This window comes from Protomyctophum bolini (assembly GCF_963924005.1).
Source record: "Protomyctophum bolini genome assembly, chromosome: 8".
NCBI lineage: Eukaryota > Metazoa > Chordata > Actinopteri > Myctophiformes > Myctophidae > Protomyctophum > Protomyctophum bolini.
Genome location: NC_137869.1, coordinates 26921157 through 27065335, shown reverse-complemented (window position 1 = coordinate 27065335; position 144179 = coordinate 26921157). Strand labels below are relative to the sequence as shown.

At 42.1% G+C, this 144179-nt stretch overlaps 8 protein-coding genes across 18 annotated transcripts in view; 6 read left to right on the top strand and 2 right to left on the bottom strand.

Annotated features, from left to right (window-relative positions):
* LOC308320381 (semaphorin-4E) overlaps positions 1 to 20874 on the top strand; it is a 21028-nt gene extending 154 nt beyond the window's left edge. The window contains exons 1-14 of one of the 4 annotated variants that reach the window (XM_080770733.1): positions 6312 to 6437; positions 7269 to 7828; positions 7937 to 8079; positions 9263 to 9325; positions 9715 to 9813; positions 12405 to 12504; positions 13003 to 13113; positions 13466 to 13617; positions 13948 to 14120; positions 14652 to 14808; positions 15889 to 16111; positions 16919 to 17034; positions 17516 to 17735; positions 17874 to 20874. In XM_080770733.1, the coding sequence (XP_080626859.1) occupies positions 7732 to 7828; positions 7937 to 8079; positions 9263 to 9325; positions 9715 to 9813; positions 12405 to 12504; positions 13003 to 13113; positions 13466 to 13617; positions 13948 to 14120; positions 14652 to 14808; positions 15889 to 16111; positions 16919 to 17034; positions 17516 to 17735; positions 17874 to 18631 (2412 nt within the window). In that variant the 5' untranslated portion in view covers positions 6312 to 6437; positions 7269 to 7731 and the 3' untranslated portion in view covers positions 18632 to 20874. Of the gene's footprint in view, positions 1 to 6311; positions 6438 to 7074; positions 7148 to 7268; positions 7829 to 7936; positions 8080 to 9262; positions 9326 to 9714; positions 9814 to 12404; positions 12505 to 13002; positions 13114 to 13465; positions 13618 to 13947; positions 14121 to 14651; positions 14809 to 15888; positions 16112 to 16918; positions 17035 to 17515; positions 17736 to 17873 lie in introns of those variants that run through there. The other 3 variants (XM_080770734.1, XM_080770732.1, XM_080770735.1) reach the window with 3 other exon arrangements.
* Positions 20875 to 21428: 554 nt separating this feature from the next.
* On the bottom strand, positions 21429 to 28977 carry scamp4 (secretory carrier membrane protein 4). The gene is made up of 7 exons (XM_080770754.1): positions 28865 to 28977; positions 27664 to 27695; positions 25604 to 25732; positions 25136 to 25292; positions 24480 to 24581; positions 23624 to 23741; positions 21429 to 23279 (listed from the first exon to the last, which is right to left on the bottom strand). Exons 2-7 carry the CDS (start codon positions 27668 to 27670, stop codon positions 23094 to 23096), a joined length of 699 nt encoding a protein of 232 aa, XP_080626880.1. The 5' UTR covers positions 27671 to 27695; positions 28865 to 28977; the 3' UTR covers positions 21429 to 23093.
* A 1010-nt stretch (positions 28978 to 29987) lies between these two features.
* Positions 29988 to 47818, top strand: chaf1a (chromatin assembly factor 1, subunit A (p150)). The gene is made up of 16 exons (XM_080770726.1): positions 29988 to 30284; positions 31833 to 31871; positions 33020 to 33651; positions 33841 to 33903; positions 34067 to 34311; positions 34446 to 34527; positions 34618 to 34686; positions 34979 to 35196; positions 35858 to 36032; positions 36306 to 36386; positions 37036 to 37149; positions 39160 to 39418; positions 40315 to 40477; positions 41958 to 42279; positions 43727 to 43805; positions 46319 to 47818. Exons 1-16 carry the CDS (start codon positions 30224 to 30226, stop codon positions 46462 to 46464), a joined length of 2748 nt encoding a protein of 915 aa, XP_080626852.1. The 5' UTR covers positions 29988 to 30223; the 3' UTR covers positions 46465 to 47818.
* A 100-nt stretch (positions 47819 to 47918) lies between these two features.
* ubxn6 (UBX domain protein 6) lies at positions 47919 to 53867 on the bottom strand. Its single transcript, XM_080770746.1, has 11 exons — positions 53681 to 53867; positions 52691 to 52848; positions 51937 to 51995; positions 51618 to 51746; positions 51430 to 51527; positions 51214 to 51289; positions 50992 to 51076; positions 50591 to 50810; positions 50285 to 50415; positions 50028 to 50176; positions 47919 to 49679 (listed from the first exon to the last, which is right to left on the bottom strand). Exons 1-11 carry the CDS (start codon positions 53761 to 53763, stop codon positions 49554 to 49556), a joined length of 1314 nt encoding a protein of 437 aa, XP_080626872.1. The 5' UTR covers positions 53764 to 53867; the 3' UTR covers positions 47919 to 49553.
* A 4904-nt stretch (positions 53868 to 58771) lies between these two features.
* Positions 58772 to 77657, top strand: uap1 (UDP-N-acetylglucosamine pyrophosphorylase 1). 2 transcript variants are annotated; one of them, XM_080770741.1, is made up of 11 exons: positions 58772 to 58921; positions 59585 to 59901; positions 63004 to 63208; positions 63926 to 64101; positions 65468 to 65640; positions 69991 to 70184; positions 70777 to 70917; positions 73838 to 74026; positions 75160 to 75201; positions 76340 to 76406; positions 76955 to 77657. In XM_080770741.1, the coding sequence occupies exons 2-11, from the start codon at positions 59616 to 59618 to the stop codon at positions 77045 to 77047; spliced, it is 1566 nt and encodes a 521-aa protein (XP_080626867.1). In that variant the 5' UTR covers positions 58772 to 58921; positions 59585 to 59615; the 3' UTR covers positions 77048 to 77657. The 2 variants fall into 2 exon arrangements, with proteins under 2 accessions (XP_080626867.1, XP_080626868.1); XM_080770742.1 differs by lacking the exon at positions 75160 to 75201.
* A 6236-nt stretch (positions 77658 to 83893) lies between these two features.
* ddr2a (discoidin domain receptor tyrosine kinase 2a) lies at positions 83894 to 126661 on the top strand. 4 transcript variants are annotated; one of them, XM_080770730.1, is made up of 17 exons: positions 83894 to 84060; positions 101974 to 102083; positions 113308 to 113410; positions 115162 to 115390; positions 116198 to 116345; positions 116923 to 117025; positions 118247 to 118427; positions 120183 to 120426; positions 121318 to 121383; positions 121551 to 121663; positions 122094 to 122262; positions 122758 to 122990; positions 123317 to 123444; positions 123604 to 123801; positions 124086 to 124320; positions 125366 to 125515; positions 125906 to 126661. In XM_080770730.1, the coding sequence occupies exons 2-17, from the start codon at positions 102002 to 102004 to the stop codon at positions 126035 to 126037; spliced, it is 2514 nt and encodes an 837-aa protein (XP_080626856.1). In that variant the 5' UTR covers positions 83894 to 84060; positions 101974 to 102001; the 3' UTR covers positions 126038 to 126661. The 4 variants fall into 4 exon arrangements, with proteins under 4 accessions (XP_080626856.1, XP_080626854.1, XP_080626855.1 ...); XM_080770728.1 differs by having other exon boundaries at positions 122043 to 122262; XM_080770729.1 differs by having other exon boundaries at positions 121527 to 121663.
* Positions 126662 to 128855: 2194 nt separating this feature from the next.
* On the top strand, positions 128856 to 139926 carry LOC308320390 (3-keto-steroid reductase/17-beta-hydroxysteroid dehydrogenase 7-like). 2 transcript variants are annotated; one of them, XM_080770752.1, is made up of 9 exons: positions 128856 to 128961; positions 129893 to 130096; positions 132051 to 132143; positions 133658 to 133772; positions 135206 to 135400; positions 135849 to 135962; positions 136114 to 136170; positions 138581 to 138679; positions 139621 to 139926. In XM_080770752.1, the coding sequence occupies exons 1-9, from the start codon at positions 128927 to 128929 to the stop codon at positions 139747 to 139749; spliced, it is 1041 nt and encodes a 346-aa protein (XP_080626878.1). In that variant the 5' UTR covers positions 128856 to 128926; the 3' UTR covers positions 139750 to 139926. The 2 variants fall into 2 exon arrangements, with proteins under 2 accessions (XP_080626878.1, XP_080626879.1); XM_080770753.1 differs by having other exon boundaries at positions 138581 to 138674; positions 139621 to 139744.
* Positions 139927 to 142258: 2332 nt separating this feature from the next.
* LOC308320388 (SERPINE1 mRNA-binding protein 1-like) overlaps positions 142259 to 144179 on the top strand; it is a 9732-nt gene continuing 7811 nt past the window's right edge. For 2 of the 3 annotated variants that reach the window (XM_080770749.1, XM_080770747.1), the window contains exon 1: positions 142259 to 142631. In XM_080770749.1, coding sequence (XP_080626875.1) covers positions 142376 to 142631 — 256 coding nt within the window. In that variant the 5' untranslated portion in view covers positions 142259 to 142375. The remainder of the gene's footprint in view (positions 142632 to 144179) is intronic. The other variant, XM_080770748.1, reaches the window with a different exon arrangement.

The window sequence follows — 144179 nt, the reverse complement described above, 5'->3', positions numbered from 1 at the left end:
CTTTTACATGTGATATTATTCTGGTCACTTCGTCTGTTAAAAGGGGTCAGACTCAGCGCAAGTGCGGCTTTTGCATGAAGCTTTATGGAGTAGGCTAGGCTGTAGGTGGCCAGGCTATAGTAACGTTATGTACCCGTCCCATACGTTCCCAGTGGGCTCTTATCTTAGATTACAGGCTATCCCACTCTATTAATAGCAGCCAAGTTCTTAACCATGCGTGTGTACTAGCCTAACTACATATTGGGCACTCCAATGTTACTCCAATGTTAGCCTGCTACTACTTCAATGTTAAAGGTATACTTTAACTTCCACTAAACGCATACACCACCATGGGTTTACCAAGTAGTGGTAAGAAGACTGCTGATTGTGCTAAAGTTAAAGGAGCAAAATGTGGTAACAATTTTTGTGAAATAACCGACCATATGACTTGGTTTTAATCCGAAAAACAACTAGCAGGGCAGGTTGTTGTACAGAGTAGTGCTACTGAGAGAACCAACGAAAAGTAGGCTACTTCAGAAATGGGAGGGTAAGATTTTTTATATTCTTTGAAACAAATATTTAGTGTAAAATAAAAACGTACTAGTCCACTAAAATATTTAGATATTTATTTATTTTAGTTTGTTTTTGATTCAGTGTAACTGAATGTACAATTTTGGTCACTATAAACATTGCTTTGTGTGATAATGTTAACCCCTATTCTGCAGTAATGTTATGGTGGAATAGCACTGTCTGTGGTTCTCAACCTGTGGTTCAGGTTTGGTGGTGTCCTCAGATGACAGTGAAGTGATAATTTAAGTACTAATACCTAAAAAGAAAAACAAGAAGAAATGTAATTGAAAAAAGAACATTAAGCATCAAAACAAAAGTAATCAACATTACAAACTATAGTCTGACTATAACTAGTCAAACATTGGCCAAATTGTCAAATAATAAGGGGGGAAAAGGTGTGAAATTATGCGTTCTACATAATTGTAGAACGCATAGAAAGCTTGTAGATCTGCTATTTTCACAATATTTATCTGTGGAACCAAGTCAGACATGTAATGCCTCAACTCTTACAAAGTGTTTGTCAGGATAGGTGGTCCCCAGACCCCAGTTCTTTTTTTATGATCAGTACTTTATTTTAGATTTTTTACAAACCCATAAAACAGAAAACCTAAAATACAAACACAAGCAACAACAGCAGAGTACGTATTCATGGACAGACAAGATAGATAAGATAAACAAATTAAAAAAATATATATTTACACGACCAAACGCAGCATCATCAACCGTATCATAATGTGTAGTAATACAATAAACAATCAAGAGGGCATTGCCTGACCATGGATCACACCAAGGGACCTGCAACATGACTGAGGAACACGTCCCACTTCAGATCATATTTATCCAACTGATTATTCTTAAAGGATAACCTCTCCAAAGCAGCCACAATACCGAGCTGAGTGAACCATACATGTGCTGGAGGTAAAACCTCAGACTTCCATTCCTTAACAATGATTTTCCTGCCCAGACCCCAGTTCAAATATATGATTATTTTTGGGGGTCCCCAGTTCAACTTCATATATAATTATTTTAGGGTTCACGGCCTGAAAAGCTTGAGAACCACTGGAATAACACATGATGCATAACTTTCATAATGCCAACTGCCAAGTGGTGTCTGTTTGACCGGAGAACTGGACAATTTTAGCTGGATTACACTCTGCAGGGTCACATGGTGTCAATGTCAATGTACACCACTCAGTGCAAGGCCACACATGATATACTTGCCCCCAGTGATCTCAGATGGTGTCAGTATACAGTTCGTGTTAGCTACACTCGTGTGCAAGAGATTTATTTAGATCGGGTGTTCCTTATGCTATATGAGCACACCGATGTAGAAGTGTTTTTATAATGTAATATTTTTATGTGGGCTTTGATGGTCATTGGATTATTGAAAGAGAACTTTTTGTTGAGACATTATTTAATTGACTTTTTTCATAATTATTTTTCAAGGCTTGTATACACTATACAGAAGTAACATATAGGCTTACGGTTTTGGACATTTCTGTCTTTTGTACAATTGAACACATTAGATAACCATAAAGGTGTTTTATATCCCTCCTGGTGAAGCTTGTAGCTTGTGCGTTCAGTTTATAGAGATCTCACATACATTTAATTCTAATGTTAAAGCATTTGTGTCATAATAAATAATGATATCACTTCCTTGTCTCCGTACCTGTTCCTGACACACCAGGACAAATAACACCAGTACTCTTGAGTGGCTATTGAATTAGCTTTACCTAGTTGAATGACTCAGTCGCAATCATTTCAGTTGTAATTGTGTGTAATTGAGAATTAGGGTTGGGCCAAATATCAATATTTTTAAGCAAACATCTTGATATTGATATAATATCAATATTGCCTATGTGAATGTGTTTTTCCGAACACCGTCCTGTTTCCATTTGGGTGTGTCCAATCTGTCAGTGAACATGTCACTACCCAGAAGGAGTTTTTGGGGTGTAAAATCTTTCCCTTTGTGTTCCTGATCCTGCATAGACTTGCCTGTGTGTGTGTGTGTGTGTGTGTGTGTGGGTGTGTTCTTATATTGCACATGCTACAGATGATGATAATTTGTCAGAGCAGATATTTGTTATCTGCTCTCAGAATTCCTGGCCTATTAGTAGTTAATTGGATAAAGTACCTAGTCGTCGGCCCTAGTCGGCTTAAGAACCATAAACACAGCAGGTTATTGTACGCTTCTTTTATTATTACAGCTAATTAGAAATCTCTTGCCAAGTCAAAACAAAAGATGGCAAACTATTATTGTTGAGATAAAATAATGATTTATTTTAGTGATCTGAGCTAGTAAAAACATAACCTACTGCTGAACTGGGGTGTGTTTTCCAGCGTATATTTCACAACAGCGTCAGTGACACAACGAGTGTCAGAGGTGAACACCCTCCCACAGCTGGTTTCCTGTTCAGGCCCCATGCTGATGGAACACTGACTGTACCACAGCCATTCAACAGCTCTTATCTGCCAGTAAGCTGGTCAGATTGGCAATATGTAAAACTGAAAAATGAGTAGTTACTAGTCAGCCAGCCAGCTAGCTAGTAGTTACTATAGCCGGCCAGCTAGTAAGCCAAATGGTTAGCCTTAGCCAGTTACTTTTCGCCTCATTCCACCCCTCTGGTTGACCAGTTACTGAAGAGGGACTCACCCATAATAGAGGGGGCAGTCACACACAAAGTCGGTTTGGGTTTGTCACTTTTAATACGCCTTTATTGATTTAATGACTCTTATCAATGACACATATGTGCTTGTCTGTGCATGTTTTTGTATTTTAAGTTTAACACAACAATATTGTTGGTTCATGAGCTTAAAGGTATATAATAAATATATTTATTGTTTAAAACACAACCTGTTTTGGGGTATAAAAATATATTCTGATATTGATAGTTCAGGAGTCTCCCTGTCTCTAAACTGAAAATACATTTTCAGCTGGATTACAAATTTCATCTAATCAAGAGTACCCATTCTTCATCATCTGCAGTTATATAGTATTCCAATCGCAAAATGTTCTGCTCATTTATTTTATTTCATCACTTGCCATTTCACTTGTTTGTCCTGTATCCTGTATGAGGTTTATCACCTTTTTGGATTAAATTGGTATCCTGACCTGGAACTGAGTTGTATGTTTAGATCTTTTACAGAGATGTTTAGAGACCATCATAGGATATGGTAGTACCAGCTGGTTAGGACACAAAACAGTAAAGTATAAATCTGGGATCTTTAGATTGGTCAAAAGGGCAGGGAAGATTATGGGTATCATGTCTACGGCTACGCCAAGTCATTTTAAATAGTCCACCCTTAGGCAGGCTAAGAAAATTGTGTCTGACACCGCCCATAAGAATTACTGCTGTCGGGTAGGTGATATATAGGGTCCCTGTGTGGAGCTATGATAGGTTCAGGCACTCATTTGTCCCTCTGTCAATTAACACTCCTCAATGGACTCCTCACGGAGGGCAGACAGCAGGGTACAAGGTTTTGAGGTGGTGAAAAGGGGTTGCTCTTGGTGCACTAGGTATGTTGACTGGGGTGATGTCTATTAATGCTGGAAGGTGATGTATAGGCCTAAATGACGAATTATGTTAGGGCTGTATGTTTGTATATGTACATGTCACCGGGTGTCTTGTTACTTGCGCAATTGTTGTTAGTTGCACAAGTACGCAAGTACTGTAATCGGCTGCGTATGTTGGTGGCGTCGCTCGGCCAATCAGGGACAGGGACCAAGTGTATGTTGGTGGCGTCGCTCGGCCAATCAGGGACAGGGACCAAGTGTATGTTGGTGGCGTCGCTCGACCAATCGGGGGACATGAACAACGATCGGCTGGGTATATTACTCTGTACATTCCACCAGCCAATGAGAAACCACTCTTCTCGATGATATAACTAAAAAAATCTAAATTGGTATAAGGTCAATAGGGGGTATGTATCGGCTGGGTATGTGTGTATGTCGGTGTACTCCACCGGGCAATGAGGGACCTCTGACCACTGCTGTATTTCAAACCTAGACAGCAGCAGAGCTTTAGGACTCAGAGCAGCAGTCGTACCCGCAGTGGTGAGCGCACTTCATGGCACGCTCTTCTTGCGCACAAGTAGGCCATACATGGCATACTTGTGTGCAATGCGCAAGTTGGCAGCTCGACAGAGTGCATTTCTAGTTTTGTATTGTATGCAGCTGGTCTTACAGGGGTCTCTGGAGAGACCCCTGTAAACTCTAGATAGCAATGATTACTATCAGAATATTTCAACAAAAAATCACAAAAAAACGAAAAATCACAGTGTGGTTAATATTAATTTTGTGATGTTTTATGCTTGGTGGATTATTGATGTTTTATGCTTGGTGGACTATTTATGTTTTATGCTTGGTGGACTATTGTGAATAGATGGATACTTGTTCTTCTTTTCTGCTATTCTTTGAATACTAGTGAAGATTTATAATTAGTTAATGTTAATTCATGAGTTGTAATTTGTATTTTGGCATTTTGTTTAAGCTTTGTTGACAGTCAAACAGTGTTGTCATGGCTATTTGCGCCCAGCTGGTTGAAACCACAAGTTACCTTTTAAGAGACGCAAGTGTAGGCCTAAACAGGGGCTTTTTTAAATGTTCATCATAAAACAGAAAATGTGTCCTAAATATTTTATTTTTAATTAATGTCTGACTATAGGCACAAATATACTAGGCACTTTCAATGTTCTATATTTCTGCATAAATATAACCTAAAATTGAGGAAGATCGTCCAATTTTAAATAAAGCATTACCGTATATAATAAAAGCACATAAAATGATACTTTATAACTATCATAACTTATATACTTGTATAACTTTGGGGATGTATTAATGGCCTATGCTTAGGCTAGTTTTGCTAGCTATACCTCAAAATAACATCGGATTTCACCCAGTTGTGTTTTTCACATACTTCGTATATCATTGGAATGCATGGGGATAAGGATTATTATTTAAACTAAGGTGTCAAATTGTAGCTACACACAAGCATGGACTCAAAGAAAGCCACAGATTAACCCTGGAAGGCTAATGACATAATTTTTTTTGTGTGTGTGTGTGTTGTGTGTGTGCACAGGCGTGTGTGTGCACAGGCATGTGTGCGCGCCTGTGCATGCATGTGGGTGCATGCATTGATGCTTGTGCAGGTTATAGTGCGAGAGATTGTCTGTCTGCCTCTGTGTGTTGATGTATCATGTTCGCGGTGTTGCAGGAGTTATTTCAAAGTAAAAGCACATCAAAGATATAGTGTCCACAGAGCGGGAACGACATTATGTCCTCAAGAGAAAGCAGATTGAGAACTGAGAACCTCTGCTCTTAACATAACGTGGTTGTAAAAGTTTACAGACTGTGCAACTTTGTTCCTCGTCAGGAAAAAAAACCTCAGTAAAAACCCAGTAAAACCTCTCAGCTATGGCTCGCCGGCAGCACATTACATATATACGCATGCAAGCGTGAGCCTAGGAAAACGCAGGAGTTAAAAAAAGGAGGCGCAACTGCAGTGTTCCGTGCTATTATTGTAGAAATACCTGCCTGTCGACGCAGTTTCAAACAATCTGTCAAACACCATGAATAACAACCTCCAGTCATCCCAACCAGCTGTAGTACTCAACCTATAGCTACGGCAGCCCCCGCCCTGCCCCACCCCCTTCCCAAGAGCCTGAGGAGTAGAGTATGTAAAACATCTCCACTGTGACAACAGATGAGCAGCTCCTTACATGTACTGGCTCGTCCCACCGTGTCAAGTTAACAACAAGGAAGGAGCATGACAGTTAGGTGGAGACGGTAGTTTTAGAAAATTGTGACCGTTTTCTAAAAGCTCTCTCTAAGAGCTCTCTCTGGACAACAGTTGGGTGTTGTGTATCTGGGGGGCACGCCTAGACAACAGGTAAGCACTCTGTGGACGATGACGCTCACGCTGCATACACATTTCCTTCTGACTTGTGAATAAGGGTTGAATACTGTTGGTGGGGGTTGCATATGTTTGCGTACTGCTGTGACTATCCTGGAGTAGTGTTTTATGTTCCGAGTCTCATCACACGCAAACCTTCTGGGTTATTGTGCGTGTGCTCGCTGTATTATGAATGAATGGTGCCAAGCTCCAGTATAGTTATAACAGGGAGATTCAAGCCACAACAGAGTGATTCTAAGCCCACAGTGTGCTAAGTCTCAATTTAGACTAAATCCTGTGGGGGTGGGTTGAAGTCATGTATTATCAACACAGTCTATCTGCATCTGCATGCCCAAACTTGAGCACCTCCTATCAGCTGCTTGTATCCCACTGAGCCTGAAGGAAGCAGGTCCTCACCAGGGATGAGGGCAGGAAGAGAGAGAGAGAGAGAGAGAGAGTGTGGGGAAGGAAGTGAGTTTGGGATGTGTGGTAGATCTGAGCAGAAGTATACTCATTACTGGATTTGACATCTAGACACGGGTTTCCTGAGTGAAGCTCACAGCAGAAGTTTTTGTGTGTGCGTGCGTGCGTGACATATGTTGTGAGGTTTATCTGTTGATAAGCGGATATGAAACAATAGCCAGCTGCCCCATCATCGGCATGATTTGATAAACGTTCTCTTCAAAAATCAGGAAGCAATCTAAAAGGTCTGTTGCACACAATGCACAGTGCCACCAAGTTGCCACTGTCTAACTTACTTGTGTCACTTTGTTGCTCCCTGGTCCTCGCATCTCATCCTCTGTTGTTGTGTGTTTGTATTTCTTACAGAAACCTGTGGACCAGCATGACAGAGCTCTCCTCCAACATCTTTAGCCGGTAACTGTGGTAGCATGGCTTCTTTACCACCTTCACGAGAAGACAGCAGCAGCTCTTTAATACTGTGTTGGAGGCTAACACCAACATAGCCAACAGCCAAGCAGGTTCCCTACCTAGTACCCACTGTGCTTTTACAATTTGCTCAACCAAATTGGACTGAACCGAGCTGACCTGTGTCAGGGGATTAACCTGGTTACATATTCATGAATTTCATATGAAGAGGCATGAACCAGCGTGGTATATACATATCCAATGCAGTGATATCACTGCTGTGTGAAAAGGCCAACAGTTAGCCAGTCAGTCAGCACTTCTGCACTAAATCGTCAATCAACCAGCTGATTGGATGTATTGTGGTCTGGTGTCAGAGCAGGACTGTGAAGCTCGCCCACACTCTGACACATCTGGACTCTAAGCCATGTCTCCTTTGTATGCCTTGAGCATTCTGTGTGGATTGCTTCTTCCCCTGTCCTACACTCACTACTGCATTCCACGAAAGACGGTTGCCTACCCCGGTAAGTACCCCTCCCTCACAGCGGCATATTGGCATCACAGGGAATAGATAGACACACAAACTACCGTGTTGTTAATGTTAACGCATCTGATTCATCTCCTCTTTTTAGACGAGTTGAAGATATTCAGAGAGGAGGGGGTCTGGAACTACTCCACCATGCTCATGAGAGAGGATTTGGGTGTGCTGCTTCTTGGGGCCAGAGAAGCAATATACGCCCTGAATATCAACAACATTACTGATAAAAAAGCTGCAGTAAGTGGATTTACCCACCATGGCCTGTACAACAGCATTACAACATGCCACAGAACAATTTATTGTTAAACACTTAAGCCCTATACACTTGTAGATCTGCCATTTTCGCCTGCCAGGCCGAGGTGTGGCAGAGACTATGTTTTCGTCCCTCCGTGTGTGTGTGTGTGTGTGTGTGTGTGCGCGCGCGTTGGACCGATCAACGCAAAACTGTGCATGCACACTCCTTGGAGGCCAGAACAGAATCTTTGCCTCAAAGATTTCATATCGGCCGATTTCTGCCAAATATTATTTTTTATATTTCCCCTACCGATGCAAATCGGTGATCTCTGTAGTCTGTAGTCATGCAAATGTTTCAGATTTTTCATATTTCATCCTGATTGGCTTCCAAAGTTTTCAGGAGTGGCCCATTTTGTACAAAATGACTTCGTTCCCACTGTAATTGTATACTGTATTGAAGAAAGGTTGGCTGTGCGATAATCCTCCTGCATACAGTACATGCCATCTGTATACTAGTCCCTCTTTGCTGTTCACGACACGACGTCAGAGAATAACAATCTAGTCTAGCGTCTCATCCGTCAGTACACATATAAAACTCTTTAGCGACAACAAACACAAGCAGATGGCAATTAATTAATGGAAATAAATGGCACACACTTTGTACACTGTCTGTTGCCAAGAAATGACAAAATGTCTGACAGATTATGTTGAAATAATCAGTCAGATTAGGTCGGATTATTATGTCAAATTTATGTTTGTGGGCTGATGGAGTGAAGCGAGATGGCACAACTCTTTATCTACAAGCTCGATCTACAAGCTGCTTTTGCTATTTTTTAAACCATTTTGCAGCCAGAGGCTATGGATATTTCGGGGGCCATGCCATGGCATGGAAAAGTTTGGGAAACCCGCTGGGGTATATCGTGTTTTGTTCCTCCTCAGGAGACTTGGCACAAATCTGAACCCATTTTATTTGGCGTTAGGAACCCGTTGCGACCACATGCCCTGAGCGTATATACAGGTAGTATACACTCCATTTTTGCATTAACTGGCCTTGTTGTTGGCCCTATATGTTAATAGGCAAACAGCATATTCAACAAACAGGTTACAGCTAGGCTGTCCTCTAGCTATGGGTTGTGATGCTAATTCAGCATGCTTTGACAAGAAGCCTGTCTTCTGTTTATGGCAGGTTTATTGGCGAGTTACCGAGGAGAAACAGAGGGAGTGCACATACAAGGGAAAACATGCTGAGGTTTGTGAAATAATTTACCCAAAAACAAAGTTTACACACACACACCCCAAAATGTGTCTAGTCATTCTTGTAGTGTAAGGATTATACAGCCTTTTTGTTAAGTTAAAACGATATACTCCCCATGCAATTTATCTTGGTACATTTGTAAATCATTTATGTGGGAGTATCTTTTTAAACCCCCCTTTTGTACACAGAATCTTTGAAGTTCCTTTGCTTGCAGTCTGTTACTGTACCGCATGTCCAAATAAAGGCATGATAAAAAGAAATGCAATACACACAACCTTGACCAGGGGTCTCCAACATGCATGTCTTTCTGTGCGTGTTTTATGTTCGTGGCTGAACTAACAAACCCTGGGCCTCTGCATTCAACCTGCTGTATCCCTTTGCAGGTGGAATGCCGTAACTACATTAGGACCCTGCACACACTGAATGACAGCACAATGTATGTGTGCGGGACAAACGCTTTCAGCCCCACCTGTGATTACATGGTAAGTATTGACATGTAAGCCAGAGTGGAGGAGACTGAATGCTATTTGTACAGTATGTATCTGCAAGAATAGATGAGATGGTGGTGTTTGTCTTTCCTGTCATGTGACTTGACAGTTGCGTGTGGCTGCATATTCACAATGAACTAGGCTAGTGGCATACTTCAGTGACACTTGCTCTCATTTGACACTTGCTCTCATTTGTTCTGCTAGTAGACAGTAACACTAGGTCAAATAACAGGCTGCAGTTTACCCTTTAACAATTATTTGTTGAGGGGTCCAATGCATGGCTTTCTGAAATTGTCATATGGCAGCCAAGTCTATGGACTTTAATTGTTTAGGGTAGTAAATGATGACGTAAGATGTCATCTCGCTGATATATACATCTTGTAATACATTTAGTTCATTTTTCACAGACATGAGAACATGTCCCCAAAAATATGGGCGCTCCTCACTTCACATGAATGTGATTTTAATGGAAATAATATATTTTAACTGATCAACAAGTGGCATATTAATTTCTCACAGATTATATATATTGCACAATCACTCTCCCCTGACTCTTCCTTTCCATGCTAACAATTCAATGCATTGCAATTTGCAATCTCACAAATTAGTAAGTATAACTTAGGCCAACTGGACAAACATTTTGGTATGAAATGTACTTGGCTAGCCTGGCATGGCTAGATTTATATCACTGGAGGATTTATTTCCAAGGGGCGGGCCGGGTACAAACAGATTCCAACGTCAAAGCAAAAAAGTCTCACTTTGAATAGTGGGCTCTGAATGGGCACCCACAACTATGGGGTGAGCGAAATGTCATTCAAACTGAGGAGACCAATCTCCCCAGGGATTGTTTTTCCCTGTGGCAGATTCGTCTGGTTTCCAGGCTAGTACTTTGTTGTTTTCAAAGGCTGATGGTGGAAACCTGAACCACGTCTTGTTGCGACTGCAGGTTGCATTTACTATGAAAACGTGCAATTCCCGTCGGTTGTTGGTCATCCCAGGTCATGCCTCGTGACATCATGAAACGATCGCTGATGTCATCAATATTAAGCTCATATATATATAGTCAGAGAGAGAAGGATGAGGCTGGCAGGGCACTGCGTCAGGCACCCAGAACTTGAGGCAAGTAAATTGACCCTATGGGAGCCAACCCAGGGCAAAGCCAGGAGGGGAAAGAAGCGTACCACCTATGTAGACATGCTGCGGCGCGACAGCTTGGCTGACAACACTGCAGAGCTCAAGAACCTGATGTTGGATAGGAATTTGTGGAGGGCAGCGATCCAGGAATCCCGAGTTGGTGTTGGCTAGACCTCACTCTCGCAGCAAGAAGCTCATATATGGGAATGCCCATATATGGAGATCCCTGATGTCATCAATATTGGCCATCAACTCAAAACCTCAAACCCTTAGATCGCCATATATGGAGTTGACCTGTTTTGACATTCCATTTGTTGATCCTTCCCCATCCATCCATCCTTCCTCTTCGATGTCTCCCTTTTGACTCTCCCTTTTTACCTGTCCATTTAAACTCTAGATGGGCCTGCCTAACTAAAGTTATTAGTGCAGCCGCACCTGGCAGCCGGCGTAAACTAGCCCTCAACAGCCCCGAAAATTAAGGCCCGGCCCTACCTGGGCCCTCATCAAACCCTGTACACTCAAGACACTGTCCCCGCTGCTACACTAGAGTTCTCATCAGGCCTGAAGATTAAGGCCCGGCCTAACTGGGCCCTCATCAAACCTGTACACTCAAGACTACCACACTTGGATCTCCATACTCAAGACACGCTCCATATTATGGCCAGTACAGAATTCATTCCATATGTTGATCTGACCCCCCCATGCCAAAGCGCCAGTGCTCGCCCAGCAGTCTGCTGTAACCCAGGCGGATGCGTGCACACAACCTTGCCCTCAGGAGACTTACTGGTTAGGCTGCTAATTAGAATGAGACAATAATGTAACGTTGATGATCCAGTTTCATGTAATTTCACTGTCGGGCTGGAAAAGTCTTGTCAAATGATTTGTAGTTTCCCAGAATGTTGTCTTTCTTCAGTTATTGCTAATGAGGATGTGTTCTGTCACTTGGCGTCGCTTCCTAAAGTTATTCTCAATACCGCTTCATCTCGTCAGCTGTGGTTGAAAAGTATCAGTAGCGTGATTGCGAGAGTGATTTTCAGTTCGCTAGCAGCTGGAAAGGTCTTTCCAAGTTCCCTTTCTTCACTATCCCTCCACAGCTGAAGAGACAAATATTTAATGTCTTCTATCTGTTGGCCCAACTTAATCTCACATTTGACTTGTCTTGTTAGCTGTAGTTGAAAAGTAGTAGTCACAGGGTACTAAACACCTGCCGGGTCATGTCTGTTAATTCGTGCTGTGCCACTCCCCTTATATGATTCGTTGGGGTTCACATTCAAACTGTAAACCCAATTCAGACCGCTGAAATGTCCTGCAAATGGAAAACATTTGTGTGGACTAGGTTTTAAACACATTGTTGCACTCTTTACTCTCCTATGCCCCCCCCCACCCGACAGACATATATTCTCAGATGGACAGTTGATTTAGGCTTTACTCTCCTGTTTCTCCCCTGACAGACATATTCTGATGGACAGTTGACTATGGAGGGCAAGCTGGAGGAGGGGAAAGGGAAGTGTCCCTTTGATCCTTTCCAAAGATACTCCTCCCTCATGGTTGGTGAGTGTCTCTTCCTGGTTATCTTCCCACTACAAAGGGAACAAAAGACAATGTACAATACTGTTCAGTGTGCAAACTTCACCAATGGACCTAAATGAAAAGATCAATTTAATACAGACAAGGCAAAAACACAACTGTCCAAAGGATTTTTTTAATTTGAAGTATTTACTATTGCTAGTATGTCAAAATTTAAAACACTTGACTGCCTCATATGATGTGCACACAGGGAACTTGTTGGGTCTCGTGATTATCACAGGACTACCGACAAAGTAGATGCATGAGAGGCTCATCACTCATGAATCATGTAACAGGGCATTGCATGATAAGCATAATATACATGTATTCAGTTATCAAATACTTTCTCAATATTGATCAGACAGGAGAGAAAGTTGCTTAGCTCCGTTAGTAGCCACCGTAATAGTGTCCTCTTACTTAACAGAACGAGAGTAATGGATTTCCAGTTATTCTGACTCTTGTCTCCGTTTTCCTGTCCAACAGGAAATGACCTGTATTCTGCTACAGCAATCAACTTCTTGGGCTCTGAACCTGTAGTTCTGCGCAGCTCTGCCTCATCTCTCCGGACTGAGTTCAAGAGCTCTTGGCTTAACGGTGAGAGCTCTGGGCTGTAGTAGTAGCTCTGGAAGTACAGTAGTGGCAATTTTGTTCATATGTGTAATATACTGCACTTCACATGGGCTGCTGTGTCAGTAACACGAATTAATGATACAGAAGATGGCATACTGTGTTCTCTATTTGCATGGGACGTTGATGGTAATGATATGATATAATCTCTTGTCAGGTGGAAACCTCATGTGTCCAAAACTGTAGCAGTATGATTGAAGTAGGGTGTTAATTTACGAGAAAAAAAAGTTAGAATGTGGACTTTGTGGAGATAAAACGTTTCTGCCGGACAGCAACTTACGGTAGTACCTGTGTGCTATTTCATATTGTCCGAATACAGAGCCCAACTTCATCTATATGGACGTTGTGCCTGAGAGCGTTGGCAGTCGTAATGGTGATGACGATAAAGTCTACTTGTTCTTCACCGAGAATGCCATGGAGTACGACTTCTACAGTAAACTCATGGTGTCACGAGTGGCGCGTGTCTGCAAGGTGACCTTTGTTTTTATTTTTTTATTTTTTAGAGACCAGAGTTATAGAAAGAGCCACCAATGCCGTCCCACAGTTTGTAGATTATAGAGCATATTTGGCCATCTCCAAATAGTATAGTTTATTATATGTAACTAAAATGTAACTTATTGGCCAAGCCATGAGTATTATATTTGATTAAAAAAAATATATTGTTAAAAATAAAGCTTGTGTTTGACTTTACTGTGTCTGTCTACTGCATTTCTTTTAACTGTTTGATATCTGGGCAGCAGCACAAATTCACATGACTAAGTTGTCTCTCTTTATACTATGTGTGTGCGCGGTTGTGTTTAGGGGGATATGGGAGGCCAGCGGACGCTGCAGAGGAAATGGACTTCGTTCCTGAAGGCTCGCCTGGACTGCTCCCTCCCTGAGCCCAGCCTGCCCTCCCTCGTCCAGGATGTGTTCCTGCTCAGACACCACAACTGGAACCAGAGCGTCTTCTATGCAGTCTTTGCACCTCAGTCGTACGTCATGTGCTTCTATAGGTCATGTAGGGTTGGATGTTACTGATATGGTGACCAATAAGGAAAAGTATTCATACTTTAACCTGGCTTGTTGCAAAATATATTTTTTCCTAAACCGGGAAAGCATTATGTGCCATTTTTGATATTTGTGTTATTAAAAACACTGCAGATCTACAGTACAAGCTTCGTGCTGCAAGTGTGAGAACTACTGATTTAGAAGGCCTTTTCAGAATCTGCCTCAGGTCTTAATGGGTTCAAAATAAATAAATTGAAAATCAGGACATGAATATATATCTATATATATATAAAGATGAAAAGTCGTACTTATCTGTGTATAATTATCCGTTTTAGTTTTGCTAGTATACAATATAATACGGTATTGCATTTTGACGTGATGTTGATCGATGTGATGATTTCTTCAAAGATCCACAATTTGATTTAGTGTCTTTGACTTGACGAAAGGAGTGATCTGGATGTCTGGCAGATTGACTGATTTCACTGATGATCTTTTACGTGGTTTGGATTTGCCAGGAGCTCGTCGGACATATCTGCAGTGTGTGCGTACAGCGTGTCTGCCATCGGGGAGGTTTTCAACGAGGGGAAGTTCAAGACGCCCGTCACCGTGGAGACGTCTCATGTCAAGTGGGTGATGTACAGCGGTGAGCTGCCCGTCCCCAGACCAGGAGCTGTGAGTCAAGATCCTTTTGTTGGTTGAATTATAAATATCTTCGCTCTCGGGTGGAGGAAACCTTTTGCATGTCCAAAACCGTGACTTTTCAGGAAATGCACAAAATAACCTGTGTTCCAATGGATTCAATGTAGTTATTATTTTAGTCACAAGCTCTTGATAATACAGACTTAACCACTTTCACTTGAACATGTTTTGTTGTGAGCTTGTAGACTTTTGCTACTTTCGTGTGACACTAGTCTATTTGATGAAGAAGGGCATTCATGAAAAAGTGTAGATTCTAAGGTCGTCTTTACGGTCGCTACTAGAGAAGTAGCAAATTCAGTCCAGGCAAAACAACTAAAACAAAACGTTGAAATATGGAGATACAAGGTTTCTGCCTGACGGTGACAATATCATTTATATCGTACATAGTAAATTCCTCACTGTTAATTTAAGTCTTGAGTGTAAACGAATTGACATGCATGCATGTATAGGTGCTGTTTGGGTCCATTTCTGGCTGGGTGGAGCCTAGTCCCACGGGCAGTATTGTAGTTGCGACAGTGTTGTAGTTGCGACAGTGTTGTAGTTGCATGATTGTTGCCCTGTGGGGATGGAGTTTTAGTATTGGTCAGTCTGCTGGTTGGCCTAGTAACGGACTAGCTAAATACAGAGAACTTGTCAGGTCAAATTCATGTGTATCCCATGTCATACCCTCTGTAAATAGTAAATGCCATCACTTTCACTGTCCTACACTGTGCTGGATTGTGCATAGTATTAGTTCTTAGCACTGTTATTCTCAAAGTTTTTCATTTTAAGGACCTGACAATTGGACAATTGTTGGTCGAGGATTTCGTGGCAGGGACCCCCGTCACAGATTTGTCGATATTGGCAGATCTATAAGCTCACAACGTGTCACATTGCAACATATTGTTACGGCTATTTTTTAATAGCCGAAAAATAAAACAGGGTTTAAGTGTTGTCCTCATTTAGCTGGGGACCCTGCTGGAAACCTCAAGAAACCTCAAGAACTCTTGTACCCCTCTTTGAGAACGATTGCATTAGCAGAGCAGAGTTCAATACATCCATCTTGTATTCCAGTGCATCAATGACATTTCTCGAAAGCTGGGGATGGAACGCTCTCTGGACCTTCCTGACAAAACACTGCAGTTCATCAGAGACCGGCCCCTCATGGACGAGATTATTCGGCCACTCACAGGGGGCCCACTGTTGGTGAAAAAGGGGCCCTTGTTGACTCGGATCGTAGTGGATAGTGTGTTGGCACTAGATGGAGAGAGATACCCTGTCATGTTCATCGGCACAGGTAAATATTGTGAGTTGGCACACGTACAGTATCATCCTTACCTTTGATGCATTTTATGTTCACAGTGTATATTGTCACATACCATAGAGTAATAAAAGGATAGAGACCGAACCGGAGCATTAGCCCCCCCCTCAATAACTCAATGGCTCGAGTGAGCGGAAGTTAAGCCTCCTGGGATGACGCACATTACGCACATGACGCTGCAGTTCCACTTTTCGCAGCAGGTAGGTAGCAGCATCAGCTTCCTCAAAAGTTTGGATGATAAAATATTATGGATGAAAGGTTCCATAAAAATAAAATAAAAAGTTCAACTACCCGGTATTACTCTTATCAAGGGCTGTTTTATGTCAAGTAATTCAAGTCAAGTTACTTACAAGGCAAGTTTCAATTGTCCTGATTTTCATTATCTATTATTTGATGCAAATAGGTTGCAAATGGGAGTGGGGCCTTGTCATCCTCACTTCTACATTTAGAACTATACATACAATCTAGTAATTATTAGCATTTCCATGTTCTGGTTGAGTAGGAACACCCTTATTTCCACTACATTGGTGAGTTGGTGTTAAGAGGGATTACTATTTCTGTGGTTAGTTCTTGACCCCTATTCTGGGGTGGACGTTCGCTGAAAATACTATACAGCTGCTATTAACGAGCTCACAATGGGTTACGAACTTACGACATGAAGCGTAGTATTGTTGTAGATCTGCTACTTTCTGTGAAGATAATTGTTGTATCGGGGAAAAAAGTACTGGAGTATGGGGGACTCCTGTCAACACTGTGTCCTTTTGTGTTATTGTCTCCTGATAGAAAATGGCTACATTCAGAAGGCCGTAAACTACGCTGGGGAGATGTTCATTATTGAAGAGATACAGCTGTATGAGGATCCTAAGCCTGTCGGGACTCTGCGCCTTTCTTCCAGCAAGGTGACCAATAAACGCTACTGCAGTGCATAATGTGTTGATCCAAGCTTAGCTTATTCATGTCAGGCATGTTTTTATAGGAAGCAAAGAACTGTCATTCATGTGTGATATGAGCGTGATACCAGCGTAATCATTTACCTAGAGATCAATGCCAAGTCATTGCACTGCCATTTGCTGGTGTTTATTTTGGCCAAGGTTTTATAACACATGACATTCAAGCCCTAAGCACAGCACTCCCAGTTGAATACAACCGAGCTCGAACTAACATTCTATCACACTGAATTAAACCCTGAAGAAGGCGCAAGCCAACATTTTAATGCCTTTTTGACATAATTACCCCTGTCTACTGAACATTATTCCCTTCCATGAGCACCAGTAGATTGGTGGTTGGAGGGATACCAGTAGCACTCCTGTAACCAAAGAAAAAGTGATATGAAAAGCTAAATAATAATAATTTGGCTTGGGGGTGTGTGTGAACATATAGGGGCAGCTGTATGCAGGTTCAGAGTTTGGTGCCGTTCAGATGCCAGTCAGTAACTGCAGTCGCTATGACTCCTGTGTGGACTGTGTCCTGGCCAGAGACCCTTACTGTGCCTGGGACTCCTCCTCCAACCATTGCCGTCAAGTATCCAGCTTGACCTCTTCCCCTGACACCGCCATTCAGAGTCTAAAGAAGGGGGACGTTTCACAGTGTCCTCATCCAGGTATATTCACAGCAATGTACAATATTGGATTGGTTTGATTTTACATTTGACCATTTTTATGAAGCAAATTTTGTCTGTCAACACAGAGCTGAGGCTAACTCTGTGTGTGTGTGTTGTGTGTATGTGTACATACTCCAGAGCCAGTAGGAGCTGAAGACGTCACCCTGGTTCCGGGGAACAATGTTCAGCTGCTTTGCCAGCCTGACTCCAACCTGGCGCAGGTCCACTGGCGTTTGTCAGACCAAACACTGCTCTCTGACAGCAAATACTACATCTATGGTGGACGCCTCCTCATTCTAAACGCCTCGGAATCGGATGCCGGCGTGTACGCCTGTGATTCCGTAGAGCAGGTCAACAAGAGAGGATACAACAGGACTGTGGCGCTGTATCATTTACAGCCCCGTGCGTCTGATGGTGGACAAGGGGAGAGCAGCACAGTTGGCAGTGGGGTGACAAATTCCACAGATCCTAGTCCTACGGATGGTCCGCCCACAGCAACTGCACCGGGGCTCATCCCAGAGGTCGGGACAGAGGAACCTCTGCCTCCCGAGACTCACAGGGAGAATGACAGGACGGTGGGTCTTAAGGTGGCCGTGGCTCTCTTGACGCTACTGTCCCTGTCGCTCATTGGCATCTTGGCGTGGGGGCGCTGCAGAGAACGTTTGGGTTTTCCCAGTAAAACCCAGGTGCAGAGGCCGTCCGTTGAGTACACGCACATTCAGAACAGAACTCAAGCAGGTAAGCCCCTGAGGACCGCTCCTGCCAGCACTTGCACTGCAAACAATAATCACACCACTGTGGATTTCAAAAGGAATGGGGAACACCACTTCACACCTATGGCCAACATTTCAAGTCTAGATGGTCTCGGGTTCATCAACGACGAGTCAGAGATATGACCGTGCTGTGACAGTAAAATCCTTATTGTTAATTTATCTCCGAGGATAGAAATCTAACCAAATGGATCCATAATGGGCCATTTGGAGTTACAAAGTTCTCAATTATCACTGAGGATTTCACTCTGTAGTTTTTATACATGAGGTCAGGAGGACTGTACAGATCTTTCCATGCAGATTCCCAGATTGTATTTCCTCTCTAAACCAAACTGTACCTCTAAAATACACAAATTTTTTGGCACTGTACAGTGGACTGAAAACTTGTAAATGGCATTTTTGGTTACCTGCAGGAAAGTGTTCACATTTTTTACCAGATTTGTATAGTATTACATATTGTGAATATACTTTTATTCCATGTAATATATTTTGTACAGTCATGACATTTTTGCTATTTATTTGACTTCATGTGATATTTTTATTTCAACAACTTAAGATCTTGTAATAAGGATTAAGACTTGTTTAATTACTTCCAGACATCACATAGAAGAGGCCTTCGTTGTTTAGTTTTGTTCATGCTAATGATCAGTGGTAGCTCTTGCTCTGTAAAGGCTTATATTGGTGGCTAATAGTTTAGTCAGCAGCAAGTACATTTCAGTATTTTAAATGGCATTTGTGTAATCTATTGATGAAAACCGAAAGTCTCCCAGAACTAGAAACGAGGCAGAAAACCCTTAAATGTGCCTACTACCATACACGCTTCATAAAGAGAGAATTGTAAAGTAGTGTCTAAGACAGTGCCCAGGATCATTTTATTTTCAAGTAATTTGTGTATATATAGTGTTGTGGATTAGGTTTCCATAAGGCTATATTGAAAAAAGTTTTTTTTGTTAGTATACTTTACTTTTGCACAGCACTGATGCATTTCTGCTCACAATAGAAGGAAAACGATGTGCACATCCCAGTTTTTAAATATGGTGCTGAACCCAAAAAGTGATCAAATGAAGAAAAAAGTGGAATGTCCGCACACAATTTAATTCTGCTTCCTGTCCTTTTTATTTCAACCTACTGTATATACGTTTGTTTATAGGTTGAAATAAAAAGGATGGGGAGCAGAATTATATCGTGTGCGGACGTTCCACTTTATTCTTCACACAATAGAACTATACACAGATGTTTCAGCTGGAAAATCTCAATTGTGCATTGCTTAATATTATTCTGTCAGACCATCTCCAGACAGTACAGAGACACATCGTAGATTCGAGTCTTGTTTCTCCAGTTTAGTTCCAGAATTGAACAAGTATAACGTGACCTGGCAGAGGCAGTCGTATTCCCTTTTTTCCGCACGAAGAGCTTGAGGAGTTTCTTGTTGTCACTAACAATTACGTGTCTGCATCAACAGCCAGGGAAGACATGCTGGTCTTACTCATTATCATACTTGTAAGAAGAGGTACTCCTGTGGGTTTGCCCAGGTGATGCAACAACTAAAACATCTACACTGTAAATGTTTGTTTTTGTTGGGGGTCTGAATGTCTAAAAGCCAACTTAATTACAGGAATGGTTGCCTCTAGCCTCCATGTTCTGTTTTTCAACACCTCACTCTGTCATTAACAACACTGACTGTATTTCATTTGTTTGGCAGAATGGGAAGCTTGGCTTTCTTCTCAATTTCAAAACAGTGCAGTATTAGCTACCAAAGATTGGGCTTGCGTTTGGACAGTTTAGCTGAAAGTACTGAGGAATTATTATAATAATTCATAATTCATAATTGGCCTTAGCAACCTGCCACACACAACCAGTTTGGTGTTTCTGTTAAATACCAATTAGATAGCTAATTGGATAGTTATAAAAAAAACATATGGCTGAATTTCATCAGCCAATCACTGTTCGATGGACAAATAAATTGTCATGTAAAAGAGCAAAATAGTCTTAACTTCTGCTATAAATGCTTGACTATCTAGTATGGACTGGCTAGTAATCTTGTGGATTTATTTCCAATCATGAACCAAAATACCACATTAGGGCTGTCACGATTTAAGTTGATTAATGTCACACAAATAATTGCAATTAAACAATTTAATCATTTTTCTGCATTGAACATTACAATTTGTATTTATGTTTGCCTCTAAAGCCCTAACCACACCAAAGGGTCAAGACTGTTTTAGCGTTGTCCCTGCGCTGTGATAGGCACGTTGACCCTAGTGATTCAATGCATGGAATTCAATGGCCCAAACCACACCAAAGGGTCGAGACGGTTTTAGCGTTAACTCCTTGCAACCGTTTGGACCCAAGGAGTTGCATGGTGACCCTTGGTGTGGTTAGGGCTTAAGGCTTCGTAATCACAACTTGCACAGGGCAAATATGATAAATTACATTTAATTATTTTCTTTCCAAAACAATGTACAAAATCGCAGAAATCTATTTGACGTGTTGTAAACTTGTAGATGTTATTTTAGAAAATGTATGGACATTTCTCAATATGGAAACAATTGATTATGCAAAAATAATTGCGATAGGCTGCCTAGCCCAGTGGTTCCCAAACTGTGGCGCGCGAGTGCCTTCTAGGGGGTGCACAAAATGAAAAGACTAATGGTGGTGCCATGGTTTTATATTAAATGTATTGACATATGCCAATATATGACAGTATATGCAGAATATAGCCTATGCTGCATATATGCCATATTCAGGTTCATATATGTGGATGAATAGGAAATATGTCTATACAGCTTATGCAATTTATATTTCCATGTGGGGGGTGCGTCAGCTAGATCAGGAGGTAACGGGGTGCATGGCCAAAAAGGTTTGGGAACCGCTGGCCTAGTCTAACATTACTTTTCACACAATTCAAGTAAGTCACTCGGTCTAAAGGGTAAACAAGAATTTTTACTGAAATGTTCTGCATTATCAGACTAGTTGGCATTTCATCACATCAACTGTCACTTATCAAATCATAACAGATGGTGGAAAAAAAAGATATCCAAATTCTTATATTGGCAGTCATCCATAGAGAAGGACACTTTAAACCACGATAATAAAAATAAATGCACTTTCAACTAAGTGGCAGGCACCTCTTCCAGTTACAATGTAGCCTTCGATTACTACATTATTGAACCAACCTCACAGAAACATAGCGTGTCTTTGTCTGGCTCAAACAGTATGCACAAAGAAGTGTCTAAGTAGTTACAACTTGGGGCCAGTTAATCTGATTCTATCAGGAATCAGAATGAATAGTCCTGCACACATTGAGAATTTGGCTGCATTTAAGTGTAGCCAGTGAATACATTTATTTACACAAGACTATAGTTGAAGACTACTCCTGAAAAGGTCAGAATGGCTTGGCTCAGCTTTGATATGGTCCATAATGTCTCATGAGTTTAACATGGCCATTTAGGTTGCTTTAGTGTTTTTTAAGAAGTGGACAGTACAGTTCAATTGGAACAATAACTGTCCTACAAACATTACTATTGGCCAGCAGCACCAATGGTCAGTCACAAAACATTACTCCAGTTTATCCATGGGCAACCTGACCTTCAAAGAGAAATGAAAGATTTTTTCTACGGCAGGGTAAACGGCAAACATTGTAGCTTTCAGTGCAGTGTGAGAAACGCAAAGAAACTATTTCTTGTGTGAGATGTCGGAGCTAGAAAAAATAAGCAAGGTTTTGGCACGTCAATACTGTACATATAACAAAGGAAGGCTATTAGAGTATCTGCTCTTGAAACGTAGCACATTTGCTATGATTGGCATGGTCCAGTTACAGTTACACTGAACAGTAGAGTAGTATTGTTAAGGCAAGACATATTTCACATGCAAAATCTGCACGCAATATTAAGGCGTATTTTAGAAAGAAACTGAGGTCTAAAAGCTATAGCGCACAAGCATTAAGACATCAGGCAAACTGTATCAAAAGCCAATGGAGGTGCCTCTATAGTCTATAGTGTACATAATACATTGCAATCTGGATTAATATCGTGCGGTTCCTAAACGCTCCTTGCAAAAAAGAAATTCCCAGGTCTTCGGCGCACACTAATATTAATCATGCAGAGAAGATTGGACAGGAAATAAAACAACCCTGTTCTGTAAAAGGTCCATAAGGCACACACCTTTCACATAGTAGCGCCCAAACCCATTTTCACTACTCTTTGCAGTAAGGTTTCAATCTATGTATTTACAAAATAGAATACCTTCCTAAATAAATTCCTGATTTGCATACTATTGTATATATTTCTGCACCTCTTGTAAAATGTAAAGGATCAGATAGATTTTTTATAGGCTGAAATGTAAACATTAGGTGCTATGGAATGGATAATCTTCTGAAGTTAACTTAAATATCCAAACGCTAAAAGGCTTGAATGAGCTCTCATGTTAATCTTTTAACATTACTCTTATAAAAATAAAAAATAAAAACAAAACAAATCTACCACAATGCATTTCGTCATGTTTAAATTATAGTGTACAAATAAACTGAACTGTTCAGCTTCCTTGTGTGCCATAAAATTGGCCAGCTAGCTGTCTCCACCTAGTGGTATCACCAGTGACTGTCGTCAGGGTAACTTGGCACTGCAGCAGGGTACTGGGGTAGAGTTGGGCCTTGGGCTGTTGAAACCGCATTGAACCCTACTTCTCTCACGGGGGCGCTCTTCCACATCCCACTGCTCCACTCCTCCTTGGCATGCTCAAAGCTCCCACCGCCACCACGGTACAGCCTGTGGACCTGGTAGGTACAGAGTAAACAAGACTATACTATGTGTATATCGGGGCTTAGCAGTCTGTGTGTATGATCACACGCACAGACATTAGAGTTTAAGCATTACTGATTGTGTGACTGCGTGTCTGTGTTCATGCATTTGCTTGATGGATAGAATGTAAGCATGCATGAGAGTGATTGTGCACTTTTCTGTGTGCATATATACACACTATACTACTGTATATACACACAGTAAAATCCTGTGTTAATTAATTCGTCTGTTCATTCACAGTTCACACTAAATGAACACTCAGGATTTTACAGTGTACTATACTGTATATGGTATATATATATATGTGTGCTAGACTCACCCTGAGGAGAACCAGTCCCATTAATACAGTCACCACAGTAAGGAGTAGGGTAGTGATAAGCATCACAATAGCGGAGCCCACGTTGTAGCTGAAAAACATCACTGTCGCCATCCAGCCGCTTTGGTGTGTTGGTGAGAGTGTAGTGGGGTAGTAGAGGTTAGTATATGACATTAGTGAACTGGATTAAACATGAAAACCCACCGTTTCTTATTACGAAGGCGTGAAGCAGTGACGTGAAGAAACTGGCGTGGCAAATAACTGTTACAGTATGTGATGATCATTATTTTGGAGCTTTACAGCAATACAAGACTGAAGACGTTGGTGTAACTAGAGTAAGTTATAATCAGTTATAATAATAGCAAGGGTATAAAATAACTGATCACATAAAACACACACAAAAATCTCTTGCATGATAATTAACTTTGAATTTTGTTATAATGCTGAGTGAGTGTGCAGGGATATTGGTGGAATGATGGAACGAGTTACCAACACCCAGGATGTCATGTCACTATCAGAGATGCACTACAATACCACAGTAACACTGCACCAAACCAAGGTTAACACAACATCTCAACCCATTATCCCCACACTCAGGTTAGTAATGTGTGCTGACCCTCTTGTCTCAGGCTAAAAGAAACCAAAGCCATGTTCTTTTAAATCTAAACAACTAAAAAGGTGTGTTCAATGTATAAAATGAAAACATTCTGCTACGCTGAATGCGCTGAAACTGCCTTGATGGCTTGACCAGACCACAGGTTCCTAACTCCAGAAGCAAGATGGTTAATGAATGTGGCTAAAAAAAACATACATTTGTACATATTTAAATGCAGCAGCTTTTAGGGGAGTTTCTACTCACCAAGTTCCCCAACCAGGGATGCCTATAGTCTGTATGATCGCAAAGATACACTGAAGGAAGAACATGAAGAAAAATGACATGAAGTTGAAAGAACTATCAGCCCTGAGAACACAAAGAAAGAGGAGAAGAGGGAGAGAAGAAAGGAAATTAAGGAACAAGACATGTCAGACAATTAAAGTAATTATATGTCATGAATGTGCCAAATGTAATCTTGCTTCTTCCCACAGTTTGCTCAGCTTGCAGAGCACACTGACAAGTATGTATGACGTACTCCAGTCACAGAGAAGCAAGCAAAGTCATTGACTCAAACAAGGTGAAGATCATGAAGCCAGTGGCCTCTGGGAAAGACGTTTTCGGTCCATTTCTAGTACTACACCTCAGAGTATTATTATGGCTGCATTTTGAGATACTTCTACTACTGCACTCCCATTAGAGGTTAACTCATCACAGAATCATGCAAAGCAGCACAGCTGGGCTGAGCCACATAGCTACTAACTACTAACCCTGGTCCTCAATCCCCAAACCTGATTCCTTTTCTTAATGTCTATTGGAGAATGACTTTGAAATAATTGGAACTCTTGTACACTTTTTTTTTCTCTGTAATACGAGAAACCTTTTTTGGGGGGGCCTGACATTTGTGTGTGTGCAGAGCTCACCTGAAAGCCTTGTAGAGCGGTCTGAACCAGCAGGTGTAACTACAGGGGCTGAATAGAATGACCCAGAGGAGTGAATAGCCAAAGTTGGTGGCACCTCCACCACCAGCCCACCAGGCAATGCATGAGATCACATTCATGCACAATGTGCCTGAATACACTGTTGGGGAAAAGAATAAGAGACACTGTTCATTTTTTCCCCATTTTCTCCCCACTTTAGACACTGTCAATTCCCTAGGCGTATTGCAGTCCCCGTCACTGCCCAATGATTAGTATTACATCATTATACAAAATGTATACAATATTTTGTTTCTGTTAACAGATACAAAAAGAAAATCCAAAAATGTTGAATGATGTCTCCTTAACCATCACAAAGAGCTTAGAGAACTGATGCAAGAAGTGAAACTCCAGCCTGACCCACTGACCCAGTGCTATTGCAAAGTACCAGAGGAAGTATGAGAGGAAACGTACTCATCCAAAGGATGTAGACTTTGCGCACCAACTGCGTGTGTGGTGCAGGAATTTCCTCTTCAATGTTGTGGTAGAAACAGGGTTTAATTCTCATGAACTGCGGCAGGGGAGGGAAGTTATTCACCCGCTCTAAGACAGGAAGCAAACAGTCCTTTAGTGAAAGAATTATCTTGGAACGTGATTAGAATCTATCAAAATCATTTACTTTTTTCATGTAGATCTAAAAACACTTGCAGCCAAGCATCATCAAACACGGTTAACAATGTTAGCTCACACAACAATTACAATAAAGGACATAAAGGAAATATATAAAGAAGAAAATCAGCAGATGCAGGTCGATCTTGTCTTTGAAGTAATTTGTGCTGGTCATATAATTGTGGCAATAAAGTTTATGGGAGAGACACTCGTCCCCCTCCTCATTTGATGTATTTTTTAGCACCAGCAACAGTTTTCTCAAAGCTGGTGTGTTGGGATGGTAGTCTCGCGTTACCAGACTGTTGACTCTCGCAATTTCCAAATGCTTAATCATACAGTCTGGACCAACGGAAGAGCTATCATGAGTAAGCAATAAAGCGGAAGTGGAGCCTCCTCCCCACTCCCGTTTCATCTTTACAGTTGCGCAAATTTATTCTAATAGAAATAGAAATCATCATTTGGTGCAATGAGCACCACAAGCATAAGCATATAGCTTGTTGCTTAGCATAAAAAAAAATACAAACATAAAATGTAAAGATATTTTAAAATATATTTTCGTGAACGGAAATGGTTTCTTCCTTAAGGTTTTTGGTGACAGGTTATCACTGCGGTGTAGTTTTTAAAGGGTTGGAAACTACCCCATTACGTCAATCGCGGTGATGATCAGCTATCACCGCCGACACAGACCAAGGGGCCAGTGAGGCACTCCAACGTTGAAGCACTGGGACCTAGTGGTAAGAGGAAGGACTGCAGGCGGACCCGTGGATCCATGAGGAGGAAACCCGTGCAGCTGGGCTTTAACATTTAGCGCTCGGTTGCACTTCTGCATTGGACCACCAAAATTTGGTGGTCCAATGTGGAAGTAGACGTTTTGAGACGGTCCTTCCGGGTGCTTCAAAATGCCACTGAGCAACTTCCACTGACATGAATAGCGGAGGGGGCGGATCTTTGCGCCAGATCAGTCTTTATCCTTTTAATACTCTATGACACAGACCCATCTCTTTGTTTTTACTATCAGACAAGTCTTTTCACTCTGGAGCTATCACCCCGTTCACTGATTGGTCTAGAAGTTGGGTAAACCACAGGGAGGCGGGGTCAATCCTTAAGGACATCACCACGAGTATGATGGCCTCAACTCTTATCACCGTTTTAGGTGATAAGCTATCACCTAAAACGGTGATCACCAAAAACTGGAGTATGTATGAGCCTTGACTCAGCTCATGGGGGCTATACAGTAGTTCCAGACTCTATATAGCATTCGGAGATTGTGAAATAGTTGTCTGGCTACGCGAGACTATTGGGATGGTAACAGGATAAGTGGGCACCAAGGAAGAGTGGGAACCGCTATGTTAAATTGCCTATTTTTTTCCAATATTATATATATATATATATATATATATATATATGTATGTGTGTGTGTGTGTGTGTGTGTGTTTTTAAGCAAAGCATTAAGCATACATGAAAATATTTCTATAATTGCTACAAAGCCTGTATATCCAGTCATTTTGGGGTCTAAACAAGAAGTTGAAAGATACAATTAAGAATGATAATTATGTACCATGCATGTTCAACACACCTATAGTACATTTACTTAAGACGGCTTTTCTACTCTTTTTTTTTATTTTTTATTGCACATCGAGGTGCCAATATGTCCCTAGACCCTAGTGCCCACATCTCCTGTGGGATGATTTCCTCATGGGAAGGATGCAAACAGCTTGGAGAGAAGAAAGGGGTGGAAAATGTAACATCAAATGGCAGAAGAAACAACACAATTGTATATTGTACTCAATAGGATTTAACCACACGGTAAACCTACATGCAGACTCAACATTTGTTGCTAATTTCTTAACTGTTTAGAGACCAACCTGCCATTTTGAAATCCTAGAGGTCTTCTTTCCTGTAAGGGGATACAGATATTTACACACCGGTACATTGTAATACATACCCATAACCATGAGGCCAGGGCAAAATATGGTAAGTAAATCTGATGAGTTCAGTACTTTTAACTACCGGTATCTCTCTATATATACACCGATACATACCTCTACTAGAGCTAGAGTGGCTGACATTCCACAATAGAGGGTATGCGCATGCTTAAAGTGAATGGCACATCGAGTGGCAAAGCAACATGCAAAGTGAGTTTAAAATTGTTTAATGCAATCAGATAGGACTTTTCTGTGTGGACGTATGGGCTGTCAAGGCCAGAAAGTAGTTTTTTGACACTCAGTAGGCCTCCCTGCATAACTTCCTGGTTTGATGATGATGTCACGCGCATACCCTCTATACATGATGCACTGCATGTGGAATATCAGCAGCTGTATGGAATATCAGCCACTTACCAGAATATCATAATTAATTGGAATATAATTCCATAATAATGGGATATCAGACAAATTGCCAGAATGTGAAACCAGGCATGTTGAATAAACCAAAGTTATGTTAAGTTTATGTTAGAAATGTTGAAGTATGGGTCCCCAGCAGCCAGCATGTAGAAACGGGAACTGGCAAGAAGACTACAGTAGCAAACTTTAGAAATTACTCCATGTTTTGGGTTTTTTTACACAACGCTGTGAAATTGTGTGAGACAGATTAAAAAGCTTCATGCAATTTGTGTCAATGTGGCAGGCTGAAGGTGATTTATCAACAAAAAATAATGAAACCCGCAACATGTCTGCACTCTGCAGGAAACCAATCCCGTTATGTTTAGTTGGATACCTATGACAGACGGACACATTTATCATTTTTTTTCATTAAAACGCGAAATTCTCGGACGATGCATTTAACTTAAAGCAACTGCTCTGTGCTTTCAGGCTGGCTTTGGTCGTGTTAAAAATAGCAACGTGACGTTAGTTATCATGAAATCAACAACGTTAGCCAAGGCTAACGCAGTTGGCCCAATGGGTTCATGATGAGCCGCTAACCAGCGTCCCTGTCTCTCTAGTGAAAGTCCATTGACTAACGTTGTTGTGTAGATCGACTGGACACTGTAAAGTGTTACAAGCTTTTCAACGAACGAACACAAAACCTGTGACTTTAAAAATGACAGTAATATTATTCTCTCTTTACCTTGTCAGCGCCAATAGAAGTTGGTCAGTTATTCCAGGATGCGCTATGCCCCCCCAAGTCCCGTGGAAAGATAGCTGCGCTGCACAGTAGAACTTGTAGTTCCAAGCCTCTTCGTTTCAAAGCGTTCGACTGATTGTGGAACTACAGATCCCAGGATTCAAATTAAATGCGTGACAAAGATCGATCCCCCTCCCCCCAGATAGGAGGGGAGAGGACTGGAGGGAAGTGGGAGGTGGGATGAACCTAGAAAGCTACGGTAGTTTAGTTTATGAACCCAGCCAGCCCTATGACCCATGCAGTCCATAGAGTATATATACAACTCTATGATGCAGTCCGCGCCTCAATCCACATTTATTTATGACTGTGGACTGTATTTTCACTATGCCCTCCTTGATAACTGATATCAACTAAACAAGTTCACTAGATGTGAAAGGTCGATTGAGAAGTATTTGCTGGATAGGCCTGGAATGGAAAACAACATTATGAGTTGATCTGTTGATTAACGAACTAGCGTCATGTGAACCATGGCTACAAATGACCTATAGTAGCCTACTCTCTCTTGCACCAAGGCCAAGCGAAGAATTGCATCTTCATTTCTGAGCTATTAATTTTAATGAACGTTTGCTGCACAGGTTGGCCAACTTGGCCTGCATGGAGCAAACCTAACCCTAACCCAACAAAAAACGATTCTGTTATCAAAATAAAGTGCAACTAGTCTTCCGAGAAAATGGACACTGCAGTGTTGTGTTATTTATTTAAATACGTATAGGACTATGAATATAAATAAACCAGCGGGCACGCGCTGTGTTCTAAAACAAACGAGCCCACCGGTTGCTATTCCAAATCTCGCGTCAAGGTCGATAGGTTTTAAACTCGTTCTCCGTCGTCATACGACGGTGTCGCGCACAGAAAACAGCAGACCTACAAATTCACCACGTCGCACGTGCACGTGAGCCTGGCAGCTTGCAGATCGGGTATTTGCCAGCGCGCGACACCGCCGTGCGAACGACGCACAAAATATACCCTTTCTCGCGATATTTGCTCCGACCAATCAGCGACGGGTCCCGTTGGAAACCTACGCACTCCCGCCAATTCTGAGTGAGGAGCGCGCCGAGGACTTGGAGAGGCAGGCAGCGGGAGCGGGGGAGGAATCCAGGGGAGATGTGGAGGGAACAAACCAAACTTTTCTTCACTTATTGACATAAAACACAATAGAAAGGACACTCGTATTTCCTTCCAAACAGCAAGGTCGTTATTTGGGGGTGACTTTTTATTTGAATCAGACGTCAGCCACTGTTTGTTGTGGACGTGGTCCCGGGTCTCGACACAAGCCTAGGAAAGCCTCGGGCAGTGGTGGTGATGTTGGCGGCGGAGACACAGACCCTGAACGGCATGGCTTCTTCCACCCCACGCCGGAGAGGTGAGTGTGTTTGCTGCTAATGCTAACTCAAAGGCTAACACGCTATGATGCGGCCAGCTCTAATAATAATGTGTAAAAAGTAAACATTCATATTTATTTTGGTAGTATTGTTCTTTGTCTTAAGTGTGAAGACAAACAAAAGTCCCAGTCTGAACTGTCACTGACGTGACTTCTCATCATTTGTTATTGTCATTCACTTCGCCTCCCTTGTTTGTCTTCTTTTTCAGCGACATTTTCTCGCTTGTTAACTAAATGTAAACGTATGTGTTATTAACTCGGGGTTATGGCTAGTTTTATTTGCTAACTTTACTACATTGTCTTGTCATGTCGACTTCGTTTGAACATAGATTCAACTATGTATGTTTAACATCAGCATCAAGTTGAATATAGCGTTGATAACATAATTATCATTGCGAATATTATGCAGCATTCTCTTTAATCATTCTTTTTTAACTTTTGGTATGGTTAGCTACCGCTATCTGCCCAAGTTCACTGTATGGTTGGAAGGCTGCTATGCTAGCAGACAAGCTAACGCCGCAGTATGTGTTTGTGAGAGCATCTAACATCAAATCAGTTTTGTTCTTAAATGTTGCTCCATTAACGGGACACTATCGGTTATTTTCAGTGGTTAGTCAATCTATATAACTGCGGCACGTTTTATTTTATTTGCGAGTTGCTGGACTTGTGCTGTTGTTGGACCGGTGTTAGACTGTTGGCCACCTTTCTCTTGACGGCACCAAGGTGTCCGACGTCCGTGCTGCGGGCACAGCCGGGCCTGGTGCCCCGCTACCGACCTGTGGACACCGAATGGCGGGAGAGGCTGCTGAGCAAACCAAACACAGCCACAGTTGTGGTTATAAAAGTTGACCAACCATGCACGGCAAAACAATACGGACCCCTTTAGCAACGAGACATATTAACAATGTGATCACGATGCTTGTATTTACGGTATATAAAGCAATGATTCTCAAACGTTTACATGTCAAGGTTTCCCCTTAACTCTGAACGGGTCCATTTGGTGCCATTTATACATTTGTCAGAGTTACAGACAGTCCCCAAGGGAACCCACTACCCAGTGAGTTCCTGGAATCCACTTTAGAACCAATGCAAGGTCGAGTTGACTGGATCTTGAGGATAGTAGTATGTGGCTATTTGTCACATACAAAAACTGTTACTTGTGGACGAACCATGATAAAGCAATACACTTGTTTACAACAGGGTTCACCATTTTCTATTATCAGAACATTTAGAGACTCACAAATATACACTTCTATATAATAAAAAAACAAACAAATCATCATAAAGAAAGTAAAAAAGGGAAAAACAATGTACAGTATGGTGAAAAAGGGGTGTGTGTGTGTGTGGGGGGGTTAACAACCTTACAAATACACAATCTAAACAAAAGCCAGAATCTACCGTTAATTATAACAACATGAAGCTTTTCCTTTACTGCAGCTGTCTCTTTATGTTCAATCACACTGCGCGCACATTTTGAGGATCATGATTTGGTACAAAGTTTAATCTTACTTATGTCCTATCCACATGCAGGCACAGACTGCAAATCCAATAAGAAGCAGCTTGTTCAAGGTAAGGAGACATTATGTCTTTGACTCTTTACACTTTTGCCTGGCCATTTTTGCAATGTACAGTATGTTATCCGTCTAGATTATGATTGTTGTTGTCATTATGTTCAAACCATAAGTCTTGCTATACTAAACTGGTACAGTGCTTATGGAAGGTTCTTTAGTGCGCCAACATAATATCATATCAAATGTATGTATTCAAACTATTCATGTAAACATTTTCCTACATTTCTGAATGATTTACTGTGTTTTATTTGCTATTGATCCATTTATTCTATTTGACACAGTATGGGGTATATGCTTGGTTGGTATATATTTTGTTGCATCATCTTATGATCTTCTATTGCATGCAAAAATTCTCATCCATTAGTCATAGAAATATTAGCTATGTAACCAAATGTTAGTTGACTGCAAGATGTTTACTCTGTATGGGTGTATTTACTTTATTTGAATTGTTTGAATTAACAAGTTCTTTATTGTAGAATAATTGTATCAAACTTGAACCTTTTCCTGAACAACATGGTTATAGCTCCATGACCAGATATCTATGGGTCTGTGGACCATTTGGTGGTCTGCGACACCAGTGTGCACAAAATTAATTTCATTTAATTTTATAGACCATTATGACCATTATGTATCTGTAGAACAGCCACTTTCAGTTCATGCTATCTCTCACAGCTGTTTTGGGTAGTCTATTTAACAAAACAAAAGATTATACTTATTATACTTATACTGAAACCTCATTGTGCTGCGCTGCGAGCATGGATCCTCAACCCCCCAGTGTGTCCGAGGTGCTACATGTTAAAATGAACATGCACTGCTAAAACAAACAAACGAATAAATAATAGTATGGAAAACATTCTTGCCTTTCAATGGACAAGATTCCGAGCCCACCACATTCCTATATGCGTGTTGCTCATGATATAATTACAATATGACGGGTACAATGACAAATACTGGAGGTGAGGTTCATAATAATTTTGCACATTCTCGATTAGATCAAAAGAAACACGTCTGTGTTAAACTCGGCACAGGCTGTCAAGAAAACTGAACCTGTCAATGGTTAGAAAGGCAAATGCACAAATAATGCTTATTATCTGGACATGTGTGGTGTGGTACATGGTCACTGTGTTTCCTGTACTCTGTTCTCAGCTCGTCTCCCGTTCAAGCGCCTGAACCCTGAACCGAAGGAAAGCCAGGAGCATAAAAGAGCCCGCCCTGCCCCTGGTGCCGGATCAAGTGTCTCTGATGGGGAGAACGAGGCGGAGCCCTCCCTGCTACCTGTGCGTCATGGACCCGCACTGGTCAACGGCCGTGGACCCCTCGATGGCTTCATGCGACGCAGCAGCCCATCTCCTACAGTTGTGGATCTCACAGGAGATGACTCTCCCGTAAAACTCCCTGCCGCACCGGTCTCTGCCTCCTCCTGGCTCCCAGCAAAAGGCCGGCATCCAAGTAAAGACAAACCTGCCTCCACTGAATTACCCAGTAGCAAAAGTCATACTCCAAAGAGAGGAGCTTCAGACTGCAAAGTGAACAAATCAGAACAAGATGAAGACGCAGAAGAGGTGTCGGATGTTAAAGAGGAGACTGGGTCTGCCTCTCTGCTAGACACCACTCAGGAATCTGAAAGTGAGGAAGAGGAGCAGGATGAGGAGTCTGTAAATGCTGACGTGTCCAGTCTGGGGAACACGTCCATGTTGTCTCCCTCCTCTGTCAGCTCTCTGTCTGCAACTGAGAGCTCACCAGAACAGACAAAGAATAACAGCATTAATTCACCTACAGTAAGTCTATGAGAGATTGTTAAAGGGTACCACCATCTCTCTCTACTCACTTTGGGTGCCTTGGAACCTTTTTTATACATTTCTTGGGGGGGGCCTTGGTCTCATCAAAGTCCTGTTTGTGTATTGGAATCAATGAAGGTTAGGTTTTCAGAATAATTGTCTGATTCTTTTCCTTTTCCTTCATAATAGGAGCCAAAGACCACTCCCAAAATACCAGCTGACCAGAAGAAGGTGCAAAGACGGTCCCTAAAGGTACGGTACTGCTCGTTTACCTAAGGTGCTGCTTGTATTTTATTGCTTGCACGTTATCACAAGGTATGCCACACATTCCACTGATTTTAATTTGTTTCCTTTTGCATAACAAATAACTGAACATTGATGGGAAATGACTGGATTTGAATTTGTGATACTGCAGAGCCCACAGGAACAAGAGGAGAGAAATCGGCAGCGCCAGGAGAAAGAACGCGAGAGGGAAGAGGCTAAGGCTGCGAAAGAGAAGAAGAAAGAGGAGGCTCGCAAGCTGAAAGAGGAGCGAGAAAAGGAAAAACGTGAGAAAAAGGAAAAAGATGAGCAGGAGAAACGTGAAAAAAAAGAAAAAGAAGAGAAGGAAAAGGCAGAGAGGCTAAAAGCTAAAGAGGAGCATCGGAAATCAAAGCAAGAGTGAGTCATAATCTGCCACATCTCTGTGCTTGGCATTGGGTTTTCACACCACATTTGTGATTTTGACGACATACCGTCTGAAAATTCAGATTGGTATTTGTTGTCATAAATCTTTTCCTCAAATTTCACCACAGGGCAAAACTTGAAGAGAAGCGGAAGAAAGAGGAGGAGAAAAAACAGAAGGAAGAGGAGAAACGGTTGAAAGAGGAGAAAGATGTGAGTTTAGACATAATGGTGGTAAGGTTACACTGCAAGGTATGGTGCAAGTAAAACAAGCTAATATATGTTGTATTTGTGTTCTTTTAGCGCCTCAAACTTGAGAATGCTGGGATTGCACGGTTTCTACAGAAATCCAAGACTCAGCAGGCTCCAAAGGTAGATCTCACATTACATGAATATAATCATTAATGTGCCACGGTTAACTTTTCTATTTGACAACCGCTTCCACAGACCTTTACTATTGTAAAGTAAATGATGCTGTGTTGCTTGTGGTTAATATCCTCTGAGCACAAATCTGTCACAACATTTTGACGACCAACTCTCACCAGTGTTTAATAGTCAGTCGTTTAGAATGTTCTTCATCTCTACATAGTTCAGCAGTGCAGAACATTTTCAATTGGCACAACATGGAACCACTCAAACCATTTCTGTGCTCTTTTTCTACAAGACCCTTGCATCTGCCTGTGGGAAGTTTGCTCCGTTTGAGCTCAAGGACAACATGTGCCTGGCACCTCTGTGCCGCGTCCAGTGTGAGGACTCTGTTCTGGAAGAGCTAGACCAGTACCTGTCAAAACCCGGTGAGGACCTGGATGGACTTAGGGAATGGATCCGGGGAAAAAACAGTCGTCCCGGACCAACCAAACCCAGACGGAGAGACTACCTCAGGTGAGATGGTGGCGATAACACTGGCTGTAAGGTCTGTCCCTGCCACCTCACCTCACCAACACTGGTGTGCACCCTTTCCTGTTTTGTCTACCTGTCCCTGCCACCTGCCAGTATTGTCTTTCTAATAATTAGAATAATGTTCTGCTTTGCCTTGGAGAATCTTAAATGGGAAATGATCTATCTCTTCATATCAACGTTTCCACTTCACTAGAAGATGAGGTGGTCGGGCTGGATCCTGATCTTTCTTTTTCCTACTCTAAAGAGCCGTTCACACGCTTGCTTGTCTATTCCCATAATAGCCTAGCAGTTTTATTTTAGAACGTAGAAGAAACCTCTGCTCCACATCAGCTTCATATGCTTGGTTTGTGGACACCACTGATCTACTCCATCAATGAAGGAGCATTGTTACTATTTGATGCAGAAAACGTTGACTCTTTACCAACTTGCTACTGAGAAATGTAGTTAAATTCGTAATGGTGCTATTTAATGAATAATTATGCTACTGCATCACAGTGGACTCCTGTCTTGCTTGCACTCTCTCACATTCGTTGTCAACTTGACAATGAATCTCTCTCTCTCTCTCTCTCTCTCTCTCTCCCCCCTCCTTTTAAATTATTTGTACTTTATTTGATTCCCTTTCCCTGCATGTTTTTTCCCCCAGCAATTGTGTGGTGGTGGGGGAGGAGGGAACTAACACAGATGGTGTTCCGGATCGTAAACACTATGGCCCTATGAAGCTGCTAAAGTTCCGTGAGAACCACCGACCAGCCTATTGGGGCACCTGGAGCAAGAAGAGTGCGCACATCTCGCCTCGTTGCCCGCTCAGACAGGACAAGGTAAGGCTGGACAAGACAAAGTTGCATGTTTGTCAGCACCCTCACAAAATAGGCATTAATATAGCTGTTTGTATGTTTACATGTCAAATGGATGTGTTAGCTATTTACGTGGTAAACACTGAAGGCATGTACACGTATAGAAAACCTTTCAATCTACAATATGTGCAAGATGCATACATTACTATGTCTAAACTGTATAAAAGTATATCAGTCATTAAAGATAAAACGCGTTGTTGGCTAATACCAGTGTCCATTCCATTGATTCCACCACAGACCCTGTTGGACTATGAGGTGGACAGTGATGAAGAATGGGAAGAAGAGGAGCCTGGCGAGTCTCTGTCACATAGTGAAGGGGTGAGTCTGTCACTGTCACATATTCACATAAAAATGAGAAGGTAAAGTTTGGTTATCTCCCCCCGGCTGGAGATTATGTTTTCAACCCTGTCCGTCTGTGTGCAAGTCTCTGAACGGCTAATCGGCAGTGCTAGATTCCTTGGATCATGCTGCATTTTCCATTGGACCTTGATGAAGGCCCCTGAGCCGAAACACGTTGGTCACCTTTGCCAAGCCATGACAAGATAAAGGCTTTTTAAACTCAACTGAACGGAGTGCCTTGGATTCTTCTTAAAGGACAACCCCAGACTATTATAACATATAGGCTTATTTTCCTACTTACCATATATTGATTCCAAATGACTTGCCATGGGGTCTATTTAGCAGAAATGCCCTCTGTCGTCTAGTTTCCCCAGCAGAACCCAACAGCCCTCATAGCGTAGAACGGAGCCCATAAGCATATTGCTTTTACGCTATTTGTTGCGTCAAAAGTCCATGCCCTGGTTGTCCCAGACAAGCCACCGCAGTCTGCTAAACACATGTTATGTGTGCCTGTCATGTGTTTTGATAAGTCCCGGATTTGAGTGCCGAAACATGATTTACGAGACACTGGCGGCTCGTGTGGGACAACCAAGCAACTAATAATGCTTGATTTACCTTTTTTTTGCAGGAGGATGAGGAGGAGGGAGGTGCCAACAATGCTGCCAACGATGATGACGATGATGATGGTTTCTTTGTACCGCATGGTTACCTTTCGGATGGAGAGGGGGCACTAGAGGAAGAGGTACGAATGAATGGGGCTCCACACAGGAATGCAGCGATGTGACATTTCTGCCCGATATCCATAACCGATATAATAGTTGTTATGGCCGATAACCGATATTAGCCAAACCGATGTCGATATCATGTGTATATATAAAATAAATGTGTGTGTATGTATATATGTATATATATATATATACCAATGTATCATTAACAAAAAGGCACCAATAACCCAGATTTAGGGAACATTTTCTACCCATGTTTAATTATTAAATATTGATTCCTTATTGATCCCACTATCAATAATTTTCTGTTGTGTTGATTTGCCTATAATTAAACAACATTTTGGCTTTCCAAATATGTTTTAAGCAGACATAAGGCAATCTAAAAGTCTAGTGTATACTTCGTCGTACGATGGTATGGCACACCAAACATGATACCATAGATCTAAATATCTATAAATGCACCATTTACCATTTTAGAAGCACTGCAGTCATAACAAAATGCAGTAATTGGCATAATTAACACAAACTCACGCCTTACTGCAGCAGCTAGACGGAAGCAAGCAAGCAATCATCGGTTGTTCACATCGGTCTGTTTTGAATATTGATATATTGAAATGCCAATTAAAAAAATAACGCAAGTGCACAGAGCACACACATCCCAGGTAATTCAATGGGTGCTCGAACAAAAGAATAAACTGTTACTGTATTAGAAGAAGTAAGAAGTCTGCACACCGTTTTAAAAGCTCGCCCAAAAAACGTTATTTACAAGAGCGGAAAAACACGACCTTCATACGTATATACAGTATATACGTATATACAGTATACGGCTTCGATATTCATGTTTTTTATTAATATCGGTATCGGTGGTAAAAGTTAATAATCGAACTGATTATTATATTTTGTCATAAATGCGCAAAAAAGTACAACAACCACTCCACTCTCATTGAAAATCCGGTAGAGTACGGTTGTAAGGAGATATATAGCTTAGCTGCGTGTCTGTAACACGAGTAGACATAGCACAGCGTTCAGTGCCTGCTCCTCCCTCCCTCCCAGTTCCACACACACGGAGTAAAAAGAGAGAGGACCAGGGCTAGAAGGCGTAATACTAACCGTATAAGTTGTAACCATAAGCATTGCCGTTTTCATCTTGCATTAACAAAAATAAAATCCACACTGAGAGGGACAGAAGGTGTAACAGTGGTAGACCTACATTAGCCAACGCTAGCTCCTATGCTAACGCTGCAAACTTACAGCAGATGTAAACGGTTCTTTGATTGTGTGTGTGTGTGTGTTACTGAAAATGATGTTGGTGATTCTTGCACTAACTTTTTATAAGCAATAAATGTTCTCCAATGCATTTAAAGGAAATATTGTGTTAGAATTTATGTTACTGTAAAAACTTTTTTTTTTACTTAAATTAATATCGGTCATAATATCGGCTATCAGGCTTTTTGATTCTCCACTAATCGGTAATCGGAAATATCGGCCAAAAACCATATCGGTCGATCACTAATATACAGTATATATACCTGTTTTGTGCGCTGCTATTCAGTATACCTGACGAAGGCCACAGAGGCCGAAACGTTGTGTGTTTTTTCAGCTCTGGTAAAAAAAAACGGTGTGCAGACTTCTTCCTTCTTCAAAAATAATGTGACATCGGCCGAAGCAGTAGAAGCAAAAACTCAGGCTGGCTTCAATTGCAAAAAAATTAGTTGGTCAATGGTAGACATTTCTTTTACAAAGTAAGTCTTTTAAATAAGCTGTCCAACTTATGGTGACCAATTGGGTCACACAGATGTAATAAAAAGTCAGTCTCTTGACCAGGAATACAATTTAGGTCATGTGGGGCTGTGTCCAACAAAGCATTATTTCCCTAGCTGGAAACGCAAGGTGCTCCGCTAAAGAACACGCCGCTCCCATTATAAACAATTTGTAACACACAATTCCCTAAAGAACCAAAGGTAACCATTGTATTCAGTTTGTCTATGCTTACCATCTGCCTTTGTGCATGTTGTTTGGCGTCTCAGGAGGGTGCTGGGGACCTGGAGAAACAGAAAGTGCGCCAGAAGCTGAAAGCGAGAGAGTGGGATGAGCTCATGTCCTGTAAGAAGAAGATGAAGGTGCTGGAGGCGGTGGTGAGGGGCTGTGTCTGGGAGGGCCAGAGCGATGGGTCTGCTGTAGAGTTCTTCCAGTCCTATGCTATGTGTCTGATAGAGCCTTTACCCAAAGTAGACACCATCCCCAGCCCGGAGCAGGCTGCATCCAAACGCCAGGGTGACGAGCAATGTGAGTATTCCAGATGTACCCATGACGTTTATCCTTCTTGATTCCGATATAACCTGCATATACTATTGGTCAATACCAATGAACATTAACTGAGTGTGTACAAATGGAACCAAATTGACCCATTTTGTGCATAGTATAAAAACACAACAAAAATATGACTACCGGTATATCATAGACTGGCATACTCGCCGGTAGTATAACACCTCATCTACACCAAGAGATGACCTTGTGGTGTCCAAGCTACATATCTCTATATAAAACATCTCCTACCGTGTTGTGCTCTACCTGGATGTAAGAAGCAAATCCTAGTTTATAGACCCTGCCCTTGCTTTGTGTGTTCCCATTTAATTTATATATGGTCCTGCAAGTTAGGCTGACAGGAATATAACCATGTAGCCTATGCATTCACATACATTACAAGAACCAGTTCTAAGCTGTGTGCAATATTGTTTGGCATTTACTGTGCCAACAGGATTAGAATGGTTTAAGCTTGTAGTGTAAACACCCTGGCCTAAACCAACTGGGTGGTTACTGGTTGCTGCAACCAGCTATGCCTATGACTGGAACAGACCATGCTGCTGTGCAGACAATCCAACAGATCTATCAATATGACTTAAAAAGTGAATATACAAAACATGCAGTGCAAACCAGCAGGAGCAGTGAAGTGATGTTTAGCCGTCTAGGTTTTTAATCATGCCCACACTTATTTAAGACGAAAATACTTTCAGAAAGTTATTTCATGTATTCCTGAATCTCATTTGATTCTCTTGTCACTGCAACAGGCTCTTCTAAATATTGTAGATCTGTAACAACCCCCCCCCCCCCCCATTTCTGAAGCTCTTGTTTGTTCAGTCAGTTATTTTAGACATGGCCTTCTTTCTTTCCATCTGGTGTAGTGGTCCGTCAACTGCTGCCTCTGCTTCATGGCAACTTCAACAGCAATAAGGTGATCATCACAGAGTTCCAGGAGTTCTGTCGCCAGCAGTCTTCATCAGAATCATCATCACCATCGCCTCCCAACATCTCCAGCCCTCTCAGCTCTGCTGACATCCCATCCAGGTGAAAACACTGCTTTCATTTGTGCCCTGATAATACCATAAACAGCAAAGTAAACATCTGTTAACTGCAAGCTGTTGAAGTTAACAATGCTTTTAAAGGAGAATGCCATACTAGAAGGCTTTCTTACCTTATTTGTAGTTCTTACGTCCCAACCAAAGAGGTCCAGGTGTTATTTTGTGCAAAAGTGCATTATTGGCTATTTCCCCTAATATAAGCCCTCGATGGGGGTTGGGTTTTTGTGCTAATTCGCTTATTTCAATCAAAATAAGTAGTAAAGTGTGCCACTTGGTATACTATTTACATTATGAAGAGAGGATATATACATTTTTTTTTTTGAGTGATGGAAATAAGCGAATTAGCACAACACCCTATAGCCCCATTTAATTCAATGCAATTCATTGAGGGCTTATGGTAGGGGAAATGGCCAATAATGCGCTTTTGCAACAAATACACCTGGACCTCTTTAGTGGGGACGTAGCAACTACAAATAAAGGTAAGATAGCCTTCTAGTATGGAATTCTCCTTTAAGACTACAATGGGTATTGCAATATCCGAATGGTGCATGCATTTCGGCTTGCATCAGTCTAGTATGAAAAAATCACACCCATGTGAAGTGAGGGGTGCTCTTACCATCTTACAACATCAATTACAACATAATGTTTGTTTAAGCAACGGGTGCCAATGTTTTTAGTCCTCAAAACAAACGATTTCTCTTTATTGTCTATGGCGTTTTCTTAAACAAGCATCGTTGAAAAAGAAACATTAAAGCTATATATAGGAGGGGCTAGCGCCCCTCAAAATGAAATATAAAAAAGAAAAATCACACCCGTGTGAAGTGAGGCCAATCACAATTTGCGTCCTCACTTTTGTCTTCAATGTTTGTATTTACAAACTCAAAGCTGGCCATTGTCAATGGCATTCAATGTTTGCGTTTAGACAAACACACAAAGCTGGATATAGGAGGGGATAGCGCCCCCCCCCAAAAAGAAACGGCCATAATACATCATGACATCATGACAAATGTGATGAGGTCAGCTAATTTTGGGCAAGTGGCTATGGCTGCTTTTAGCCCAAGGAGTGTATTTTGTGCAAAACTAATGCTTGGAATGGATTCAGAATCATGAAAAACCCCTAGTTTGACATGTCACATGCTACTTAAAGCAAAAGGAAAATTTGACATTTTTGCCAGCCATAGGATGTTAATGGTAGGGTCACAAGAAACCCCTATAAAAAGGATTGCCCAATACTAACAGCCGGTCAGCAAGTGGATTCATCAATGTATGTATATAGACAATATTTTAGGCCAATAAAAAAGACTATATACCAGATGTCCCGCTTTAAACAAAAGAAGCCTGTCGGCTGCCGGACTAATACAACTAATATCAGACATGCTCCTTATATCTAAAAGGTTTGTTTGTGAGAGCACATGCTAAAATACATTATTAATTTACCTTTACCCGTCCATCCCGCCCTCCACCAGACTACGCCTGAAGCGCCTCATACAGAGCAATTCTGTCTATGAGAAGCGCTCTACTCACAGATTCCGCTGCTGGTACGTGCATGCAGAGGTCCTGGCCCGTTATGGCCAAGAGACTCTCCCAGTGCCCTGCCAGTGGAACTACCTCACCTCGGGGGCTCGGGAAGAGCTCCGGGAAGATCCCCATGCAGCGACAGGCTCGCATGGAAACTCCCCCACCACACCCCAGGCCTCGTCCACCATGCCGTCTTCCTCCAAGAGGAAGAGTGTGGGCAGCATGTCCATCACCAAGTTCATGAAGAAGTGTACTACGGACCGCGAGCAGGTAGGAAAGGATAATGCTACCTTGTGTTAATCGCCTTTGTCTAGTCGCCTAGTAGTCCTTGTAAATTATATCCACCACATTGTTATAGAGCAGCACTTCTCAACCTTTTAAGGCCATGTACCCTCCCTCCCTCCTTAAGACATTCATATTTGAAATGGGACCCCCCACCCAGCAAAATGTACTGCACTTGAGGCAGTACATTTTGTTTGACTCTTTTCCACAGATTAATATTGTAAATGTAGCCGATCTACAAGCTCACAATGGCTATTTTCACAATGTTTGCCATGTACAATATAGTAACATTGTTTTTGAGTGGTGTAAGCCACTCCAACATTTGACTGAGTGTGTCTGTCTATAGCAGCGTGAGTCTCCATATATGGCCATATACTAATGACATCAGAGATGTCCATATCAACACTTTTCCACTCACCTTGGGTTGCGTTAAGCCCCATATCTGTCCTGCACCACTCGCTAGCCCCTCCAAGGCCTGGCTTTGTTTGTGCCCCCACGTGCCGTTATGTGGCAGCCAAGCCTAGTCTGACTTTGTGCATGCTCCCAAAGGCTCCCCTCACTTCACACGACTGTGATTTTGTTCACTTTTGATGTTTTGAATAAATATTTGGTGTTTTTCAGAAAATGTAGGTCAGGATTTAGAAGGTGTTTTTAGAATCATCCTCCGGTCTAAATGGGTTAATAACAATGTCCTCCATTCAAACGGATCACTTAATGTCTCGACTCGAGCCCTAGCCTATGTGCCTTTTCCGGAGTGGAGCTGTTAATGGCTCGTTCCTCTGTGTGTGTTATGGTCTACAAGTGAAACTCCTCAATGTCATGTGCAAAGAAGTAGATGGCGACTTTTTGTATCAGCGGAGGCATGTGGTTTGTTTGCTAGGGCCAGTTTAATTGATTTGATTAAGGATCCCCATTAGCCGGTGCCATAGCAGCCAGCTAGTCTTCCTGGGCTTCACATAAGAATAAACATTCCAGTACACATAAATTACAAATACACAATTGTTAAGACGTCTGTATTCAACTCATTAGTTTGGATAAAAGCAAATAGAAATGGCTAAAATTACAAGTGAGCGGAAAAAAGGGCAAAATAAACAATGCAACACTTCACTGTATCAAATGGAATTTTAGATGCTTTTTAAACGTTAATTTACTGTAAATGCAACATGTAGGCACGTTATTCCAAAGTGACAATGATCTATAAATAAATTATCTTTAGAAAATTATATTTTGGGCGAGGTAACACAAGCTGCCCATTACTGGAACCTCTAGTGTCATGCACAGTATTACTAAAAACAATCTGTGAATTTATGAAAACTGGAGTTTTACTACTTATGACTGTTTTGAACACACATTATTAAAATATGACCTATTCTGTAAGCCAGGAGAGGCAGGCATGCATATAATTGCCTATGACTGAATGTTAATGGTCTCCTAGGCTATGGAGACGGATGGTTTCCAGGCCGACACTGAGGATGGCGATGAGGATGATTGTATTGTTGTCTCCACACAGAGCGGTGAGTTGAACCTCCAGAAATGAGGAAGAAACAAATGTCACATTAAACGATTTTAATGTTTGGAAAACGGTACGGCAGTACTTTCGCTACGCTCTGTTATAATGGGATCATGTTAGTGTGCATTTATGTGTCCAATACGAGTTAAAGAATGAAACCAATACAGATAATTCAGTGACCTATGCTGTTGCATTGGTGGACCTGGTGGTATAATATCACTTGTAGACTCATTGTAGCATACCGGTAGTAGAAATAGCGTGGCCATTTCTGACCCATATAGCAAATGCTATATGGGTAGCAAATGCTACTTGCTACTTGACTATGCTTCTCATCTGTGTAATCACAAGTCATAGTCTAATAACAGTGTGGCCTACCTCTCCAATCTTTAGTAATTGATAGTAAGGTATTGTGAGTTCAGTTGTGAATGAAGTTGCACAAATCGTTCTATACTGCTTGAACATCCAAACTTTGCTTGAACTGGGTAGGAAATAACTACAAAATCGTCACTCATGTCACTCCATGTCTCTTGAGTTCTCTCAAGTGACTACTGGCCAATCACAGCGCGTCTTTTCCGGGACTTATGTTACGCACGTGGAAGCTTGACAAGCTTCCACTCATGCTTTGCAAGGAATCTCGGGAAAATTGTGCCTTAAATTTTGACACGGCCCCCCAGAGCCAGAAGAGGCATCTACATTTATGTCTATGTTACAAACTACCAACTCTTATTTTGAAATCTGACCAGTTTTTTAGAGGAAATGGTCATTTCTATTGTAGTCATTGACACTGGTCGAAACTAAACAAAAGAACGGATGTGGGTTAAAACACAAAATTCATATTTACAACCACTGTGTCACAAGAGCAGTGTTGGTTTAACTAAACGATTCACTTAAATCCTTCAATATATATGCATGCACAGTTTCACCGCAATCGGACCCTGCGTTGAGGAGTTGTGGTGATTTGTACAAAGGGGGTTACTCCTGAAAACTTTAGAAGCCAATCGTAACCAATCAGGATGGATTATGAGAAATCAAACGAACCCGTTTTGATCACATGACTATGGATAGCATGTCTACCGATTTGTGTGAAATGTGGATAAAATGGAGTAATATTAGAAAATGATATATGTCGGCCTCCTGGTAGCGCTATAAAGTGCAGATGTGAAAAATTCCAGGCAAAGGTTTTTCCTTGACCACTAGGGAGTGTACATACAAAGTTTTACACAGATCTGTGCAGTTAGAGGTAAAAACACTAATCGGCTAGTTATAGTGCCACCATGAGGCTGAGTTGAAAATGTTCCAGTGGCATTTCTTCCTCTTTCTTCACACACACAGTAGTCTACCCCCCTTTCTGAAACCAGCTCCTCGCCACTCGCTCTACACACTTTCCCTCGATATGCGCGTTCACGTGAGGCTGCACCATATTAAGTGTCGTCCGAAACCAAGCAGCCTTGAGTGGAAGTGGCTTATAAAGCCCTCAAGAGCGAGTCTGTGCCGATCTAAACTTGATTGCCTTGTGCAGCCCTGCTCTCTGTCCGCATGGAAACCCACAACCTACAAATGTAAGTACCACCACAAATAAATGATAAATAAACTCCTCCTAAACAATCTTCATCTGATGCAGAATAGACAACGCTCCAACTGATGTTCACAAGGGCTCTTTATTTACCCCACCGTGAAAAACTATAAATGAAACCACACAAACAAAACAACTTTTTACAATGATTTATAAACACCATGGATGTATATGACATGTCATTTTTGACAGTCATGCTGTATTTCCTTTTTCCATATTAATGAAATCCACATGTCACACAAACATACACGATGCAATGCAATATAACTGTACAAACAAAATAACAGGTAACACAATTGCATGATGGTAACCATGGCAACGAATGGTGTCTGTTTCCTGTTTCTGCACAAGGAGGGCGAGTGTATTTCAACAGTTTTTTATACCCAGCACCCTAATCAAGGGAACTTGATTCAGCTGGAGGGGCACTTCCTGACGAGGGAACCTCCCGAGAGCACTTCAAGTCAAGGGACTGGTTTCAGAAAGGGCCGTACGGGTCTTCTCGGATCTTAGACATAATGTGACAGACCCGAGATCCGAGGGGGATACGTCCGATTCCGACCCTGCCCGAGTGATTACGTTAAAAACACGACTCCGACCCGAGCGGGTCTCGGGTCAACTCGGGTATTTTCAGAGTCGGGTGACCCAGTGAAGAGCTCTAGTACATAGTACCACATACAGACACAATTGGTTCTAGATGGCGACACGGGCCACACGGCAAGAATGCAGAATATGCACTAAATTGCTAGTCATGGATACTGAGTGATGTAGTATATTACAGTGTTAACTGTTGGCTATACAGGTATATGCTTGTCTTTAAATGCAGATTTTGGGTCATATTGAAAAAGAAAAGCTATGTGCAGGGAATCAACTATGAACCTAGAAATCTAAGGCCTGTTTGATAATATGTGTAACTGAGATCTAAAAGTGAACTTTTAACACCACAGGTTCATGTAAAGGGAACACCTCCTCCAGCAACCCCAGCACCTCCTCCACCACAGAGGGAGAGGCCTCAGACAAGATGGAAGTCACTGCCTCAGACAACGCTGCTCTCCCCCTGACTAACCCCGCTCCTACAATTGCCACAGCCTAAAGAAAGGACTGTTCTTCCTCCTGTCCATTGGCCATCCTGACTTGTTCTTACCACTGCCCCTTCACTTCTCCATTCCTGGGATGTGCAGACAAAATCAAGGTTTATGTTCTAACAAGAATCAAACTGTCAATCAAGTTACAGAAGTGTACACGCAGTAAAGCGTCACGGCATCTTCGCAGTATTATGCCTTGCCCCTCTCAACTCTTTCAGTGTCAGGAGACATCTTACCTGCAAAATCCAAGTAGCTGATTATATGAAACCGTTAATGACAGATTTTCTTCAAATGTTATAATCTTTTTTGTTGAGGTTGGGAATTCTGTCGGGTTTCTTATGGATTAGTCAAGTCGAGGATTAGGTGACTTTATGGCACTGCTCTCGGGACAGCTTGGGTTGAACAGAGAGAATGTCAAAATATATATGCCCAACGAATGTGACGACTGGCACGTCTAATTTAATGACAAACAATTTGAATACAAAACTGTTGTCTGGCAAGAGTAAGTCAGAAAAGTGAATGGCTGCAGGTCCTCCTTTAGTTCCCATTGATTCAGTGGGTGTATTTACTCATTTTGAGAGCCTACTGGAGTAGTTGCTGTTTGTGAGATCTGGCTTGTACAGTTAGGCCCTGTGTCATTTATATAAATATGTATTTTTCCCTATTTTCTCAAGAATACTTGAACAGGTTGAATTCATTAAAGAAAATAACAATATGGTTAAATGTACTGCACTTTTATATGCCGCCTTTGTCCTGCCCCTCTCTCTATCAGTCAACATAATGCCAACCTCATTACGCTTGCAGCTAATTTTGATAACTGTTTTCAACTCTTCATGTAATTGGTCCTTGCTCATAAGATGGTTCCATTTATATTTACTTGCATCACACTCACTGTCTCTGAGGGCTTTGGACAGTCAAACCTTTCCACCAATGACATTTTTATTTGATTATGTTTTGAAAGCACAAAGTCTTCCATTTCAGCATGGTAACTTTTCAGGAAGAGAAATGCTGTAGTTTCTATTGTCTTGGAATGCCCATTAATGTTATCGCTACTCGCTAGGCAGGTTTCTGAACTGTACAAGTGAGACGGTGAGTAGACAAATGTTGCCATCCTTTACATTATTCTGGAGTACTGCAAGTACTGTAGACTTCACGGATGCTCAACAAACTACTTCTCTAGACCTGTGTTCTTTTCATTATAGTTCGAGGTGGAGTAGAAAGCTAGCCGTCCATTAACATTACTGTTTTCTTTTGGTCCTCTATTCAGTGTTGGTGGCATTATGAATGCACTGAGCCCTTGTTCTCTTGATTTTCAGGTGTTCTAAAGGTCTAAATTTGTTGTTTAAATAAAGCATTATTTAAAATAAACTAGAATAAAAGCATTTCTGGGTGGGTGGCTGGGTGCGGTGAACAAAATATTAAGATCTTTTGAACTAAATTAGAAGATGGGGGGACTAAGGTGGACTAGAACTTTAATTTTATTTAGACAACGTTAAGTTGCAGTGCAATCTTTATTTATTTTTTATTACAGGCAGGTTAGAAAGCAATAGAACACAATTCTGAACATCATTGTATGGACAAACAATGGCTCTTCGCTAATCGGGTGTTAATAGGAAACTTTGCAATGAAACCGATGGACAGCAAAAAAACAGGTGTGAGCACACTGTCCTCATGAGCACACTGGTAAAATTATACTTAATGTTGAGAGTTGGCTGGTTGTACAACACATTCTACATAAACCTGACATTTGGCTTAGTGCTCCCAGTATTCTAAGCACCATCATTGTCACACTGCCCGTTTGCCTCTGTGGAACGCAAATTGTGATGAGAGGTAGGTTGTTGTAGTCCAAGCCACCCACAAACAGAGTAAACCATGCATTTTCACACTTGAATTAGAAGTGCACATACAGTAATTCCTTGCGTGCATTTAAAAGCATATAACTTGTATAGCATTGTGCCACACCAACCGAATACTTGATAAAGGTTATGAACACAAAGGGTGGAGGGGGGCGAAATTAAATAGGCAATAGAAACTCGAGATATACCAAACATGAAGCTGGTCTGTTCAGTCAATTTCTCATGGGATTCGTTGTGTGTGCTCTATAGATTATGATCTCATTGCGGAGTGAAATAGACATTTTAAAATTGCCTGGGGGAAGCAACACTAAGCACAACTACCACTATTAAGGTTTCCATGCTGCCAACTAACTTAACTAAAGTTTTAACAAACGGCTGCAAGTAATTTACATGACAGCCTTGTGTGCTTAAGCAGGTAACGGTAAAGCTGTTAGACTCTATAATTCACTTGTCAATTGAGTGCTACAGAGTACAAAGCAATAAAACAATCTCCAATTAAGGGTCTCTGTACATAAACTAATTTCAAAAACTCACTGCTGAAAAGTGCTTGTTAGGTCAGAAAAATAACGATGAATTTAAAATATATAATAGCTTAGCTTCATTATCCAGGCAGAGTAGGTCATGTTTAATCATTAATGGATTTAACAAATTAGACCAGTCAACCATTAGTAGTGTCATAACACATTGAACACCTGATGTCACAATGTCAACACTACACAAGCAACTGAAACATACATAGCAGTCTTTTGAATACAAAGGAATAGGTTGGGTTTTTTTACTTGAACTCATTGCAATTTGTTCAGACTCAGACCGGTCACACTCCCCCTTTCAAACATAAACGTGAATGTATTCCTGTCAATCCAACTGTTATGCAAAAACGATGCATTAGTAGAGCAAAGGGTGACAGTTCAAAACAAGGTCTCCATATGCAATAAAATAGAATAAGACTAGATAGTATGACAGTTTGCAAGGGTACAAAGGAGTGCTTCCTGCCTATTTTACAGCATGTACTTATCCCTTGCGTTCCTCAACAGAATTGTTTGCTGAGATGGGGTGTTGGTTATGACGTTAAAGTTTCCCCTAATCAATTTTGGGTCTGGTATAATATCTAATTATTTAATTTGGTTTTCAGACTTGTGGAGAGAAGCTGGTCCACAGTCAGTGATGAGGTACAACTTTCACCCCAACGCACCAGGGGAGGGGGATAGCAGGGAGAGTTCAGGGATAAAGGGCAGGTCGGCTCAGGTAAGGGTACGAATGTTCTCCAGTAGCTCTGGTTTGAGAAGGGCAGGGCTCTTCCCGCCAGCAGCTGCAATGTCTGCCTGCACAGCTGGATCCCAGGAAAATGTTAACAGAGCCGCGGGGACCTGAAACAGCAACGCATAATGTAAAGATTCTGTGTTTAATTACCATGCTAGTAAACAAAGCAGAGTGATTTTCTTCACTGCTTTCGCCGCACAATTGCATTTACCACTTGAACCTTATGTGCATGCCACAGATGAGCAAAGTTTGATATGCTATTTGTATCACAAATCAGGACTAATTACTTATTTGTAAAGCACTTTTCAAAACAAAAATTACATACAGTAAGTCAGTTGCCAAGAATAAAAGATATAAACCCATCTATAAATCTTACAGTTAATCTCACAGATGAGTCGACACCTTAAATGTGCATTCATTTGTAATTATTAACATTGCCAGTAGATTCCACTCACCAAATTACATTCAGCGAGGGCCATTTCTTCAGACTCTTGTAGCTTTTGTGCTCCGGGAGCAATGAGCTCAAAGGGCTGCCAGCCATTCACAAGAGACTCCCGCACAAAGCTGAACAGCACCGGCATCCGGTCCCAGGCGTAAAAGATTCCTGGGATCAGATCACACACACATCGGGTCAATCCAAGCCTTGATCTTTTTGTATTAATTGTGCTGATGGGGCATTGGGGACAACGTGAATGATTATGTGGACCCTAACCTTGCAGCAGGTTTCCATCAGGTAGTCTGATTCTCAGGAGAGTGTAATTGTATTTCTTTCTCTCTCTCTGCTCCTCTTTCTCTCTCATTGCCTTGGTGCGTAGCTTGGTGGTTTTATCTACCAGCTCACTCCTGATAAATATGACCACAGACACATTAATGACTCCTGTTTCCCAAGAAACATTTCTGTTTGGCTCCAATATAAGAAAACGTTGAGAGGGGACAGCACAATAGTTTTATTTTCCACAGTATATCTATGAACTGTACTTCATACTGATGGAGTTTAGTAGTGTGCGGCCACCATTACCTCTGCTGCTGCTCTTTCTTGAGTTCCTCCGTCGACAGGTTGTAGAACTCGGGAGGCAGCTCAAAGCGTGTGGCATTAGAAGAGGGTCTGAAAGCCTGAGGCTGTCTGATTAACTGGGCTCTGACTGGCTCCCCTCTCTGGAGGCGCTCCCTCCTCTCCATCATCAGCTCCAGCTCGTCTGCACTCGGCTCTGGTAACACCAGGAACTCCTCTTCCTCCTCTGCTCTCCAGGAAAGGTGTGTACACAAATGAGTTGTGTTAGGAGGGAGAAGGGACGTGGAGTAACTGAGTATTTATTCATGGAAGAAATGTGTGTTTTCGTGTTATTGAAATGTTTACAACTTCCAATTACAAAAGCTTCACCGAAAATCTAAATGTGCAGTAGCACAGCATCAGTTTACCTTGTCCATCCACAGGCATCATAGCACTTATAAAGCCCAAGGCCTGCAGAAACTCTCTGCTCCCTTCAACACTGTGAACCTTCTCCTGCAGAGAGATGTACAAAGAAGACAATAACGATGGAACAAACAAGTCAGGTGTCATGTTTTCTTTCAAAAGCATAGTCCACATGTGACTCTTTGGTGAGGAGTCAGTGGCGTCATGTTGATTAATCATAAAATTACCTGGAACACCTTGTTGCTGACTTTAATTTTCCTGTACTTCTCTTCTGTAGGGTTCTTAGACACATTGTCAACATACCTGTTGAAAACATAATTGAGGATTTTACAGACACATACGTAGGAGATGGAGTCACTTGGAGGGGAGATGACATGGGACCGATGGACAAGCGGGAGGGAGGGAAAAAGGGGGGGGATCATAAATACATGTGGGAATCCTACTTGCTTATGATGTCCACAGCAGCCTTCACTTTGTCTCTGTCTTTGTTGAATGTGTGCATCATCATAATAGAAGCCTCCACAGCATCCTCCTCAAACCTCTGACAGAAACAATGACACATGGTTCATTCAAAAGAACAATTATTTCAGATGAAATAATACGTTTTATCAATCGTAACCATCTGACCTACCATAAAAATTGCCTCTTTGAGGCGTACTTCTCTGTCACTTTTAGTTAAAGTGGCTCCAGTCAGTGGACAGGTAAAATACACTCCTGAGACAGAGAGACAAGCAAACTCCTTCACTGGTACTTGGGATCCCTAGGGAAAATACACATGATTTTCAGAAGTGATTAATTTATGTGTCCAATCAAACAGCAAGAGGATCTCCAGACATCATATATTAAATGTATTTTAATATTTTATTCCATACACATAATGTTTGGAACTGTGGTTGTTATACTTCCACCACCTCTCCCTGATCATTTCTTTAAATTGTTGTAGTTCTCACCTCTGCTGCCGTTTCTTTTTCAGCAAGTGCAGCCGCCTCTGCCTCCAGTTCTCTTTTTACTACAGACAGATAACATGGAAAGTCATGTCAGGCAACGAGTCTTTTCAAAAGATCTATTTCTTTAACACATAATATAATAATCAGCATCCATTATTTAAGCGATAACTTTCCACAGTACCTTGGAAACACCCAGTTTCCACTCTATTTGCTGGTCAGTTTTCATATCCAATCTAGAGCCTGTCTACTGTATCTGATAACGTCCACACTCAGACAGTATACATGCACACACAGATCGTTTCTGTAACCACACTAGATCAAATATACAAACTGCAACACCAATTGATCTAGTAGTCTATTTAAGTAGTATTGAATACACAGGACCACAATGGAAACAAGCCCTTGGGGCTTGATGCATGTAGTCTTACTCTTTACATGCATGAATTAGTCTTTACATCCATGAAGTAATGTAATGAACATCATGGGACTCAAAGTAGTTAAGTGCATGATCATTTTGATGAACATATATTAATACGTACTATGACGCTATATATGTTACCACAAACAGAACAGAAGCTACATGATTGATAGTATTGAGCATCACTACATCATAGAAGCTCACTTAGGTACATTAAAAACTACCACCTTACAAGGTAGCTTGGACACAGAGGGAGATATGAGACATAGATGCTACCATTGCAATGGTGCTGCAATGAATAAGCGATTTTTCCAATTGCAGATGGTACCCTGGACTCACCCTGGTTCCTGATAGCGTCCTGCGAGGTGTAGACCTTGGGTCGTGGCTGTTGCTCTATCCTGGCCAAGGCTGCCGCCCCTGCCCTCTGTGCCCCCTCGGTGGGTGCATGGTAGCGAGGCTTGGCACTTGCGCTGCTCTGCACAGCTTGAGGTTGTGAGCTGTAATGTTGTGCACACAGTTTGTTTATGTGTTTCCATCAGGTACATTATCCTTGAGACTCTTTACCAAAACAAACTCAAGTTTGGCTACATGTATACACTATACGCAGTACCAGTAAGACGCGCAAACGCGGGAAGCGAACGCAGCTGAGACCCTGCAGATCATGTCTGTCTGTCTGTCTGTGTGTCTGTCCCGCTGTTACTGTATATGTGGACCTGGCCCCTTTTGTGCCCATATATGGAGCTGAGTGGACCTGGCCCCTTTTGTGCCCATATATGGAGCTGAGTGATTGCTGATGCAACACACTCCATATTTGGATAGCGGGACAGACACACACACACACACAGACAGACATGATCTGCTAGGTCTCATAGTAAGTGCTCACTGCGTTCGCTAAAAATCCATGTGTAACTGATAGAGTACATTGTACAAAGGTAACTAACAACACTCTCAGAGTTAAATTACCTGAAAAGCCCACATTGCAGTTATTACATACTGTGTACACTTATAGAGCTGGTTTACTAATGAGCTGACATGGCCATTTCCTGGTGGGTGGGCGATTACCGTTATCTTCATTTACTGTGGAGCTGTCAGCTGGTTTGGTTAACTAGCTTTTCAATGAGATTAGGTAGGCTAGAAAGCGGGCTCTAGTCTACACTATCCAACGTACATTTAGCAAACAGCTAGCCATGCTAATAAACTGGTGCTGTGTAGATAGACAGTACGGCCATAGAAGGCGCGTCGATACGCTAGCTGTCAAACAGTGACAGTTCTGTTAGCTGCGTAGCTAGCCAAGTAGTAACGAAAGGATGGGTAAAGTTTGCTTCTTGCCTGGCGTCTGCTGCGAGTTTCTTCCCAGGTCCAGCAGTTTTGAATTTCATGTCACTCTTTATGTCATTAAAGAACTTCTTCATTTCGCTGAACTTGTACAGAAAACGGACCCGTAACACACAGATGTATGGCGGCTAGCTTAGCGTTAGCAGGGCGGCCAAAACAACAACAACACTGACTCCAGCCAGCCTGCGGCAGCGTCTAGTGAACAGATCTAATGAACAGATTTAAGACTTCCGGTGGACGATCTCTTCAAAATAAGAGTACCCTCTAGAGTATGAAAAAAAAGTTTCATTTGCACATTAAAACTACAAATTAAGCATTTAAATGATGCTATATGATGCTAGAAGACACACATTATGTTTCTGTGTAAAAATAAGTAATTAAATAATAATAATAGTAATAATAAAGTCATCTAAATGCATAAATGCTCATCACTGGAGTGCATGGACTTTATAAAGTGGACACTGGACAAAAGACGGCTCCGCGAGGCAACTATCTGGACATACCCACGCGTTCGGGGAGATGTCCTCTACCACACCCCAGTCTCCGCTAAGCGGGAGAGGTGTAAAATTCACAGCTGGAGCCCTTCTACTGGGGTCAATGCAAAAAAATGTACCGTTTCCGGACCCAGAATGGACACTGGACAAAAGACGGCTCCGCGAGGCAACTATCTGGACATACCCACGCGTTCGGGAAGATGTCCTCTACCACCCCACAGTCTCCGCTAAGCGGGAGAGGTGTAAAATTCAGAGCAGCAGACCTTCTATTGGGGTCAACACTCAAAAAAGTGCCGTTTCCAGACACAGAATGGACACTGGACAAAGAGGCCTCCGCGAGGCAACTATCTGGACATACCCACGCGTCCGGGGAGATGTCCTCTACCACCCCACAGTCTCCGCTAAGCGGGAGAGGTGTAAAATTCAGAGCAGCAGAGCTTCTACTGGGGTCAATGCAAAAAAAAATTACCGTTTCCGGACCCAGAATGGACACTGGACAAAGAGGCCTCCGCGAGGCAACTATCTGGACACACCCACGCGTTCAGGGAGATGTCCTGTACCACACCCCAGTCTCCGCTAAGCGGGAGAGGTGTAAAATTCACAGCAGCAGAGCTTCTAATGGGGTCAATGCAAAAAAATGTACCGTTTCCGGACCCAGACTGGACACTGGACAAAAGACGGCTCCGCGAGGCAACTATCTGGACATACCCACGCATCCGGGGAGATGTCCTCTACCACCCCACAGTCTCCGCTAAGCGGGAGAGGTGTAAAATTCAGAGCAGCAGAGCTTCTACTGGGGTCAATGCAAAAAAAATTACCGTTTCCGGACCCAGAATGGACACTGGACAAAGAGGCCTCCGCGAGGCAACTATCTGGACACACCCACGCGTTCAGGGAGATGTCCTGTACCACACCCCAGTCTCCGCTAAGCGGGAGAGGTGTAAAATTCACAGCAGCAGAGCTTCTAATGGGGTCAATGCAAAAAAATGTACCGTTTCCGGACCCAGACTGGACACTGGACAAAGAGGCCTCCGCGAGGCAACTATCTGGACACACCCACGCGTTCAGGGAGATGTCCTGTACCACACCCCAGTCTCCGCTAAGCGGGAGAGGTGTAAAATTCACAGCAGCAGAGCTTCTAATGGGGTCAATGCAAAAAAATGTACCGTTTCCGGACCCAGACTGGACACTGGACAAAAGACGGCTCCGCGAGGCAACTATCTGGACATACCCACGCGTCCGGGGAGATGTCCTCTACCACCCCACAGTCTCCGCTAAGCGGGAGAGGTGTAAAATTCAGAGCAGCAGAGCTTCTACTGGGGTCTCTTTGTCCAGTGTCCAGTCTGGGTCCGGAAACGGTACATTTTTTTGCATTGACCCCATTAGAAGCTCTGCTGCTGTGAATTTTACACCTCTCCCGCTTAGCGGAGACTGTGGGGTGGTAGAGGACATCTCCCCGGACGCGTGGGTATGTCCAGATAGTTGCCTCGCGGAGCCGTCTTTTGTCCAGTGTCCATTCTGGGTCTGGAAACGGCACTTTTTTGAGTGTTGACCCCAATAGAAGGTCTGCTGCTCTGAATTTTACACCTCTCCCGCTTAGCGGAGACTGTGGGGTGGTAGAGGACATCTCCCCGGACGCGTGGGTATGTCCAGATAGTTGCCTCGCGGAGCCGTCTTTTGTCCAGTGTCCATTCTGGGTCTGGAAACGGCACTTTTTTGAGTGTTGACCCCAATAGAAGGTCTGCTGCTCTGAATTTTACACCTCTCCCGCTTAGCGGAGACTGTGGGGTGGTAGAGGACATCTCCCCGGACGCGTGGGTATGTCCAGATAGTTGCCTCGCGGAGGCCTCTTTGTCCAGTGTCCATTCTGGGTCTGGAAACGGCACTTTTTTGAGTGTTGACCCCAATAGAAGGTCTGCTGCTCTGAATTTTACACCTCTCCCGCTTAGCGGAGACTGTGGGGTGGTAGAGGACATCTCCCCGGACGCGTGGGTATGTCCAGATAGTTGCCTCGCGGAGGCCTCTTTGTCCAGTGTCCAGTCTGGGTCCGGAAACGGTACATTTTTTTGCATTGACCCCATTAGAAGCTCTGCTGCTGTGAATTTTACACCTCTCCCGCTTAGCGGAGACTGGGGTGTGGTACAGGACATCTCCCTGAACGCGTGGGTGTGTCCAGATAGTTGCCTCGCGGAGGCCTCTTTGTCCAGTGTCCAGTCTGGGTCCGGAAACGGTAATTTTTTTTGCATTGACCCCAGTAGAAGCTCTGCTGCTCTGAATTTTACACCTCTCCCGCTTAGCGGAGACTGTGGGGTGGTAGAGGACATCTCCCCGGACGCGTGGGTATGTCCAGATAGTTGCCTCGCGGAGGCCTCTTTGTCCAGTGTCCAGTCTGGGTCCGGAAACGGTAATTCTTTTTGCATTGACCCCAGTAGAAGCTCTGCTGCTCTGAATTTTACACCTCTCCCGCTTAGCGGAGACTGTGGGGTGGTAGAGGACATCTCCCCGGACGCGTGGGTATGTCCAGATAGTTGCCTCGCGGAGGCCTCTTTGTCCAGTGTCCATTCTGTGTCTGGAAACGGCACTTTTTTGAGTGTTGACCCCAGTAGAAGCTCTGCTGCTCTGAATTTTACACCTCTCCCGCTTAGCGGAGACTGTGGGGTGGTAGAGGACATCTCCCCGGACGCGTGGGTATGTCCAGATAGTTGCCTCGCGGAGGCCTCTTTGTCCAGTGTCCATTCTGGGTCTGGAAACGGCACTTTTTTGAGTGTTGACCCCAATAGAAGGTCTGCTGCTCTGAATTTTACACCTCTCCCGCTTAGCGGAGACTGTGGGGTGGTAGAGGACATCTCCCCGGACGCGTGGGTATGTCCAGATAGTTGCCTCGCGGAGGCCTCTTTGTCCAGTGTCCAGTCTGGGTCCGGAAACGGTACATTTTTTTGCATTGACCCCATTAGAAGCTCTGCTGCTGTGAATTTTACACCTCTCCCGCTTAGCGGAGACTGGGGTGTGGTACAGGACATCTCCCTGAACGCGTGGGTGTGTCCAGATAGTTGCCTCGAGGAGGCCTCTTTGTCCAGTGTCCAGTCTGGGTCCGGAAACGGTAATTTTTTTTGCATTGACCCCAGTAGAAGCTCTGCTGCTCTGAATTTTACACCTCTCCCGCTTAGCGGAGACTGTGGGGTGGTAGAGGACATCTCCCCGGACGCGTGGGTATGTCCAGATAGTTGCCTCGCGGAGGCCTCTTTGTCCAGTGTCCAGTCTGGGTCCGGAAACGGTAATTTTTTTTGCATTGACCCCAGTAGAAGCTCTGCTGCTCTGAATTTTACACCTCTCCCGCTTAGCGGAGACTGTGGGGTGGTAGAGGACATCTCCCCGGACGCGTGGGTATGTCCAGATAGTTGCCTCGCGGAGCCGTCTTTTGTCCAGTGTCCACTTTATAAAGTCCATGCACTCCAGTGAATAGCATTTATCCATTTAGATAACTTTTTTATGTTATTTAATTACTTATTTTTACACAGAAACATAATGTGTGTCTTTACAATAACTGTAATGTAATAATAATACTAATAATGTAATGTAAAAATTATTTAATTAACGAATTAAATAACCTTATTTTATTCTGAAAGTAACCGGATGTCTTAAATCTGCTAGCTCTCAGACCGGAAGTTCTAAATCTGCTCATAAGACGGAGCCCCAGCCTGCACAGCGCTGCAGAGAGAGAGGCAATCTGCCAGTGCCAGCGTCTTTATCATGGCGCCCCCTGGTGGTGATACGGAGAGGAACCATTTACTGGTTTGTGGATCAGAACTTTTTCATGCCAAGAAATCTGAAAATGTTTTGTGCCGGGCCCCAGGACCCCAGAAGAGAAGATGTATGTAAAAAGATATAGTTAACATAAAATGTTCAAGCTTTTCTCTATATTTTAATTTAAAAAAAAATCTGATCTATGACTATGACGTAGATCTAGATCTTTGAATAGCCAATGTACTAAATGGATAAAGTGGTTAAAATCCACACTTTGAGAACCACTGAATACACTACATGTATTATTACTGCAAAAAATATTATCTGTATGAGTATTTATTTGTTTACATTATTGACCCTTTGTATGTTTTCCCAACTATTTGCCTCATTTATGAGAATTATTATTATTATTTTATACTGCTATTTTCACATTTTAAGGTTAAATTCCTCCCAATGGTTTTACAGTGGATAAACCAGTATGGACAAGTCTAAGCTAGCTGTCAAACCCGTTCTTTAAAAAATATATATTATCCAGAGGCTTAAAGTTGTGCAGTCCGCCTGACAAACTAACCAGCCAATCACAGCGCGACTGACCATCGCATATAACTCATCCCGGTCCTCGGGCTATGGAAATTTAGCATAGGGAATTTAGCTGTGGAAAGCCTGGTTTCTATTTAGTTCCGTGCTCACATCCGGTCATCAGTCCGCCTCTATCATATCCGGTCATTTCCACGCGTACATGGACACGCGGGTGTTTGTTTCCGTATCCGCTGTAGACCGGACATGCACGGTGCCATGGTTAAACGGATCTAACGCGGCCGGTACTACGAGTGCCACGTCAAACGTGACGAACAAGGAGGTAGTAGTGACTAGTGAGGTGGGTGGAGTGAGAGAGAGAGAGACGCCGATACGAGAACAAGAATCTCCACTCAAGTGCTGCGAGAGACATTCAATGCTCTTAATGCAAGCAAGCAAGCAAGCAGCTCAGTTGGAGAAGGTAAGCCCTGATCTATCTCACGACTGTCACTTTCTATTCGTTCAGCAGACGTCACGTATATTTTTGTTAATTGAATACTGTACATACATAGCTAGCTGACGTGAACTGGTGCTTGTCATTCGAGCGTGCTGCTGTGCTGTACCACCACTGGACCCAACGAGCTAAACGCCCAACGAGCTAAACGCCGCATTAACTGATATATACTGTAATAACACGTTTATTGCTTAATAGAACCCATTGAGTGTACAAATGGTAGGGTCCATTTGGTTCAATGTGTACATTTATTTGCGTTAAATTGTATTGAGTTATTATATTGTCATGACTTCAAACTTTGTAAACAATATTATATGATTATGTTAATTAGAACCTATGTATGCCATGGTTGTATTCAACAAGACATTAATCTCATGCAATTTATGGAGAAATTGAGGGGTGTAGGCTAATTTTGTAGGCTACTGCAGCAATAAATAGCTTCCATAAATGCAAGGTGTATCCCTTTATGTAAATGTAATGATTTTCCTGTACAGCAAGTTACTCTAGCTGGGGTGTGTGATCTCACAAAGAGAAATTGAGAGAAGGGATTGTCCCTGTTAAATCTGTCATCTTACATTTGTAAATGTGTACTCTATGATCTTTATGTCTTTGTCTGTTTCATGTTGACAGAGATAACTGAAAACCCAGCAAAAGTGTAAACATGGAACCAAGCAGCAGGAGCAAACTGGCCCACAGGTTGGCCGAAGCAGGTCAGTCTCATCTCCTACAGTTCTGGAGTGAACTGAGCCCAGAGGAGCAGGAGGACATGGCCGCTGACCTGGAGCCAATGAACTTTCAGGAGATTAATGGATTCTTCAAGAGTGCCATGGAGATGTCCAGTGGCAGCAAGCAGGAGAAGATGGACTCCCGCATGGAACCTGTGCCTAGAGAAGTGCTTGGCAGTGTAACGCGAGACAGAGACTTCCTCAAACAGTGGGAGGCCGTAGGTGAGTTACATCAAGTGCTTTTGTAATACTGTTTTAGTACATGCTCGAAGTTTATTAGCCTACAAGGGAGGAGACTTTTTTTTCGTAATTGTAAATGCAAAACTGTAAATGTTCACTGTGTTCATTATGGTGTTGAATGACATCATATAATATGAGGACATTGGCCAGTTGTTCAGAAACACTCGCCAACAGTTGACCCTTGGGAAATATTCCAGAGTTTAGTCTACAGCTGTGGGTTTGGTGGTGTGGAAAGGGTTGACAGATAATCAAGACAATTGACGAAAGAAAGATGGTTGGATTATTACCTGGCAACTGAATATGTAATTATTAGTATACAGTATCATTTAAAGAACAAGGAAGACTCAAAAGTAGCCTTTCATAACAAAGCCTTGTGAAATATTTTGTGGAGAACGCTAAGGACAAAGCCTACTTAAATTGCAGACTGTTGTGTGCGTTGTTCTTCTTTGTATTGTGTATTATACATTCTCACTAAACATTTCCAGCTTCAGTCTCCCACATGGATCAGTTACATGAGAAAGTTAACTGGCATCTCTCACCACACTGTAGAAACCTGAGTGTTAATTTAAATCTGAGAGTGTACAAATGGACACAGCTAGAGTGAGTTAAGAGTTCAATTAACAGTCAGGATTCAGCAGTGTACGCTTTTGTAAAGTCCCTCTTGGCAGCAGGGATTTTAGCGGGCCTGTTTAAGAACTTCTGCCCCGAGGGAAGATGACCTTAGAAAGGGGAGGCCGACACCATCTGGTTCTGATTTAGTTCTGACGTAAATTGGGGTACTGCCTCACCCTTACTCATCATGAGGTCACTCAAGTCTGCGTGTGTGTGTGTGTGTGTGTGTGTGTGTGTGTGTGTGTGTGTGTGTGACGTGTGTGTTGTGTTGTGTTGTGTTGTGTGTTGTGGTCAAAGTCTAGCAGACCCACCCAGTGGTTTGTCATAATATACGTAGTCTGTCTGTATGGCACATAGAAATTGAAATGTGTCACATGGCAATAGTTTATGTAAGATAAACTAGAGTGTATCTTAATGAGATCAACTCGGATAATCATCTCAGGTTATCTGGATAGGGTTATGTTAGGTCATGGCTATTTGCACCAATGTATTATATCAGGGGTTTTGACTGATTGTGAACGAGGGTCCACCACCCTGACGAAAATAATCAATCTGGGCACTATTCATTGTGTTGATTTAAGATTAGTGCTTTGGTAACACTTGCTATTCATCCCATGTCTATACATCCAATCAACCAATGGTCCACGATACTACTAGTGGTCCATGGCATAATTGTCTCCACCAGGCCGAAGGCATGGGGAGAGAGTATGTTTTGCACTGTCTGTGTGTGCATGTGTGCGTCCGTCCATCCGTCTGTTACCAGCTAATCTCCGACACAGTTAAACCAGTCGATGCCAAATTTTGCACACACACTCCCTGGATGCCAACATAAACCTCTGCCCCAAAATTTCCAGAACGGCCTGTTATAGCTCCACCAGGAGGCTGACTTTCGTAAAACAAATCTTTTGATATTACTACTCCAGATTCTGCCCAAAAAATCCCGCAAATCGTTACACAGTATCTCTATAGTCATGTGTTCAAGACGGATCCGTCCAATATTTCATATTCCATTCTAATTGGCTAACATTGGCTGTCAAAGTTTGTAGAATTGGCCCGTTTTGAACAAAAAGCCGTAAATCATGAATGCAGCGTGCAATTTACGCACAATCTTTCACAGACTTTCCTAGTAGGCTGAGGAATATATCCCACCCTTTTCACATTGGTCTGTTAAAGCGCCACCAACAGATGGATTTTAGCAAAACACATTTTTGGAACAAAATGCCTCAAGCCATCCAAGGCCTATTATAGCGCCACCAGGAGGCCACAACCTGACCTGGCCTGGTGGAGACCTGTTCCCCGAGGGGCACTTTAATTAGTTAGGCCTGCAGCTAGTCCATGGGAAATGTTTTAGAATGTAAATACATTCATCAAATATTTGTATTAATAAGCGTGGTGTGGGAGAAAAAGTTTGAAATTAAATAATGACTGTTAAGGGCTTGATTTAATTCATTGCACAATACTACGTGCAACAAATTATATCAAGCCAAGGCATTGGCAGATGCAAGGTATATTTAACTGAAATATGAGAGTGATCCAGAACCACTGATCTATTCCCACGATTACCATTATTCCATTGTCTTACTTTATCCAGCTAGTACCTTTATTAGAACCCCTTGAGATCCATTCCGTACAAGCACAGACAAAAGCTCTATCAGGATTAGCTGCTCCACCACCTGATCACCCACAAAATAGCTAAGTTCATAGTAGCATACCCATGCAAAGCATAAAAATGTGAGGGGCGCTAATATATTAAAGTCTAACTCATGTTGATTAGGTGATGTAATGGTGATGTAAATCAAACGGTGCAAACACAAACATTAAACGCCATTAACAATAAAGAGACAATATGATGTAAATGACACATTATGACGTACATTTTCCCTTCATTGTCAATGGCGTTTACAAAACAAACATTGAACTAAAGACAAACATTTAACCTGTATATAGTAGGGGCGCTTTAATGTTTAATGTTTGTAAAAAAAAACCTCAAAAGACTAATACATACAGACAGATGCACCTGCTGTAACATACTAGCATGGGCCAATATTTGTAGTTGTGGCAGATTTGTTTCCAGGCCAGTAATATTAGCATATCACTGCGTAGATATTAGTCTAGAACTTCAGCGTGGAAGATTCATTTCCAAGGGGTATTTACAAATGGATTCACAGCAAGAAATGTTCCACTTTGAATAGTGGGCTCTGATTGGTCACCCACAACTCGGGAGTGAGTGAAATGTAACTCAAACCGAAGAGTGCCAGACCAGTCTGGTTTCCAGGCCAGTAACATACCCATGAAATATATAAACAAATACATAAAAGTACATAGGTTTACTAAGTTGTTTAGTTTGTGGTATTTTAGAAGGACAATCAATAAGAGATTGTGCTACTACTGGCTACATTGGGTGTCATCAGAACTAAATAAATATCGTACTGTAGGTAATAATGCAAACATTCTTTCTCTTTGTGCCCTCAGGTTTGCACTGCATTGCCCAGAATAAAGTTGCTGTCTTGCTTTTGGCTGGGGGCCAGGGAACCAGGTTGGGGGTGTCTTACCCCAAAGGCATGTATGATGTGGGGCTGCCCTCCCACAAAACCCTCTTTCAGATCCAGGCGGAGCGCATTCTGAAGCTGCAACGGTTGGCTGAGCAGAAGCACAAGACCAAGTGCTGTATTCCTTGGTAAGAATATTACACTGCAGTGTTGATCAGAGAGCATTCAGTAATCCTTTTTTTTATATTGTGGCTGTTAATCTGACAGTATACTTGAATATGATTTCAATGATCATCATAACAAGCATGACCCCGTTTGACCTGTATGATGATTAACTTGTTCAGATGATTGTCACCATCAAAGAAATATCACCCCAGGAAGCATTTCTCCTAGAGGGGGATTAATGTTCCCTGTAGAGTGCCAGGAAATCAGCAGAAGCCAGTCAGGAAACCAAAACAACATTTTGGGCAGCTACTGAAGATTATATCAGATTGGCATAATATTTGTGTATATAAGAAAGGACTTGGTTATGACTTTATTGGCTTATAAACATTTACTGCATATTACATCTTTCAGTTTAGTTTTTGCTGAGGTAAGGCTTTTAGAGTTTTATTGTCAGTAAGTTCATCTGAATACGAATTGAAGACTTGGCATACTGTACATTTTGCTCTCTGGATTCATAATCTAAGACAGGCTTTTTAACTTTGACTTGTTTCGGGAAAAGTTTTGCCATGAATGCAAGCTCTGCCTCTGTCTCATCGCAGCCTTGCATACATTTAATTATTGTATATTAATAATCATACATGTCTTCATTCAATACAATTTGCACTTAAATATAACAATATTACAAAGTAAAGAATTGGACAAGACAAATGATTAATAACTTCCTATTGAATTCCTTGCAGGTACATCATGACCAGCGGGAGGACAATGGAGTCCACCCAGGATTTCTTCTCCCACCACAACTATTTTGGCTTGAACAAGAATGATATCATATTCTTCCAGCAGGGCATGCTACCAGCCATGGACTACAGTGGAAAGATCATTCTGGAGAGCAAAGGAAAACTAGCCATGGCGCCAGGTATTTGTGTATTTTGTATTTTGCATTATAATACAATATTGAAAATTGTGCTATGGCTGTCTCTGTCTTTAATAGTGCACAATTTATTTGGTCTAACTCCAAATATTGGCAAGATGTCTTCACTAGTTATAAATTGATCCATTCCAGATCCATATATTCTCCATATTGATTTACACTTCACACTGGAACAGTTCTCAAAAGTCATACTTTTCTCAAACAAATGAAGAAAGATTGTATAAAATTACAAAACCAATTTTAGCATGTCTGAATGACAGTTACTATAGTACTAAAGGTGCTATTATCATTTTTCTCAAGCATACCTACACTAATCTTCTTCCTAATTCAATAGTAAAATCAAGTTAACACAAAGTTGATTAACACAAAGGACATATTATCATCCCCAAACCATAAAAGAACACTACAGACTGTGTACAGTGCATATCACATCATAATTATTATACAACATGTGGTGCATGTTGTTGCTGTCGGGCAGAAACCTCTTATAATATTAAAACTTTATTTTTATTTTTTTGTAATGAATCCCCTACTTGATCATACTACAGCGTCACACAAAAGTAGCAGATCCACAAGCTCGAAGCGTGGCACAGCGCGTTTTGAGCCTGCAGATCTGCTACTTTTGATACTTCCAAATTTGAATCGTGAAAAGTAACACTTTTGGATATTCTCTGTCGGGTGGAAACTGATATGGGTCTCTGTTCAGCAACTTGACTGACTGTGGAAAGAAAGTGTTACTGAGACAGGTGGTGTGTGATTTGATGCTCCAGGTTATTCTTTAAATGGAAGGAGGAAGAACGGAACATGAGTAGGGTGGCTCACACACACCTTTTTGTCACCATTATATTCAAATTCCTCCCACTTGATTTACAGTGGATAAACCAGTATAGAGGGTTAGCTATATGTCAAAACCCGTTCTTTAAATATATCCATAGGCAAAACTAGTTTGTGCAGAAACCTGACAAACTAATGAACCAATCACAGCGTGACCAACCATCTATTTGGGCTAAGAGAACATTTATCCTTTTTTCAACATTGTGTTCATATATGGGTCCTCACCAATATAGGAGAGTACATGCCCTCTCAGACGTGGACTCTGGATCTTGATTTCTGAAACATTGACAAATAAAACAGTGGAGCTTATTTCATAAGAGAGCAGATTTTATTTTAACTGTTGCTTGTCCTGCACCTGGGCAGCTGGATTGTCGTGCACTACCCACCCCCAACATGGAGCTATTTAGCTCATTTCAACAAAGAAAATAGCACTCACAGCACCTTGAAGTGTTCCTTTCACTTTGTTCATTGTGTGTGTGTGTGTGTGTGTGTGTGTGTGTGTGTGTGTGCGTCCTAGATGGCAACGGTGGCTTGTACAGGTCGTTGGGGAACCAGGGCATCGTAGATGACATGGGCCGTAGGGGGATCGAGTCCATCCATGTGTACTGTGTGGACAACATCCTGGTGAAAGTGGCTGACCCCGCCTTTGTAGGATTCTGTGTGCAGAAGGGGGCAGACTGTGGGGCTAAGGTTAGTGTGTCTCTTTCACTTGTTCATTCCTCTCCTTTTGTCTTTGTCAGGGTGTTTCCTGATACACTGTAACATTGTGAGTGCTAATTCAACTGAGACCTTACAAATGTAACAAACTTCCCGTATGGGTCCATTTGCTTACATTCTTACACTCTCTAAGCCACTGGGAACTTTACTAGGTTAAGGTTTAAGGTTACATTATAAACCTTTATGTCTTGTCATATGAATTGACATCCTTTAAAGGGGAATACCACTTATTTTCAACATTGTACTGTGTTCTTGGTGAAACAGACACACCTTGCTTTCGATTTCGTTTCTTCCCCTTGAAACACAGGAAAGAGATTATAATGAACTCACTGAAATAATTGAATTACTTTACAATGCTTATCATTTTGTGACAACACAATTTATGATGTCTGGGCACTGTATACCCGTTACCAAAGACTGTAAAAATGCCTCCCTGCTTGGCACTCAGCATCAATGGGTTGGATTGGGTGGTCAAATCAACTAATCAAATGATTCCCGAGCATAGCACGGCACGGCTGCAGCTCACCGCTCCTTGGCTGCGGCTCACCGCTCCAAAAGATGGGTCAAATGCGGAGACCAGATTTCACTGTGTGTGGTAACGTGTGTGAAATCGTACAATTTTGACTTTGACCGTATTATGATCTGCCCTTCACTTCATCAGGAAGCAATCATCTTATAAGGATGTGTGTGCATAAAGACATACAAATATGTGTTAACCACATATTCACAATATTATAGTGACTTAACTTAGTTAGATCACTGTATCATTGCAGTTAAATTACAACTTCTCTGCCCCACCTTGAGTTATTCTGTGTACTGTAGATACTATTACTAGGATATCCTACATAATGAGTGTACATAATGTGTTTGACACAGGCGTGGTAAGTTTGTGGTCCGAACAATGGAACTGCTGTTAGGAGGCAGCTGAACTTCCCATAACTGTCCACTGGGTGGGGATGTAGACCATTTGTTTTCCTATTCGTCTCTTCAACTCAGTTTGGGTCCAAACATCCAAACATTTTCAGTATGGTTTTCAAGGAATTCTTAAGATTTTTTTTCTTTCTAATATGCTATGTATTCATTAAATTATTCACATAAAGGTACCTTGAAGTAACACTTACTTCAAACATACTTAGTCCAAAAGGGATAGATGGCACCAAAAAAAGGTCCTTGCTGTCTTGTTTCCGTTAGGCCATATGCAATCAATTCATAGACAATTAGTAGTTCATTGATGGCAAATAGTAGTTCATGGATGGCTTTTGGTTCAGGGTTCCTGGGTGGGTTTGGTTTGTCACTTAAGATCTCTGCTCAGTATCTTCTCGCTCAGCCCAAAAACCACTTACTTAACCAGAGAATGTTGGCTCTCAGTGTTGTGGTATTAGATAACAGAGGTATGATGTATGGATGGAAATGGATCTCCCCTTTCACTAAACAATTGTGCCAAAGAGAGCGTGCTATTTTTCAGGGAAAGAAAGTTTACAGGGTACAGTGGTTAAATAGGAACCTTAACTGGTTTCTTCTCAGCAAATAAATTGGCTTTACGACACATCTTAAAACTACTGTGGCCCAACTGGCCACGCTAGCTTCACGTGAATGTTTTATAATATGCTTCTTTAACTGCAGAAGACAGACACCATTATTCAAATAAATGTAGGCGGCTAACTATAGTTTTGTTAATGGAAAATGGAGTCCTAAGAACTAAATAAAACTGGATGTTTTACTGTACATTAACTGTACATATAGCTACAGAGGTTTTGTATAGTTCTTCTTTAGTTCATATTCTGAGAATGGAACTATACTGTATGTGGTTGAAACATTAAATAATTCACACTAACTTAGAAATCACATAGTTTGTTCATTTTAGATACAATGTATGTACACCATGGATTCATATTTTAAATATATAAGTAATAATGTGTGAATTATCTGTTGTGCTAAGTTTTGTGTTTTTTTTTACCTACAGTAACTATTAGCCACAACGGACCTAGATAGTTGGAGTGCAAATGTTACTTACGAGTTAAATAAACACTCCATACTTCACTGTTTAGTGAATGGGAAAATAGCCTTTTCTATGCTCCGGAGCTCTGGCTCTGATACCTCTTTGTGGTTTCAAACACTCTGTGACCACAGCCTTTTTAGCCTGTATCTATGAACTGTCTACACACATGCTCATGTGGACACACACACTCGACAAACTCAGCTCATTGTCGAGGGGTCAATGAAAAGGCAGTTGGGACCATTTAAAAGCTATGGTTGTGTAACTGTTTTGGCCGTGTGAATGGAAAAACCTTGGTGAATAAATGGCGGAACAGTAAGAGATGGAGATGTCGCTTTAAGAAAAGGCTTCGCAGGAGTACGAAAGTAGGACGAGCTGTATTTCCTGGCAATTGTGGGCAGACAGCCACTTACATATACTGTACAATAGGTAGGTTGATGATCAACATCATACCCAAACTACAACATTTGTCTATATGGGACCTAACGCTCAAAAATGAAATTCTGCAGAGCACTCATGCCATACACTTTTAGAATACAACAAGAAGTTGTCCGAAATGGTATTTATTAACTGTAAAATAGCATAATTACCGGTAATACATTTCCGGTGCCTGCATCATTTTGGTGCTAGTGTCGGGGGAAGACACTCAAGTTGTTAAACACATTTATGTATGGTTGTCGTGGAAAATATATTCCAGTGAAAGATTATTATTTTGTATGTATGACTTTAAATACAAATATTCTCTAGGTGTACTGATTGTTTTTGTCCCACACTTGTCTATGCCATGAATGTCCAAATGCAATGCACAGATAATTGTCTTTTGAAGTATTCAACATTCTAGTCAAAACTGGTCAGAAATCAGTTGAAGGTATTTAGATATAATAAGCTTGTCTGCTCCCAATCTTTGTCAGTGCATCTGCTGAAGAGACATTAAACCTCATTAGTGTGAACCTTCCTCAGATGAATAGAGACCCCTCAGCTATATGTCTCTTCAAATTATTTACTGCTGACCAGACCTTTTTCTGAAAACACACACACACACACACACACACACACACACACACACACACACACACACACACAGTAGTAGCTGACTAGTAGCTTGAATTCTAGCCTGGTCTGTTTTGCCGTTTTGTTGCTCATACTATAGATTCTCACTCGAAAAGCTGCTCTCTTTCACTCAACTCGCTTAGAGTACAGTACACATATCAATAATGAATTGCATTTTTATAGCGCTTTTCCAAGTGCTCAAAGCGCTTTACAATGGTTCATTCATTCATACATTGGGAGGTGAAGCGACGAACAGTCGACGCCAGCGTCCTCACTTCCCACATTACACACCAATGGTGGCAAGCTCACCGACCAACTCATTGGAGGCAATGTAGTGTTCAGTGTCTTGCCCAAGGACACTCTGACATGTGGACAGGAGGAGCTGGGATTTGAACCGCCGTCCCAGGGATCATTGGACGACCTGCTCTACCTCCTGAGCCACAGCCACCCTCAACATGTCTTTATCTGTCCTGCCTAAGGCTTCCATTCCATTTTTGCCTCCATCAAGTCGGATGGCCGAAGCCCAGAGACTCTGTTTTCGTGCGTGTGTGTGCTCCAAGGAGCACACTTTTCTAGTTTCATTTAAGTCCACTGCTGAGTAGCGTCAAAGTTGATAACCCTGTCTGAAGATTGTCCAAATGGGCACAGTAAAACCAAACCAACCAAACTGTCTCTAACCTTGACTACGCTCTCCAGGGCTTTGCGCTACGCCTCTGACGTAATTTAAACATACCAGCTTGTATATTATATATTATATTTAAATGTTAAGTGCGGAACCAAAGAGCATCCAGAACCCACTCCTGTTTGACATTATGAGTTGTGCGGTGAAGCAGGGATAGTCTGATCAGAAGAGAAAGGAGACCCACCCTCCTGTCATAAATTACCGAACTCCGCTACAGTTCATGTGGCTTCTTCCCCCAGCCCCCACCCTCCTTCCCAGCACCAACCCCCTCATCATGAGCAAAGTCTGTCATTAGGAACCAACAGATGGGGGAGAGGGTTTTTTCATTTTGAGCAAAACTTTAGCTGCTGGGTATAAAGTGGCGCACAGACACTCAAAGAATCCCCATCTCCAGCTGTTTTTCGTTATTTTCTCCCCCAAGTTTTTTTATATATAGATTTGTATGATCTAATCATTAGATCAACTTGAACGACAAATTGAAAGTTACATGATTTCATTAGATTCTAATGAACTATGTTTTTATGCTTCCTTCTGCTATACGTTAATTCTGCCATACGTTTTGTAAAACATTGTCTTTTTGTCACATCTGTCACAGGTGGTAGAGAAGACCAACCCAACAGAGGCAGTTGGCGTGGTCTGTAAGGTGGATGGGCGTTACCAGGTGGTGGAATACAGTGAGATCACCCTGGCAACTGCTGAGAATCGCAGCACCGACGGGCGACTCATGTTCAATGCCGGCAACGTTGCCAATCACTTCTTTACGCTGTCCTTCCTCCAAGACATTGTGCAGTAAGTCTAATTCATTGATAGATAGTAGGGGTGTAACGATACATTTTAACAGCAGTGCGATCCGCATCATGATTGACAATTCGATACATCGACGACGATACGATACTGTACATGGACGATATTGGTTCATTCATGACAAATTGACAATACATCCCGATCCCAACAATCTTTCCTGCATGTCACTCCCCATCTCTCTCTCTCTCTCTCCCCGTTTTCTGTCGGTCTACTGTACACTATCAAATATAGGCAGAAAAGCCCCAAAACGTTACTTAGTATCGATACAATCGGTTTTTTGCATTGCAAAACTATTCGAGACAGATTATTTGCATTGCAAAACTATTCAATATGATACGAAGTCAAACGATATGTTGCTGTTTAGATACTAAACTACAACAAAAAATAGATGGATAGAGATTTTCATTGCTGTGGCTGTTTTCATTCAGAGCAGTAAGTGTCGTAAGAGTCATAAATGTGTAACCCTTTTAAGCAGCCATATGTTATACCCACTCATCTTGTATTATTGGTTCTGATTTCTCTCTCTCTCTCTCTCTCTCTCTCTCTCTCTCTCTCTCTCTCTCTCTCTCTCTCTCAGGAAGCATGAACCTGAACTGCAGCACCACGTGGCCCAGAAGAAGATCCCCTATGTGGACACACAAGGACGTCTCATCAAACCAGACAAACCCAATGGGATTAAAATGGAAAAGTTTGTCTTTGACATCTTCCAGTTTGCCAAGTGAGTTGCTGTGTTTGTTGCTTTAGCATGTGTGTGCTACTGGCAGACCGTGTCTCCCAGCGTCCAACCCAGTGAGCGGTGCTTGCGAGGTCCTAGCAAAAACAATGAGCAGAATGTTTTTCTGTAGTTCAGAGGTCTCTAGAGAAGTGGTTCCCAACCTTTTGTGGATCAGGGCCCACTTGAAAATCTCAAACGCGTTTGTGGCCCACCCCTCAATTTAACATGGTACTGTAGCTCATAGCATGTGCGTTCAACCACAGGTCGCAGATTATAAAAACCTGCCAAACCTGTCAGTCCGTCACGCCACCATATACGTTATGGCCGTCAGTCCGTCACGCCTCGTGACACGTCACGCCACCATATATGGCCGTCTCCATATATGAAGATCATGACACTGACCTCATCAGTGAGTGGTGACTCATATGCCAATTTTTATTGGTCGCAACAACTCGAGTAAATACTATAGTTTTTGAAGTAAAAAAAAAACAAAACATTCCATTAAGGCGAGACGCTACAGGTGAAATCATGATTTTTCCTTTATTTTATTTTTTGCTATTTTGCTTCCTAAACATGTTTTCTTTCAAACTAAAGCAAAATACACATTAAAAATACAGATTTAGATGTTTATTTTAGCCAATGACAGCTCGTTTTTCTGGGTGAAACCATAGAGTATTAAAAGGATAGAGACTGATCTGGCGCGAAGCTCCCCCCCCCCTGCGATTCATGTCAGTGGAAGTTGCTCAGTGGCGTTTTGAAGCACCCGGAAGGACCGTCTATTTTCCGCCTTTTTTCGCCGATTCAGCATTTGGGTGCAAAATGCGGAAGTGCAACCGAGCGCTCAATGTTAAAGCCCAGCTGCACGGGGTTTCCTCGTCATGAATGGGTCTGTGACCGTCCGCCTGCAGTCCTTCCTCTTACCACTAGGGCCCAGTGTTTCAACATTGGAGTGCCTCACTGGCCCCTTGGGTGAAACTCCACCATCTCTATTTTCATGATTGGTTGTTGGTACAAAGGAAGTGACCATATTTGGATCAGACCACAGTCAGCTCGAGGTCCAGACCGTTCCAATGATATATGCCATTATATGTTGTTGCCAAGGTTTGGATGAGATATTTTGTCTCAAAATAGTGGCTTCAAATAAAACGTTTTGGAATTTTACAATACAAATCTTTAAAGGCCGTTTTCTCAAAATGAGTTTTCCTCATACCTGGGACAAAGAATCTCCACTTCAGTTGAACTCACATACACCAAACGTTCCAGTCTTATTCATAACTATATTCCGCAGACATTTACAGATGGATTTGTTGATATATCATTCACAGCCTGCTTTACACATCACATTTTAAAAACATGCTGAAAATTGGGTTTTTTATGCCTGTTGACACTATTTTCTGATTTGTGGAGTGATAATTAGAGATATCAAAAATCCCATCTGTAATTTTCTTTGTCTCTAATGTGTCAACAAAATGAAATGATAATTTTGAACCTGGCTTTATCCGATCTTCAGATTTATCGTCCCGAAATGTATGCAAATTAGCGCATATAGCGCCTAATTTGCATATTTAAACATATCATTTCAGAAAACTTGTAATACAAAAAAATCACAATTGTGAGCTTGTAGATCGGCTATTTTCACTAGTTTTGGTCCCGCGGGGAGACATAAAATGTCTCTTTTGGGTCTCGAGCTAATAAGGTTGGGAACCCCTTCGCTCTAGTCTCAGAGTGATGAAGATATAAGGATTATATTTGCTGTATGGTACATGCCTCTCAATGAGGCGTAGAGTCCAGTCGCCTGAACTGGTCCCATGCCTATCCAGCCCTAGCATGACTCCAAGGTCCTGGTCACGTCATCTACACAAAATACTAATAATCTGTGTGCAAACTAAGTATTAAATTACATAAAGTTGCTGTCAAAATTAGCGGATTATAATGACTTTCTCTGATTTCTTTGCAAGAAGATAAAACCTCTTTATCGTTCAAAATTGGTAATAATTATTCTCTATTTTTGTTCGATGCTCTTAAAATGTACAATCCAATCCATCGAGTACAATTGCCGTTAAGTTTATTTTTATCTTTTTATAAGTCAGATGCCAGGCCTGCCAAAGGATGGAGGTTTTATGAGCAGTTCCTTCATTCCACCTCCAGTATGAATTACATGACATCATCTTTGAGTCATGCTCTTACTAATAGAACCCAACATCTAATGAAAGGATTCCTGTCCTGATGGATATATGGGGGAGAGGAGGGCCAGCCCACTGTCCACTGGAACCCCTTATTCTCAGGGTTATTCAGTGCATTCTAAACCAGGGAGGATGGTGACCATTTGTTGCTTTTGGTAGAAAAATTAACAGTGTTGCTATTACCGGGAAAAGTGTTGTCACCTCATTTCTATACCAACCTCTTGTCTTTCGTCGGCATGTTGTGTGTTGGTGTATGCTTTTATTTTTGTCCTAAAAGGGCAGTTGATACTGTTTAGTAGTGTTGGTAAGCCGAGAGGAGGGTGTATATTGTATATGCACAGGGGAGGAGAAGGCTCTGTTCCTAGGGATTTGTTCCTAGGCCAGCTGGGGCTAGACATGTGGTTCCTGAGACAGGAACCACATGTAGAAACCAGTATTGCCAGTATCTCTGAGCACGTGCCGGCGCATAATACAAGGCCCATAATGGTGGTCTGGCACGTTTTGCTCATTGACTTTGTCTCACAGTATAATTAACATTACTGGCCACCATTTTCCAAAGCTAGACTGGCATAGATCGCCAGACGAATTGGTTTTATGTTGACCTGTTTTGACACCGGTATGGTTCTTTTTAATGCATGCATGCTTACTGTATGCGGTTCTTGTGTGTGTGTGTGTGTGTGTGTGTGTGTGTGTGTGTGTGTCCGTGTCTGTCCGTGTGTGTCTGTGTGTCCGTCCAACAGGACATTTGTGGTGTATGAGGTGCTGAGAGAAGACGAGTTTTCTCCCCTCAAGAATGCCGACAGTCAAGATGGCAAGGACACACCCACAACTGCTAGACACGCCCTCATGTCGCTCCACCACCGCTGGGTCCTCAACGCAGGGGGGCACTTCATCGACGAGAACGGCACGCGCGTGCCCGCCATACCCAGGTGAGCCTCAGACGGCCCACGTACGAGCATAATATTATCCCCCTCCATTGATTCTACACACACGGTGAACATGTTCTGCACACGACCCCACAAACATGCATACACAAGTCCAACACACATTTTCACCGCGTGTTTCACCGTTGCTGTGTTTCAGCCGTAAAGCATGAAGTCTCATCTATCGCAAGACTTCACAAGCTCCATGCAAAGTGAATGGAGCTTGTGAAGTCTCGCGATAAGCAAATATAAGCAAATTAGCACTACAATCCCAACATTCAAGCCCCATTCAGGGCTTATGGTAAATAGCCAAGTATGCGTTTTTTCACAAAATAACAACTGGACCACTTTTATGAGGACCAAATGACTGCAACTAAAAGTAAGAAAGCCTTCTAGCACGAAACTCTTCTTTAAATATAAAAAATCACACCCGTGTGAAGTGAGGGGCGCTAATATATTAAAGTCTAATTCATGTTGATTAGGTGATGTAATGGTGATTTAAAACAAACGGTGCAAACACAAACATTACACACCATTTACAATAAAGAGACAATATGACGTAATGAGGCACATTATGACGTAAATTTTCCCTTCATTGTCAATGGCGTTTACAAAACGCCAATATATTTCGAAAATAGCTTAAATAGCAGATCATCTACAACGCATCACATTGGCTATTTTCACTATTTTTGAAATAGAGCTTAAAGGGATAGTTCACCCACAAAATGACTTATTTTCTATCGATTACTCACCCCGTGGAGCCTTGAATTTGTTTCGTTTTTGTCGCATTCAATAATTACAAAAAATACCTATTCCATATCTCCCCTTTCCCATTCCATGTAATGCCAGCGCCGCTATTCCAAAGCCATTTTCAGCAATGGTATTATAATGTTTTCGGTGAATAGATCTTGTTGAGCTGGTCATTTTGAAAGTAGCTCTCAGGTCAAAAAAGAGTGGGCACCCCTGCTTTAAGTGCTCAATAAACTTTACTTACATTTTCTATGGCTTTTTAAACACACACACACACACACACACACACACGCACGCACGCACACACACACACACACACACACACACACACACACACACGCACGCACGCTTCATGCTTGCTCACCAGTGTGTATGTATAATGTTTCCAGAGACGGAGCAGCAGGCCATGTCACAGAGGATGTCAACATAAAGTAACTATCCCTCTGTGGTACAGAGTGCATGGTGTCGGGCTTTGGCTTTTCTCTCACTGTCGCTCACTTGCGTCAATAGTCTAGCATTGCTTCATATCCTCTCTTGGCCCTTTCCATCGTCTGGCACTGAACCGACTGAGTGAGGAGCAGAGATGTGTGGAAAGCAAAACGCCAGTGAGCTCATTAACGGTCAGTGCCAATGGCGGAAATGGCGGTGAGTATGATAGTTTGAGACTATTGGAACACGAATTCCTGATAACTGTTGGAGAGAGTGGAGTCCGGGTCATAGTGTCATATGACCTGTTGACGGGGCGGTTTCTCCCTCAGATGGTTGATACTAATATACGGAATGTGTTGCATGCTGGGCAACGGGCGGTCGATGATGATGAGGATGATGTTCACTCTGCAGCTGATGTTATCCCCTGTTTGTCTGTTTTGTCTGCCGGGGGCTCGGTGGACAGAGACGCAGACCACTCCTCCTTACAGATTCATATGCTTGCCAATTCACCTCAATATTCCGACTTGATTTCAAACGAACTTGTGATCCATTGACATTTGTGGTCGCCATAAATGTGATTTGTTGATATGTCGCTCCTTTAGATGGTTTAATGAGCTGTAGTAACACTGTGTCCTCTTCTCAAAATCAGCAAAGTTCTCCTTCACTCTCAGCTATTGAGACGAAATGGCAACACGTCTGAAACAGTCATCCTGATGTGTGATTGATAACTCCTCTCTGTAATCAGTACCTGGAAATGACTGATGGCAGTAGTGAGTGTTGTGGAAACTTTCCTAAGCTCCCATGTGATGGAGGAACGACCACGTTGCCTGTCATTCATCCTTTTTCTTCTGCCAAAAATGGCCGATCTATAAGCTCACAAGTCACAAGTCACAACTCATCACGATGCGATGCGTTGTGAGCTTGTAGATGGTCCATTTTCGGCGAGCGACAATGTCGTACGATGTAGGCCTAATGCTTTGAGTTGGATCTCTAATCACTAGCCGTGGTGGAAGAACAGCTGGTCCTAGCATATGCAGCTGCTTCTTTCATCTGTCTGTCCGTCTGTCCGTCTCTGTCTGTCCTTGAGAGCGTATTACTCATCTTCTCCCTCCCCCTGTGTCCTTTCCCCATCCTACACAGCCTGAAGGATGGAACAGACCTGCCAATCAAATGCGAGATCTCCCCACTGGTGTCCTATGGAGGAGAGGTAGGGAGGGATGGGAATCCAACATGTTTTTCTTTTTTTATTGGGTGGGGGGGGGGGGGGGCTTGTCTTCTTCTAACAACAACTAACAATGCGCCAATGAGCTCATATTGAGGATCTTTGTATTGATTTTATAACATAAAAGTGCATGGACAAAACAGACAACCAAGCAGACTAACAAAATAACAAAGAAAAAGAAAGAAAATAAAAATACAAAGATTTAAGATAAAGTAAGAGTGTATACACTGTGGGCTGTATTTTGCGTGTCTTAAGTACCAGGTCTTATTTCCTAACTTGAGTAAACTAAAGACCTGGAGGTGTGATCAATGCTCTTTGGCCACTCAGAATAGCCAAATGGCATTGATCACGCCTCCAGGTCTTTAGTTTACTCAAGTTAGGGAATAAGACCTAGTACTTAAGACACGCAAAATACAGCCCTGTGTATCATACAAGTCCAAAAGAAAAAAGATAAAAAGAAAAAAGAAGAACATGCAAAGGCAAACGATCTGTGCCAAAATCTATATAGAGAGTTTTGTTTGTTCATTTGTCAGGGTCTCGAAGAGCTGGTGACGGGGCGGGAGTTCCGCGCCACCCTGGTCATTGATACGACTGGAGCCCATGAGCTAGTGAAGAACGGACTGTAGGAACTGAGAAGGAGAGAGAGAGAGAAAGAGAGACGACAAAACCCAAATATCAACCTTTGTCTATCCTCTGCTCTGTAGTTGGGGGGAAAACTGTGATGTTCTCGCTGTGCAATAACGCTGTGTCCATATGCTCTTTACAAGCTGTCATGTCTAAGATAAATGAATGAATGAATGAGCTGAAGTGTACCGTTGTACATCTCAGTGCCCGGTTCCTGTTTGGTACTACAAAGGGTTTGTTTTAAAAGAGCACTTGAGCACAGTATGAAAATGAAGGACTGGCTGGATGAAGCATTCGTACGACGCAGCTATTTATTTTGCTTATGAGAATTATTTTTATATTATATGCATTGAAGGATGCCGTATAGGTGGTAGTGGCCATCTAATCTCATTTTACCCATTTCTATGCAGTATGTACATAGATAAACTACAACTTGCAACATGCAGTACATTAGATCTTAAATCAAATGATGGGTGAGATGATTTTTTTACTAATATGTAATGAATGTAGATGGTGGGGTTTGGGGGGATGGGGTATTTATGGTAGTTACTTTTGTTTCTGCTTGTAATCATATGAAAAGAGACACGATTCAGCATGAATTTCTTTTCTATTTTTATTAAAGAAAAATGTTATTTAAAACAGCAACTGTATGAGTCATCTTTGTGGTTGTGCTGTATGAACATGCTTTTCTCTTTATGTACTTTAAGTGTGTACACTATATCTGGTCGTGTGTGTCTATACAGGTACGGTATGTACACTTGCACATAGGCTAAACCTATATGCATCTGCGAGTAAGTATTAGTGTTTTCCTGACAAATGTATGCATGTACAATGTGTGTGTGCTGGTGTGTTGGCCCATGCTTGCAGTGGTGGAAAGTAACTAAGTACATGTACTCAAGTATTGGACTTAGGTCAAGTTATTTTTTATTTTTTTTAACTTTCTTCAGTATTTACAATTTTCAATACTACATCTCAGAAAAAAACTCTTTCTGATTCTTTTGGGAAGTATATTTTGATGCAGATACTTATGTACTTTTACTACAAGTTTTGAATAATAGGACTTCCACTTGTAACAGAGTATATCTACATTGCAGTATTGATACTTTTACTTAAGTAAAACATGTGAGTACTTAACCCATTCTGACCGGGCACCCATTTTGGTGTTAGCATCATGTTATGCTTTACCTATTGAAAAATAGCAGATCTACAAGCTCATATCGCGCCACCGAGTGGCGCGATACGAGCTTGTAGGTCTGCTATTTTTGAAAAATTCGAAGAACGACTGACATTTTTAGAATCTGATCTCAGGTCAGAATGGGTTCATCAGACCAGTGTGTGTCCAGTGGAAACCTCGTATGAATCTGATCTCAGGTCAGAATGGGTTAATTCTTCCATCACTTGCACAGTGTGTGTTTTTTGCATTAGAGCTCCCAGTGGCTTGAATCAGACTTTCCAGCACATGGTTTATGTTTAAGATGGGCCAGAGCATGCTACACCGCTGCAACTATTCAGGAAATATGCTTTGTGGCTCCTCTCAGACTCGCTGCTCTTTTCTTTTCTCGCTCTCCAACCAATGACTGCATGCATCATGATGTGAAAGACTGCAGCGCAGTCGATGCAAATAACTGGGTGTAGCCTGCCATGGCCAGACTAATATCACTGTGTAGATATTAGTCTGGAATCTGTGTGGAATCTGGTTTTCCAATGGGCAAATTAACCTTAGTCTCATGATAAACCATTTGCATAATGCATACTGGGCCTTGATTGGTGCTCCACAACTTCGGGGGCAGGGAATTCCAATAGCTATTTTTAATTTTAAAAGATTGCAATGGCAGATTTGTCTGATTAACAGGCTACTGGGTGCCCGGACCACCACGCCATCGGCCTGGGGCTATTGTTGTATTTTTACATGCAAGGGGAGGGTCATTTGACAGCATTCTGTTACTCACCCAGTTTGCAGCAAGCATATATTTACTGTAAATTTAATTTGAATTTACCACTATTGCCAAATATATTGGCAGTAGTGGTAATCTCATTAAATTACATTGAAAGATATTGCTTGCTACAAAGGTGAAAGACATCATTGACCTTTCTGCCTCACAAAACTTTTATTTGTGAAAAAGATTACTTTCAGAAGTGGTTCCTGGACGGTTCAAGAGGTCATTGGAGGAGTCAACATTTGGGGAAGTCGGGTAAGAAGATGACTTTTCACTTGTGTTGTCCTTGAAGCAAGTTAACAGCAGTAACATCTATTATTATATATCTATATTATATATGATATATTATACCTATTATTATTATTATTATTATTTATTTCAAGATGTCTTCTATCATTTGAAATCATGAGTAAGCAACTATGACAAAATGGTTAAAAAATAAATGAAAGCTACTGTATGGCCCAAATTGCTCCTAAGGGTAGGGGTATAAATTGATATAGTTGATCCAAGTCATTGGGTAAAATATTTAACATTTTCAAGTTTAAACTAATGTAGTCTCTTATCAAACTACTATTTGCAAATAGTCTTTACAGCACCCGTAGTGTCAGAAAACGGCAAGGGAATATCCTATCTTAAATGGGATGCACACAAAATAATGTTTCCTGGGGCTGGGAGTATGCAAGGCGTTGCCTAGCAACCGGGCCAGTGTTAAAAGTAGATTTTCAGCTAAACCAATACTTAGGCCCATCACGGCCAGTGGATCATAGGCCATCGACGACTCTTCTCCATCCAACACGGTTTTGGGCTATCCTTTGTGCCTCTCCCCAGCTGATTCCCTGTCTCTTCAGCTCCGCCTCAGTGTCCCGCCTCCAGGTGTTCTTAGGTCACCCTCTCTTCCGCTTCCCTTGGGGGTTCCAAGATCTTGAAAATGTGCTGCCTTCAGACAGCTGTTAATGAATGTCTGGATCCTGCAATGTCCTCTTAGTCATCCTCCACGTCTCTGAACCGTAGAGAAGTATGGATTTGACGTTGGAATTGAAGATCTGCACTTTGGTTGTCAAGGCTATTTCTTTAGGACCAGATGTTCTGGTCTAGCTTTATACTAAGTTGCTCTAGCTTTATACTTTATAGCTAAACCGATAAAGTACATTCATTGACAGAGAATTCTGACAAAGGCAGACAATGGTTGGATTTAGGCATCAAATTAAATGAGTGTAGGATATTCATCCAAATGAAAGAAATAATTCAAACAAATTATATGAACTAGAATTTCTATAGAATCCTGTACATTAGAATCAACACGCAAAAGTGTTTATTGTGTCCTAAACAATAAACATCATTAAAATAAGCTCTGGTTGCAAAAGAGGTGAAGTGGCCCTTTAATCTCAGAGATTTCTGAGAAACATCTCTTGCCCCGCCCCCACTGGCTTTCTTTTTTTTCTCACCGAGATGGAGGTAATACGCCGTCGTACATTTTTGACAGATATAGCAAATATCTGTGTGTGTGTGTGTGTGTGTGTGTGTGTGTGTGTGTGTGTGTGTGTGTGCGCGCGCGCGTGCGTGAGTGTGTGTGCGCGCGCGTAAGAACGCTTTCCACTTTCCACGTGTGCCTCCTCCCGGCTCACGGCCCTCCCTCCAACTTCACAGCCAGGTTTCAATGATTGGGTAAGGTCACATGACAACACATTTTCATAGCCTAGTTGTTATTTCAAGCCAAGGGAGAGTAAATAAACAATAGAACAAACGGAAACATAATAAATTAGATATCTGAATTTGGTAGGTATGTCCAATTTTTCCTGTCCAAAATTATGTAGTGATTTGAGGGTGTGTAAGTGATTCCCAAACGATCTTTGGTTAGCACTAGTTTTGGGCTTGTCATGTGCATTGCACATGTAGGTGATTTATAAAGTCGACTCATGCCTTTATGAATCACTTGAAAAGAAGACGCTGCGGTGAGCGACGGAGCGAGTGACCGCATTGACCGGTCAGTCAATGGCCTCAGTCAATGGCTCAGTTGACAACTTGACAAGCCATGGTGGACTGTTAACAACACGTGAACCAAAATCAGTACCTCCGCCAAACTGTTCTTTGACTATTATAGAACTTTAGAAGTGTCTATTTGTACGTCTCTAAATGTTTTTATGAATTGAACAAGGTGGACCCTCTTGTGTAATGCTTAATTGGGTCGTCCACTCACAGTTAACAGTCTTTGTATTGGGTTTGTGCTTGAAATGTACAAATTCTGCAAACTGTTAATAAATATTTATATAAATCAAAAAAAGTCTCAGCCATTCACAGCAAATTACGGTTTTGAGGACAACTTGGGAATTGCTTTAAACCTGTACGCCTTTGCCTTAAATATGCGTACTGTATATCTTATACTAGCTCTAGTCCATATAGCCATGCCTGTCCAGACATAATGCACTATGTTGCATCGATGCAACTGTCAAAATTACTGTACAGTTGACATTTGCATGAAATACCATGTTATTGCGCAACATTTCACGGTGAAGCAAATTACATCACATTTTAGGCCACACCCGGTTACACACACACACACACACACACACACACACACACACACACACACACACACAGAAGGTGCAGCAGTACAGTACAGCACAGTATTGTACAGTACAGTATGGTACAGTACAGTCTGCTGCAATACAGTATGGTACATTACAGCATAGTACAGTATGTTCTACAGTACAGTATTGTACAGTACAACACAGTACAGTACAGTATTGTACAGTACAACACAGTACAGTACAGTATGGTACAGTAGTCTGCTAAAGTACAGTATGGTACAATACAGTATATATCGTCACAAAATTGACATTGAGTTATTTCGTAAAACATCTTGTGATATCATCTTGTGATAGGCCTAGGAGTATGCATATCCAGTCTACATGTGTTGTGGGAGTATGGGGTTGATTGATTGATTGAAATATTTATTAACAGTTTGCAGAATTACAGTACAGTACATTTCGAGCACAAACTCAATATACAAAGACTGTTAACTTAACTGTGAGTGGACGACCCAATTAAGCATTACACTTGTTTACAAGAGGGTCCACCTTGTTCAATTCATCAAAACCTTTAGAGACGTACAAATAGACACTTCTATATAGTCAAAGAACAGAACAGGAATTCATCATAAAGGAGGTAAAAAAGGAAAATAAACATATACAGTGAGGGGAAAAAGGAGTGCGTGGTGGGGGGATTCAGATTTACGGGGGCCAGTTTCGAATTGTAGCCGTCTGTAGGTGCCCTTTGAGAGCGGTTTTGAAGGAGTCAAGGGATTCGCATGTCTTAATTACTGTTGGTAGAATGTTCCACATTTTTGGAGCGAAAATAATTTAGTCCCTTGTTTGTGCCGAATCTTGGTTGTACATGGTTCGTTGCACTCCCTCTGGTGTTGTGGGTGTGGACTTCGTTAACATTAAGGAAGTATCGACAGGTACATGGGTATCTTGGTGGTGTATCGAATCTTGTGGAACAGACCCATTGCAAGATGCTGTACTCTGTCGTCGACCCTAAGCCATTCCAGCCTGTCAAAGTGGGCAGGCGTGAGGTGGGTTCGGGGGGTGAGGCCAAGTAGGAGCCTGACCAGTTTGTTTTGGGAAGTCTGGAGCCTAGATTTAAGGGCCTTTGAGGAGCTGTGGTACCAGGAGGTGCATGCATAGTCAAAGAAGGAGCTGTTGCCCACGCGACCATAGACATATAAACGTAGACGCCCTTTCCTGCTCTGAGGCGCATGTCACAATTGAAGGCACAATTTTCCCGAGATTCCTTGCAAAGCATTTGCCTTCAATGTCAAGCTTCTGCGTGTGTAACATAAGTCCCGGAAAAGACGCGGTGTGATTGGCCAGTAGTCACTTGAGTGACAGTGAGAGACATGGAGGAGTCGCATTAGTGACGTCACTTGGGCAGCGATGCAGCGTGCCTTCAGCACTTCTAAATAAGAAAGCTGCAGAGAACTGTTGCTTTGTGTTAATTATTTCTTGTGACAGAAAACATTCTTGTAAAGCTCCTCAACTCCTGGAGTAACAGAACAATACCTCTTTGGAAAAGTATTTGGCAAAACTGCTTTTCCACCTGGGATGACAAAGAAGGGTGCAATTTAAAAGGAAATTCAAACGTGATCATAATGACATGTGTTTTAACGAAACCTTCACAATCCTAAATGAGCCTTTTGATGTCTTTGGAATGGCCAAATACTTTTGTCCATATCAGCAGTAGAACACTTGTTCTATGACGTCATTAAAATATTCTTTCTTACATTTGACTCATGCTGTACACAGATCTGCTTTGACTATTATATTATTATACTTCTTGAACCTCCATGTGAGTCAGTGAAGTCCTTTCAAGATGGTTTCATGAAGATTTATCTTTGATGGCAGCTAAAGTGGAATATGAGGCCAACGGTATACTTTCATAAAAGGTTGCTACTGCTTGTCGATTGATGATTTTTGAACCAAATCCATATAGATGAGTGGCTTTAACATCTTTAATGAATTCTTGTTTAAGTATCTTTAAATATATATTCTGTATGTTTCTACTCTGACGGGTCAATAGACACTAAAACCGACAAAATTACAACATGGCAGTGGAAACATTACCTTGAATTATCAATGATTGATTGAGCAATACCCCAAGCTGTCAAAAGAAAGGACTCTTTTCAAGATGTATAAAGCTTTCTGATTGGGCATTGGGTTCTGCTTTAATTGAAACCTTATGTGTGACATGTGGAATTCTGGGACATTGGCATGCCCCCAAAAATCCTCAGAATGTGAAGTTTTTTTTCCTTCCTCTCTCTCCCCCTCTCTCTCTCTCTCTCTCTCTCTCTCTCTCTCTCTCCTCTTCTCTTCTCTCCCTCTCTTTTTTTCCTTTTTGCAGGGGTGTCTTACATCAGCCCAGTGAGACCTGGTGAAGGCAACTGACGGACCAAGAGAGACAGAGAGAGAGCGAGAAAGGCTTGGATTGTATATCCTCTGCCTCCTGACAAAGGGACGCTCACTGGACTAGATCTGTATCCATCCCTGAACAAATGTACTGAAAGAAGAAACATCTCAGAAGTAAGTTGCCTTTCTCTCAACCAAAATTCAACTCTTAAGATTTCCTACTTTTCTGTCTGTCTTTTCTGTCAACTTATTAGCCTCTGGACTGTGAATGTTTGGAACCGAGATTGCATGTGCTTAATTTTATAGAGCCTTTGTTTTTGTTCTCTTTAGGTGTTCAATGCTGTAGGATTATACATTATTCTGAATGCCATGGCATATAAATTACATTACATTTGAGGTTGTGGCTGTTTGCATGGCAGGTTAGAAGAGGATAGCAGAGCAATTCAGTGAATCCTAATGCTCACTCTCCACCCAGCTCCCGCTGCAAGAACAGCTGTTTCATACAGAAGCCATAGCTTACTGTTTCATTATGTGGTTATACTAAAATGTAGGATTTAAAACGTTTAAACTGTTGCCATTTTCATTTCTTCACCTTATGATTATTACTCTATAGTTTTGTTATGCTTTAGTAGTGTATTGTATACCATATGAGAATGTGTCTCAGGTCCACAGATATGATTGTACAATTTAGAATGTTACGTGACTCCTTTATGTCTGTCTCGCTTCCAGCTGAAAACATCAATTTTGTTCGCTTTGTTGTGGAATGCTCGTGGAAAAGTTGAGCAATAACTTGCACTGAAAACCTATTTCCCAACCGCTGCTCCCTGGATTGTCAAAAACGTGGACAATAGACTTTTAAACTATAAAAAGCTCATTGTAATTAACTCATCACGTCAAAGCAAATGGAAGCACCGTCAAGTACTGCGGCTCTGAAAATCCTTTCCCTAGAAGTATGTCTTGCTGGGTTGTAGTCTGGTAGAAGTGGTATGCAGCTGCTCTGGTGTGATGTAGGTGTCACGTAGGCGGTGTATAGGTGGCATGCAGGTGTCCTCATGTGGTATGTGGGTGATAAACCTCCACACACAGAGCCCTCATTCAACCTTGTTGGAGCAGACATGTGGTCACCGAGCAGACATTTCTTTTTTTACTAATTTAATTATTGCAGATGTTTGTCCGAGAGAACGTACGTATATGGACTTGACTGGCTTTTTCTACAGTAGAAAACCAGCTATGGAATCTGAGCAGGTTTGGTGGAAAAGGGGGACTCTGTCAATGAAACACTTGTTATGCAGTGGTCACAGTGGTCAGCCTGGTTATCTGAACCTAATATCATTCTGGGAAATAGTGTGTATGTATGTATGTGTGTGTGTGTGTGTGTGTGTGTGTGTGTGTGTGTGTGTGTGTGTGTGTGTGTGTGTGTGTGTGTGTGTGTGTGTGTGTGTGTGTGTGTGTGTGTGTGTGTGTGTGTGCGTGTGTGCGAGCGCGAGCGCACATGCATGTGAGAGTATGCACTGTAATAATGACTGCACATACTGTATAGTAGTACATTAAACTGTGTGCCTTGTGCAGGCATTCACGTACGTTTATAAATAACTGTGTAAACATGGATCAACAGCACACTGTATTTTTCATTTGTCTTAAATTCACTGTGAGCCCTCACATCTCCACGTTTCCTTTAAGTTAACAGAGGAATGTACACCGCACGGTTCATTTGACAATGGGCCCCATACCTTTTTAGTTTTACACTTGAAGAGTCAATTTAACCATAAGGATTGTGCTGTGTGCACATCAGGTAGTCAAGCTACGACTTGTTGAGCCTCACGGTGACTGCTTCAGGTATATCCTATGGATAATAATATACACCAACCTATGCTCATGGTGGCTATATTACCACAGTCTAGTCTTCTGTCACTGACACTGATGTCCTGTCCATTCCCGTGTTGATGTAAGTCTATTAAACCCTTCTAAGACTGGACCAGGAAACTTGCTTGATCAGTGTAAATAAACTCTTTGCAGATTGGAGTGATTATGCCGGACAGGGAAATATACCAAATGCGTAATTTGGAATTTATAGTCCCTACTATAGTCCCACGCACGCACGCATGCACACACACACACACACACACACACACACACACACACACACACACACACACACACACACACACACACACACACACACACACACACACACACACACACACACACAGTGTGTGTCAGTCAGAGAAAGAGGGGGGGGGGGTGTACAGACACGTAGAGTCGGTTCAGAAAACAGAGATAGATGGAGAGCAAGACCGACTGATAGAGAGACAGACAGATTGAGTGGTGGACAGACAGAGAGACAAATAGATCTATATTGTAGGGTGGCTAGATGAGCAGTATACTGTAATTGGACTGCATTACGAGTGTGTTATCACTATTCCCTCAGACATGTCATTTCAATTAGCAGCCCTACCCTCCGGTGCCCGGAGTCTTACTGACATCCTCACGTACAGGCCCTAATCATACTCCACAGCAAAGGCTGTAATTTCAGCCCGCCTTTCAAAACACTGCAGTGGAGGCGCCCAGTGCTTACATAGGTTAGCTGCAACCGTGCTTTACCGTTGTCTGATTGGATGCATTTCCAAATCAATGCTTCTGGCGAGAGGAAGCCAGATGCATGCATGCTAGGCGGCAGAGGTACATACTGTAATTTCACAAAAATAGCAGCATTTCAAGGAACCTTGTGCCTAAAATACTGTGTTGTTGACTTTGTATCCCACACGTGCCTGAACTCCGACCCTGCCCTAACCAGGACCCCTCCCTCCGCCTACCCATCCAGGCAGATTAGGTTACATGTAGTCTAAATGAGGGTGTACATGTGTCTCACTTTATTCTGATGTTGAGTTCTCTTATTTGTCCTTTGTCTGACTCAAAGTCCAGTTCTAAGACCGGAAGATGAACAAGCTTTTTCCACCACAGAGATGCAATCATAACTATACGGTAACTGAACTCACATTTACTTTTGTCGTGTCTATTTTCAGTGTGATTCATCATATGCCTGACTAGCTTTGAGAAGAATAGGTACCATGTTTAGGTGAGAGTGTGCATTTGATGGACTTTATTTTAAACACCAGAGATTCAACCATTTTGTTACCCACAACAGTCAGTAACACAACGCACATGTGTGTGCGCGCGCGCGCACACACACACACACACACACACACACACACACACACACACACACACACACACACACACACACACACACACACCACACACACACACACAAATAACTGCACATATTGCACATATATTGTCTATTTCATTTTACTTTCTTGCTTTCTGCGTTCTGGTCACTCCTGTCTGTCTGTCTGTCTGTCTGTCTGTCTGTCTGTCTGTCTGTCTGTCTGTCTGTCTGTCTGTCTGTCTGTCTGTCTGTCTGTCTGTCTGTCTGTCTGTCTGTCTGTCTGTCTGTCTGTCTGTCTGTCTGTCTGTCTGTCTGTCTGTCTGTCTGTCTGTCTGTCTGTCTGTCTGTCTGTCTGTCTGTCTGTCTGTCTGTCTGTCTGTCTGTCTGTCTGTCTGTCTGTCTGTCTGTCTGTCTGTCTGTCTGTCTGTCTGTCTGTCTGTCTGTCTGTCTGTCTGTCTGTCTGTCTGTCTGTCTGTCTGTCTGTCTGTCTGTCTGTCTGTCTGTCTGTCTGTCTGTCTGTCTGTCTGTCTGTCTGTCTGTCTGTCTGTCTGTCTGTCTGTCTGTCTGTCTGTCTGTCTGTCTGTCTGTCTGTCTGTCTGTCTGTCTGTCTGTCTGTCTGTCTGTCTGTCTGTCTGTCTGTCTGTCTGTCTGTCTGTCTGTCTGTCTGTCTGTCTGTCTGTCTGTCTGTCTGTCTGTCTGTCTGTCTGTCTGTCTGTCTGTCTGTCTGTCTGTCTGTCTCAATCTCTCCCTTCTGTCTCTCTCACAGTCTCTCTTTGGAACAGTCTGTCTAAATCTTTCCACTCTTTCTTTCTCTCATCCCTCACTCTTTCCCTCTCAACCCCTCTCTGTGTCTCTCTCTCTGTGTGTGTCTCTCTCTCTCTGTCTCTCTCTCTCTCTCTCTCTCTGTCTCTCTCTTCTCTCTCTCTCTCTCTCTCTCTCTCTCTCTCTCTCTCTCTCTCTCTGTCTTTCACCCTTACACTCCCTCTGCCAGAACGTGATATTTCACCTTGAAAGAGCCTGTCAACATGTACTAATGATAGCCTGGGCTGTGAAGAGTGAATTGTCATTGACGAGTGACATACTATATTCCACAACAGCACACACTCTGTTTTCTTCCGTTTTTACGGTCTGTATCTGAATGGCCATTAAGAGATGGACATCATCTGTTATTTATGTTAGCAATGCATATCTGAGGAACTTGGGGTACTTTCAATTCACAACAGCCTGGAACATGCCGTTTCCTGGTTTTTCTTCATGCAAGGTAAACAGCTGCAACTTACCACTGCAAAAAGCAGACAAAGACGGAATAGAATTGATGAAAAACATCAGAGAGAGATTTAGTTTTTTGTATAGAAAAGACTATTAACATAATCTGGTTTCAAGTTAATGTGCATTTGGCAATTAGCACACAGGCACGCAAACTAAACAGTGACAAAAGTTATAAACATCTTTGTTGCTACTAATAGCCAGTAATACACCCATAGTATGACGGCACTACGGAACTGAAAGCCTGGGTACCGAGGCTACACTACAGTAAACTACATACTACAAAAAGTAGAATTTAGTAAACATGATGAGATCCTACTATTTGTACAGATATTGATGTATTTTGTTTACTTCTGTTTTAGAGTTGACAGGAGCAGGTTTCATTGAGCTATGCGATATAAGCGACGTACTAGAGATGGATTGCAGCTTTAATGGGGGTGGGGGTGGGGTGGAAAGAAACGATTTTCTTGGCCTGGGTAGCTCTTTTTCCAGTGGCTAAAGTTGTGGTGCTTGATTTAACTCTGACAGTGTAGCACTAAAGTTTTAGGCCCTGGATATTCAATCAAAATGGGTTTCCAGGCAAAAAGTGTAGGCTGTCCTCCTTACATAACAAAGAGAGCATTGAATTTTGTTTCATTTCATAGCACGGTATTCACGTCTATTGGCTATGAATCTTTCCTGAAATCTTTTTTTTACATCGTGACAGTGCAGGTGGATGGAAAATGGCACTGTATGTGGCTTTTGAACACAACTACAGGTGCACTTTGAGCAGGTCCTGTTGCCACCTCTCATTTCCTCCGTCCCTCATGACTGCATAACATCAGCTTTAACGAGAGACTCCAGGTTGACTCGCATGCCAAGTGTCCTTTGGGGGCAACTATACGTCTAGGTACCTTATATGCTTATGGCACCCACAGGGAAGGCGCTCCAGCAGCTGCAAACAGCTCAGGGGCATGTCGCGCTAAACAAAAGCAGACCCAGTAGCAGACTCCGAGCTCGTAAGATTCATGTCTGCTTTATTAGATATAGGCAGAGATAAAATTGAGTGCCACAGACGAAAAACAGTCTATGTCCAAATTTCATTCTGACCCCTCTACGAAAAGGCCTAGTTGTCCTGACCCCTTATCTATCATTTATACATTATGGATAAATAGTGTGGACTTCGACAGTTTTTCGTCTGTGGCATTCATTAATGTCACCATGTGATGTGACATACTTCGCTTAAAAAATTAAGGAAAAATAAACTAACAAAAATTAAGGAGAGTTATGGAACCGTCTCTCTCTATTATGCGAATTCCATGAATAATAAAAAACAAAATAAAATAAAGCGTTGTGCGCTTGTAGATCGGCTATTTTCACTAGTTGGGTCCCGGACAAACGTCAAATTTCTCTTTTGGGTCTCGACCTGAAAAGTGAGGTAACTTTAGGTAGGTATAACTGCTGCAGTTACACAGTATAGTCTCTCTAGACAGACTGTTGACTCGACAAATTCAAAGGAAAAGAGGGCACTGTTTTTCCTTTATTTTTCACCAATGGGTTCTCAGATTGCTGCTGCCGAGCACCATGCAGAATTTACGGGTTATATCATCATGCGTTAATAGGTGGTATAACTATAAGCCATGCCCTTCATTAATTAAGCACCTCATCCAGGTGTGAAACATTAGCATATAGGGGATTGTTGCCTGTGGTTTGTTCTTGTTTCTTTGTACACATACTGTACATGCAGACGCTGTATGTAACATATATGCAGACCTACCTGTAGGCGCACGTGTGTCTCTCTATACATGCCACACCTGGCTCCAGTTTGGAAATTTCATTCCAATTGCATGTTTTCCCATAAAAATAAAATACCTGTGATGCTGTGTTACAGCCGTAAATGGGAGAAACAAGAGCTTGTAATGGAAAGCACATGGTTGGTCATGGTACATATGGATGCACTGTTTTTTAAATTAGGCCCAGCCCCAGAAGCATGTATACGCACGCACGCACGCACGCACACACGCACACACACACACACACACACACACACACACACGCACGCACGCACGCACGCACGCACGCACACACACGCACACACACACACAAGCAAGCAATGGACTTAAGTAGTAGATGCAGACCTACAGTAGTGCTCTGTGCATTGTTTGGCTCCCTGCTAATTAGACCTGCCTGGTTTTTACCAGCTCATATATCTCTAGAGCATGTTGTTCTTTATTGCCTAGAAATGCAAGCAACCATGTGGCATTGTCTCTCTATCCTCACAGAAGATATTTACTGTATTTTCTTCTCAAATTTTGCAGTACGAATGAAGTTAATAAGAATATAGTGTGTTTGATTTAAATGGAAGTACTGTAACGGCTTTCTTAGATCAAAGATTCTGTTCATTCAAATGTCCCACAAGTATGTACTGTAGCTGCTATTCTGTCTCTGGAGTATGTTCTGTCTCTGGAGTTATAGCTAGCTAATGATGCAGAACCCTCGCCCCCAAAACACACCAGCCCCCCGTTTTTCTTCCTGGGACCGCTTGCCCCCAGCGGTTGTTAGATTTTGGCTATGCCAGGGTTACGTTTAGGATTACCTGGTGGCGACCGTTCCAAGGCCGCCGGATTAGACCCGGAGCGAGCGTGTTAGTACACAGATCACAAAGCTTCTTGTGACTGCCAGGATCCGGGTTTTGAATCCGACTCCCGTCTCCCATTTCTCTCCGCTCGCTGTTCTTGGTTTGCTGTATGTACACAAACACCTATCTGAAAATAAAGCATAATATTCCAAAAATAAGTCTTACAAAAAAGGAAAAAAACAGGCCACCTGCATGTTTGGCTAGCATGAACGACAACATCTGCGGTACTTTCCTCTTCATGTTGCTTCAAATACATTTTCCATGAGGCAAAAGCACAACTTAGTCAAAACGCATGAATTTAAGATCTTAAAGAGTCGGACACTGCTTTGAAGTTGAGGGGTATTAAATGAACTCATCCGACTGACGTTTTGATTATTTGAGGATACAATAATTACCTTGAACTTACTTTGCACGAGTCTGAAATTATAACATGTGTGCAATTAAGCAGGTGTGAGTCTATTTTACTTGGAAGCATGAGCGGCATTTGAATGGTGTGTGGTCATGAAATGAGAGATATTATTCCAGGAGGTCAGTAACTCTGGTCTTTAGGCCTTGGCGTTTTCTCCCCTCTCCCTTTGCATGCAAGGTCCCGTTGACATTAGTACCTGGCCAGGTTTTGGATGGCTATTCAGTGAAATGTTCAGGGGTCCCACGCCAGTACACCGAGGGACTCTGGGTATAGCTGATTTATACTCTGTCAAACGGTGTTGTCCCCCTTGCTGAAAACAGCAGATCTACAAGATCAATTTATACTTCACTGTACACTGGTGACATTTGGTGATTAATGGCAGTTCTACAGTACAGTGAGGAGTACACAACACGTTGCATTGTGTTGCCTTGCAACTACAGCAGAATATTAATTAACTATGTGTCTCCCAGTCGTAACACTGTGTGTGTGTGTGTGTGTGTGTGTGTGTGTGTGTGTGTGTGTGTGTGTGTGTGTGTGTGTGTGTGTGTGTGTGTGTGTGTGTGTGTGTGTGTGTGTGTGTGTGTGTGTGTGTGTGTGTGTGTGTGGCGGGGGGGGGGTCACGTCAGGTGTCAGAGACAACTATGCCAGGTAAAGCCTCTGTGTTGACCCAGTGGGGTCTCCCAGGGTGCATGTCATGACCTCAAGCGGTGCACCGTTGTGGCTGTGTGCCAACGTTGCAGGGAATTAGAGCGTCCATGAAAATAGGACTGTTTCTGTAAGAAAGGAAACAACAACACGGCCCTGTTTACATTTGCAACGTGAGAACGCTTGAGGGAAAACATGGACACAAGGAGTCATTAATGAACGTGTGTTAGTTTAACATCTTTTTGAACACCATGGTCTCCACTCTCCAGGGAGTTGTGAGTTTTACTATAGCACTTTGACTAGTGTGTCTAGTGTCTATATTTGTGTGAGTGATGTTTCTACAGTCATTTAAGTTTACCTCATTTACCTAATACCTCATTTAAGTTAGTTGAAACATCACTATATTTCTCAGTATCAATTTTCCAGTGGTGGAAAGTAACTAAGTACATTTACTTTTGTACTGTAGCCTACTTGAGTACGAAGTACTTCTACTCAGATTCAAATATTGTACTTTTACTCCACTACATTTATTTGAAAACTTTACTTATTAGTTACTTTGTAGATTTAGATTATGATAACAAAACATACATTAACCACTTCAGGCTGTATAGTCCTTTATTCAGCCATTTGAAAATAGCCAATCTACAAGCTCACAATGTGTCGCGACTCGCGATGCATTGTGAGCTCGTAGATCTGCTACTTTCACATTTTTATACATTTTAAACCTTGTGAAATGCGACATGCTGCACAATGAGTACTTTTACTTTTGGTACTTTAAGTACATTTTGATGTCAATACCATGTACCTTTACTCAAGTACATTTGATTTCTAGATTGCAGTATTGATACTTTAACTCCAGTAAACAAAAATCACACTTGTGTGCGGTGAGGGGTGCGCTTATCGCCATACATACGTCACATTCCGTGCTCAGCCAATCAAATCATCACAATGGGGTACACACAGACGCACAAAGCTGGGCATATAGTCCCTCAAAAATGTGAGTACTTTTTCCACCACTGCAATTTGCCCTCACGTTCTGAAGTCCACAGTAATGTAGGTGATTCTCAGCGCTATCTGGAGCTCTGGAGTTGGGAGTCAGGGGCTTGTGGTTTACTGAAGGGAGTATCTGTCCTTCACCACTTCCTGGACTGGCCAAGAGGGAACTGATATTTATGGGCAGCAGACTTTTTCCCAGCAGCAGAAATCCAAGTCAATAGTCGTCCTTTTCAGTAACGGTAGACGCTGGGGTTGATACAATAAACTCTGCTCGGTGGCTATCAACATTCTGCACACGGTGTTTATGCAGTGATGTTGGAAATCAGACAAAGGCCCCGCAGTGAGGGAGGATTGAGGTTGTGCTTTGTGAAATGCTCTCTGTTAGTTGGTTCTGAATGGCTGTTTTAGCTCGACTGTTCAACCTCGCATATATCTCTGCTTTTACTGCATTTGGAGCCAGATCTCAATATAGGTGAGTAACTGACATTGAGTCATGAAATGACATACCATATCCTTTTAACAGACCACTAACCGGCGTACAGTATATAGATTGTTGACAAAAAAAAACAGGGTAAAACATGACCAGCATATTAAAGGCTGGCCTTATAGTATGTGCTGTCTGGCATTCGAGCGGTTAATCTAACTCTTCTAGTTTTCCCAACCATGACCCCAACAAGCATCATCAGCTATTTTTGTTTTCATTTTAGTTTTCTGTCTGTGAGAATATAATGTTCAGGCTATGTGCAAAAGCAAATATCAGTACCATTGTACGTTATGACAAGATTTTGAGATATGGAGACGTATTACTCTTAATATTGTTGTGAGGTCGTGAGGTCTCCTTGAACAGCCCTTTCCCTCTAGTTTATTGACTTTAGATTGTGGAGATATTTTGACACATCAACAGTTGACAGTTCAACTCCAAAAAGAATATATTGAAGTTCTGCCAGTTTTACTATGAGCTAGTTGGCGCATTTGCTTTCCAAAGTCTGTTCCACCCACATAGGTTATGTCTAAAATAAGTGTTAAATAGCTGTGTTATTTGAATATATGGCAACCCACCTGAAAATGTGTTTTATGTTTATTAACAGGCTGGAGAGACAGGGAGAGCCCTGTTACTGAACAAACACTCTAGCAATGATTATCATTATATAGTGCTTTATACTTTGAACAAAAAACCTTTTGTTTTAAAAATATCACTTACCCTAACTCTCCCACTATCAATCACTTAAGCACTAGACTAGTCGTGCACAAGTTTCCACACACCCTTACAAACGCACATCCATTACAGCTACTCTCTGAACCCCTCGCACGCATGCACGCACGCACGCACGCACGCACAGTCGCACACGCACGCACACACACACACACACACACACACACACACACATACACACACACACACACACACACACACACACACACACACACACACACACACACACACACACACACACCTGTCACACACACACACACACATTTTGTAATAATTAATTAGACAGATGTGTCACTGACAAAGAACCATTTAAGCATGAAAATAGCTGTATATTTCATCAAGGGGCAGAACAGCATTCTGGGGTTGCAATATACATGCAAACTATGCTTTATGAGTCTTTCTCCAGACAGTTTGGGAGCATAGTATAAGCCTGTAGGGTATAGGAAGTATAGGGAAGGGAATGGCACCTATAGAATTGGATGTGAATTGAACTACCATTGTTTCAAAGCTCCAAACCTTTGTTATTATTGCCCATTTTTATACCTATGTTCTATTTTTCATGTGAATGATGTATTTGGATAGTACATATTTTGAGGTGTGTAAGTTTGATCAAATCTCATAGACCCATGGTTACACATGGGATGTACAGTATATTTGATGACAAAATATCCCCCTGGACTACAGCTGTTTTGTCTGCAGCTCAGCTCTGTGATTCTTAGCACTCAGTTCACAGGGTCTCAGGATGTCAAACCAGTTACATTTTGATTGCTTCACACACTTACAACTCTGGGGGATTTTTCTTCATTCCCATTCTGAAAGCTTTCTCAATTTAAAGAATCTGACTTTTTGGCTTTTATTTCCCCAAATATGACATTCATTCTTGCTGACATTCAAGAGCATTAGAGGCTGTCTCTGTCTCGAAGGCATGGGGAGAGAGTATGTTTTGCACTCCGTCCATCCGTCCGTCCGTTCGTGTGTGTGTTTGTGTGTCCGTCCATGTATCCGTGTCCATCTGTGGACAGCTAATCTCCGGCACCGTTGGCTTGATTGCAGCCATACTCTGCACACACACTACCTGAACGCCAGAGCTGAATCTCTGCCCCAAGGTTTTCACATTGGCCTCTTATAGCGCCACCAGGAGGCCGCTCTGTGCAACACCTACAGATTTTGTCAAAACATCACGCAAATTGGTACACCGTCTCTCTAGAGCCATTCAACGAAACGGGTCTTTCAGATTTTTCAGACTCCATCCTGATTGGCTAATATTGGCTTCCAAAGTTCGCAGGAATGCTCAGTTTCAAACAAAATGCTGCAAATCATGAACACATCGTGTGCTTTCTGTGAAATTGTGCACGCACTGGAACATTTTCAACTCAGCCTCATGGTGGCGCTATAACTGGCCGAATTAGTGTTTTCACCTGTAAGTGCACGATCTGTGTAAAACTTTCTATGCACACTCCCTAGAGGCCAAGGAAAAACCTTTGCCTGGATTTTTTCCCATCTGCTCTTTATAACGCCACGCAAATCGGTACACAATAACACATGCTCTCCATAGTCATGTGATCAAGACGGGTTTGTTTGATTTCTCATAATCCATCCTGATTGGCTACGATTGGCTTCTAAAGTTTTCAGGGGTAGCCCGCTTTGTACCCGTTTTGTACAAATCGCCACAACTCCTCAACGCAGCGTTGCGGTGAAACTGAGCATGCATATTCCCACTAGGCTGAGGAAGAAATGCCACTTGACAGTTTTCACATCAGCATTATGGTGGCGCTACAACAGGCCAAGTCACGTCACACACGCACACACACACACACACACACACACACACACACACACACACACACACACACACACACACACACAAAACATATTTATATTACTCCCAAACATCACACACACTACTATCCTCCTGGTGGAGACCTGTGCCCAGAAGTTTGTGACAAACCGTTCTCTTCTCTCCTGAGGACAGTACACAAACCTGGTATAGCTGGGCATCATGGTTGCAGGGAGAGAGCAGACTTTACCTCAGACCATTAACGTCCAAATATAACCCTGGATTTTGGCCTCTCCTGGTAATACCTGACATACCTGCAAGGAGATATTCCTGTCCGTCATTGCTTTTTTGGGTGACGGTTGCTTTGCAAGCGTTGAGGTGCAGTTAACTCAATGTATATATCTTTTTTCACGGAGAGGAACATTTCCCTGAAGAAACTTTCCAGCGTGGCTTTAGAGAAGGATACTTGTCAACCATTTGTTGTAGGTTGAAATTGTGCTGAATAACAGCGGGTCAAGAGGCTATATTTCTCTGCTTTATCCTCTGACAGACATGAGAATAGTCAGTAATTACTTGTGTGTGTGTGTGTGTTTGTGTTTGTGTGTGTGTGTGTGTGTGTGTGTGTGTGTGTGTGTGTGTGTGTGTGTGTGTGTGTGTGTGTGTGTGTGTGTGTGTGTGTGTGTGTGTGTGTGTGTGTGTGTGTGTGTGTGTGTGTGTGTGTGCGTGCGTGCGTGCGTGCGTGCGTGCGTGTGTGTGTGTGTGCGTGCGTGCGGACAGACAAATAGCCATACACTTGAATATCTGCTGTTATTTAAATGGCAATCGAACGGACACTTTGACGTGTATCAGATATTGAATGTTGAAAGAATGATTAGGCCTATTAGAAAATGACCCATCTAGGGACGTGCATTTCTTGTACTGCACTCTTTCTCCGAAAAGTATCCCGCTTTTCTTGTGTGCATGCTCACAGGAGCTGAGATAGGACGTGTGTGAATCAGTTTTTCCTCTGGTGTTCCTGTGAAATAAGAATGGAGAAAACATTTCCATGCAGGACAGTGGGCCTGAGCCCATAAGCCTTTCTCCTGTGTGTCACTGCTATGATGTTACTATAGCAAAGGGCCCTGTTATGGAATAACAGCTGTACTCTTCTCACACAGGTATGAGAAATACAGCTGTGACCTTAGAGAGGCCAAAGAAAGACAATTCAAACACAATGAATACATTTCCCACTTTTCTTTTACACTCGCCAGAGGTCATCCACTCAGAATGTTTCCATTGTTAAATTGTAAAAGAACTCTAGGTATACGGAATGGTTCTCAGAAGTAGTTTGGATCACTGCTGCTTTGTGCAAGGAGGAAACCAGGTACCTGGACCAGTGGTTCCAAAACCTTTTAGCTGAAGACCCAAAAGAGAAATTAGACATTTGGCCAGTACCCAAACTAGTTTAAATAGCAGATCTACAAGAGCTAGTTGTAGTTGTAGATGTTGGAATTCTCTGTTTAATCTTTTTTTTTAAATCTTTTTTAAATATATATATATAGATTTCGTCACTACCCATAACAATTTCTCTGTGACCCAAAGATGGGCCTCAGGCCACTGTTTGGAACAGTAACCTATAGGAAATCACCTCAGGCCTTCCGTCAACCATTAGGAACTTTGTGATGATGTTTGAGATGATTGTGATATATATATATATTGCACAAATGTCTAAATTCTTCCAAAATAGATCTACAAGCTATGAGCAAGTGACACGCTATGAAGTGGTTAAAATCTAAAACAACATGGATGCTTTCCCATTTTTTAATCGGTTAACCAGATGATTGCGAGTCTTTGTATTTCTAAACATTGAGCTGAAAGACCTTTTTTAACGATTTACAATTTCAAGGGTGTCATGGAGGGATTTTCCTCCACAACACAGCACAGGCGTCCTTTACCTTCTCTCCGCCACATGGTAAACACATTTGCGACTTTCAAGCACACTCAAGTCATCAGCTGTTTTTGTTTCATTAACTTCGCAAATCCAGGAAGGGTTAGGCTCAGTAAAGGACCTCTTGTGTCTCGGTGGGGAAGTTGCTGTAACTCAAGGCTATAGGAAATGGGCTTATGAAAAGCAATAAGATTATGTGTGAAGGCACAATGAATAAGGCACGTCATGCTGTGATAGAACTCTGCAGGAGAACCATTAACGATGGTTTTGCTAAATTAGCTTGATGTTATTTTTGCATATGTGTTTTCTTAAGCATATTTCTTTCAGTATGCGACTTTTGGGCCGTCCTGGTTGCTCATCCACTTAGTACACATGCCACATACAGTAGGCATTGCCCGCAGCATTATACAACGCATGTTTCTTGATAAATGTTTTTATGTGATGTATTCCCATGCCTTTTTGTTCTTGCTTAATGTAAGTCGCTCTGGATCAAGAGCGTCTGCTAAATGCCTAAATTGTAAATTGTAAATTGGTTGACTGTGAATTTGGCTCATGACAGGTGTGAAATGTCAACTCCTCTCTCTATTCATTGAAAGCTCTCAAGCCTTTCTGTGTTATATCCTTTTGGACAAATATATTTTCAGTAGCCTATATACATTTTTGTCTAGAAAGAAAGCAATCAATCAATCAATCAATCAATCAATCAATCAATCAATCAATGCCTTAAATAGTCTTTCAACAAGACAGATTCTAATAACAGTGTGGATCGCAGACTATGATGTATCTATGAAGCATGCCATGACTCCATATTGGTCAAGGTTTCAGCCGATCAACTGCCATTGACTTAAGTTCCATCCATTTTAAAATAAAAAACAGACAGACAGACAGACAGACAGACAGACAGACCCATTTCTAGAAAGAATGGCATGAAAAAGACTCCCTTTTGATCCACACCACTGGGCCATAGGATACTTGTAGTCGTCATCATCATGTCACTGTTGCATAATTGTCAAAAAGATTATTATTTTTGTTTTAAAAACCCATATTTCCACAACCAGAAAATGTGCATTCCCTGTCGCAGGCAATAAGGAGTGGCATGGAAATTATTCTCTAATATCGAATATGGTGAAAAGCCCCAAGCCTGCTGTGTACGACGAGGCAGCGGTTCAAAACCAACAGCTCTGGATTTGTTTCCCATAGTCAGAATTATACAGCATTTATATGGTATGAACCTGCATGTCAGTGGGTTGGAAGAGAGATCCACTTTAAAGAGACCAGCTCATACATTATTGTCTGTGGAGCTCAAGAGAGCCAATTGAAATCAGTGTTCATTTTGTCATAGTGTTAGTTGACAAAATTAACACTGATTTCGGAATTTAAAAAGTAAATAAAAACTAAGCTATGATGACTAAAAATAAATAAACAAATAAAAACTAGACTAAAATGTTATGGATGGACTACTGGAGAAGAGATCCTGTAGTAGAACTACAATTAAGTAATTGTTTGGTTGTGCTGGTGGGTTGCACTCTGAAAATAGCAGATCTACGTACAAGCTGCGATGCATTGTGAGCTTGTAGATCGGCTATTTTCAGCACGCAACCAAGTGTAAAATCAGGAATTATTATCAAAATCATCAGGAAATTTAGTTGACTGAAATCTTATGATATTTAGTCGACTACAACTAACTCAAACTTTTGAGATGACTAAAATATGACCAAAAATACATTGAATTTTATTCAAAAGACTAGGACTAAACTAAATAATATTGCTGTCAAAATGAACACTGCTTGAAATTCTGGGTCCCATAACAACACATCACACTGGACCTGTAATCTTTCAAGGGCCCCTGTAAGTCTAGGGTCTTTAGAACCTATTTACCCCCATTCTGTGTCCTCTCCCTCGTAGAGAGATACTTGGAGCATATATATAAGAGTGTAAAACATGATCCGTGGTTAAGTTTGTGCACTGTCAGATTTAGTATTTTTCCAGTGTAGTTAGGTCGATAACAGTAGAGTGGACAGTGTGTGAACCCCCAGTACAGTTCAGTCTGATCTACAGTATTGTAAATCCATAGAAAAGATTACTGAAGTTCTACCCTGTACAGTGCCTTTCTCAAACAATGCGGATTGTGTGCGTGCACGGAATGAAGTGCACGCACAGGCACACGCACAGGCACACGCAGATGCACGCACGCACGTACGTACGCACGCACAACACATACACACACACAGGTGCCACAAAATAATGAAACTACTGTGCTGTATAGCTTTTCCTCATTAAAAAAAGGAGACACAGTTTCTCCTGTAAACTTTTGTTATAACGGGTGATTACCGACACAGTAGAGAATAAAAGAAAAAAGGAACCTCTCTTAGGAGAGGCAAACATATTTACTGGTTTCTCTGAACAATTAACCAGGCCATTAAGCCAGTGTGAAACAATCTTAATATTTCAAAGCTGTCTGATTCAATCCAACTCAGTAATTTAGATGTTTTTTCCCTCTTTTTTTTTTTTTCTTCTTTTTTTAAAAACCAAAAACACAGTGGAGGGAAACAGTAAAAAGATGTGTGGCTGACATACAACGTTGCCACTGAGGTTATGTGGCACACGTGCTATAACCTTCTGAGCCGCAGGGACACCTCATCATGCATCAGCATGTCATTATTTCCTTGCCACACTACTTATGTGGATGTCTCATAATTGATCTTAAAAACCTAACCAACATCAAAGGACAACAATCAAAGTGTTCATACTGTAGGAGTTATAGTAATTTTGTTTGTTTGTTTGTGTTTTGTTTTTTTTTGCTTCTTTATACCATTGCACATTGTGCAACGCGTGATTGCGTATTGTAATCAGTCCAGAGTTAGACAGAGAGAGAGAGAGAGAGACATATTTAACAACATATAGACAGACAGGCTGCCTGCCTCGAAGAGACTATTCACTTTTGGGGTTTCAAACAAGCCCCCAGAACTGTGGAGGATTATTGAAACCAAGCCATATCTGGTATTGCACGTCTTCCGCATTTATTATTCTCCTGTGCATTCTGTCTGAAACCAAGCCTCCAGAATGGCTGGCCAATGTTGAAGCGCTCGGGTCACTACACCTACTGGTCAGAGCTGGGACTGCAGGCAGGCCAGTGCATTTAGCACGAGTAAACCCAGTGCAGCTGGGGTTTAACATTGAAGTTAAGCGTTCTTCCGGGTGCTTCAAAACGCTACTGAGCAACTTCAGTTGAAATGAATTGCAGGGGGCGGGGCAGTCATCTCTCTATCCTTTATACTGTAACTCTAAATGTCTGAAATGCTAGTGCGCCTTTTCTATTGGCTCCCAGAAGAAGGGTGTACTTTCGGGTGCTTACAAATCATGAACGCAGTGTCCAATCACTGAGGAACATTGCACGCACATTTCCACTGCGCTGAGGAACAATTAATGCCACCCTTTTAACATTGCCGTATCGATCATAGCACCCTTCAAAAAAATAACTACTAAAAATACCCAACAAAAACAATAACACATGTTTATATTACTCCTACACATCACAAACCTTCCTGACCTGATGGAGACCTGTGTCCTCCGAGGAGCACTTTTTCTAGTTCTAACTTTATTTAGAAATGTTCTTATTCTTGTGTGACTTATTTGTCATGAATTGCTCCATTCATTTGTTCCATATTAATCGGGTTTAGACCACTTACAGTTCTTCGTTAATTTAACTCCATTGCTGTACTCTCCCTTCAATTATAATTTAACAGAGTAGTAAAGCATTTAGGTGGCAGTTATTCTGTCTTTTATTGGATGAATTAAAATTGTGATTCTAATAAAAACTCCCATTTTCCCCCTTATAGATCTGTGTAATTGTCTGGCTTCCTTCTTAGTATATATTTACTTAGTAACTAAGTATTCTCTTAGTTGTTCAATGTGGTTAATTTAACAGTGACAGTGTTCATACATGTCTTGCGTTACACTCCAGATTTTACTGTTTAAAAAACTGAAAAAACAACAAATATTTTACTGTGCATCATCTGCATCCATACAGGATACGTGGCTAACTGAGTTGTTCTGTATGTTTTGCAGGTAGCCTGTCTCCGTCCATGTGTTTGGGATGAAGCGCCTTTGGGACGTATTCTTTCCCTTGCTCATACTCCTCTACCTGTTAGGAGTCGCCACATCGCAAGTTAATCCAGGTCAGTACTGTCAACAGATCTAAAGCCTGATTTATACTTTATATATTATAAAATTTGGAACACCCTTCCCAAAACCATCTGACAAGCAGATACCATTGCATCCTTTAAATCTCTTCTCAAAACCATCTGACAAGCAGATACCATGCATCCTTTAAATCTCTTCTCAAAACCATCTGACAAGCAGATACCATTGCATCCTTTAAATCTCTTCCCAAAACCATCTGACAAGCAGATACCATTGCATCCTTTAAATCTCTTCTCAAAACCATCTGACAAGCAGATACCATGCATCCTTTAAATCTCTTCTCAAAACCATCTGACAAGCAGATACCATTGCATCCTTTAAATCTCTTCTCAAAACCATCTGACAAGCAGATACCATTGCATCCTTTAAATCTCTTCCCAAAACCATCTGACAAGCAGATACCATTGCATCCTTTAAATCTCTTCTCAAAACCATCTGACAAGCAGATACCATGCATCCTTTAAATCTCTTCTCAAAACGTATTTCTTCAGAAAAGCATTCCCCCGCTGCCCCGTTAAAGTACCGACTTTGTCGGTACTTTTATCTATTACATTGTTGTTGTTTTTTATATTGCATCTTTAAATATGCTTTCTACTGTTGGCCAGCTGGCTGTAAGTTGTTGATTTTCTATGTTGCATCTATTTAATTGTGTTCGATTTTCCTGCTTTTTTAGTGAATTTGTTGTACAGCACTTTGTTACTTTGTCCAGAAAAGTGCTATATAAATAAAGTTATTATTATTATTATTATTATATAGTGGCATAGCCGCAGAACAAATATTTATTTTACACAGTGTTGTACGACACTGTCATGTGCAAAAATAGCAGATCTACAAGCTTGTGAGCTGTTAGATCGGCTATTTTTGACAGCAAATGATTGCCTATCAGAATTAGTACTTGAAGGAAATAATATAGATTTTAATATCTGACTAGCTGGAAGCTTCCACGCTCGACTAGGCTCGTTTCAAGGAGGCCAATTGTTGTGCTGTGACTTCATAATAGGCTACTGTACATATGGTGAGTTTGGGTAAAAAGGGTTTTCCGCATGGCTTCCCACTCCCAGACTGGACCTTCCATGTTCCCATCCAGACTCTCAATACAGACTTTGTGGGAGTGCTGTGGTCCCCTCTGCCTGGCGTTGGATCTTTGATCGCAGCATGCGTGGCTTTCTCCAGCTCTCTCTCTCTCTCTCTCCACTGCATGGGTGTTTTTTTATTTTTAAGGAAAGTGTGATGTCAATCTGTTTTACAAGGAAACAGAGGCCACGTTTGGTGGGCATCGTCGACAAAGAACCAAGGGGAGGTTTTGATTGTTGTGAGGAAATAAAAGCGCGGCTCTGACTACTGCTCATAATTTGAGATAATTGAGATAATTGAGATAATTTTAAGATACTTCTTATGCTGTATCATAATATTCTATAGGTCACTTTATAGCAGGCAGATTTTCTCTCAAAGACAGATTTAAGGGGCTTCATCCGATACAAGGCTGAGCTAAATTCTGTCTCATCATCTGTAATAGTATTAAAAAAAACTTTCATTACGAGAATATTTTTAATTGAACGAAAAAGCAGGCACACAGTAGGCATATGGCTATAGGCATAGGAATGCCAGATTTGGTTCTTTCTACAGCTGTGGTGTGGTAGCTTTCTACTCTGAGATGGGAATAATTGTGCTGAGGGCAAACTATGAACATGGCAGTACATTTCTCACAAAGCCATCTGGCACTGAGCAAAAGCAAACAAGGAGTATGTTCAATTTCATTTGGACCTCGCGTTTCTGTGGCTTTGTATGGGGAAACAACAGTTGTTGGGTTTTTTTCAACACTGCCCACGCATTCAAAGTTTAACATATCCTCACCATGTTTGCAGTGACTGAGCTACATGTACACACACAGGCACACAAACACTGTATAGACCCACAAACACACACATACATTCACAAGGGTGACCAACACAAACATAGGACTTCCGGTCATTCGTTCATACTGTGTAAAAAAATCTCTGCTGTGCTGGCATAATATAAGAGAGAGGGCAGAGTTTAGTATAGAGTTTAGGGAAAGGGAGACATAAAGAGAAATTATAGGTTGTTTCTTGTTAGAAGGAGGTAAATATAATTGTGTGTGTGTGTGTGTGTGTGTGTGTGTGTGTGTGTGTGTGTGTGTGTGTGTGTGTGTGTGTGTGTGTGTGTGTGTGTGTGTGTGTGTGTGTGTGTGTGTGTGTGTGTGTGTGTGTGTGTGTGTGTGTGTGTGTGTGTGTGTGTGTTGTGGTTGATTTCAAGCCTATAGGCCTATGCCGCCATAGCTATTGATAGCTATACCTCTCTGGTCTATTTAATCAGATGTTGCTGCGACATACTGTGCTGCAGAAAACAATATCGGATATGTTTTATTAGAAGACAAACTTCTTCATCTCAACAAGACTTTATGCATGTGGTGTTTGGGTATTACACGATGATGGGAGTTTCTTTCTTTTCTTTCTTTTGTGAGTGTTTGTGTGCACGCGTGCACGGTGCGTACACACACCAGCTATTCCACTGGAGTCTGTGGCTAATGCATACCAGACATTCTGACAGCAGGAAAGTCCATTGAAATGGGCTCTGTCTTTCTCCACTCTGTCTGTGTGTGTGTGTGTGTGTGTGTGTGTGTGTGTGTGTGTGTGTGTCTGAGCTCTTCCCAATTCTTTTGACCACTCATAAGTCACGGAATGGACTGTTTGTGCATCTGATACGATGGCCAAAGTTCAACAAGTTTACGTGCAAGGGGAACACTTTGCATTTAAAATATGACCCGAGGGGATTTCTTTGTACAAAAGCTACCGATTATGTGAAATCGAATTCCAGGGGGGCCACAAAGCACTTAAATCTTGACCTGTCCTAAAATACGAGAGCACGCTATATCTATCTATAATTCTGTCTAAATGCTCTGGTTCTGCCGGATTGAAAGGCGAGTCATTTTTCCACAGGCGGGAAATATTCATGGCTGAATTTAGGAGAGACTAAATGTCGGGCGATGCCAACTTTCCCCTGTTTAAAATTCCCAGGCAATGGAGTTATACCATCCCTGTCTTTCCCATTTTACTCCTGAGTGGGTGTACTTCCTTCAGTGTACACAGCAAAATCTGTTAATTTAAAGTCATACTGTGCCTGTGTAACCTTTTCAATCATACTGTGTAACACTTTCACTGGTATCCTTTTTCGCAATGAAACATTCCACCTGTAGGTGTTTTTTTTACTTCTTTAACTTCTCTATTGTCGACATACTGTTCGTAACTTTGCTAATTGTTGCTGTCTCTCTTGTGAGATCCCAGGTCTCAATTACATCTGTTAGTAGAGGAGCTTAGGGATATTTCATGCTAATTCGTCTAAAAGCGCCAAATTTTGCACAGATGTACAGTAGCCATGGGCATGCTCTAATGATTTAGCTAGGGCGCCCGCCCACAGCAGCCAAATCCATTGGCCACCATGACAACCTATAAGGCAAAAACTTCTACATTTAATTATGCTTTAAGTAGCACACTTTTAGACCATATCCTAAAATATTCCTCCTAGTATAATCATACTATCTGATGATGTTTGTTGTTGTTTTTTTTTAAAGATTTTTGGGGGTATTTGGCCGTAAAATTACAACTGTGAAAATAATTAGTAATTAGTTGCACTGCGGAAAATATAGGGCCCTGACAGTTACAAATGGATTAGTCTCTTGAGACAGAGGGCTGTATTTTGCGTGTCTTAAGTACCAGGTCTTATTCCCTAACTTGAGTAAACTAAAGACCTGGAGGCGTGATCAATGCCATTTGGCTATTCTGAGTGGCCAAAGAGCAAGGATCACGCCTCCAGGTCTTTAGTTTACTCAAGTTAGGGAATAAGACCTGGTACTTAAGACAAGCAAAATACAGCCCAGACTGTTGACTCCGTCCAATTAATTAGGGGGGCACGGTGGCACAGTCGGCAGTGCTGTCGCCTCACAGCTAGAAGGTCCTGGGTTCAATCCAGATGGGGGATGCTGTGTGAGCTGGGGGCGTGCTCTCTCCTCTGCATCATCAGTGCCCAAACCTGAGGCGGGGTTGGCAAAAGGGCCTTTCTGTGTGGAGTTTGCATGTTCTCGGTAACAAGACAACTCACCCCGTTTCTGTTTTCCTCGCTGGACAGCAGACGGCTGGACTTTGAATTTCTCCAACTATAAACTTTCATGACAGCAGACAGCCTAAGTACAAATATAATTTATGAAAAGCTACTACAGTGAAGTCTGTTCACAGAAGTTGTTGTAGGATATGTGGGGATTATCTGACGAGGTACCATTTGAGTGGGCAAAACCTTACACTAAATAATACTAAATTGTTTATAGGGTCAATATAAGTAAAATCATATAGCCTTTCCACAGGAGTATCTTTTTATATTTTTCCAAAAAGAATACAAAGAGCCAATAGCACATTACAAAATCCCCCTCACTGGTGAAAATTCCGGGAGGAAAAATGGGCACGCACCGGGGTGAGTTGTCCAGTATTCGAGGAGTCCACTCCTCATGCATAGAAGGAAGCATGAGGTCAGTCCGCTGCCCCCCCCAGAGGAAGTGTAACGCCCAGGATTACATTAGATACTTGACACTGGGTGAAAAAACAGGTTGCAAAATCGTGGGATAGAAAATTAGAGAAAAAAGACTCATTCAAAAGAATTCAAAGGAAAAGAGGGTGCTGTTTTTCCTTTATTTTTTGACGATGCATGGGTTCTCAGATTGCAAATGGTTAAATGAACACTGCATGAGTATTTTACTGCCAGACATGGCTATGAAAGATGAAAGTAATATGGATTGTGCTGTTCTGTGTAACTTATAGAAACCCTGAGTGGATTTCTGAAAACCTTCATCGCACTAAAGAGAAGTGTAGTTGTGGTGATGGATAGCATCAATGCCAATGGGAATCATCTGTATGTTGGCTGTAGTGTGTGAGTGGTCTGCACAGTGGCCAGAGGAATGCCAAACCTCCTCTAAAAGCCGTAAGTAAGCAGACGATTACAGGCCTGATGGTATCTATATATAATGTGTGTGTGTTTGTTTATGTGATATTTATATATTTATGCACTATATATACTGCACCGTGTGTGTGTGTGTGTGTGTGTGTGTGTGTGTGCGCACACGTGCGTGTGTGTGTGTGTGTGTGAGCGTATTTGGAGCCAGAGGTTAGACAGCAAACAGTACAGAACAGGCCTGCCTTTCACTGGCCTGGGTGCGGTAAGCATCAAGAGGTGAGAAGAGAGTGTTTGGTACAGGTCCCAATCCCCTCTTCATCTCTCTCTGGCTCTCTCTCTCTCTCTCTCTCTCTCTCTCTCTCTCTCTCTCTCTCTCTCTCTCAATCAATCACACAAACCTGGTATTTTTCCACCTTTTCTGCTGTGATATTTTTAGATGCTATATTGCCTAACAAGGAGCCTGATATTGTGTGTGTGTGTGTGTGTGTGTGTGTGTGTGTGTGTGTGTGTGTGTGTGTGTGTGTGCGTGTGCGTGAATGAACACACACAGCTGCCCTCAGAGCTCACCCCAGGGGTCACCTCTGAGTGGGTCGGCAAGATAAATAAACACAGCAGAAGCCAACATTTGGAAGAAGTGGTCATGCATCCGGCACAGCACTGAAACCCAGATATTCAGTCTCCTCTCTCCCTCTCCCTCAACCCAGAAATTCAGCCGCCTCCCTCCCTCTCTCTCTCTCTCTCTCTCTCTCTTTCTCTCTGTCTCTGTGTGTGTTCATCTATGTTTATCTCCCCTCCCTCTCTCTCTAGGATGCGGTTGAGGATCTTGATAATGACTCCTATTTTCATCAATTATGTCCCAGGCAATTACTCACTGTTTTCCAAACTAGTGGTATTGCATTGTACAGTATATGCGGTCAGTGTCACTGTGTCGATCTGGCTCCGGCTTGTGGAAAAATTACTCGAGTTATGTTTCTGCGCATACACCACGTGACGAACACATAAGAGCCCTGTTATTATTTCGTCTGGGTTTATTGTGGTTTCCACATGACAATGGGCATCTCAGCATGAGACCGTGGAGACAATTGGGGAGCGAGGAAGATGATACTTTACATGTGTACAGTGCACGTCCATGTAAATGAGCCCTCGTGTGCTACTCTCGCAAACTATAGCCAGGAAACGCCAACCAGTACAAACAATGTAACCTCCGCAGAGGGCGGCAGTGGAGCAGTGTGAAACTAAAGACTGAGTTTATACTCGGCCTGGAAATAGCCAGTCTACAAGTTCACAAGGTGTCATGGTGCCGATGCCTTGTGCGCTTGTATATATTCTATTTTCGGTGCACAACACTGCCTCGGAACTAAGAATAAATCAAGCTGAATCCGTCCAGATACATATTTTCATACCTTGAACGAAGTTAGGTATATCTTTCTTCTATCGCTCCTCCATTTCATTTCCATGTCTTTTTCGAATGGTGGTGTTTTTCAAAATCCTGCACAGAATCTTTCCAACTACATATGCTTTGGATGTTGTTGACAGGTTTTGTGAATACGATTTGTTTGTATGTTTTTTGTCACAGTTGTAATAGAGCGCAGCAGTCCCGCCCCCTTTCAGAAAAGCGAGTGGCCCAGGAAATGAAACTCCAATGCATTTTTCCATCGGCACTTCGAATATAATTTATTTAAAGACGGTTACGCCGCGGACAAAGCCAATTCGGATCATGACAAATCATGACAATGAACACAATGTTTTGGGACGATCAAATAATTTATAAGACGAAAAACAAAACAAATAGTGTTGTCTCCTGCCTTTATTTTCTTCTTTCTAATGATTTGATCGTCCCAAAACATTGTGTTCATTGTCATGATTTGTCATGATCCGAATTGGCTTTGTCCGCGGCGTAACCGTCTTTAAATAAATTATATTCGAAGTGCCGATGGAAAAATGCATTGGGGTTTCATTTCCTGGGCCACTCGCTTTTCTGAAAGGGGGCGGGACTGCTGCGCTCTATAGCAGATATGCAACTCCATTGTTTGTCTTGTGAAAGAAAAAGAAAAATTGTCAATAGAAACAAACAATCCCAAAATGGACATTATCCCCCAGAGATATCACACAGTATCACATTTGATTACAATTATGTTGCTATAATAATACAGTAACAGATTGAAAATCTGAGACGTGTGACCTTGTTTGAGTTGACAACGTTGTCTGCTGGGTGCTAAGCAGGGGGGTGGGGGGTGGGGGGTGGGGGCTAGGACAATTGGAAAGTGTGTATATGCGTTTATGTGTGTATGCATAGTGTGTGTGTGTGTGTGTGTGTGTGTGTGTGTGTGTGTGTGTGTGTGTGTGTGTGTGTGTGTGTGTGTGTGTGTGTGTGTGTGTGTGTGTGTGTGTGTGTGTGTGTGTGTGTGTGTGTGTGTGTGCGTGCGCGTGCATGTTTGTTTGGAGAGGTTAGGAATGATGAAGAATGGGAGAAATGGGGATGAATAATTAGAGAGTGAGAGGGCTGGGGACAGGGCTGAGCAGAATGAGGTTGATGGAGAGAGGGACCACGGAGGATTAAGGGAGAACGAGGTCTCTCTGACATCTGGAAGAGTTCTTTTTTTGTTTGCGAGCGTTTCAAGCTGTCACCGTGTCACTGCCAAGACGAAGCCTGCCTGCGTGGGCGCCCGGCGCTTACGTCTGCAGCCGGCTTTTATGCGAGCGCAATACGAGCGGCGTATCAACTAGTCAGAGCCAACGAAATGCGGAACCTTCTGAAGTCTCCCCGTCTTGACTTTTTAAGCAAATATTTTGAGGAGATCAAGAAAGAACTGGGAAGAGAAATGCACTTGAAGGACAGAGAGAGAGAAAGAAAAAGCAAAGCGACAGAAAGAGGCCTTGGATGTGGAGGCTTTGCTGTTGCTGGCAGCTTCTCAAAGGCTTTCAGTCAGACGAGGGGCCAACAGTCTCCCAATAACTTCCACCTCCACTCCCACTGACCGCCATGACCCAAGGCTATCACACACACACACACACACACACACACACACACACACACACACACGCAAGCACACACACAGTGCCAGTTTGTGCCACACCACACACACTACACTTTGTTATCACGCATATGCACAAACAGGGTGAAAACCAGTTTCTCTATGGGCCTTTCATCCATAAACAAGCCTACTTCGCGGCCATATCCTTTTGGATACTCCAGATATCAGTGTTGGACCAAAACACTGAACCAACCCAACCCTAGCAGAGATAATATTGATGGAAATATTGGGCTTCTATTTCTGCACAGCCATGAATCAGGAAATGTATTCGGTAGGATCATAAAAATACGTAATAGATACCACCACGTCTTCTGGCTGTGTCACACGCAGTTAGCCACCCCGGCCCACTGAGTCTCCACCAAACACTGAGCGATGAAAAGAGTTCAAACGCAAACTAGTTAACTTTAATGGCCTCTCATCACCCAAGGGGAGAGAAGGGTGGGGAACAGTGGTGGAAAAACTACTCAAATGTTTTATAAGTAAAAGTCCAGAAGTAAAAAAGTTAAATGTAATTGAATTAAATTGTAGATCTGTTATTTTCAAATGGTCAAAAATGTAATGAATTGGTTTTGTAGTATAATCAAAATCCTCAAAGTAGATTATTTGTAATGTTTTCAAATAATTGTAGTGAGGTAAAAGTACAATATTTGCCTCTGAAATAGTGTAGTGGAGTAGAAGAAAAATACTCCAGTAAAGTAAAAGTACCTCAAAAATGTACTTAAGTACAGTCCTTACTGTAAGTAAACGTACATACAGTAGTTACTCTCCACCACGGGCGGGGAGAGAGTGGTTGGTGGGTTGGTTGAGACCACACAGGAGAACGAGGTAGGGAGGAGGGGGGAGAGAGAGGAGGGGAGGATGAGAGAGAGAGAGAGGGTGAGGGGGTGGATGGGCATGCAGGAGAGAGAGAGAGAGAGAGAGAGAGAGAGAGAGAGAGAGAGAGAGAGAGAGAGAGGATGAGGGGGTGGATGGGCATGCAAGAGAGAGAGAGAGGGAGAGGGAGGGTGAAGGGGTGGATGGGCATGCAGGAGAGAGAGAGAGAGAGAGAGAGGGTGAGGGGGTGGATGGGCATGCAGGAGAGAGAGAGAGAGAGAGAGAGAGAGGGTGAGGGTGAGGGGGTGGATGGGCATGCAGGAGAGAGAGAGAGAGAGAGAGAGAGAGAGAGAGAGGATGAGGGGGTAGATGGGCATGCAAGAGAGAGAGAGAGGGAGAGGGAGGGAGGGATGGAGGAGAGGGTGAGGGGTGGATGGGCATGCAGGAAACAGACAGAGGAGGAGAGGGTGAGGGGGTGGATGGGCATGCAGGAAACAGACAGAGAGACAGAGGAGGAGAGGGTGAGGGGGTGGATGGGCATGCAGGAAACAGACAGAGAGACAGAGGAGGAGAGGGTGAGGTGAGGGGGTGGATGGGCATGCAGGAAACAGACAGAGACAGAGGATGAGAGGGTGAGAGGGTGGATGTGCATACAGGAATTTAGGAAACAGACAGAGAGACAGAGGAGGAGAGGGTGAGGGTGAGGGGGTGGATGGGCATGCAGGCAACAGACAGAGAGACAGAGGAGGAGAGGGTGAGGGGGTGGATGGGCATGCAGGAAACAGACAGAGAGACAGAGGAGGAGAGGGTGAGGGGGTGGATGGGCATGCAGGAAACAGACAGAGAGGGTGAGGGGGTGGATGGGCATGCAGGAAACAGACAGAGAGACAGAGGAGGAGAGGGTGAGGGGGTGGATGGGCATGCAGGAAACAGACAGAGAGACAGAGGAGGAGAGGGTGAGGGTGAGGGGGTGGATGGGCATGCAGGAAACAGAGGGCATATTGGTTCCATCAACCACATGGTGCATGCATGCAGTGCTAGAAAGTAACTAAGTGCATGTACTCAAGTACTGTACTTCCTAAGTACAATTTTAAGTTGTTTTTCTTTCTTTCTTTCTTTTTTACTATATTAGTATTAGTATTTATGATTTTCAGTACTTCTATTCCATTACACTTTGTACTTTTTACGCAAAACTTGAGTTACTACTGGTAGTTACTCATTTTGATGAGATGAGATTTTGATTATTATTACAAAACATACATTAACCACTTCAGCTCTATATTGTATACATTTCGGCCATTTGAAAATAGCAGGTATCAAGCTCACACAAGCTGCTATTTTAGATCTTCTAGATTCAAAGGATTTGTATACATTTGAAAACCACTGACATGGGACTTTTACTTGTAACACAAGTATATTGCAGTATTGATACTTTTACTTTAGTTAAAAAATGTAGTAGCCTATGTTTTCCACCACTGCACGCACACGCACGCACGCACGCAGGCAAGCACGCACGCACACTACATTACATATAGGATACCAGTACTGTTTGGACTGGCAGAGAAATTGAACCAATCCAGTTACATATTTCAATACAGCAACCACACTCTTGAGTACTAGGAGAGAGTGTGTGCGTGCGTGCGTGCGTGCGTCCCCGTGCATGGAGGTAACTGCCATGCCGTGGCCACCCTATTGGTCAAAACCATCCATCATGTTGAGTATATTCAGGTCTTTAGACAGAGGTGGGAATCAAATAGTTCTGTCTTAAGCCTATAGCTTATGCTTCATACATCATGCAGCCGTACGTCGCTTTACCAACGTCTGAGAATGTCTGATGGCTGTCTGAATATGGTTTCATGTTCCTGCTGCTGCTGCTGTGTGTGTGTGTGTGTGTGTGTGTGTGTGTGTGTGTGTGTGTGCTTATATTTTCCCTCTGATTGAAATCCATTACATTCTGAGGGAAAATGTATACTTATTCAAACCTGTTTTCTACTATATTTGACTATATTTTCTACGAGGAGCTTTCTTCAACAACAACGATCAAAGCTTTTTATTTCAACTCATCATATGCGCTATATTGTACTCAATATTGTTTTCAATCTGTTTTTGCAGTCCGTTTTAAGACGGACTGCATTTTCACCAACACTAGGCTATATTATAAATCACACTATGCACTCTGTAAATATCAACTGGAATGTAAAGATTTGCTCTTTTTCAATGTCCTTGTGTCTTTTGGTGTTGTTGGTGGTGTGACTATATGAACTTATTTTACATGCCAAATTTAAACTCTACCACTGTGAAGCCAAATGCAAATGCACACTGTTTGTGGGGCAATAAAGTTTTAGTTCTATTCTGTTTGTATTCCATTCAAACTCTACCCGTGCTGTTTCAGGTGTGTGTAGGTATCCTCTGGGCATGTCTGGTGGACAGATACAGGATGAAGACATCTCTGCCTCCAGTCAGTGGTCTGAGTCTACTGCTGCTAGATATGGCAGGTAGGCCAGCACAACATACACAGGCACAGCAAGCACTGAGTCTACCCATGTGCAAAGTCTGCAGACACACACAAAGCACACATGCATGCATGTGCAGATTGCGCACACCATACTGTACAATGTGCATGCACTGTCACACCATCACATACACCACATCTCTGAAGGGTGGAAACTGTCCAAAACGTTAAGGTTCACATTTTTTTTAATAGATATACAAGCTCGAAACTGACTTTTATGTGATGCTCTAATATGATAAAGTAAGGCGTTAATTTACAGTAAAACATTATAATTGAGATAAGAGGTTTCTGCCCGACTGCGGCGATATGTACCCCCTTCATAATGATAGTGTAAGTATATGGGTGGGTCTGTTTCTGTAAGGTGGCTGTTTATTTGCAGTAAACCACAAACTAGGGTATCAGTTCCACTCAGAACCACATTATTGTAGGAGGCCAGGGGGTGCATGTGTCGTCAGTCTGTACCTGTGTGTGTGTGTGTGTGTGTGTGTGTGTGTGTGTGTGTGTGTGTGTGTGTGTGTGTGTGTGTGTGTGTGTGTGTGTGTGTGTGTGTGTGTGCGTGCACGCGCATGTGGGCTTGCCTGTGGGTACGTGTGCATGAGTGTGTGCGTGCCTCGGTGTGTTTGTGTGTGTGTCTCTGTGTGAGTGTGCACACATGCACGTGTGCATGTGTGTTGTAAAATGTGGGTGGCCTTGACTAAGTATCAAGGATAATGATGTAATACTTTTTCTCTGGTCGACAATGGCTGTGTTTTCAGCCTTGCCGGGCTCCCAGCAGCCCCAGCCAGCCCCCTAACCCCAAATGAACAGCCTCAAATTAATTTACGACGTAGGCCTTCACAGAGCTGTTTTTATAACTGCATGAACTGAAATCCACCACCGCACTCACTTTCACTTTCCTCTCACCTTTCTCTCCCCATCCTGTCCTAATTTTACTCCTTTCCTACTGCAATTATAATATGTGCTATAAATCCATTACTCGGTCTGCAATTGATTGGTCTTAACCACTTGAACCCTATAGCATCCATTTTGTGGTGGCCAACATTCTGTGAAAATACCAGATCTACAAGTTCACAACATGTTGTGAACTTTGTGAGCTTGTTGTGAGCTTGTTGTGAGCTTATTGATCAGCAATTTCTTTTTGCATAGTGACTTTTCCCAAGCGCTTTACAATGCATGCGTTACAGTCACCAAACAGGCTGCAGAGACATCCATGCAAGGTTAGGAGATCCTGGCATCACGCCCTTATCAGAAGTTCTGAACTCCTATCTAGAGCAAGCCATTGAACCTCTAACTTAGTGCTGCACGATTCTTGCTCAAATGTGAATCTCGATTTTCCTCCATAAGATTTGAGATCACAATTCTCACACGATTCTCATTTTTTCCATTCAAATATTAATAAAAATGAACAAACATAAGATTAACTAAAACTAATTGGACACTCAATTATTGCTGCATGATTCTTCACAAAATGAGGTGTCTGAATCTAGATCTCAATCTATTTTCGATTAATACCACCTGAGCCACTGCAGCCCCATTTGTCATTTGTCCTTCTTCCCACGCACTCTTAACACCTGATTGGTTAGGATTGTGTCACACACCGGAAATGTAGGAAACAAAAAATGAAGGGAACCATAAAAATTTGTCCGACCCAGTGTTTGGGAACCACTCATCTACAACATACATAAATATCTAAGGATAAATAAGGGATAACTCTCTCTCTCTTCCACCTCCTAGGTTAGAGTTTGAGGAAGGTGATGGTGCGTGGTGTCCTGACTCAGTGGAGCCGGACAGCCTCAAGGAGTTCCTTCAGATTGACTTGCGTTCTCTTCACTTCATCACCCTGGTGGGCACCCAGGGACGCCATGCTGGGGGCATCGGCAACGAGTTTGCCCAGATGTACAAGATCAAGTACAGCCGCGATGGCAGCCGATGGATCTCTTGGAGGAACAGGAAGGGCAAACAGGTGAGTCCATTAATATCCACAAATAAGTGATTAATAAATAAACACATCAATGCATTAGCCAATTCAATAATCAACAGATCCTTGCTGTTGGGCAGAAACCTTCAGACGAACCGCTGCGTGATCTGTAGATTGTAGATCTGCTACTTTTGCTATATGTTTGAATTTGAATCCTGAAAAGTATTGGACTTGAGTGTTTCTATGTATTATGGAGCAGCCCCAACCTATGTTTTTCACAGTGCATGCACTTGTACACCCTTGTGACAATAAACATCTTGAATCTTGACTGAGGTTTCCTCCCGACAGAGACGATATATTTTTCATCCAGCAACTGATTCAGGAATCATTACGTTGCAATCTTTGTTACACAGGAAATAACCCTTGATCTCTGGCCTTGATGCCAAATAGCTAATGGTCAATGTCAGGGAGATTCTAAGGGACATGGGGTCTGACCGACTATATAAACATTTGTGTGTGTGCGTGCGTGCGTGCGTGTGAGAGAGATAGTTTTTGACCTTTGACAGATAAAGACTGTTTTTTCAAGCTCAGCGGCACTATACTCTTCTTATCATTTCTTTATAAGCGGTTGTAGAGTTTCAGCTGACATGCGACTGTGGTGACACTATAGATAATAGTGTTGGTAGTATATTGAACAGGGAGGAGGTAGATGAGTTATTGAGTTATTTCCTTTTATCTGCAGCCAATATAGATGGAGTCTATGATTTTGTGATTGATATATTAGAGCATAATCTAAGTTTCAGTTTGGGTTCTGAAGGTCAAGGTGTTTGTTTGTTTGTCTTCTTCTCACAGGTAATCGAGGGGAACCGGAACGCCTACGCCATTGTCCTGAAGGACCTGGAGCCTCCCATTATTGCCCGTTTCGTCCGGTTCATGCCAGTGACGGATCACTCCATGAATGTCTGCATGCGGGTGGAGCTCTATGGCTGTGAATGGCTGGGTAAGAGGCCAGGGGCCACATGTTAATGGCTGGGTAAGAGGCCAGGGGCCACATGTGAATGGCTGGGTAAGAGGCCAGGGGCCACATGTGAATGGCTGGGTAAGAGGCCAGGGGCCACATGTGAATGGCTGGGTAAGAGGCCAGGGGCCACATGTGAGCGAGAGTGAATTGAGAGTTGAAACATGAGAGAGGAAGTTGCAGAATCCTGAGAGTTAAGTTAACTCTGATAATGTAAAGATGGACCTATATTCTATGTAGATCAACATACAAATCCAAGGGGTAACTCGTTCTCTCTTTCTCTCTATTTCTCTTTCTCTATCTCACATGCACGCACGCACGCACGCACGCACGCACGCACGCACGCACGCACGCACGCACGCACGCACGCACGCACGCACGCACGCACGCACGCACACACACACACACACACACACACACACACACACACACACACACACACACACACACACACACACACACACACACACACACACACACACACACACACACCTATTTCCTGCATTGTTTCGGTGGTGTTGTTCTGAATTTGATTGTTGTTTCCCACTGTTTGTCTCAGATGGGCTGGTTTCATACAACGCTCCTGTAGGAGAACAGATGAACTTGCCCAGTTATCCTGTCTACCTCAACGACTCTGTGTACGATGGAGCTGTCATTCACAGGTGTGTGCGTGTGTGTGTGTGTGTGTGTGTGTGTGTGTGTGTGTGTGTGTGTGTGTGTGTGTGTGTGTGTGTGTGTGTGTGTGTGTGCGTGCGTGCGTGTGTGTGTGTGAGACGTGTGTGTGTGTCTTATAAATGGTGCATTTCATTTATATAGCACTTTTATCCAAAGCGCTTTACATAAATTGTGTATTACATTTTCTCTCTCTCACACACGCACGCACGCACGCACGGCGCACGCACCCATCTAGCCTTTCTTATACATTATATCTATGGAGGAAACTATGCAAGGCACCAACCTGCTCATAGGGAGCAATTAGGGGTTCAGAGACTTTCTCAAGGACACTTCGACACTAACTAACTCTGTGGGAGCCCGGGATCGAACCGGGAACCTTGTGGTTTTGTGTCATTGTCGTGCTTTATTGTCTTATTTTCTTGTTCTTTTTTTCACCACCACCAAACGCAACCTTCCTTCCCCACCCCTCTTAGCCCTCCCCCTCCAAACCTTGGAGCCATGGACCTCCACAGTGCCATTGTTGTTGCCTGGTCAGTCACCATGGTGAGGGCAGGAGACAGACAGTTGTGTGGGTCATGGCGGTTTACACTGCTGTGTGTGGGCGTGATTGAGTCAACCATGCTGCAATAACAAAACTTCAAAACCTTAGGGGAAGAACTGATGAGAGTAGTTTTGTTGCGTTACATTTTTTGAGTCACCGCGTGGTGAATAATGTCCTCCATGACACAGCCTTCTGTCTCTCTCTGTAAGAAACAGTACAGAGGAAAAAAGAAAATGGCCCATGTTTTAATATCAAAGCCAAGAGAGCTAGGGTGAGGACTTGGCTGTTTAATGCTGCCACCTAGTGGTGAATGGATGTGCCACATTTTATATTTGGCTAAAGTATGTGTATTGTTTAGGTATGTGTTCATTGTTCAGGGCAGTGGCTTTCAAAGTCACTCACTTTCAGGGTTCCTTGAGGGGGTTCCAAATGAACCCATGCAGGTCTGTATGGAACCAAAGTGGTTCCATTTGCACACGACTCAGAGTTATGGGTCTTTGAAATAAATACATACAATGTTTGAGAAGAATGAGAACCATTGGTTTAGGTGTTTAGATGATGGAACAGTGAACTAATTTAATTGTAATCTCCCCCCTCCCCCTATCTCTGTCTGCCTACGTCCTCTATCTCTCTCTGCCTCTTTCATTCTGTCACATGACCCACCCAGCATGACGGAGGGACTGGGCCAGCTGACCGACGGCGTGTGTGGCCTGGATGATTTTACACTCAGTCACGTGCACGTGTGGCCAGGATATGACTATGTGGGCTGGACCAACGAGAGCTTCCCCGGCGGATATGTCGAAATCATGTTTGAATTTGACCGCATACGCAACTTCACCACCATGAAGGTGAACATATTCACACACATATTCACATTTTTCCTCTTCTCTGTCTAAACCCATCATTTTATCTCTTCAGTTCACACACTCTCTTTCCAGTGGCGGCCGGTGACATTTGTCCTAGGGAGGGCGCTATAACAAAATCAAGAAAACATGCACTAGGTATCATAGATTAAATATCTACTGAGGGAGCCTGTCTAAAGTTTATTAAATATATCTACTAAGGGAGCCTGTCTAAGGTTTATTAAATACATCAATGTAACAAAAGGTTCATATAGGGTTAAAGAAACAAACCTGAGACAGAAGGACCAGTGCCATAAAAAAGTGCAATGGCTCAAAGCCACATGACCTTGCTACAGTGGCTTTAACATTAACAAAAAAATAAACAAAACGTCCTTATAAAAGAACCCTCAAAGCCATGACTCTGCCACCTTATGGCTTAATTTATACTTTTTGTACATACATTTGTGATGATTACATCAGGTTTGTCTGGACCCAGCTCTTTAATTCTTATTTTTTCTTGCAGTGTCCTTCTCTCAAATGGTGTTTTCTGCAGTGATTTCACAGAGTTTTATTTTTCCTCTTATTTTTCCATTATGCAAGTGAATTAAACTATTATTATATTGACTTTACCTGGCTCCATTCATCTGTCTCATCCCTCGTTTTTCTAGCGTATGTTGTTGTGGCTGTAAACCCTATGTCAAACTGTGCTGTAATGTGTATGCTGCCCCCAAGTGTTTTGTGGTGTGAATAACGTCATGGATCGCACATATTTCGCGACCCAGTGGCTTCCTATAGTTTGTATTGAAGACGTGTGTACCGCAATGCATTACTCTTCAGTGCTGAGAACCAAGGGCTACATATGGACGCCGACCTGCAACACGTGACACACACTAACCAATCAGAAACGTCATACAACGTAAATAACATTTGACATTTCATGGAGGCATAATACTAACGTGGCAGCATATTACAACTTTTAAACACTGCCTTTGGTTAGTGGCTACTTATATTATATAATATTAACCTTTCTGGATTGCTAATTTTAAATAAATTACAGGCTGTAGATTTCGTTTCTCAGTCATTCTTATTCACGTTTTATTCAGGGGGTGGGCATGGTGGTGCGGCGCACCAGCGCCCCCTATGGACGCACCGCCACTGTCTCTTTCTCTCTTTCATTCTCTGTTGCTATGCATTAGCCTGTGTGAGGTCCATGTGCACTAGCTTTAAAAGTTTATTTTGGGTCTTTTTATGCCTTTATTGATAGTATAGTTAGGTTGACAGGAAATGGGGAGAGAGAGATGGGGAGTGACATGCAGCAAAGGCCGTCAGGATTGGGACGCCTAGGTGCCTGAACAGTTTTGGACGCAAGCTGTCCGGGGAGACAACTTCTTAATTATAAAGAGTGCTGTATATCGTCTTAGTCGGGTGGAAACCTCACAAAACTGTTACTTTTCAGGATTTAATTTCAAACGTAAAATAGAAACTCAAATCACATTGTTTTGCCCCACGTTTCGAGACACATTTCGAGCTTGCAGATCTGCTACTTTTGCTGCTTTTGTGTAACACGCGTTATTTCAAGTGAAATAAAAAAACTAAAAAAGTAAAAATATGGATATAAGAGGCCTCTCCCCAACAGCAATGATATATATCACATCCAGCATTAGGACTATAGACTTTCCATCCAGCCATACACTCTTTCTCTCGCTCCATTTCTGGGCCCGATGATAACATAAAACTCTCCATTCATATGCCCCCATGCAGGTCCACTGTAACAACATGTTCTCGCGGCACGTCAAGGTCTTCAGACAGGTCGTGTGTTACTTCCGCTCCGAGCCTCCTGACTGGGAGGCCACGCCCCTTTCCTTCAGCCCCGTGGTGGACGAAAAGAACCCGAGCGCCAGATTCGTCACCGTCAACCTGGCCAATCACATGGCCAGCGCCGTCAAGTGCCAGTTCTACTTTGCCGATGCCTGGATGCTGTTCAGTGAGATCACCTTCCAGTCAGGTACACAGACAGTGGTGGAAAAAGTACTCACATTATTGAGTACTTTAAAAGTACTTTAAAAAGTATCAATACTGCAATGTAGAAATACTTTGTTACAAGTAAAAGTCTGGAATTCAAAATTGACTTACAAATGTAATCAAAAGTAGAAAGTACTCATTATACAGAACGTCTCATTTCACAAGTTTTAAAACGTATAAAAATAGCATATCTGCAAGCTCACAACGCGTCGCTACTTTCAAATTGCCAAAGTACATATACAGTAGGTCTGAAGTGGTTTTGTAGTACAACGTATCTAGTAACTAAAGTTTTCAAATTATTGTAGTGGAGTAAAAGGTATGTACAATATTTGCCTCTGAGGTGTTAGTGGAGTAGAAGTAAAAGTACTGAGCATTTGAAATAGATTTGGCTGATGCTCAGTGACCCTCAGTGAGGACATTCGGTTTCCAGTTTCCAGCTGAAGGACATTGAAAGGACATGTGGCTGCTGATACCTCATATGGGTACTAAACCGTTTCCATTTCAGTTACACAACACTTTCTAAATATCTGGCCCCATGTTTGTGAGGCTCACACAATTCACAAAGTTTTAGTTGTATGTATGTAACCTTCTTGAGTATTGAGACTGAGCCACTTCAAAATGCAATATACTGTACATGTATCTGAAACAACACTAAAATACCATCTCTGTCACTTGGAAAACTCATATGTCCAAAACTGTTACTTTTCAGGATTCCAATACAAAAGTAGCGAAAGTAGCAGATATACAAGCTCAAAACGCGGCGCTGTAGTATGAGGGCGTTAATTTACGTAGAAAACACAAAAGGTTTACATATGGAGATAAGAGGTTTCTGCCCGACAGCAATGATCAAGACCTCTGTCCTTTATCCTCTCAGATACAGCCATGTACAATACAACCCTGGCTCCCCCGAAGACCGGCCCTCCAACAAGCACACAACCAGGTCAGTAACTCTATACAAACAAGCCCAGTATATACCCAGTCACACTCGCAGTCACGCACGCACAAATACATATGAACTGTCAAATCCTGAGTGTTAATGTAACTCTCTCAATCAAAGGGCATCTTTGCTTATCCCCTCCCCAGGGGATGACCCCACCCACAAAGTAGATGACAGCAACACCCGAATTCTGATCGGCTGTTTGGTGGCCATCATCTTCATCCTCGTGGCCATCATTGTCATCATCTTGTGGAGGCAAGTGTGGCAGAAGATGTTGGAGAAGGTAAGATAATAAACCATTTTAAAATGAAACGACTTTGTAATTCATGTACAGTAGCAGTCATGTTTCAATGAACCTCTGATGTGTCTCGGGCCTGGTGCATTTACACCATTGTAACACCAACAATGCATGATCGTACTGCTATTTGATCACCCAAGATGTATGTTAATTTCTTCATGACAAAGTGTCACGTCTAGCAAAGCCTGATTTATACTCTAGTGTTGCATCACTTGCATGCCGTAAATAGCAGATATACAAGCTTGCAGCTCTGCTATTTATTGCAAATGGCACTGGAACACAACTAAACTTTAAACTAGAGCATATCACAGCAATGCCACAGCATGTCACATGTGTTTCACCGCCCACACGTCCTTCATTCTAGGCTTCTCGGAGGATGCTGGACGATGAACTAACTGCTAGTCTGTCACTACAGAGTGAGACATTCGCCTACACCCACAACAACCAGTCGTCTGCGGCCAGCGAGCAGGAGTCCAGCTCCACCTATGAGCGCATCTTTCCTCTGGGCCCAGACTACCAGGAGCCTTCACGCCTCATACGCAAGCTGCCCGAGTTCTCTCAGACGCCTGATGAGCCTGTTTCTGGTTAGTGAACATGCGTGTGCTTTTGTGGACACACATAGTCACATAACTTTTTATGATTTTTTTGTTGTTGTAAATTAGATGCATCTGTTCTGCACACACTGCAGGCATTTTCCACACATGCGCGCGCGCACGCACACACACACACACACACACACACACACACACACACACACACACACACACACACACACACACACACACACACACACACACACACACAAAGGCCAAATTGGGTTGCAGCATATTAGACAGTACATTAAACAATGAAACAGTACAAATAAACAAACAGTTCACATAGCAGATACCAAAGTACAAGGTGCACATAACCATTAAAGTGCAGGCGTTAAAGTGCTATGCGATAGGTAAAAAGTGGCACGTGCACTTTTTATGACCTATCGCATAGCACTTTCGCATGCATGCACATTCACACACATATTCAACATCATCCCTTCTAGATTCTCATGTTACCATCGCCCTTGCTGTGTTGCGTTCCAGCCTCCACCAGCACAGCAGCTTCTAAATCCACCACAACAACCGTAGGCCAAGACGGCGCCCCACACTATGCGGAGGCTGACATCGTCAACCTTCAGGGGGTCACAGGAGGCAACACGTATGCCATCCCCGCCGTAACCATGGACCTGTTGTCAGGGAAGGACGTGGCCGTGGAGGAGTTCCCCCGCAAAATGCTCACGTTCAAAGAGAAACTGGGGGAGGGACAGTTTGGAGAGGTCCGTCTTCCATGTTTTCATGTAGCACTTTGTATAGGGCTGCCATCCATTATCTTCTTATCCATTGTACTATCGATTACTTTTTCCATTCATAAAATAAGGAAGAAGCAGGTTTTTCTATATATTTTTTAAATTTCTTATATAGGCATATCAACATGTATTTTATTGAGTAGTTTGATAGTCTGATTAACCACTTAACCCCTATCATACATGTATGTGCCTTTGTGGAGTGCAATACTAACTTTTATTTTCCATTCAGTACAACATTGATTGAATTAATTATCTTCTGTCCCCTCCTCGCCCCTCTGCTCCACACCTCCCCTCAGGTGCATCTGTGTGAGGCCGAAGGCATGCAGGAGTTCATGAATAAGGAGTTTTCCTTTGATATCAGTGAGGACCAGCCAGTTCTAGTGGCTGTCAAGATGCTCCGCGCAGATGCCAACAAGAATGCAAGGTATTACTGACCCACTATGGGTCTACGAGAATGTACAGATGCAACCAAATGGACATGGTTACGTTTGTTCACTCTTACAAATACATTAACACTGGGGATTTTACTGTGTTGTTAGAACATGGAGACATAACCACTTTTAATTGTTTGTTCTTCGGCTAGGAACGACTTCTTGAAGGAGATAAAGATCATGTCTCGTCTGAAGGACCCCAACATAATCCGCCTGCTGGCAGTATGCATCTGCAACGACCCTCTCTGCATGATCACAGAGTACATGGAGAACGGAGACCTGAACCAGTTCCTGTCTCGCCATGAGCCTGAGGGTCAGCTGGCCCTGCTCAGCAACGCACCCACTGTCAGGTACCGGCGAGTTGGTAATGCTGCGTTCAGACCTGAATATATGTATTCCGTTCGTGAAACTTCTCGTCTTTGCATTGACTTTGTATGTAATCGCGCCGCTCTAACCATCCAAGTCTGAACGCACCTTGAGTGAGAGAAAGGGCGGCTGGCTGGCTGACTGACTGACTGACTGTTTTTGATGTTGAGTATGTGACTGCAATCTGCAAGGGTGTGTGTGTGTGTGTGTGTCTTGCACCTTTTCTCCTGTGTTTCATTCCATTATGTTATTTCTCATTTCTCTCCAGCTACAACAATCTGTGCTACATGATCACTCAGATAGCATCAGGGATGAAGTACCTCTCATCCCTAAATTTTGTCCATCGTGACTTGGCCACACGGAACTGCCTGGTGGGCAAAAACTACACGATAAAGATAGCGGATTTTGGCATGAGCAGGAATCTGTATAGTGGTGACTACTACCGCATTCAGGGCAGAGCTGTATTGCCCATACGCTGGATGTCATGGGAGAGCATTTTGCTGGTGAGGACATCTAGTGGACATAACTGCAATAACTTGTCTTGCAGGGCTACACATAGGCCTACAGTAGTTTCTATTGATGCTTCTTGCAACATTTAGCATTTTCGGTGTGATCCTACTCCATATGCAAATAGGGCATATAAAGCAGTGGCGGCCATTTTCTGGTTCCATTGTTCCAGACCCCATTCATTTTTCCATAGAGATTTCCAAAGATATTTACCGGTAGGCTATATCAATTAATTTAAGATCTGAAACAAGCCATCCAGGATCCTGGTGAATCATGACCATAAAACATTTGATTCTGTCGAAACATAATAATAATAATAATAATAATAATAATAGTAATAATAAGGGTAATAATAATATGTCTAGGCTTTATTTCATAAATGAAATAGGATAGCTTTGTTTTTGCAGTTTTACATTTTTGTTTTTCACACAATAAAAGGATCCTGGATGGCTTGATTTTAGGCTTAAAATAATAAAATAATATTATTGGAAATTTCTATGGGAAAAATGAATGGGGTCTGAAATGATGATGAGAAAATGGCCGCCACTTCTATGCCCTATAGCAGTGGTTTTCAACCAGTGGTCCGAGGACCACCAGTGGTCCTTGAGAGGATTCTAGGTGGTCCCCTGCTAAATGATGGAGAGTTGGTAACCAAATGGACCCTTATAGATCTTTAACTCTTGAGAGCGAAATAATGATGAATAACTTACATTATTGTTAAACATTATTGTTAAACATCTGAATTACTTCATTTACAAGAAGTCTACACAATTAGAAAATGTAGAAGAATTGTTATTTTGATCGTTTGCCTGTTATCTCTCCTAAATACAGCATAGAATTGTGGACAAAAACAAAACTCTTTAGTTTTGGGTCTGAGGGACTAAACCTCATCAAATGGTGGTCCGTGGCTAAAATCTGAATAAATAGTGGGCCCTGGTATCAAAATGGTACATATATAGTAACTTGATTCAGCTACATTATCTGCCAATAGTTTGATTTTTTTTTTTGTACCTCCCTTACTAACAGTGTTTTCCCTTTCAGGGTAAATTCACCACGGCTAGTGACGTGTGGGCATTTGGGGTGACCCTGTGGGAGATGCTGACCTTCTGCAAGGAGCAGCCATACTCCCAGCTCACAGATGAGCAGGTGATAGAAAACACAGGGGAGTTTTTCAGGGACCAGAAAAGACAGGTACGCGCAACACATCAATGATCAACATGTCCATGTAGCGTATACTTGCGATTTACAATTCAGACATTTTAGCAGACACTTTTATGCAGAGCGACTTACAAGTCCGACATCAAAGTACAATAGTACATGGCACGAACCCCAGTTCACAAACGACAAGGCAAATGTCACGTAAGTAGAGTGCAATGAAAAACAACATATTGCCTTGAAGTAACTACAGGATACCAAGTAAACATCAAACCTAGCATCTGTCTAAACAAACAGTATGTCTAGGGCTAGGCTATCTAAATAACATAATAAGCGTTTTATGCTCAGAAGTGTCACTACGATCACCATACAAACGCATCACAAACGCATCACGGTGGTTGACCCACATTTCCCTGTGTGCTACAGATCTACCTTCCTCAGCCAGTGCTGTGTCCAGACTCGCTCTACAAGATCATGCTGAGCTGCTGGAGGAGGAATACCAAGGAGAGGCCCTCCTTCCAGGAAATACACAGAGCCCTCCTGGAGAGCCAGCCTTAAGCTGAGGCTCATGTACAGTCATGTACAGTGATGTACAGGACAGCCTTTCCCAGTCCTCTTAACTAACTAACTAATGGTGCATGAAGTAGGTTTAGACGGCGCTTCTACACTGTAATCTCAAAGAGTAATAACCCGTTTGCTTCTGCGACCCAAATTATCCATTTTGGTTCCATTGGTACATTCTCAGAGTTACATTAACACTGGGGTCCATTTGGTTCCATGCATGTGTTACAGTCTCACAGTTAAATCAACACTCTGGATTTTACAGTGTAAATGCAATCCAGGGTTAAGCTATCATGGTTCAATACTAAACAGGCTGGGATCCAGCACTGTGGGGCTCTGAGCTGCCATTTGGAAACACTGTTTGAGCACTCAAGGAGCCATGGACTCACACACCACAATGATATGATGGACAGGCACTTTGGTGTGTGAGCTCGGTTAACACAGTCACATTGGATAATCATAAGAAGATTAAATTATGCAAAACAAAACACATTTTGTATCACGCACACGCACACGCACGCTACAAACTACAGGCACACACACACACACACACACACACACACACACACACACACACACACACACACACACACACACACACACACACACACACACACACACTACAAACTACAGGTATGACCTGTAGGTCAAGATTTTGACCTTTGGTTATTTTGTGTCCTGATTAAGCCAAAGTGAAATGTAGCAATCGACATTTGGCACTTTTAAAAAACAAACATATATAAGGTTATTTTATTTCATTTTGTTAATGAATTAAAAGTTCCCACGTTAAAATGTTTCATGGATTGGTAAATAATGATGTTATGCAATTTTGAGGAATTGAAGAACTTTCTTGTGTTTTCTTTTCGAAGACTGCTTGAATGTACAAGGCATAAAAGGGAGTGCAGCAAAAAACCCATCACTGTTATTTTAACCACTTGAATCCTGGAATCACTATTCTGGGGGGAACGTTTGTCTCGATCGGCTATTTACAGTACAGAGCCGACCCCAGTCAAGTAAGCATCTAAGCACCCAAGTATTAGAGGGTTTAAGTGGTTAAACACGTTTTTCATCTCAGTCTCTCAGACAATCACCAAGCTAGTTGAGTTTTTATGGATATCATGTAACTCCTATAATTGTAATGTAATTCCTATCTAATCTCCCCTCTACCATTTGTCTGACAGTGGTATTTGACCATCAGTGTATATGACTGTGTATTTTCAATAGATATTTGTAGATTGAAAAAATATCAATATTTTGTATTATTTATATGTCCATATTTGTGCCGTTTTGTTGATAATTTTGTGTATTAGTATGTTCTTAAAGATTGTGATTCTCATCTTCCACTCAATGCATTGTCAAACATTGCAGTCTTTATAGGTTATTTCTTCAATTTATTTTCTTTTTTCTTCAACAATCAAACTGCTTTACACAAGTGCCCTTTTCTTCTACGTCCAAAAGTCAGCCGAATGCTAAATAATGTCAGCAGCGTGCTATTTTGATACGTGATGAGAAATTCTCTTGCAAAAGTCCAAGAATACAGGCTGTTAGCTGTGTGCCGAGATGGATCTGTTTCTGTACGTGTCTTTGTAAAGATGTAACAAAGTGTGTTGTGGGTGTGTAGAGCAAGTTATCACAAAACGACGTATTTGTCCCTTTTGAAAAGGATACAATGTGTTGGGAATTTTGTTTTACTGGAATACTGGTTAAGCATAGGTATTGCATACAATAATGACATCTTACTGGCATAGATGGTAGTAAATTATGATGTATATTGATCTAAAACAAGAAACCATTCACCTTAAGGTTCCAGGTGCTCACGTCCAATTAAAGTATTACTATTTATTTATGAATTAATGTTGCCAATGCCAGATTCTCTCTTGGACCTTTTGAATCAATTTGACCCGAACTTGCATTATAATGTGTAGGTCTGTTATTTTTTTTTGTATTTTTTAATATATATGGTCTAAACAAATTTAAATGTCACACTACACAGATTAGAACTGTTAGATCAAGTACAACAGCATTCAGAGGCCCCTGAGCTTTATGAGTCGGTGGACATTGGTCCCACTCCCTTCTCCCTTTGCCTTATCTGTGACAGCTACCTGTTGCTATCTGTAGGCCTACACATGTAAGTTAAATATTACAATTGGTCTGCAATTAATTTTGTCCATTTTCAATCACAGTTCAGTCTATAGAAATGAGACATGAAAAGGTTTCATTCAGACAAAGGAACCTGTTTATTAGTCTGGCTACCTGTTTATAGCATTTCACAGCATCTCAGTGTGTGTGTGAACGTTATAAATTAATTGATGGCAGATGTATATTTGTAATAAAAAAAAAAAAAAAAAAAAAACATTGAATCCTATCGTTTTCATGATTTGTACTCAAATGTTTGTTTTGCAATGAGCTAGATGAATGTTTGTTGTTAGGCTATATAAAAGAACAAGTTACATTGTTTCTAATTATATGTATGATGGACAAAATTAAAACAATAAAATCTGCAATAGTCCTACTTGTTCTATCCCCTCGTCATATCTTATGTATACCACTGAGTACCAGGTATGTCAGTGACAGTTTTCATTTCACATACGCCTCCTATGTTGAGACCCACTGTATTCATTCTTTTTTTCCCTTTTTTTTCTTTTTGCTGTATTCAGTCTTTCTACTGACTGTAGCCTACAGTGTGTGATATGAGGTGACTCCTTTCATTGGCTAACTGCTGCCGTTGGCCCGTCGCATCCAATTATAACTCGGAGGCGGGGTTTAGAACATGACTCCACAGGAAAGGGTGATTTTTCTGTAGGACAGGAGAAAACTTCAAAGCACCTGTTTTGTTAGCGTAAATTAATTCAGTTTTATATACATACACACTTTCGGCCATAAACAATGAATAAAGTGGTTTTGGTCACGGGAGCAAACAGGTAATTACTCATTATTGTTATAAATCATATTGATTTAATACCGAGCTTGCTTCCCTTGCAGTAGCTGTAGCTCGGATTCCATGGGCGCGCATTATGAAACATTCTGAAATCAAGTTCAACTGTATTTGTCACATCATATGTTTACTACTAACACAGGTTTAAAGAACTGCGGAATTCGTTTCTGTGCAAAAATCGTTCCGTCGTTTTGTTTTCATGAAGAGAAAAAAAAGAGGGCGGGGGGACAGTGAGAGCAAGGATAAAAGAAATCAAACAGAAATGAGGATCATGTCAAGGATAGGCACAATCTAAGATTTACCGGTATACACATAGCATAAGTATTTACATAACATGAGGTAGACACGTGGTAGCATGTCTAAACAATCCAGACTTGTATTATAGTATGTTTAAATTGTTTATATATGATGTTTTAGCATAGTATTAGCATAGTATTATGTGTCTATTAGATTCATTAAATGTTTCGATGAATTGAGTACAAAAAGGACCCAAATGGAAACAAGCCATATAGGCTTTCTTGGATAAATCCTTTTACCAGAACTATTGTATAAGCCTACACTTCCCTGTGCTTGTCTATGCAAGTTAATGCAACTGTTAATAAAGTATTCAATCAATCAATCAATCAATCAATCAATCAATCAATCAATCAATCAAGTATATCCTTGCACATGTCATTCGTCCAATGTAATATATTTCGTACAAATTAAGATCGTTCAGATCGTTAACCAAATGGAACCACCAGCCAAACGTAAAAAGGTTAGAATTTGAATTAACAACGATTCTTGGAAACACGAGACAATGATTCACTATAACAGCACCATACAAAGCATTACATTTGAAAACAGCAACAAACAAAAAATCAGACTGCAATAATTTGCATGCAATAATCTTCATTATGGCTTAATTTCCCCAACAGTGGTATAGGTCTGGCGCTTTGTGAACGCCTCCTCACAGCAGAGCCAGCTCTACGTCTGTGTCTGGCCTGCAGGAGCCTGCATCGAGGTCAGGCGGCTCAGTCGGCCCTCCTGGCCCGTCACCCTGACGCCCATGTGGCCTTGCTGCAGCTGGACACCAGCAGCATCACCTCGGTCCTCACCGCTGCCCATGACATCAAACGCAGGTTGGTGAGCAGAGCAGAACACAAGGCACACGGTTGTGGATAGTGGCTACTCTAGCGGGCTCCAGCAGTCCAGCCGGAGCCCGCTATAGTAGCCCGCCTTGGTTTCGAATTTAAGCTCAAAATCAATTATTTATTTTAACACATTAATTACCTGTTACCTCCTCCAGGACCTCCACTGAATGTTTTTTTTTACTGATTAATCACATTTTTGATTGAAACTAAGACCCTTTCCACGCGGCTCGGGCTGTTAACCACACAAGTTTTGTAGCCGGCATTAAAGTTTTGAGCATCCACATTGCGGTTATGTTAATTATGCATGTAGTCCAGACGAGCGCAGTAGCGCTCCGGATATCTGAGAAAGCTGTAGTAGTGTAGGCTATATTAGAATAGACATGTATGTTGATGTAGCCTATATTGTAAAATATGCATTTCACACAACATGACATGAAAGACAATGGAGATGACGTCAAGGTGAATCAATTGCTTTGTTGAGTCATTTGTACAGACATATTTCATGGCCCACGTTTATTATTATTACGTTTATTATACATCTGTATGGGTGCAAACTGGCTATTATTAAACCGACAATAATTGTCTCCACCAGGTCGTAGGCATGGGGAGAGAGTATGTTTTGCACTCCGTCCGTGTGTGTATGTGTGTGTCCGTCCGTCTGTGTACAGCTAATCTCCGGCACCGTTAACCCGGTCGATGCCAAATTTTGCACACACACTCCCTGGATGCCAACGATGAACCTCTGCCCCAAATTTTCCAGAACGGCCTGTCACCAGGAGGCCGACATTTGAAAAAACAGACAGATTCTGTCAAAAAAATCCCACAATTCGTTAGACACTATCTCTATAGTAATGTGATCAAGCCGAATCTGGCGGATATTCCATCCTAATTGGCTAACATTGGCTTTCAAAGTTGGCAGGATTGGCCCGTTTTGAATGAAAAGCCTCAAATCATGAACGCAGCATGCAATTTACGTGAAATCTTTCACAGACTTTCCTACTAGGTTGAGGAATATAATATATCCAACCCTTTTCACATTGGTCTGTTATAATGCCACCAACAGGTGGATTTTTGCAAAACACATTTTTGGAACAAAATGCATCAAATCATCCAATTGCCATCCAAGAGGTAAAAATAAATAGCACCCTTTTCACATTGTTTATATCTGTCTCATCTACAAGCCTTCTTTCGGAGAAGAGATTTATAGACATTATGTGCAAATATAAAATAGCTGTGATAAGTGGTTCAAGTGGTTATGGTGAAATAAACTATTAGCACTTCATGAACAAATGTACAAACAATATTAAAGGCTTTACAGGTCAAACAACACTATTCATTCACATACAATATACACATTAATAAATAACAATTAAGCAATTGATACCAGTTGGTGGTGGTTATGAAAGGCTCGTCATAAACCTGCATCAGTTGTTTTGGAGGTGGAAAGCCTGGTGATGTTAGTTTGGAGGGGGTGAGGGGACTTTGGCGTCACCATTTCAGAGACGACAAAGTAGCGTCTCCGAAGTTTGCCACTCTGGGAGCTGGTTTAAAAAAGGAATCGGTTAAGTCCCCTAAAACGCCGCCTCTGCGTGGCAGAAAGGGCAGATCGGCTAAATACTTGTGCGGATAACACAGAATACGTCCTCGTCTAGACAGCACCTTATAGAGACTTGTTTTCTTTCTGCAACCAGTACCACACATGCATTAATCTCTTTGAACCATGGCCTATTTTACAGCCAAAAAAGTATAAAAAGAAATAGCTGATATACAAGCCAATCTACACGTCGATCACAACGCTTTGGTGAACGTGTGAAATCAGGCTTATGTTGTCACTTTTTTACCACCCTCTAGTTTTTAATGAAATGACGTCTCTGGTGGATATAGCTAGAATGTATTCGATTCGCAGTGTAAAATAGTCTCCAGATGTATATGTCATTTACAGGTATAACCGGCTAGACTGCATCTACCTGAACGCGGGCATCATGCCCAACCCAACGTTTGACATGAAAGCCTTTTTCAAAGGCCTGTTCTCCAGGTACAGTGGAAATCTTTACATTCACATCTGTCCCAGAATTACTATGTTTTATAATACAGCAATATTAGGTGTTTTTAGGCAATATAATATTTAGGCATTTAGCAGACGCTCTTAATCCAGAGCGATTTACATTAAGCAAGAACAAAAAAGCATGGGAATACATCACATAAAAGCATTTATCATGAAACATGCGTAAGCTAAGAAAGTAACAGTGGAATATCTATAATGAAACTATACATATAAGCTATACATCTATACTACTATGATATACATATGTACTATGACGTGCTATGACTACATACAATGCACTTATGCTGTCTACATAACATGCTATAAGTCTGTATCAAAAGCTATCTAAGTCTACAGAATTGCTATCTAAGGGGGTGGGGTAAGTCCTATGGGCCATGTGCTATGTTTGAACTTGCGTATTGGGTTTATTAAAAGGCATGAAGAAATTCAACACAATGACCATGCAGACTTTTAGTTCTAGTATTTGCATTGCATTTGAAAATTGCATTTGAATTATAATTGGTGTAGGTGTAGATTTTCTTGCTATTGAGGAAGTCAATTTCTTTTATTTTGGTGGCTTCTGAAAGGACTAGTAATGCTGCCTACTGAAAATAGGTGAAAGTTTGACTTAACAAACACGTGGCAGGTGTAAGATATTACACCTGTGTGTTTGTTAACACATTCCATCCCAGCCGCCAGTCCCCGTTTCCAGACCTAAGCGGAAAACGGTTTTGCGCCACGGACAGAAGAAGCTGTGCGCAGCTTCTTTTTCCGGGTTTTTAGACAGCTGGTGGATGGAAAAAAAGCTCCACTTCCGCGGACGACTTGCGCGGAGGAGAGCGCTTCCAGGAAGCTGGCCGTCGCGCAAGTCGTCCGCGGAAGTGGAGCTTTTTTTCCATCCACCAGCTGTCTAAAAACCTGGTTTTTCGGCTGTCCGCAGCCGAAAACGTCCGCAGCTCTTTTGATAGTGTGGCAGTACCCATTGCCAGTCAAATGCGCGAAATACCACAGTAGAAGAAGAGATCCTGGGCAACCAAGGAAGCTTTGCGAAGGAAAGGAAATGGTCACGTGACTGGGCTGCGCCATAACACTTTCATGGACACTTTCATGGGAGCCAAAACTCACGCTGGAAGTTCAATGAATACATGAATGAATACATTCTGCAACTTCCAGGTGTGGTTTGGCTACCATGAAAGCGTCCATGAAAGTGTGATGCCCAGTCACGTGACTATTTCCTTTCCTTCTCAAAGCTTCCTTGTGGGCAACCAGGAAGTGCAGCCCAGTAAGGAGCTGTCTAACATGTGAGTAAAAGTGCATGAAATTAAAGAAAGACGAGGTCCCTCGTCTTGGCACAGATGAGTCGTGAAGAGAAGAAAGTGTTCTTGGCTTACTTTGTGTTAAGTCAAACTTTCACCTATTTTCTCATGTGCCTCACCAAAAGAAAAGAAGAAAAGAAAAAAGATAGAAAATAATAAGAAGAAATGTCTTTCTTTTTTTTATTGCAGCAAGGTTATCACCATGTTTGCCACTGGGGAGGGTATCCTGACACAGAAGGACAACATCACCCCTGATGGATTGCAGGAAGTGTTTGCTACCAACCTCTTTGGCCACTTCCTATTGGTGAGTTAGTTAAGTGTGAAAATATTATGTCGTATTCGTACAGTGATGTTGCTTGCTATAAATAGCAGACCAACAAGCTCACACTGCGTCACATCGTGACATATTGTGAGCTTGCATATCTGCTGTTATTGGAGAGCACCACCTTCAAACAACGTACTGTAGTATAAATTAGGCATTAATGATATGTTGAAATTTCATAGACATGTCTTATCATAGACAGCCATTTGTATCTGTTGGGAGAGATATTCCTGTTGTTTACCCTTGAAGAAATGCGGGGGATATTAGATCCATCTGTCCCCTAGCAACGAAGCTCATTAAAAATTTAACACCACGATTTCTATGACTGTGAGTTGTTCTCTCCTTGCCTTAAGGGCATTGCATTGCTGATTGCTGGATTTAGATTCCTGTTTTGTATTCTGCCTCTGGGGTGAATACTAACCTATTCTCATGTTACTGATGTATTTCCCCAACAAAGATCTCCTGAGTCCCTCTCGAGACTTGCTGGAATTACTAGTCAAATCATGTTCATCTCGCTGAATTCACACTGTTCATTTGGCAGGTTTGAGCACCATTTATGGAACATGCCATCCCAATTAAGTTATTCACCATACAAATTTTAAATTGTATGATTCTGTCAATGCCACAACTTTATTTTCCTAAGACCGTTAGTCGCCAAAACCAGCGTATTTAATTCTGTTTAATGCTCATATACTACTACATTACTATAACATAAATATACTTATGTAATACATACTTTACTTATATAACATTGTGAACACACGGCTTCCTTGCATTCATTTCACTGTATGCTCAAGTAATAGTATTTTGTAACATTACAGGTGCACCTTGTGCAAAGATGCATGAATGGGGGCACGGTGGCACAGTCGGTAGTGCTGTCGCCTCACAGCTAGAAGGTCCTGGGTTCGATTCCCGCTCGGGGCGCTGTGGGTGCTGGCGGCGTGTTTCCTCCTCCGCGTCATCAGTGCCCATACCCGAAGGTGGGGTTGACGAAAGGGCCTTTCTGTGTGGAGTTTGCATGTTCTCCCCGTGTCCCCTAGGGTAGATACCCTCACAAAAACATGCAGTAATCCTGGTCTCTAAACTGCCTCCCCCTGGCCAGCTGGGGCGCCTGATGGAGGGGAAAGGAACTGGTTGGAATAACGTGTTCCTTCCACGCGCTACGTCCAACCAGGGAAACTCCCCCTGTCAGGTGTAAAGGAGAAACTTGGACACTCAAGCATGAAGGAAGCATGAGTTAAGTCCGTTGCTCTCCCCAGGTTGGCGGAGGGTGTGTAGAGCCCAGGATCACATTAGATGATTGACACAGGGGTGAAAAATGGGTTACAAAATCGTGGGTTAAAAATATATTTAAAAAAAAAGAAAGATGCATGAATGATCATCAGTTTTATACCCTGTGTTCTTCTGTGGACCAGATCAGAGAACTGGAGCCATTTCTGTGCCAGGCAGACCGGGCCTCCCAGATCATCTGGACCTCCTCTAGTAATGCTGCTCGTTCTGCGTTTAGCCTCAAAGATGTTCAGCACCAAAACGGCACCCAGCCTTACAGCTCCTCCAAATACGCCTCAGACCTCCTCAGCCTAGCACTCAACACACACTTCAACAAACAGGTCTGAACACTTGTTGTTAACATGGCTAAAATCACTGGTAACATTTCAGTATGCAACTTTACCAAACATATTGTTGTACAGACACGTGTGCATGTGCGCACGCACGCACACACACACACACACACACACACACACACACACACACCACCCCCCTTACATTCTTTAGTTTATGGAACACACAACATATATATTCTGATGTATTGATTTTTATTGATTTTTTTGCATTGAGGACGAATTGATTTCCAGTGTATTATTATCCCATAATAATATACAAAGCTTGTCAAGAATTGCCATGTTTCATAGCATTATTCTCTAAAAAGAAAGATTGTAAGCGATTATAACCGCATCCAAATTTGATGCAGATTTGATGCAGTTGAATGGCTACCTTGAGGTTGATGCATGTTTTACCCCCCTAGTGATCTTAAAGTTGTTGTATTGTGCTTTCTAGGGCTTGTTCTCTTCAGTAGTCTGTCCAGGTTTTGTGATGACTAACCTGACTTATGGAATCCTACCCTCATTCCCAGCTTTCTTCTGGACCCTATTCATGCCTGTCTTGTGGCTGGTTAGTGTACTGTAGCTCTTGTTCTTTAGCACTTGATATTCATTTTCATTATTAATATTTCATATTTTTTTTGTTTAGTGTTAGTAATAGTTCCAAATGAAGTTACAGTTATTTGATTTATTCTGCTCACATTTCTTTCACATCTCTTTAGATCCGAATGTTTACCAATACTTTCACCTTGACACCTCACAATGGAGCTCAGGCATTGGTATGTAAATTCAACTATTGTTGCGACCAAAGGTCGCAGTTAACTATGAAACTTTGCGTTTTTGTCACGACACCTAACCCACAATCCCGTCACTCTGTCACGACAGATATACTTGAGGGGTGCTTAACTGGGGAGGAATGTGTAGAGAAAATCCTGATTGGCGACTATAATACAGACATGCATCGTAAGGAAGCACCTGTGTTTAAGTCATTTAGTCGGTTCTGTGATCTGCAACGGAGCCATGGATGAATTCGGACATACTGACTGCAATGAAAGCCAGAGACAACAAATGCTCTGAACTTCTTAAATGCAAGTCCAAGCTAGCCAAGCGCAAGCGCTTCGACAGTGATCTCCAAACCAAACTGGGCATCCTAAAAACCCAATGTAACAAGCTAAGAAACAGTGTAATTGCCATGACCAAATCAGCCAAAAGTAACTTTATCAATGATAAAGCCGAGGAAAACAAAAACAATCCTCGGGATCTCTGGAAGCTACTAAACATATGGGTTTAGGGTCAGAGTACAGCATCTTGCAGTGGGTCTGGTCCACAAGATTCGATACACCACCAAGATACCCATGTACCTGTCTAGATACTTCCTTAATGTAAACAAAGTCCACACCAACAACACCAGAGGGAGTGCAACAAACCATGTACAACCCAGATTCGGCACAAACAAGGGACTAAATTATTTTCGCTCCTATGCCACCAAAATGTGGAACGCCCTACCAACAGTCATTAAGACATGTGAATCCCTTGACTCCTTCAAAACCGCTCTCAAAGGGCACCTACGGACGGCTGCAATTCGAAACTGGCTCCTGTAAAATCTGAATCCCCCCCACCGCCCCCCCCCCCCCCCCCCTTTTCCCCTCACTGTATATGTTTCTTTTCCCTTTTTGCTTCCTTTATGATGAATTCCTGTTCTGTTCTTTAACTATATAGAAGTGTCTATTTGTACGTCTCTAAATGTTTTGATGAATTGAACAAGGTGGACCCTGCAGTTGTAAACAAGTGTAATGCTTAATTGGGTCGTCCACTCACAGTTAACAGTCTTTGTATTGAGTTTGTGCTTGAAATGTACTGTAATTCTGCAAAACCTAACCCACAATCCCGTCACTCTGTCAAGACACCTAACTCAAATTCCCGTCACTCACCCCAGGCAAGGTCATCGTGACATCACGTGACATCAGAGATGGATATACAGTATAGTAAATGCGACCTGCTGTCGCAGTTAAGCCCATATGGAGATCCCTGAAGTCATCAATATTGGCCAGCGACCTCAAACCAGAATCCCTTAGATCTCCATATATGGATATATGTCAGAACCTGTTCCCATCCATCATTCCTCTTCGATGTCTCCCTTTTGACTTGTACCGGTCCATTCAAACTCTAGACGGGCCTCCCCCAAAGTTATTAGTGCAGCCGGCACAGGCCCGAAAATTAAGGCCCGGCCCTACCTTGGCCCTCATCAAACTCTGTATACTCAAGACATTCTCCTTATATGGGAAGTACAGAATTCATTCCATGTTGATCTGACCCCCCATGCCAAAGCGCCAGCGCTCGCCCAGCAGTGTGCCGTCAACAAGGCGGATGCGTGCACGCGACCTTTTTTTTGACATACTTTATTTTGATTTTCAAATAGTATACAACAATGCATTGACTGAAAAATATGAGATTAACAGTACTTATAGACACTAAAATCAATAAGTCAAACTAGGGACAAAAGACAAAAAAGGACACATGGTTGAGATCAATGACCTGACCATCAGAAGGATGCACCATAGCCGCCAGATATCTAGATCATCAATTTGTTTAAGGAATGCCATTGCCAGGAATGGAATGGAGTCCTTGTCTCATCAGATCAACCAAATATTGCCATCTGGCTGAATATCACTTTCCCATTGTCTGGGAAATACTTTAAATTGAATCAACCTATATCTAGAATTGACAGCTCATCTAATATTGAAATTACCAGATCCTCAGGCCACGCATCTCTGAGATTACCAGTCAAAAGCAGCAACAAAATGGGAATCTATAAATTTGGACTTTAGATGTGAGAGGATTATGTCATAGAACATGTGGCCCTTGGGTTTTACTGTAAATGTTCACTCACAAAGTGCCTAATTTGAAGGTACCTCAGGCAAAAACATTGCCTGAGGCAGATGGTATTTATTGAACAAAAGAGGCCAGTTTATTGTCTATTTATAGATCTCCAATGCAATCCCATCCTCCTCCAATCTGAAAATACGCCATCCATCATGCTTGGTTTGAATAATTGATTATGTGCTATAAGAGGTGTATACAGAAACATTTGGCAGACCAAAACACCTTCTAATCTGATTCAGAATCTTCAGGGAGAAAATAAAGGAGAATCAAAATAATTTATGAATGCCCTTGTCTTTTGTACTGTAGTTCTGGCTGTTTAAGCAGAAGCCAGAGTCACTGGACCCTCATGCAAAGTACCACAGCTTAACGTCTGGGCTAGGAAATAACTACACGCAGCCATGTAAGGTACAGTAGGATCTACATCCTTTTTACTACACCATTAATTGTCATAACAAATATTGCGATCAACGATTTTATAATATTTTTGGCATTGAACATTGGAACATGTGAATACAATTTATGTTTGCCCTTTAGGATGTGTAAACAAATATTGCACATGACAAATAACTTAAATATATAAATAAATGACTGACATTATTTCTGCAATTTAAAAATAAATAAAAGTAGGCTATAAAAGTAGTGTCCACACCTTGTGAGCTTGTAGATCTGCTATTTCCGCTATTTGGGGAAAATGTATGAGCATATTTCCACATGGAAATGATTATGACGATTATGCAAAAATAATTGGTGGTTAGTTAAAGGATCGGTTCGCCACTATTATATGGCCTTTCTCATACTTTAGTATGATATCCGTTCATGAAAACAATTTGGCGAAACCGCTGCGGAGAACGAGTCTTATGTTATACTTTAGCTATTTTTGAAAATTCGTGAAAATGTAGTGCAAATCTTTGAATATTCTTTCAGAGCGTTTTTAACTCTGCGGCCAAATACAGATAATTCTGGGGCTCTTTGACATGGAATAGTTTGATGAGAACCACTGACATAGAAACATGTCATGATTTAGAAGACATTTTGTAGAATCGTTCCCAAGTCAAAATGATTGTGACAGGTATCAATCAATATGCACAAGGGTGAACCATCTCTACATATGTTTCATTTGTTGTGTAACAATACTGAAGGTTGTTACAATATGGGTGAATGAAACCTGGATACCGGACACAGAATTATGACATTTCATGCAATTATTATTGGTTCTGACTGACAGGTGCCATAGCTGTCTGTTTAATCTGTTTAATCAATGCCAGACACTGACACTAACTAAAGATCTCTCATGCCGAGGTGTCGGTCTCATCCCTTCTCATCTCACCCTTCTATTCCCATTGCAGATGGATATTGACGAGGAGATGTCAGAGGCCTTATATGAGAAATTGCTGTCACTTGAAGACACCATACGGAAGAAGCTTAAAGTGGAAAAGCGTATCGGAGACGGGGTGTGTTCACATAGTCAGCATTAGCCATCAATGTGGATTAATCGCATCTATGATTGAGACCGTTTCATCATGTACTCCTCACACGGGCACCAGGACATCATATTTGCAGCTTATTTACTGTTAAACGTGAGCCAGCCCAGAATGTACAGCATAGTGTTAAATTTGTATTCTAACTACTTTAGCCTTTTTTTTTTAAATTATTTGTATATAAAATAAAATGACATCAGTTATGTGATCTTCATGTTATCTTGTCCTCGTGGTTGTGAGTTTTTCTATGTTAAAAGGAGGAAGAGAGTGAGAGAGAAAGAGAGAGAGAGAACCGGAATACAATAAACCAGGACAGGATAATCCAATTTCATATTCACTATAACATGCTTACCGGTAGCTTGGTATAAAGCATAAACTATTTCCGGAAAGAAACACACATTTGCAGTAACCTAAATTTCTCATTATCCAAAAAAGATGCTGTAGGCAATAAGCCTCCTCCAACTATAATATAGTGTCCTAATATAGTCATAATCAAATAATTCAATCCAGAGTGCACCATGACTGGTGCTTATAAGTTATGCTGCTGCTGTCCCCAATGTTACAGTAGTTTATAGTTTCATGATCCTCACAACAAAACCCTGGGTGATGATCCGACAGTAAACTATCTGTGTCATCCAAAAAGTTGATATAGGTTGTCTCTGCGAGCCAGTCGCCGGTTTTCTGCGATGCCCCGTTGTGCGCACCTGTGCAATGGTTAATTCGCTCTTGTGGGTTCTGGGCGCACACCCAGCAGTGCTCGGGTGCTGCTGTTAACGTCTCTTCGTCGGTCGCCGCATCCAACTCGTGCTTCGGGTTGCAGAAAGCCCAGACTATTCCACAGAAATATAAGAAAAAGCCCCCCATAACCAGTATCATGAGAGCGTACGATTCAATCATCGTTTTGGTAATTATAGATGTCATACTCGTTGCGCACGTGTGTCTGTCGTCGATTCAGCCACCCAGAGTTCTTCTGTCGAACAATGTCCACTGGCAGCCACTGACTAGTGTTTAATATGACATTCTTCTGCAGCGCAGCAGCTGTCCAACAGGCCGGTAAAGAGCGGTCCTGTCGAGTGTGCGATAGTCATAAAGAGGCGCGTCTTTGTGTTCTGACTGCGCGGACCACGGGTCGGGTCTATGGTCGGGTGCCGTTAAAACCTTGTATATTGATTGCTTGCTGCTCCAGCCTGCTCGCTTGAATTGACAAATGAGCTGCCTGTACATTGACTGATTCATATGGGACTATGGGATTTAGAATACGGTAGCCTATTTACACATTGTGCGAGTACGTTCATCTAGTCACCACTATAGGCCTACATTTAACATTTCTATATACGCAATTATTTATTTACAGTCCACAACTACACACACACACACACACACACACACACACACACACATCACAAAACTATTACTCTTGATATATTTCAGAATCATTAATTATAGCCCATAATAGACCTATATAAATATGATGTTTTTTAGAGTCGTAGCCTATAAGCTACTAGCCTAGTTCATATTAAAAATAAAAACAATAAAAAATAATTCTAGATATAGCCATATCTTAGATTTTATTCAGTTGCCCATATTCGTGATCCTATATTGTTTATTTATAGGGTACTAGTCTCTGGACCGATATAAGCCTCTATAAATTCAATGGTTTAATTGTTTTGGATTTAGATCTGAAGGCCTATGAGGCGCACGACATTTGAAGTGGCCCAGTGTATAAACAGCAATTTGTGCATCATCAACATCAAAAGCTCGCCTCAGAAGATTGTCTTTCCTTATAAGGGCAGACAGTGACATGACAATCACATAGCCTATATGATATGTTAGCCCTGGTCCAATGCTTACAGAGAGACACTCGCTGTAAGCATTGGACCAGGGCTAATGATATGTGAGCTCCAAAACAATAACCGATGATCAATGAGAATTTTTAGAAACTTGAGTTGAGTTTTGTACCTTTTTCTGCATGAGCCCTTTATATATTTTTCACAAGTTTCATCTGTTTCATGGCCTAATACACGGGTACTCGGTATTTCAAAGCTGTCCGTTTGTTCACAGTTTCACACCTCTGCCAATAATAACGGACTTCTTGTAACACAAATGCACCTGTTGCTTCTGATTTCTACAAAAATAGTATCCAATGCAGTCTATGGATAGGACATCATAACTAAAAAGTATTAAACGTGTTTTTGTCCCCCACTTGAGACTGTCTTGAGCTGAAAAATAATCGCCATAAATATAAGTTTAAAGGTTTTGTCGGTCGCGGTTTCCTGGAGAACTCAAATGCAAAACGCAAGGAAACATGAGCCAAGTCTTTGGGTATCATGCTGCTCAACAACTAGAGAGTCATTAAAAAAGAACCCCGCTGCTTATTTGGCCTTTTGGGTAACGTAGTTTTCAGCGGGTCCGTCCTCTCTCTTTTCTACGTGATCCTCCGCTGAGCTCTTTGTTATAAAGAACTACACGCCCCACCCCGCGCCAACGCTGAGAGTGTCCCGGATGTAGCTCGCGCCGGAAGAGAAGAAGCTCTTTACCCCAGCCATCTTGTGGCTTCATTTAGCGAAGTGTTCGCACCAAGCCTCGTAGAATCGGAGGAAAATCCTGCTGAAGGGGCGCCATCATGCCCGGACAAATGCAAGAAGGTTTTGGCTGTGCCATAACCAATCGTTTCGACCATTTATTGGACGACGAATCGGACCCGTTCGAGCTGTTGAAGCAGGCAGCGCTGAAGAAGAAGGAGGCTCCTGTTCCCGGTGCCGCCAAGACCGCAGCCCAGGCTGCCAAGCAACAGAAAAAGGACTCCCTGAAAGACAGAAAGAGCCCGCTTGCCGACAAGAAGGAGGAGAGCCAGGCGCCAGTGCCCCTCAAGAAAGATGGTGAAACATGCTTTATTCGAATTAATTATCAGTGGGCCCTAACGTAATATTAGCCGTGTTCTAAGCTAATGCTAGCTCGCTAAGCTGCTTTCTTGTTAGCCAGAAACGACCCAGAAGCCCCGTGACATGAGGTCTACACGTTTCCTTTTGTCTGTCAGTTTCATAGAACTGTCAGTTGTCGGAACAATCGTGCCTTTTCCAGACGGCACCCATCGCAGTGTGTGCAGTAGGTGGGGTGCTTTATCTTGCAGGGCCAGATAAATGGCGTGTTGTCTAACTTGTTTTGGCCTGCCCCCCTCGGGCCTACGAACACAGGCAGGGCTCCAAAGCCTGGTGGGTACACGATGTTAACTAGGCATTCATCCCATGGATTATATCGTAAAGTGGGTCGAAATTCACACACAACGTCTTGTCTTTGCCTTGAACATCTCCGGGTGGCCGGGAACCACTGATGCCTAATAATAAAAAAGACTAGTATTTCTTGTGCGAGATAATGTGATCCGAAAGAAAGTGACGCACTATACACTGTATTGATATAAATAATAAACGAAGTATTGATTAACCCCTCACTAGCCCGTAGTTTTGACAACTGGTGCCAGCCCAGATAACCATGGCCACCATGTCAGTTCTCATGGTGATAAACCTCGTGGCTGGAGGGAGTGGGCCATGATAAACGGAACACACGAACTGACACTTGAAAGCGGCGCACACAACACATGCTGCCCTCGGAATGGGATTGGGGAATGATGTCATTCTCTTTGGATGCAGTTTCCTCTCTTAACCTTGGGCGAATTATATGCTCATTGCTGAATTTATACATTATTATTATTATTCGCTCTAGTGCTCATGTTAAAACAAGTTCTCAATATGTCTATCATTCTAATGTGACGCTAAATTAACACATTGTGTAGGCCTACTTTTAACCAGGCAATAACGGCAAATAACCTTGAGATGAAATTGTAACTTTAGCAATGGGAAGTTGTTTGGCTATTATCGACAATAATGTCCGTTAGGTTGTATCTAGTTGCCAGAGAGAAGATGAGACAGGTGCAGCCAGCAGCGCTGTACTGAAGGGTAGGGTTTCTATTTTGGTAACTGTTGATTCAGGCAGTGGGGAGGGGCTTGTGTGAACAGACACACTATGTTTTTTTAGGTGTTTATGGATCTATTTGATACTCTTCAACCAACATGTGTCACCATTTATTTATCAAGCATAATAAATGGTAAAGGTCAACCTTTTGTCAGCCTTATACCCCCGTACTGGCGTACCCCCCTCTCAGTATGGATGAATTGGACCGTAATTGGAATGCCGTCCCCCCTTTTAACTCATTAAGACCCTGATGCCGATTCTACTAATGCCTTCTAAATAAAATAAAAACACTGGATTTTTTTTCTAAAATAGCAGATGTACAAGCTTGCTGTGAGCTTGTATATGTCTGCTACTTTTGAATATGCCTTAATGGGTTTTAAAGGGTTAAACCTCGATTCCTTTTTTAAGTGATCTTTTTGGCAGTTTTCTCCATTTGATGGGTATAAGGAAGGAGACAT

Coding starts and splice junctions, on each gene's coding strand:
- scamp4 (XM_080770754.1), bottom strand. Junction 24,582..25,135: donor CCGCTCTACAAGGCTTTCAG/GTGAGCTCTGCA, acceptor TTGTGTTCTCAG/GGCTGATAGTTCTTTCAACT. Junction 23,280..23,623: donor TGGGACTGGTTCTCCTCAGG/GTGAGTCTAGCA, acceptor TGTACCTACCAG/GTCCACAGGCTGTACCGTGG.
- chaf1a (XM_080770726.1), top strand. CDS start 30,224: ATGTTGGCGGCGGAGACACAGACCCTGAACGGCATGGCTTCTTCCACC. Junction 34,528..34,617: donor GGTTGAAAGAGGAGAAAGAT/GTGAGTTTAGAC, acceptor GTGTTCTTTTAG/CGCCTCAAACTTGAGAATGC. Junction 39,419..40,314: donor ACGCCAGGGTGACGAGCAAT/GTGAGTATTCCA, acceptor CATCTGGTGTAG/TGGTCCGTCAACTGCTGCCT.
- ubxn6 (XM_080770746.1), bottom strand. CDS start 53,763: ATGAAGAAGTTCTTTAATGACATAAAGAGTGACATGAAATTCAAAACT. Junction 50,811..50,991: donor GATGCCTGTGGATGGACAAG/GTAAACTGATGC, acceptor CCTGGAGAGCAG/AGGAGGAAGAGGAGTTCCTG. Junction 50,416..50,590: donor AAGAAAGAGCAGCAGCAGAG/GTAATGGTGGCC, acceptor CATATTTATCAG/GAGTGAGCTGGTAGATAAAA.
- uap1 (XM_080770741.1), top strand. CDS start 59,616: ATGGAACCAAGCAGCAGGAGCAAACTGGCCCACAGGTTGGCCGAAGCA. Junction 63,209..63,925: donor ACCAAGTGCTGTATTCCTTG/GTAAGAATATTA, acceptor AATTCCTTGCAG/GTACATCATGACCAGCGGGA. Junction 70,918..73,837: donor GACATCTTCCAGTTTGCCAA/GTGAGTTGCTGT, acceptor TCCGTCCAACAG/GACATTTGTGGTGTATGAGG.
- ddr2a (XM_080770727.1), top strand. CDS start 102,002: ATGAAGCGCCTTTGGGACGTATTCTTTCCCTTGCTCATACTCCTCTAC. Junction 116,346..116,922: donor CTATGGCTGTGAATGGCTGG/GTAAGAGGCCAG, acceptor TGTTTGTCTCAG/ATGGGCTGGTTTCATACAAC. Junction 117,026..118,246: donor GATGGAGCTGTCATTCACAG/GTGTGTGCGTGT, acceptor TGACCCACCCAG/CATGACGGAGGGACTGGGCC.
- LOC308320390 (XM_080770752.1), top strand. CDS start 128,927: ATGAATAAAGTGGTTTTGGTCACGGGAGCAAACAG. Junction 135,401..135,848: donor ACACACACTTCAACAAACAG/GTCTGAACACTT, acceptor TGTGCTTTCTAG/GGCTTGTTCTCTTCAGTAGT. Junction 138,680..139,620: donor ACTACACGCAGCCATGTAAG/GTACAGTAGGAT, acceptor TTCCCATTGCAG/ATGGATATTGACGAGGAGAT.